Source organism: Contarinia nasturtii, unplaced genomic scaffold (assembly GCF_009176525.2).
Source record: "Contarinia nasturtii isolate CC-2019 unplaced genomic scaffold, AAFC_CNas_1.1 Cnas_scaffold_1699, whole genome shotgun sequence".
Lineage (NCBI taxonomy): Eukaryota > Metazoa > Arthropoda > Insecta > Diptera > Cecidomyiidae > Contarinia > Contarinia nasturtii.
The window spans coordinates 3,881,641-4,023,034 of record NW_022199032.1 but is presented as its reverse complement, the minus strand read 5'-3'; the positions used below and the strand labels follow the sequence as shown (position 1 = coordinate 4,023,034).

Here is a 141,394-nt window from a genome sequence, read left to right as displayed (position 1 = left end):
TCTTGCAGAAATGTTGATGGCAACGTTTCAACGTAATTACATCGCAGTGTTATACAAAGTAATACAATCACATAAATCTCAAGTGCCGACCCTGAAACCATTTTTATTTGCACTGACGAATCCAAATGAATGTTGACTCAACGAATAATTGGACGAATTAAAATGACGGAAAGATAATTTTTTCAAACCAAAAGTAATAAATACACACACACACCACGCGAAAGAAAAATAGATGGTTGTGTCACTAAGAACGTAGGTCGTTCGTAATATTTCCAAATCAAAGGAAATTATGCTTGTGATCGAAATTTGTAGCAAACATATGCAACATTCACGATTTGATTTTACGTTGATTCACCACAAAAATCGTAAAATCAGGCACACGTCGGTCTGTCTCACCAAAGCATATATTAAACTCACTTTTTTTTTCTTCTTCAATTTCACTTAAAGAAATGTCGCGCTCTTTCTCTTTCTCTCTCTGTCTATCTCAAGATAAATGCAATGTTTTGCAAAAAAATTATTAAAATTTCATGTACCGCCACAACGTATGCTCATTTGAATCATTTACACTTGTTTCGCGAATATCAATTGCACAAAACATATAAAAATCACGCCACTTTTGATTTTCGATTTGAAATTAAGTTTTCACACAAATTGAGAGGAAGAACAAAAAAGCATGTATGACTACATAAAATATAAAGAGAAGACTAAAACACAAATGAATTTACTTTACAGCTTATGGAAATTCTTCAATCGATTATTGTGCGACATGTAAACAACATTTGAAACATATGGTCTATGCGCTTTCGATACTTTTCTTCGTTAAATTATTCTTCGTATGGTCGGACTTTTTGTGTTCGCTGCCTATATTCCCTTGCTTTACGTACACACAATGTAATATATGGAAAAACGAAAAGAGAAACAAGTGGGAAAAAGTGGTTGTATTATCTACAGTCAAAATTGGTGTACGCGCGCATCGAATCATTTGAGAAACGAAAAAAAGAAATAATCGTACATTGTGAATATTTGTATGGTTTTGTGTTCTTTTTGTGTGCCGTCTTTGTAAAATGTATTTGCGCAGAAGCTGTCGTTGCATATTGATTAATTTCGTTTTGACGGGCATGATGTATGAAATATGTATAGATTAAGTGTTGTCGTTGTGAACGAGAGACGAGATGTACACATGAATGTTCCGTGTTATATATACTTTTTTTTTTCCTGTTCTTAATGTGTGTATCATTTGAGGGAAAAAAACGAATCACTTGAACGACGACAACGACGACGTTGACGGTTGCGACACCGCAAAAGCATATAAGCCACGCTGGCATCCAAGCAATACACATAGGGAAGAGTTGTATTACTTAGTTCAGGATTTCGTAATTTATGAGAATCAAACGAACGACAATGAGAGAAAGAGATATACAGAATAAAAGGAAAACAAATTAGAAAAATAAGTATTAATTCTACAGTAGGCTGGCATTCGGTTCGGCAAATTGGGATACAAAACATTCAGGCACGATGAATCATCTACTTAATTTGTCACACGATTTCATTGAGAAACAATTTGACTTGAATTTGATTGAAAAAACCCTCACGCCAAATGTAAACACAGAGAGAAAGACAGATACAGGGATGTATTGCATAAACACATGATAAGCATACAATTCCACCAAATTTAAGTAAAATGTGCATAAAATTATTGCAGCCAGTCTATTGAAATGTGGCCAAGAATGAACAAAACTCACACCAACATGTGTAAAACATGTAAGATATTGTCATTCGAGGCGTTAGGAATGCTTAATTTATGCCCCTTGGTTGAGAGAGAGAGAGAGAGAATGAAAATATTATTTTTCAACTTTATGAGATAGTTACTGTGAGCTGAGCATTTCGGAATTGTAATTATCAATTAATTTACATCCTTGCACACAATATAAATCGCATTTACACTGTCATGTATTTCTCTGGTGGAATTAACTTATAAACATATACATCATATGCATCATACAAACACGTCTCTAAACTGTCTTCAATCAAATACTTGATTTGTATCTGTTCATCTGCATCTTGTCATTGGATTTAATAGAATTGAATTAGCCGCATATTCACAGAGCGCAAGAGAGGGAGAGAGAGAGATATGAGGCTCTTCTACAATTTTCATTCAGAAAATAATTCAGTTTCGGTTGATTTTTTCTTCCCGAAACGTACACGAGAGTCGGTTAATGAGATTGAGCTTTTTGAATAAAATTGAAAAAAATAAATGTATTATTAGTATTATTCTGGTTATTATGTCACCAAATCAACACATAAGTATAACATTGAATGAGCAATAAGAATGCAATACGGAATATAAATGTTGTGTGTGTACCTAAATACAAATTAGATCAAGAATATAAAAAGACGATTATTGTTTACGAAATATCGTGTCGGAGTGTGAATGTATGATTCAAGATTTAAATCTTGTCCACAATTTTAATGAGATGCATTTGCTATGTAATCATTAAAAAAAATACGTCCACAATATACCGTGTGAAAGATTTCACTTGTTTATAATCTCCATTGCATCCAAGTTGCTCATCGAAAAAAAATGCAGGCCTTTTTCACGTGTGAAATATACAGCCGAAATGATCACAAATTTATGATCCATAATATTAATAATAATGTTTTACACTAGGTCTCAACAACAAACAACTATAGCTGCCACAATACTTTTATATTTTATTGTATTTAATAATTCTTGAGCTTATGGAAGTTCTACTATATATAACCTACCATGATAAAATACAACAATAAACATTTGGCTTCATTTCGTTCGTTTCAGCATGTGAATGATTTCTTCGTTATATTTTTGTGTACTACTTTATTGAAACTGTCATTTAGCAGCCCCGCTTTTTTTGAATATAACGTTTTAAACGACGTTTTGTTTTATTATTAAAATTGCATTGCGGAAAATGTCATTTTCGGCAAGCCAATTTTACTTAAATTGTAAATAAATCTCATATTTGTTTTCAATTTGTCATTCATTTTTTTTTTTTAATTCAGACAGCATTTTTTATTTTGTTCAGAAATTTTTCGTTTCGGTAACGATATTGGCAAACTATTATTTCCTTTTTTTATTTGATTATATCGAAATGCAGTGCGCTGCTCTCACACTGTCCTATAAAAACATGACCGCACTATACAACATACCATTATAATTTCTAATAAAAATTGTCTTTAAATTGTATCGTATTGTGTGTTGTCTTTTATGGAAGCCCTAAGAAACTAGAAGAAGACTTTTACATGTTGGTTTTATCCAACTTGTTTTCGTTATTATTTCTTTTCACTTTAAAATTGATTTTAAAAAAAAAGTCAAATCAGCACTTATCAGAATAAGATACTTTTTTGATTTTTTTCAAATCACACAGTATTATAAGAGTTTGATTTTTCGGTCAATATGATTTTTGCCTTTTGCATTCGAGTTTTGTAGACAAATTTTTCACAATTTCATTTTCTCAATGTGTAAACAAACGCTGATATCAATGGATGTTTTGCGATGATCATGCTTTCAGTATGTGATGATATATGACCCGCCTAGAATAAATCAGCATTACTAGATAAATGTCTTCAAATGCGTTATAGAAAAAAGTACGTCAGCAATAGTGTCAAAAACTGTATGTGACGCGTTATATAAAAAAGTTCGCCAACAAAAGCGTGACATCGTCCATATATTTTATAACGCTTTTACTGACTGACTTTTTTCAGTAACGCATTTGAAGACATTTATCTAGTAATGTTGATTTATTCTAAGTGATTCATATAAAGAAAATCATTTTTATATAAAAAAAAAATGCAAAAAATGACTATGAAAACAGTCATATTTGAACATTGATCGAAAAAATTGAGCTTTTGTTATTCCTGTTTCGATGTTTAAGCCAAGTACAAATTTTAACATGATTGATTAAACGTTAAACAATATGTGCACTTCAAATCGATGAACGAATGAGGCAGTATTTAAGAATTTCGTGACCATTTTAATTTTCTTCCTGTGTATCTTCTTTGCTTATTTTTTTAATTTGCCTTCAATTTGCTACCCGGAATATGCATAAAGTATTTGGTTTATGTTGAGTGTGTGTTTGTGTGTGTGAATGCTTTTGATTTGGCATGAAAATTGTCTGTAAGTGGTTGTGTGATGTCAAACCCGGAAACGGTTAATGTTGCGGTTCGTTTCGCAGTGCTCACACACGGTTTGGATGCTTTGATGATCAGGGAACCCAATCCAAATGCGGCTGCGTCCATATGTACCTACAAGAATTGAGACAGTATCGGTCAAAACTGATAAGTTTCAAAAAAAAAAAAAACTTAATCAAATTGTATACCCCGTATTCGTCATAGTACAGTATGCATTATAATATCTGCCAGGTGATCGACAGTAAGAGTAAACGGGACACTTGCAACGAAACAATTGCTGGAATTCCTCTTTACACACTTCATTCCACCAGCAAATGCGCTATAAATACAAATCACAAATTCCGAAAGAGGGAGAGGCAGAGAGAGAGAGAGAGAGAGAGAGAGAGAGAGAGAGAGAGAGGATAGAAAAAACAAATATGAAAATAATTATATTGAAAAAATCAATTTGGAATAGATTTATGCACACACCTCTGTCAAATAGCCGCGAACACTTTGATCCGAATAGCTTCGTTTTACCAATCTCGGTTCGATGCTTACAATCAAACAAATTACGGCCAACAATCGAAACATCTGTATCAAAAAACAACAACACATTTTACAAGCATAAATAAATAAATAAATAATATAAATTTGTTGGTGTTATCTATGGCAGATTCCAAATGATATATATATAATATATATAAATTGGGTTTGGCACTCACCATTTGATGCATAATGTTGTCATCCAGTTCGAATGAGAAACAAAAGTCAAATACGTTAATAGAAATGTGGCAATATAAAAAAATCAATGTTCGAAATGGCACACAATGTAATATAATTTCGTTGTAACTCTTTTTTTTTTTTGGAGAACACAATCAAAAGCTAAATGATTTGGTCGCTTATTGTAAGTATCTTTTTTAAAACGAATTCTCAATAAAAAATGATTATAAATATTTTTTTGGTGTTAACAAAGTTTTTTTCTTATACGAAACGTATGGATAAAAATTTCGTGTTTTTATTTAGATGGTTCATTCAGAGTGCAAAGAGGTAATCAACAAGCGATTGTTAAGCGAGAAGGAGAAAATTGTGTACATGTGATTAGATAGAATGGTTTTGCATGTGCCAAAACGAGATTTACAGATGTTTCATTCTCTTTTCCATCCGTCGCAATTTCACACACATTTTTTTTTGTGTGTGCTATGATGCGATTGCTACTATACGAGACGTGGGTGTTGTTGTTATATGCGCGATGATGACGTTTATGCGTTGCAAATTTTGTTGACATACGCAGACAACACCGACCAACATCAATAACAAAATTCAAACGTATAAAGTCATATCGAGCGAATGACGTTAACAACAATAATATAGCCTCTGTTTACATCCGACATTCGAACATTCGAGCATAGTTCTTTTTTAGGTGAGAATTTTTTGCATGATGACTAATCGAAGCACATTCCAAACCACAAGGAAAAATCAATTACAACTCCCATATCGAAGGTTCACACCAACATTCCATTCGGTCATTTTACAAAATGTCCTATTTATAGAAATTGGTTATTTTTGTAAACCAAATGTACCGATTTAAATGTTCATCATTAGCATGAAATCGTAATTTCTAGAAATATACTTTTTTTTTCATTTCGTTTCATTTGCTTTTACACCGTTGTGTGTTTGTTTTGAAAATGATATGACGAATCAGAATAAGAAAAAAACAGCCATCAAAAATGCAAAATGATGACTAATGAAAACAGTTTCGGGCGCGTCGTCAACACATTGAGCGAAAAGATCACCGTTCTTAAAAAAGGCAATTACACACATGAAAAAAGTGCCCACACGGTGCCCGCTTTGGCGATGAAACACCATGTCTGTTTTTAGATTCACCGTCGGAAAAAATGAAATTTCATAACGATATATAAATTGGCAAGGAGGACCAAACAGTCAAGTAGTATTTGACTTTCATTCAAAGCTTTTGGATCGTGAAAATATACAAAAAATCATACAGTGAGTTTTCCAAAACTTTACCGTTTTTTAGTTGATTTCAATTTTCCAGAAAGTGAAAAGAATTTTAAGAAAGAAAATATTTCTCATAAAAATATTATTGTGGATTTGATTTTGTTTTCGTATTCATTTTGTGTGTAATTTTTCGCATTGTTTTTTTTCTTTATTTTTGTAGAAATGTCAGTTGTTCCTTTGAGTTTCCGTGACTGGTGGGATGATTTCAGTGCATTTGATCGTCCATTCCGCTCATCACGTTTATTAGATCAAGAATTCGGCACTGGATTGCGTCGTGATGATCTCTTATCTTCATTCTGGAATCCAACACCCAGTGTATTGCGTAGCGGCTATGTCCGACCATGGAGATCAAATAATTTGAAGCGTGAAGGAAGTGGTTCAACATTGAACGTTGACAACGATAAATTCCAAGTTATTTTGGATGTTCAACAATTCACACCAAATGAAATTACTGTCAAGACCACCGAAAAATTTGTTGTTGTTGAAGGCCGACATGAAGAAAAAGCCGACGAACACGGGTAAATATTTACATCTCGTAAATATTTGTAACAAGTCATTTAATATGTTACGTTGTTTTTTTTTCTTATAGCTACATCTCACGTCAATTCACACGCAGATACGCCTTGCCAGGTAAGATATTCATTCACTTTAAAATTGAAAATTAAATTGTGATACACGATACTAATTGAAAACATGTTCGTGTTTTGTTTAAATCAATAGCAAACACCAACCCGAACGATGTACAATCATCATTATCGTCCGATGGTGTGCTAACCATTACAGCCGCCCGTAAACAAGTTCAACAAAATACCGAACGTGTTGTACCAATCACACAAACTGGCCCATCCAAAAATGAAGACTCATCTGCACAAAGTACCGCCTCAACACCAGCCAGCGAAACAAAAGTTGAATAAATTATAAACAAGAGTCTGAACGAACTTACGTATTTGAAACCATTATTTTCAGGTTGGACTACCATAAGCAATAAGCCTTATTATTGTCATTTGGATGCTTTAATTTGTAAATTTTGGCCAAGCAATTTTTTGAATGATTTTTTTTTTTTTTTTGAAATTCTAAATTTAGGACTTTTATATGAACACACAAAAAAACAAGCACTTTTTTAAATAAAAATATATACAAACAAGGAAACCAATAAAAAGTTGTTTATATTATATTGAGAGTCGAGTATTCCAGAAGCTATAATATCAATGTGAGAACAATACCACGTTTACAACAAGAACGGTTGATTTTTTATTTAACCATTTCGTTACCAAAGTACAGTCAGACAACTGAAAATCATATTGATAATATTTTTGTTTTTCTTTAAATTCATACTCGGTCGCTGTCCAATATGAACGTTTGAACTGAATGTTTTGGCGCATCAAAGCCATTTTACGATCGTATCAATGGTGCAACACAAAATTTAAGCGGATTATGACACTAAATCATACGAAAGAAGAAACAAAAACACGAGAGGTGGAATTTGAACCAAAATTGGATTGGTGCCAATGTAAACAAAAGGTGTTTTTTGAACATTGTGTACGTTCGGCGATTAACGCCCGAATATAGGCAATTTCAAAATTTAAAAAATCATCACAATGTCGGAATTGGAACACCTTTTCACGTTCTGATATAAATGAAAATCGATGTTCAAGCCATATATTATTTGGATAAAATATGTCAAATAAAATTAACAAATAAATCCATTCCGTTCGCCATATAGCTTTCCTATTTTTTTGCAAAAAAAAAAGGATAAACAAAATTTGTATTACAAATACTGTTCATTATTTTGTAGTATTTTTTTCAACAAAATTATTTTTTTATTGGATTTTTTTCTTCATAATTTTTTTTTTATACTAGACAAATAAGAGAAAATACCATGCTCTGAGCCATACGTAAACCAATTTCAATTATAATTCTATGCATTGATATCACTTTTTTTCATACACCCATTGTCAGCTAATTAACTACAAAAAAACAAATCCAATAAATAAATAAAAAAAAAAAATCAGTAAATTCGATTTGAAAACAATCTGAGTTTAATTTTTTTTAAATTTAAATTTTATAACCAAATGCGAGATTTAAAACATAATTATTGTAATTTTTTTTAAAGACAGTATTACAAATAAAGCTACGTTTTTAATTCAACTTAAAGCGTTTTTATAATAAGATTTTTTTTTCCACATCTACATTGCCATATGTGCTTTTTCCAGCAATAAAATTATTAGTCGCTCGACACGCCAATTCACTGGTATGTGAATAAAATAGGTATTCAACGTATGGTCCAGAATACAACAATTTCATTTCAAAATAAATAACAATTATTAATTTTGTTTTGTTCGTACATATTTGTATGTGCGTTCTATATGTACGATTGTGTGTATGATTCCTTCTCTGTGAGAAAGTGTCAGTTTTGTAGATAAATATTCAATTCAATAAGAAAAAGAAAAATCGTATGCATATGAAAATTTGCATGATTTTTTTTATATTCATATATGTACAAAGTAGTTTCTTCTTGTTGTTTTTTTTTTGTGTTCTCATTTCAATCCTTTTAATACTTATAAATTTCGAAATATTTCGCGTTCAATCAAAAATATTAAGGGAATTATGACAAGAAAAAATGTTGTAAGAAGAACTAGTCCAACCGTTGAATACCACGAAAATAATTGAAAATATTGAATTCTGTAATTGGATAAAAGAGAATGAAATATGGTTAAAACTAACAAAACAATTTTAAAAAAATGCGAATTTTGACATTTACCTGAAAAACCATGATATCACGACCGACAGACATATCAGAAATAAACTCAAATTCAATAAACGTTGTGTGTTTCGATTTCGATTTTGATTGGAATTCATTAGATTATTGATTCCCATTTGCTCGGCCACATCTGAACACAATATCCATAGAGAAAAGTCAATAAATGTATAATAAAGCATCAATCTTTTTTTTATTTTGATAAATTTACCTTCATTACCAAGTGGAATTTGTTGATTATTTGCTAACGGATTGGACTCGGTGACAGTATTTGGCCGCCGATTATGAATTAAGCAATGTACAACACAGTTATCGAATAAACCGCAGGCAGCAATTGTTTTTGCATCGGGTTGTAGAACATGACCATTGAAAACTAAACGAACCAATTTTTGAGCGTTCAACTCTTCATTGAAGTTTCGTCTGTGCGAGGCAACAACAAAAAAAAAACACGTGCGCAAAACAAGAAGTGTAATGAAATAGTTTAGTCAAATTACAAATAAAAAAAAACATATTGCCGAACAAAGTACCAACTTTTTGAAATCTCCAATCGGTTCATTAGTTCTGGCCTTGACAATTTTCAAATCATCATTCAAATATTTAAGTTTAATGGTGATTTCATCGCTGCTGGAATATGTGGCTTCGTTTGAGGCACTACTTATATTTTCCACAGCCCCGCCAACCGATGTCGATTGAACGTCCTCCTCTGGAATCGTCGTCGAACCATTTGTACGATTCTCTGTGTCACATCCAGTTCTAGCCGTATTTACAGCAGCTGTATCTACTCTGTCTGTCGATATACCAATAGGATCGACATTGTTATTATTACTGGTTGTGTTGTTGTTATTCCTATGTAAACGAAAAAAAATCGAAAAATTGTCAAACATGATTAAAACAATGACATCACAATTATCATATGAAATATGATGGTACGTACCCCGTTACCGTATTTGTTCGTCGATTACGTAGTCCGCTTTGATTTTCGAATAAATTGTTTGGTTCACGGTCCATTTCTCTGATAATTTCTTGTGTTTCTTCTTCAATCACTGAATCATCATCAATATTTTCATCTTGTTGTGGTGGCGGCGATTGATACGTGATGCCATTCATTTCGTCCAAAATTGATTCGAATGTTGGTGTTGTTTGTGCAAAATTATTATTCAAATTGTTCAATAACAATCCGAGTGAATGCTGTTGAAAATCTCCGGTTTGTGGATTAAAAATAAAAACAGTACGTTGTCTATATGGTATGTTGCGGGCCTCATGCCGTACAAATGTCGATCGCCAGGCTATGTATATGATAAGCGCTCCAATTAAAAAATAAACAAATGTCATATGCGAAACCTCATCTAAGACCGGTGCTAAAACTGTGCTTGGATCAATCCTTGACATTTTCTATTGTCCTTATTTTTATTAAATAAATTTCTTTTCACTTATGACGTGATCTTATGCGTTCGGGAGGAGGTTTTCTTCTCTCTTTTTTTTTTTTTGTTCACTGAAAACACACAATAAATTCAATAAATTTATTGAATTTTATTTTTTAAACGAGAATATGTCATACATTCAACAATTTAACGGCACTAAATAGTTATCATTATTGCGCAAATCATCCGATTCTTGGTGTGACCTAGTTTTCATAAAAGAGAAGCAACAATTTAAATGGCTTAAAATCAATATGGATTAGAATTTTCTTACCCAAAATGCATCGATTTGTGGTGCCGCTGTGATGTGTGTATGTGTGTGGGGGGAGTGTGCGTTTTGTTTGCATTAATTGTTATGGTACGTAGCTATTTGTGTTGGAGCACATCTCTGGATTACTGCAAATCGAAGCTATTGTATGCCGGTAAACTCTTGCGAATGCAATAATAATGTTAAATATCCGTCACCTTAGTTATCATATCATTTCCTACCAAATGAAAATAATGTACGCATATTATTTGTATAAAGCCACGTATACGTTGACAAGGTTATTGTATATTCAATACATTCTTCAAAATGAAAACAAAACCGAATTAAAAAAAATCTATACACAAATAGTACTAAAATGCGTAGCGAAAGAGAAAAATGCCGTCCGAATTTGATCGTTTTGTTATGAGGTAAACACACCAATTGGCTAAGCTCAAACGGTGCCCGCAATTTAAAGGCGCATCTTTGAACTCGTCACCACTCATAGAATATCAAATAAATTAGTGCACTAAGTACTTGGTATTGCTCAAATAATTCAAAAGCAATACAAAACAAAATTAAAAACGTACACCGTAACTAAATGTGGTGATTTTCCTTGCGTTTCGATAACATCAAACGATATCGAATGGAAATTGGTACGCAATTTTTAACAACAACAATAACACACACTAAAAAAATACTGTATAATGGAATTTATTTGCCCATTTCGAGGTAATATCGTTTTGACGTGCAAATGCACAAGATTTAGTATTTGTGTATTTTCGCTCGCGATCACACAGCGAAGGAAAGAGAGAGAGAGAGGAAAAATATAAGTGTAGAAGAAAGATTAAATATAAAAAAACAACAAATGTAAAACAAGTCAGAGGCAGTAATATTAATAAAACTATATATATATAGATATATGTACATATTGTGAACGATTGGTGCTTATATGTCTTTCTCTGTGTCTGCGTCGTCTGTCAAATGTTGGAATATTACTAAAAAAATATTTCAAACCATTTTTACAGTGCATTTACGCAGTTTGACTCACTTTTTATACGTCAAAATAGCGTGAACTCATATAGACACTTTTCCAAATACCGAAAATATCACAAAACATTCACTCAATCACATTCAATGCAACTAAATAATTGGTTTCTTTAAAAAAAATTAAATCCATTCAAGTGTATGAAGTAGGCACATTTATACAGCGTTTTCAAGTCATCTCGCGCAGATAGAAAAAGAATTGTCATAAACTACCCACACATTTGCTCATTACAATCAAATATTTACCCATTTATTACAAAAGTTATTGAACACAAAATTCCAATACAATCCCAATGTAATTTTCTTTTCTTTTTTCCTTCACACTTGTCTCAAACGTATGATAAATTGCTGTCTCTCGTACAGCAAGTATCCATCAGTTGTTTATTTTCGGGCAACATTTTTTTTTTGACAGTTTATTTTTTACCAATAGGGACCAAAGTAGACGATTTGTTCGAAGAAAAAAAAAACACGAACTATATACATAATGTGAATGACATTTAACGTGTGGTGATTAGTGAAAACATGTATGCCAGTCGAATATCAAAGTGAAGCTTCAAAACTTGTGTTGAATACCTTTCCTATAGACGTGTTTATAAATATATTTTTTTTAAATTCAAAATGGGAGTTCCAGCATTTTTTCGCTGGTTAAGTAGAAAATATCCAAGTGTTATTATCGAATGTGTTGAAAATAAGGTGAGCATTTTAAAGAGAAATTTAGGCATTTTTTCATCAATGATAAACATAACCTCCGAACTTGTCTGTGTGTATACTGAATGTAATTTGTTATTTTTGTTCATTGTGTCGCATCATTTGTTTACACCACCAAAAATTAATATTTTCGTATGATTGAAGCGATTTTTTAAGTAATGCAAATATCTTAAATTGATTATTATCGAATGGCATTTTCAAAAAACAAAAAAAAATATGTTTAACTTCATTTTCAGACTGAAGGACCAGATGGCAAATGGGTTCCCGAAGATGCAACACTACCAAATCCGAATGGTATTGAATTTGATAATCTCTATTTGGATATGAATGGAATCATTCATCCGTGCACGCATCCAGAAGATAAGCCAGCACCAAAAAATGAAGATGAAATGATGGTGGCCATTTTCGAATGTATCGATCGCCTCCTCAATATTGTACGACCACGAAAAGTGCTGTACATGGCCATCGATGGCGTTGCACCACGTGCTAAAATGAATCAACAACGGTTTGTAAACACTTTTATTTTTGGTTGTCAATGTATTTTGGTTTAGTTTTTTTTTCTTTGTTTTGATTAATAAAGCAATGTACATGTGTGATATTTTATGTTTTTTTTTTTTTTAATTTCAGATCCCGACGTTTTCGTGCATCAAAAGAAACAGCCGAGAAACAATTAGAGGTGGCACGAATAAAGGAGAAATTACTTTCGGTCGGTGCAATTGTACCGCCAGAAAAGGAAAAAGGTGAACATTTTGATTCGAATTGTATTACACCGGGTACACCGTTTATGGATCGACTGAGCAAGTGCTTGCACTATTACGTTCACGATCGTTTAAACAATAATCCGGCTTGGAAGGGATTGAAGGTATTTCTATCGGACGCTAGTGTTCCGGGTGAGGGTGAGCACAAGATTATGGACTTCATTCGTAGGCAACGAGGTCAACCAAATCACGATCCAAACACGCAACATGTATTGTGCGGTGCTGATGCCGATTTAATTATGCTTGGATTGGCAACGCATGAGCCAAATTTCACAATTATTCGTGAAGAATTTTTACCAAACAAGCCACGTCCATGTGAAATTTGCGGTTCGGTGGGCCATGAAATGGGTAGCTGTGAGGGTATAATGCCAGCAACTGCAGCCGAAACAAATATACAAATATCGGCCGAAGTGAAATTTATTTTCGTTCGTTTGTCAGTGCTTAAGGAATATTTGAAGAGAACATTGCAAATGCCAAATTTACCATTCCCATATGATTTTGAGCGTGTACTTGACGATTGGGTGTTTTTATGTTTCTTTGTTGGCAATGATTTTCTACCGCATTTACCAAGCTTGGAAATTCGAGAGGGGGCCATCGATCGTCTAATTGGTTTATATAAAAATTGTGTATATAAAACAAATGGATATTTGACACATTCGGGTGAAGTAAATTTGGAGCGTGTCCAAATGATTTTACGTGATTTGGGAATGGTTGAAGATGAAATTTTTACACAACGACAAAAGAAAGAGATTCAATTTCGTGAACGTAACAAACAACAAAATAAGCGAAGAAAATTAGACACACCAAACTTTCAGCATATGCACAATTCACAATTTGCACCGACGCAATTGGGCAAAGGCTTTCAACCGCAAACCATCAGAAATGTACGAAACGAAATTGCAAATTTTCGACGAGTGGATTTTCAGAATGAACAAAAATCCGATTTGGAAAAGTTTTTAGAGCCAAACAGTGGCAACGTCGCATCAACAACGATAAAACCATCCGGCAGTAGAAAGCGGAAACATGATGACGGTGGCGAAGAGAAAGAGGGAGACAATGAAGCCGAAGGCGAAGCTGAAGCCGAGGAAGAAGAAGACCCGGATGCAAATGATGAAGTTCGACTATGGGAACCGGGCTTTAAAGATCGATACTATGAATCGAAATTCGATGTTGGTGCAGAGAATTTACAATTTCGTTATTCGGTTGCCTTGCAATACGTTCGTGGACTTTGTTGGGTCCTCAAATACTATTATCAAGGTTGTGCATCATGGAACTGGTATTTTCCATATCATTATGCTCCATTCGCTTCTGATTTCATACACATTGCCGGTTTATCGACACAATTTGAAAAGAATACAACACCATTTAATCCACTGGAACAATTGATGGGTGTTTTTCCAGCTGCAAGTAGTGTACATGTACCAAAACCATGGGCTAAACTAATGTCCGATCCAGAATCCGAAATCATTGATTTTTATCCCGAAGACTTTAAAATTGATTTAAATGGAAAGAAATTCGCATGGCAAGGAGTTGCTTTACTGCCTTTTGTCGATGAAAAAAGATTAATCAAAGCACTTGAACCATATTACAAAAAATTAACACCAGAAGAAGGTAAGTTTTTTTAGATCAAATGGTCAACCATCGAATTTTATCGAATAAAATTTCATTTTCAAATTTTTACTTTCAGTGAAGCGCAATAAAAGAGGTGAAGATAAATTGTATGTTGGACCGGATAACAAAGGATTTTCAACGCTATTAGCATTGTATAAAAAGAACACGGATCCAACAACAGAGACACCTATTTGTATTGACGGAGTTCAAGGCACAGTTTTAGTATCTGACGAAAATATACCGGCAGGAAAGTACGTATTCATTTCGTGGTCCATCAGTTTCTACCTTCATACATGAGCGTTTATTAATCCAAAAAAAATATTCCGTTTTAGATCACTTGAATCACCAATTTACGGTCTTGACGACATTTACAACAATAAAATTGTAACAATACTATTTCGTGATCCGAAATATCCAGACGGATTCATTTTTGAATCAAAGCCATTACCGGGCGCAATTGAACCGCCAAATGTACTGGCACCAGAAAATCGACCATCAAATTATCGGCCACAAATTGGTTTCAATCGAAACTATGGACAAGCATCACTTGGCGATGCTGGCCATCGAATGGTCAATCATCATTCAGGTGCGTATAAGCATCACCAGCAACAACAGCAGCAACAATACAACAGTGACAATAGAAACTTTGCCACAATTGGACCACCAAACAGTTACAATCGACAGAGTGAGTACTTTTTTCCACTTTTAATTAAATGCACTTGTTAATTCAATCTGGTCTAGGTTCAAGATAGACTAATTTTTTTATTGAAATATGCAGAAAAAGATAGCGATTGTATTAATTAATTTTCCGAGAATGCGCATTTTTTTTTCCTTGCTTTATTCAATTGTGTTTGGTAATTATATGATCACTATCAAAAATCAGTCGATATTCAATGAACGATTTACACCACAAATATGCCGATTTTCATGGTTAATCGAAGAAAAAATTGTATGGACTAAGGGAAACAAATGCATGACGGCATCGTTTTGCTTGTGTACTGTCCATTGCCATGTTATGATTTAATTTGATATGCTATTGTGCCCTAATTATACGCGTCACACACACTCCAAACAACGATGCACAAAATGATTTACAGCTTATTGTTCGAAATGAAAAGTGTCGCGTGCCTCCAAATCCCAAAGTGAGAAAGAGAGAGCGAGAAAGAAAGGAAGAGCGTAAGTGAGATAGAGAAATGGCTGTATTTGTTTGCGTGAAATATATTCTCTACTTCACATTTCATATTTTGGTGTATGACATTTTCGCACCCTTATTAAATTATGATAAGTTTATTGTTTTCCCATTTTGCTTCGAGGCATTATAAATTTGAAATATCCGTACATAAGACCATGTTTTCGGTTTCCAATGAATGTGGGTGCGCGCGTATGTTAGTTGTCATCATATAATGCCGAGATTTATTTGTCGGTCACAGAAAGAAATCCATAATTGATTTTTCTTTGATTAATTTTTTTTTTTTTCAAACTTAGAGACTCTATTTCTACCCCACCTTCTCTCGAACCACTTCAATCTCAGCAAATAGAGAGAACGACATAGACACGATTTGATAACAATGATTTCTGAATGATTTATGATTAATATAAAAGAAAATGACGTTTTTTTTTGTTACATACAATGCAATCGTGTTATTTAAATTTCATTGGTATTCGTTCCGATGCAGATTTAAGATTTTATTTCAAGGAAAAATGTTCGGAATACCATTGCAAGGACAAACGATTCAATGATAATGGAGACTATCATTTTCTATGAAAAGAAATAATAATAATAATAATATGGCAAACCATTTCAACAATACAACTCATCTAAATTCAAGTAGAAGCCAATGATAGCACGAGAGATAATTGTTTACTATACCGTCGGAATGTTGATGATTTGCTTGAAACTAATTCAATGCCATATTGCAAATTCATGCTAAAGTATATTTTGTAAGCTTCGTACTTTGTTTGGAACAAACATTTTCTCAACTCAAATTTTTATGCACATTCTTAATTGTTCACTCACTCGTTCTCTGTCATGCACACAAACACACTCGCATTGGTTTTATCTTGGAAATAACTAATAGTAGTTCACCGCAAGTTCAAGTGAATTACCAAAGGCGATTAATATTTACCATAGTAATAATAACCGTTACCAAGTACAGGTAGTCTCGGCTTATTTAACTGTGAGTTAGTTTTGTGTACGTGCATACATGTTCAAATGAAATGGATGCAGTTAAAAAGTGTTTGCAATACATTTAATAGGAATCGGAAAATTAGTACTTTTCATTTGAAATCATGCTCGAATCCAATTCGAGATCACTATGTTGCAAGGCACAGGCGAATTGTGGAAAGATGAATCGCATTCGTGTTGGATGTTTTTTTTCTCTTTCTCTCTCGTCATCGTCATCATCTTCTATCGTTCACATGAACATATAGTCTTCTTATGCTGGAGTACAAGACCGAGGATATTCATAATTGCTATTACAAAACGAAAATTTCGTACGTGCTCTAGTATTTGAAATCAAAGTTGAGGAATTATGACGATTTATGGCATTAAAATTTGCACGGATGTGATGATGATGATGATGGGCGACGGTGGTACGATGATGATGACAACGGCGTCGGGCGGCAATGTGTGTACGACGCTTGAATGAAATACATGATTTTTCGATAAGAGACACATACAAAATGTATAGTTGGGCACGGTATATTATAGACAGCACAAGCAGCCAACATATTTTTTCATTAATTCAACATACCGATTTTTCGTGTCTGCGATCGCACATCGTAAGAAGCATAATTACCAGTGAATTTACAATGCTTTTATTCGCGTTTTCATTCCATCCTACTTACAACTCCTACTCTGTCTCTCTTGTTCGTACATTTCACTCTGTCTCTGTTCTCTCAAGTAATCAAGCAAGCAATTTTTCTAAATGATAACATGAATTTCAACTTGAATGGTGAATGAATTCCGAACAAATTATAAACCGTTAATGATAAAGAAAGTGGCAATTTAAAAAAACGATGCAAAATACAACTCTGTTGAGTGGTACGAGCTCAATCTGAAGGACATTCGCTTCTCTGTCGAAAAGTCACGAGTTTTTTTTTTATTTTAATAATTTTTTACATTTTCTGCATTTTCTTTTTATTCTTCTGTTGGCCAACATACATTAAATTGTGGATATTTCGCAATGATTTTTGCACCAAATCAAATCGATTATTTTATATATTTGTGTTTTTTTATGTCGTTTTTATTAGATGACGGCGGAGGATACAATACACAAAAATGGAGTCACGGTAACAGCGGTAATTATCAGCAGAATCGCCAAACGGGCTATTCGAATAATTACAATAATTATTCAGGCCATGGTAATCAGCCGTATCATCGTCAAAATCAACAAGGGCATTTCCAACAACAAAATCGAAACAATCGATTTCCATCGCATCAACAAAGGTCAAACAATAATTTTGGTCCAAATGGTGGCGCAGGAAATAGTGGTTTTAATCGGAACCAGCAAGGCAATCGTAACCAGCAAGGTGGTGGTGGCAGTGGCAGTGGCAGTGGTGGATATTGGCGATAATTTTTTTTTATAATTTTACTTATTTTACAAAAAATCGATTGAGGAATTGATTTTTATTCAAATTGATGTGAATATATATCAAAATAAATAAACGAAATTATCATCACAGGATATGAATTGAGGAATTTTATCGTATTTTATTTTGTTTTATTGCTGAATTAAAAAACAAATACATAATAATGAGGAAAAAAATGTCGAAATATTTTAAGTTTTTCTTTCTTTCTTTATTGACATTTTGTTTTCAGTTGATTTGATTCGTCCAATCCATCCCCCTTGCTCGAATATGAGTGAAAAAAAAACGGTTGAAAACTTTCATTTTGTTGATAAAATTGCGTTATATATTTTTAGATTAGTTTGGCCCGATATACGGTATGAGGGAAATAGAAATCGACAATAAAAAAAAATGCGAATATGCATGACATTTTAAGTCAAAAAAACAAAGGCCGCACATTTAAAGGCACTTCAAGAGCTATCGAACTGAACTTTTTTTTTTCATATTTGAACCTTTGTGTTCCCCTTCGTGTGCATGACGTGTATATATACATATATTTACCGGGCGCGTTTTTCTATTGTGACTTCTGATTTGTTTCGGCATCCCTTCGGCTTCTTTTGCATCTTATAAGTCTTGTTCGCGCTCGATCCCTTTTTCTGGTTTGAGCGTGCTCTGTCTATCACACCAACTCTTTGCAAATAAGAAATGCCGTTCGTTTTTAACCGATTTATTTTACAATTTTTTCTCTTTTTTTTCGATGTCGTGTGTACTTTTTCACTCGTATTTCGTTATTTTCGTGGCGAAAGCCCGTATCCTGGGCGAAATGTTGTAATGGCAGTATATGGTAACGTATAACGTATTGGCGTTTTCAACGTCACATATTGAGCGGATATACAAACACATACGCATAATGAAAATGCATTTCGAACAATTGTTTTCCATCAGGTACTTGTAATATGTTCGATATTTATTGTTCTTTGGTTAAGTGTCCACTTTAAATTTATGACTCGCATACGGCAATAATCTGTCTTTATTTTCAGTTTTTTTCTCTTTCTCTGCGGCGTTCCGGTTCGTTTTTTTTATTCATGTTTTTCTTTGTCGCTTTTATTTGGTTATAAGTTCCGCACAGTTTCAATGCAAGCAAGGGTGTAGAGAAATACAGTATATTCAACATAAGAAATTAGAGCAAAATAATCACAATAAAAACGAATTCCAACAAAATAATAATCAGAATAATGTGAACAACAAAAAGAAGTACATGCACACAAACACAGCGAAAGTGAAGCGCACACCGAAAAGAGCCAACATAAAAATGTCCATCGAATTTGCCAGCGAGGTACAGTAAGCAATTGAAATTCATTTTTTTTTTGTTTTGTTTTCTTCATCAAAATCAATTCCATTTGCAAATGTGACATATTTTTGCTTGTTTTCTCTAGTGCCGTCTCTAAATTATTAAATTTTATCGTCCACACATTTCATTGTTTTCGTGTGCTTTTCTCATTCGATCATTTTTATCAAGGGTTTCCATTTGTGTTTGGCCACTTTTGTTATAACGAGAACGGCCACTCTAATTTTCCAATTTTCTTTTCGGCGCATTTCATGCAAATCAATTGACATCTCGTGTTGTTGTTTGATTATTTCAATGATTACCAATATATTTGTGCGATTTGCATCCCAGAGATTTATCATCAATTCCATTGGATCTGCCGCAACAAACCAGTGTAGTGCAGATTGCTTTTTCATTTTCTTTACCTAAACGCGCCTAATCTCCAGCGGTGAAAATCACGCGTTTGATATGATTTTGTGCATACTCTTCTCTTCTGCACACAATAAGTACGAAAGTCAATCGTACAACGGTGAAACGCTATCTCGAATACTGTTAAAGTAAATCGGGGCGATTATGTCGAGAGAGAGATAGAGAGAGATAAATAAAGAGACAATCATTACATTTAATATGATATCAAAGCATTACAGGATTACATGCAATCGTATCTTCCATTCTCGTGCGCTTTAACTTTCATTCTATCTGTCTCTTTCGTTTGGTTGTGTGCACGCATTTTGTTTCATAGGTCGTTGAGAACATTTTAAATTCGATAAATAATGCCAAATAAGCGTGAAAACATTTCCAAATGAAATTGGATTCAAAATACAGATTTATGTCATGCAACACATATTTCAAACAGGAGCACCGAAACAAATAAACACAAAAAATCCAAAGCAACTAATTGTTGCTATGGAATCAATCGTAATATAAATTTTATGAACGAACTCGAGTAAATTGCTTCAGTTAGTGTGTATTTTCCAAAAAAAAATATACGTTCCTTCTTGATATGATGTTATGATGATATATATCTTTTTGCACCTCGTGCGCAAACGCTTTCAATCTATCTATCAACTGATTTGATATCATTTTTTGTAATTCTCCACCCCTCGCTACCCTTGTGTATTTAGTTTGAATGACGACGAAAAAAAGAATTGTTGATAACTGACACGGATAACTCATAGTATTTGTTTGAGAGGAATTGGTATTACGATAGAAAAATATGTCGGCCAATATGAATTTTGATTTCTCAAAGTGGATAAATGATACCGATTCAGGTGGAACAAACATCACTTTTACGCAGAATTTCTGCATCATTATTTTCCGGAGGAAAAAAAAATCAATGATATAAGAATAGTAAATAAAACCTTGTGAAATAGAATCACATTTGTTAATGCCGGTGATTCGTTTCAGTTTCAGATGGAATGCGTTAAATATGAAACGCCCGTTTCCATTGTCATTCTATTTATTTAAATCGTAAAATGCACGATATGCCAAATAAATTGATATGCAACTTTTTCTCGTCTCGATTTTTGGCTGTGGTGCAATGACAAATGGACCGACGATATTGTGTGTGGTCAACAAATTTCGTGTTTATTTGGCCACCCTCATGTGAACAAAAGATAGAAAAGAGAGAGAGAGTCGAAACAGAGAGAGAGAAAAAGGAAAGATCTGTAGAGAACATTTACGCATCCACATACTGTACACACATATTAACTCCGAATATTTTATGGATTATTTTTTTTTCGTCTTCTGTTATTGTAACAAATTTGGTTTGACGGGAACTTTTCTTTTTTCATTTCTCTGGCATTTTTGCTTTTTCCGCTACGGACTGTCCACCATCACCACCACCAACAACAACAACAGTAACAGCATTCAAATGCAACATAAATATTTGCCGAAATAGTTGAAAATATCCAAACAAAGGCGTTTGAGTGCATGGAAGCTGTGTGTTGCTTTCCGCGCATTAATTTTATGTGCCAAAAATTTGGTGACTGTCGTCTGCAGACCAATATGATACAGATAAATATCGGCGATGAGCGAGTGAAAAACCATCGGTGTGCATGTGTGTTTACGCAAATAAAAATAAGGGAGTGATGAGCTCATGTGAATAATTGTTGTTTGTACCCGATTATATTCATTTTATATATATATTTATGCACAAACATTACGTATAACGCACACATATCAAGAATCGTTTTTTATGTGCCATCATTATTCGATTGGGTTATTTTATTCGTATTGTAACAAAATGCATTTTTCACAATGGAGGTGTTTTATGCGAGTGAAACGTGTCAACAGACAAACGCTTTTCAAACGTTTTTATTCGATTATTCGGCGGTCGAACTGAATACAAAGATTTTGCGTGTACAAAAAAAAAACTATTCCACCTTTGACACCAGCTATAGATGAAATTTACATTTAGACTGAAAAATCGATCATTTTTGAATGTCCGAACGTGCTTTTAGCTTCAACATCAATTCTTTCGATTCTATTAACTATCAAAATCATGGACCTGCTTTATATATGACATTGGCATTCGTCCAGAATCTCATTTGTTTTGTCAATTTAAAATTCTTTTGCCCGAAAATCGAATGTAAACAACACACACAAAGGACTCGAATAGCATAGAAAATAAAAGCAGGAGAAGATAGTTCAAAAGGGATAAACATTTGGGAAATTTACCATTTCTGCAATTGACATTTTTAACTGACCACAATATAAAATACTCACACGAGATATACAACCAATCGACAACTTTGTGATTGTGGGCTATTTAAAATGATGGTGAATGAGTGAGTGCGTGTGCATTGAAACGAAAAATTGAAATTGATTCAGTCAGTCCATCATTCATTTACATCTTAATAATATTCGACCGCAATATAATCTGTTTGGCATAAATTTATTCTGAAATCGCCACACAGACTTTTGGCCAAATGAATGATAAAAATTGATTTAATCATTCATTATTTGCATCTGAATATTGATTCTCTTCACTAATTTTCACATAAGAAATGTAACAGAGGGATAAAGGAGCGAATAATTTTTTTTTTTAAATTGGTAACCCAAATTTCAGTTCCAGTTGACCGCGTGCGACACACGGTCGTATGTGAACCCAAGAAATGCGAGAGACACATCGAATTGCGAAAAAAGTCAAAGTCAACTGCATTCGATGACTTCTAATCGATGCGGTGACAAAAGCATCAAGAATAAGTAATTCATCGCTCAGGGCATCGCATTAGAGCCAGTCGAATAAATCGTGTGAGAGTATCGGCCAAAAAGTCAGCATATCTTGCTGATGCGAAGCAAAATAAGAAGAAGAAAAAAAAGAACGACAATTTCAACAACAAAAAAAGGACGATCAATATTATATTTCGTATTCAATTGCGAATATCGTACGTGTCGTACATCACTTCAATGTGCATTTCATGCGCTAACTGATAGCAACAAAGACAACATGCTAAGAAATACGCCACGGGATCTCTTGTTGTTCAACTCTCGTTATATTCGCGCTACTCAGCAAATTTCATTCGATGTATGTACATAGGCGCGCGAACACACAATCGCCGTGCTGATGCATGAGCATATTATGATTTAGGATCTTGTACACGCAGACATTGACACGTTCTTTCGTTCGTTCGGCAAGAAGCCTATGTACATGCTGAAGTATTTGCGTCAATCACTCATTTCAAAATAATCAATGGAATGGCTATGCACTCGGTGTGTGTGTGTGCCTCTCTATATCGCTCTCTTCCTCTCTCTCTCTCTCTCACTCTCTCGCTCAGCTAGATCTCGACACGTTATTCTTCGCTGTTGTTGTCGCCGTCGTCAGTCTTATGAGAATGAATGAGGAAAGGAATATTTTATCAAGCAAAAATATGAACAACTTGTGTGCTCATTTCCTTGCGCTGTTTTCTTTTTCACTGCCTTGATTTCCCTTTGTGTGTAATTAATTTGTGAATTCACTTAACTTCGATTGAGTAAATTAGTGGAAATGTATGTTGGCACAAAAAGAGAGAGTTCATAGAGGTAAATAGATTGATCACATGATGTGAACCAAGTAAAGACTCAAATTCGCTTGCCGATTGATAATTTCCAAAAGATCGATTTTCGTGTGAATCACATATATTTCCGCATAATCTGAAAATTCACATGCGGGAAAACATCGGTAGCCAACAACATCTCGGGACCATCTTAATAATTCACTCATGAGTGAAACGAAATGAAAACAGAAACAACAACAATCACCAAATGAAAATGACGAATAATTGTCAATGTTATTTTTTTATTTTGTGAAATCGAAAAATGAAAATTTCTTCGCATGGAAAATGCACAATGCTAACAAGCGCGTGGTCACCCATTTCTATTCGTTCTCTTTTTATTTTAATCATTTCTTCTTCACACTAATTTTTGCTATTTGCCCTTTTCTTCTTTCGACGAAATTTAATCCTATATTCTTTGACAGTTGAGTGGATGACATTCATATTTTTTTTTCGAATCATTTTTTCGTGCGTGTGTTTATCTTTAAGAAAAGGAGAAAAAGAAATTCACAACTACAATACATTCGCTTAAAATGGACTTTTCAAAATAAATAAACTCAATACCAATCAGATTCTATTCATGCTTATGGACATGTCTTTTTCATTCGTCTTTCGTTAATCAACAACATAAACATTGGCCAATGAACAAAAATAAACACAATCCAAATCCATTCCTTTCGAATGTACACGGTTAATTAATTCATACAATATTTTGTGTTACCTTTTCATTGCCACTAATTGATCGTGTATTCAATATGTGTATTACATAAATATTTTTTTTTAAAGAAACGCTTTTACGATATTCCAATTTGTGTACAAGCATTTCGATCAGAAAATCATTTGTTCACATAATTAAATGGCATTATGGATCATTTCTGCGAAAAATCACAGAAAATTTAGGGAAATATAAAAAATTCAATTATTCCTGATAAATAGGACTCCCCCCATCAATTTTCTGGATGTAAATAAATGCAAAAGATATATTTAACATTCTTCGGATAAATTCCATTCAGAATGAATGGAGATTTTTCGATTTCTTAAATACCGTTCCGATGTATATTTTTTGTGAGTTTTCTTATTATATTTGTATTTCTATCTATTTTTTTTGCGGGTACCACCTCTTCATTACGGACTTTCAAATTCTTAAAGAGTAAAACTAACATTACATATCAACACAAAACACAACAACAATAGCGAAGAATAACAACAACGAATAAATCAAAGTCGATGAAATTGTGGTTTCGATACATGTATTGTGTGGTTGAGCATATATCTGGTGTTTGCATTCGTGTTCGTCAATGTCGGTAAATGATTTATCATCGTCCATGGTAACTATGTTGAGTGCTCTCGTTTTTTTTGTCAATTCATTGTTATTACGAAAAAGACCACCATGATTTTATACTTTGGCTTTGGTTATGTTAATCACTTCTATTTACATAGAAAGAATGGGGATAAAAAAATACACATATGCTTGTATATATGACGATTGTTGATGGCATAATATGAGGCGCGAGTAAAATGGCCAAGACAGAGAGAGAGAGAGAGAGCATATTCGGGCTTGATGTGTTAAAGTGAAGAAAAGATGGAACCAAAGAAGCGCCGCATAAATTTCGAAAGAAATAATCAGACACACACACACATGTACGCACTCACATTGACCAAATTGTATTCATCCAATTGAATTGTTCACGATTCACTATTGACCAACATTGGCTTATTGGAATTCCTTTCAAATTGAATGCCATGTCTGTTACAGGCTAAACAATGCTATACTTGTCATGAACTCTTTTCTTTTCTATTTTCATTTTTGTTTTCTCATTCCTCTTGGCGTGTATTGTTGCAGAGCAACGGCATGTTGTGACTACCATTTTATGGCTATAACTGGCCGGTATTTATATAGTGGGCACTCAGTATACCTGTTCCGTATGTTCGAATCGAACACCCATCGCACAAATTACAGAAGTTATGGGAACAAAACAATAATCAAAATCACGTGTTTCGAACTTTCAATACTTTCGAAACGGTCCAATTGAAATATTCCAATGCCGTAGATCGATCACAATTCAATTGTATGAGTTACATGAATAACAACAAAGGCCATGGACGGAGAGAGAAAGAGAGAGAAAGAGAGAGAGAGAGAGAGAGAGAGAGAGAGATAGAAAGAGATCGAGAGGTGGCGTGAAATATAGATAGGATGAAGAGAGCGACCAAGAGAAAAGGGTAGTGCGCGCGCGAGCTAGAAGTTTTTATGTGATTGCTTTTATTCTGAGAAAATGAGAAGATTTTGTTTTGTTTTGTTTTGATGACGTCTATCATTTTGACCGCATTTTTCATTCGGAATTGTTGTTCTGGTACGCCTTTGCCTTTTTGTATGTTGCATATATCAATAAGTGCAAGTTTTATTATTGAATTTACGAGCGGGACCATATCAATAATAGCAGCGAATAACAAGTGATTTCGTGCTGACGAAGTTTCGTTTCTATATGTATATGAGTAAACATTAACTTCAATAACAATGAAGAGCTCAATAAACATACATACAAATCGAGAAGAGCAGCAAAATTAAAGACATTGAAAAAGAAATGCGCTGTATCCATGGTGGTTCGTTTTCTTTCTTCGGTTTCGGTTTTGCTCCTTTCGAGATTCATGAAATCAAATGACACGAAAACAAATAATATGGGTGGTTTATTTTGTTCTGAACAAAAGACGGTTGGATTACGATTTTATTGCGCGCGTGTGCGCTCTGTTCTTCACTCTCTCTCTCTCTCTCTCTGCATCTTGCGCACTAAGTTGAAGAAATAGTTTGCTCAACGAATTCAATATTTATTTGGTACAGAAGATTTAACGTAATTTTCATAATTGCTTCTCAGGAAAAACGGTGATATCTCCTTTCAATATACAATGGCTGCCACAAATCGATGGAAAAATATTTAACGTTTGATTTTTTCCCGAAAAATGAAACTACAACGTCATGACTGATGCTTATCTTTTTGTTCTGATGTGTGATTTCTCAGAGACTATTATGGATGGTTGAGTAAGTGTGTGTGTATTGAATCGATAAATATGCACGACGCGACAGAAATGTTTAACTTAATAAATATGTTTAATGCATAACGGATATATAAGTTCATTGTTGAAGTGTGCATACTGTGTATGTGTGTGCCGATAATACACCACAACAATAATTTGCATATCAGTAATTATAATCAGTTGCGATAATTATGCTAAAAATGTTCAAATATCGAAATCATAATCCAATCGTTTTTTTATTGTTTGTTCCGGCGTTCTTTTTTTTTGGTCATCGAACTCACTCTTCCATATTTGCTCTGCTTCATTTTCATTTTTGCTCGGTATTGCAAGAAGAAAAAAACAGTTAATTGAACAATAGGGAAACAGACTTCAATTGTTTGGTCACGTACCGACAAAGAGAAATAGCACGACGTTACTTACTTCAGCGATGACATCCCCTTGCATATACATACCGTGTGCCAAAGGAAGCGAACGTGTAAAATAATAAAATTGTGAAATATGAGATGCGGAAATAGAATCTGTACAATATCTTGTCGCTCTGTCACATAAATATTGTATTGCTTGTACAATCAAATTCACGGAAGTGTTGATACAGATCCATCACATACTCGCGACACTCATCATCATTTTACATCATATTACACAGAAGCCAATAGATTATTGAAAACATTCAAATTCGATTTTTTTCCCGTCACATTTCGGTTTGAGCGTGCATGTGTGTACATAAACCGTAAGTCAAAATCCATTGCAATTGAATTTGAGTCCAAATTAAAATCAAAGTGGTTGTTCGCAACGTGCATCTTTTAATCGTTTGTTTAAAGTGAAATGATTTATTTATTTCAATGGAAAAAATAGACGTAAATTGAAAAAAAAAACAACAACAACATCATACAGACATGCGATTTTTGAGGGAAATTGATGATTATAATTTTCCATATAATTTTAATAAAATCAAAACTATTTCGAAAACAAACGGCATTGCGTTGCCGAGGCCTAAGCTATTGCTAACACGTGCAGCGCACGTGTACATCATCATCATCGCAACCGACAGATCAATCTATGTTCAATTCCCATATATGTATATGTGAATTTTGAAGTGAGAGAGCACGTCGAACCGAGAGGTAAAGGATCGTGAAATGTGTAAATCCACACGTCAAAATATACAAACAACACGCAGGTTCATCTCGGAACATTTTTTGCCCAGAAAATGAAACAAATATAGAAGTAATAGGAGAACTTAAACGAGAGAATGTGAACGCATTCGAAAAATTAACCGGTGATTAAAATTGCGTAATAATCTCTATTTTATTGAGTAATCGGAGATTGTTGTTGTTGCTGCTGCAGCTACTGCTACTACAGTTACAATGCCCTTCATCATATATTATAGTATATCCGTATATTATTGCTGATGACGCCGGTGTTGGTGATTAATACAATAAGGTAGTAAACGTACGGGCTGGGAACGGGAAATATCAATGGCAAAGGGCGAAACTAAGTTAGGCACAGTAAAAAAAAGGAAATCTGGAATTTAATCGGTTGTTATGTATTTTGTTCCGGCCTTTTTAGTAATTCATCGTGTTTCGGTTGTGTTCGAATATGGTAGTGGACTTTTACTATTTGAATTATAGCATGAAATGTACATAATTATGGGCTCATCATATTGAGACACGACGATTTATCGAACTAGAAAACAAATCAACGTAAAGGTAGAAAATGTGTTCCTTTCTAATATGCAACCGCTTAGCAACTCCCACACTGGAAAAAATATGTCGGTAACCATATCAATCCGGGGAAAAAAATAAAAACAAAATAAATCCACTGTGGAAAAAAGAGGATTAAACAATATTACATTGCCCCAAAAACAATATTTAACAAATATATTTTATTCCATCTACTGTGTGCGTCTTACACAGATTACAAGCCACTCTCACAGTACAACGCCTGCATGAACATGCAGTGCACATACTTTGAAAATGACATTAATTATTCGATTCTATATTTTCAATTTAATGGCTCGTCGGGTCTTTCATCTCGTGCCAAGTATGCTTTATTGAACGATGACTTTAACTGAGACTATGGAACGGACAATTGAATTACATTGGTTTTTACTTGTTTTTATTCATTTTTCCATGCTTGTGTGGATAAGTGAAACAATCGCAATTACACTCCAATCGAAAACAGATCGTTCGTTTATGCATTCAATTGGTTGTTATATTCAGTTTTAAATCTCTTTGGATGCTCTTCAGCTCATAAACCGAAATCATCTTATGAACAGACTATATATTGAAATATTTTCGGGCAGCTGATCCGGCTCAGGAATCTAACATCAGGCACTGAAATGGAGTGAAAACAAGTGATTGTAGTAATAACAGTGTTTTTATAACCATAGCAATCACTTTTATTGTTATCACTCAATTTCAGTGCCTGGAGTTAGCTTCCTGAGCTGAATCAGCTGCCTGGAAATATCTCAATCTAATAATAGTCCGCTTGTGAATGAATTATTTTGATTGCATTCAATCTCTTTGATTCAATTTGAAGAAACAATTGACCTTTAACTTCCTTCGAAGTGTCAATAGATCACAATACAGTACACCAGTAATGTGCGAGCTACATTTCACAGAGGGGGCTGATTTTTCAAAAACAAAAAATTCTCTAGGAGGAGGGGTTTCCAGTTTGACCTCCACCTTTTTTTTCTCAGATTTGCAATATAAATGTATATACAATAGTAAAAATACACTAATTTTAAAGTCAACATTTTTTCTTGTTTCTATCATGCAAAATTGTTATTTTAGTTTTCCATATAATAACCTTTTCCTCCCTCGATACCAAAGTCAATTTGACCCCCCTGATCAAAAAACCGTGCGCATGTGTGCGGCCCGTTGAAGTCTAAAATACCCCCTTTTGCAGGTTTTCACAGCATCACTATATCTCGTAAACGACACCAATTATTTGGTTGCTTTCTTTGGCTAAGTTGTAGCCCATAATGGGACGAACTTTTTTTGTTCACATAGTGAACTATATTATAGTGATGCTATGAAACCCACAAAAGGGGGTATTTTAGACTTCAACTTTAATTTGGGGAAAATTTTTTGATGCCAAATGTCTTATTTTGAACGCCTCTACCACATCCAGCAGGAATTTTGAAAAAAAAAATCTGATACGCTTAGCATGTTTACTGGTAAGAATATTTGAATAAAAAAGAACTCAAAAATTCAATTTCCAATGGTGGCCACGGATTTTTTTATCAGATAAACACTTTACCTATAAACTCTCATTTAATGATTTGTTATTATTTCGTAGAAAAGCCATTGAATATGTGTCTACACAGAAATGACAACTAACCTCAATATGAACGAAAATTGACATAAAACTCAATTTATCCGAAGTTTCAACTGTTTTTAGTATAAATTTTATTTCACATTTTTTCCGCTCAAATATTAAAGTGCTTAACATATATCACTTTGGCATTTGAGCGGAAAAAATGCATACTAGAATTTATCCCAAAAACGGTTGAGTCTTCGGATAAATTGAGTTTTATGTCAATTTTTGTTCATATTGAGGTTAGTTGTCATTTGTGTGTATAGAAGATAATCTAAAAATTACTTGTTCGCGAAATAGGTCCTATTATTAACGGTTTTCAGACGAAATTCTTAGATTCGGATCTTGAGATTTTCGGAATTATTTAACAAATAAATCTTGTTATCGAGTCATCAATAATAACGTAAACACAAATATACTAAATAACATTAACGAAATATTCTACAACAATTCCTTTCGAAATGCGCATCTAAGAATTTATTATAATTGAGCCTGAGTAAAAATCCGACTTGAAATAAAAATCTATAAAAGATTTATGGACTCAAATTACAAGTCGACTTTTGTATTATTAAAACATTTGTGATATTTTGTCAGACAAACTAACCTCTATAGAATTTTTATTACCGATTCGTCACAGGGAATCGAAGTAATTAGCAAACAAGGGATAAGTCGACTACAAAAGGTAAAATCTTTACAAAAGGTAAAACGAGAGGAATTCTTTTCATTTGTTTGACACCAAAAAGTGTTTTGCTTTGCCCCCATATCCCCTTAACCGTAGACTTACGTTGAGGTCAAAACTGTTATCAATCCAACCTGACAAATGTTTTGGAAGTTGAGCACTCGCGGTTTCTACCCCCTAAACTTCAATATTTTTCTATTTCCATACAAACACTGACAAAAAATGGATTTTCAGGCCAACTGCTCACAGAAGACGTCAATTGTAATATTTGCGAACTCTGGTGGTGATTTACAAAATTACCACCATTACAATGTGTGGCATGGTGATTTTTGTATGTATTGTATTTGCTTTGCTGAGCAATATTACTATCGCTCAACGCAGTGTTGGTGGTAATACTGTACAGCGCTGTCACAGCAAAGCAAATACAATACATACAAAAATCACCATGCCGCACATTGTAATGGTGGTAATTTAGTAAATTACTACCAGAGTTCACAAATATTACAATTGACGCCTTCTGTGAGTGAAATGTTCCAAATTAGATTAAAATGAAAAGTAAAACGTTAAGGTCCGTTATTTATTGTACAGAATACAAAGTTAAGTTGAAATTTTTTGACAGGCAGAGTGATATACATTCAAAATTTTAAAAACCGTAACATAAAATCTCAAACTTTTGTTATATGCAAATCTGCTGTAAACAGGCACACATCCCAAAACTAAATTTTCTCAATTTTGAATCTGGATTTTTTTTATTTCATCAGCCATTTAAAAATTGATCAAAAGTGAAAAATATATTGAAGATATTGCATACGACGAAAATTAAAGGAGTCCATACGGAATTTGATTTGATTGTTGAAATTACGGGGGATTTTTAAATTCATCAACATCTTGCAACTCGGAGCAAGACTAAGAACAAAAACTGGCAGAATTGGGAAGCGAAAGAAAAAGAACACGGAATTAGCTCGACCACCATGACCAGCAACCATTCGCCAACGTCGGATGAACCAAAAATAAATATGATTTTTAAATCCTACACGTAAAAAGTGCCAAATCGAAGTGTGTCACTCTGCACCCAACATAGGACAAGTATAGTTGTCAGACATTGAATGGCGCTGTATCTATCCTATAAACATCGAACTAATGAAAATGTGTGGTGGTTCATGTCTTATTTAATATACAATAGTGGAAATTTATCCAATGCACAAACCATTTCTTCTAGTTCCTCTTACATTAGTGTAGGGTGATTCTTCTAAAGTTCAGAGAATGACGTTTGCATATAAATACATGTAAAAGACACTTTTAGGCTCGTCCTATGGCACCCAAATATGAAATAAAGAAAATCATTATGCGGAAAAGGCGTATAAATGCACAATTCAAACCTGAAAAACTCTATACTTACGTAATGATTATATGAAAAATCCATAAATCTATGATTACTTAATATGAAATAAATGAAATGCACAAGAAAATGTGTGTTCTAGTTTATTTACTTTCAACTTTATTCAGTGATTTCAATCTCGATACTATTAAGTTTATTTGTAAAATTACATCAATTATTTTGTTGTTTTTGCTGTTGTATGTGTTACAATTCTTCCTAATTTCTAAATTATTATTTTTGTTTTCTTCATTCAGTATTCATCATGATTTTGTAGTTACATTTTTGCGTTTGTATTTTATTGATTTCATTTTTGTTGTTATATTTATCATCATCATCATCATCATCATTTTTTTTGTGTTGCATTTTCATCTGCATTTATTTACAATGTTTGATATCATTAACATATATAACTCAATTGTCGCATTCATTTGTTTGTTTCAATCGGTTTGAAATGTGCACTAACAGAACGTTTCCTTTAGTAAATTTACTTCATATCTGCTTGTATGATACTTACATATTTGCATTTTATATCTAATTTCATAACTTATTTACTAAAAAAAATGTTTCACTAAGGATTGTAATTCGTCTTGCAGATTTATTAATCTTATTAATCTGGGCTCCTTTGCTTTTTTTGTTGTGCATTTTGTTTTGCTCATTTCCATTGTGATAAAATAAGTAAGTACGTGCTGGTTGCTTAATTGGTTCCATTTTTATATATATATATATGTATTTCGTTCATTATAAATGTTTAATATGAAACGATGTTTATGTTGCAACCAATGAAATTCTCAAATGTGCTCTCAATACTAGTATTTCTTATACATAAACTGTGTGTGTGTGTGCTTTATATTCACTGTGTGAGATGAAATCAAATTTAATCTGTGACGCGTTTTTTTTAATTTTCATTTTATTCTGGTTATATTCATCTCTCACTACCCTGCTTATGTAATATGTTTTACGAAAAATGATATTAAGAGTTACTAATTCATACAAATCAAACAAATATGGCTACATTGGAAAACATAGATGTATTCTTGAATTGATTTTCTTATTAATGTTATTTTTTGTTTGTTGAAAGCAATGAACTTTCAATAATAATTATGTTATGGTTTTCTCTTCAATTTCGACAGCAAATTCACTATATCTGTGTTTTCCAAACAAACCAAATGTGTCCGTAAGAATAAATATGGCAATACAAAAACAGAATCTGAAGAACGTTACATATTTTTTTTTTATGGAGTTGTACTATGTAAAGGAAAATAAATAATGTAACGTTCTTCAGATTCCGTTTTTGTATTGCCATATTTATTCTTACGGACACAAATGTTAATAAACACATATCTCGAAAACACCATTGTCTATCAATAAGAAAAATTGTTACAAAAAATTATTCGATTTTTTTTTTTTCAATTTTTCGCAAGAACATTTGGAATGGTCAAAAATCAAAAACCAAGTTGTTAATGGGTGAAAAGGATTAACTAGGATCAAATGCAATTATTGGACGAAATTGTGTATTCCGAGATATTTGTGGTTTGTTTTGAGTTTTTTTTTTGTTTGTTAATTTGTCCTCTTTAACCGACACCAAAGTATAGTAAGTAAGATACGATAAAAATCAATCTATATAATTTTGAAGAATTTCGAATATTCATTCAAATACAAACTAAGTGTTGCTTTTTTTTAGATAGATTTTGTAAAAAGTGAAGCCAAAACCATACATTTAAAATAGATAGATAGATAAATCTATATATTTCTAATGTATGGCCAAAACTGATCATTGATGATTCAAATTAGATCTAGCATACACACATAACACGACCATGGAGTTAACCGAATTGCGTTTGATTTAAAATATTGTTTTACGATGATCACACTTTAGTTCAAATACATACATTCAGTTAATACCAATGTGTTCGTTTCGGCTGCGGTGATGTGCCTAGATACTAAATAATATTTTGAATCTGTTATTTATTTACATGTAAATTTTCTTCTGTTGCTTTCTGAATTTGCCGGTTGAATGAGTGTATGTGTTTGTATTTGTGTGTGTGCAAATTTCACATTGAAAATTATTTGATTTATATTCAAATTGAGAAATAAAGACAAAACAAAAATAATATGCATTTTTTTTGTATAGAAATGTGCCATTACTCCAATAATTAAAAATTCTTATGTGTTACCCTACTACCTTAGAATTATTTAAAATCGGTTTCATTTTTTTTGTCGGAAATAAAAAGCGATTCATTTAGGAAATCTTACGTATTTAAAAAATGGTGAAAGTAACTAATACTCAGCTTAAACTGGGATCAATTCCTCAATCTATTGAAGCTTTTTTTATTGCTAACTGTTTAAATATGATTTTTTTTTTGTATTTTATTTTTACGTGGATTGAATGCTTTGTTTAATTAAGTTTTACATGCGTTTTTTTTCTTTTAATTCGTTTCTTTTTGTTAAATGTAACATACTCACACTAATTTCTATTTATTGCATTATCGATGTTTAGGATTTGTATGTCATTTCGTTTGGCAATAATATCAATTTTTTTTGTTATTGTTATTTATTTGATTATTTTTGTGATTGCTGTTGTTGCTGTTGCTGTTTTTAACATCTTATGAGATTCGCTGATATACTATTTTTCACTTGTTTCTCTGTCTCCAGTGAATTTCAATTGGATTTATCGTAGAAATGTGTGATGAACCACATTCAAACATTAAAAAAGTGTTCACATCGGAGCATGAACGTACACTGAGAGATCAAAGTTTTCGTGTGTGTCTGTGTGCTTTTTTTAAAAAAATCATTTATTATTTCACAAAACTACTTGTTTTATTGGCGCTCAACTTTAATGCTCATATCCATTGTATTTACGATATTAAATATTTGGAGAAAAAAAATAAATGTACGTACAATGCATGAACAGACTACGCTTACTATGTAACCGCTTGAATGTCAATTAGTTGTTCTCAAAATGAATTAAAAAGAAATTTTGTTTGGAATTTACAGGTATATCAAGTAGTTAAGTTATTCTAACTTTCGACTGTCTGGATGAGTTGATGGAATGTATGAATAGATTTCTTTCTTTCTTCAAAAAAACAAACAAACATATGCCTTAATCTAAACGAAATGCACAAAAGCTGCTTAATCGCTTCGTAAAATTAGTTGAATCGACGTCCAATAATAAAATGCTAAATAACCAATTCAATTTGCATACTTATAATTCCATATTTTCATCGAATTTGTATTTGCTAAACAAATTTTTATCTAATGAGAATAAATTTCCAATAAAATAATTTTATGTGTGTTTGTTTTCCCCGTTTCTTTCTCTCTCTCCCTCGGTCTCTCTCTTTTTTTTGTCGTATATCATATGTAATTTTGTCATCGATGTCTTTTCAGACAAATTTAAGTAAATTTGCAAATTCTTGAATTGATTTCATCATCAAACGAAAATGAAATAAATATTTTTTTTTTTTTTTTGAAATAGAAACCAAAAAAAATAGTATAAACTGGATTCTGCGTAATCGCAAGTGGGTGTTCTTCGCTCTCTCTCTGTTTGTGTTTAATCATTGTATTTCTTTTTTTATGTATGTGTGTGTGTGTGTATGGATGTTGGAAGTTGAATTAAAAAAAAAGAAGAAGAAATAAAATGAAGGAGAAGCAGAATCAAAGTTACCAAGCTCGTCCTTGCATGGGTATGTAGCTGCCGCATTGTTGTTGATGGCTGTTTCCCATGAAATTGTTTTGATTTCGATATGCCATCGCTAAGCTGCTCGACATCAATGAATTGTTGCAAGGTTGCTGTAACATTTGCGAATGCTGTACACCATTATAGCTGGACAATAATGTCGATGATGTATCTGGTGAATGTGTATTGGATACATCGCCAACAACGATAACATTATTATTGTTTGACGGTGTGGTATTACTGTTCAATTGTTGTTGTTGTTGTTGTTGTTGTTGCTGTTGCTGTTGTTGCTGTTGTGCATGTTGATTTTGTGCCTGCGTTGGTTGGCTACTATTGTTCGAATTATTCGAGCATGGTTTACCATCCTTAACTAATACGGGTACGGCAACACGTCGAGGTGAACTGGCTGACTGTGTAAAAATCGAAAGCAAAAAAAACGTAAAGCAAATTATGATTTAGAATTTACACGATTCAATGCACAAAAGCAATTCGCTTTCAATTCAATTTTTATTTTATAACTTTTTTCTTTATTTTATTTTGCTTTTTCTCTTCTTAAGTAAGTAATGCGGTTTGCATTGTGGACAAAACCCGCGTCTTTAATCAACAATAAAAATAGAATCTATATTACGATTTCAATGGGTGCAATCAAAATTCATACCTGATTATGTTGGTTTTGCTCAGCCATCGCTTTCTCTTTGGCCTGACGTTTGCATTTGTATCGATGATTTTGAAACCAAATTTTCACCTGAAATTGAAAAGGAATTGAGAATTGCATTAAAAAATTTATAAAATAGACATTAAATCGGTAAGAGGTAAATAACAATGGTTCCCATTTTGATTATGCAGAGTCCGATATGATTTTTTTTTTGTTTGGTTTATTCTTTTCACACAAAAACTAGAACGATCATAAAATTAGTGCTTTCACTGTTCCAACCATTTATTGCTTTTCCTTTTTGGACAAGACAATGATTACATAGATGTTTTTTTTTTTCATGCTCTTTACATTTGATGCAGAGAAAAAATGATTATTCTTCAATGGATTTTTTTTACCTAATTGAAGGATGTGAATAGAAAAAGGGAAAAAAGTGATTTGAAAGCAGAAAAAAAAACAAATTTATTGCAGTTCTCTTTTATCTTAATCAATCTCAAAGCACTCTATCAAATTCACAGAAAATGTACCGTTTGATGATTCAAACAGTAAAATATATTATTTTCAAGTACTCCAAGCACTTGTCGAAAAAATCTTTGCTACATAAAACAAAAGTCAACCGCTTTTGTCTTTGTTGTTCTTGTGGCAGTGCGGTTATCAGGCATCACATTTTAAATCGTACGACAAGAAAGTAATATTACGTTGGATTGAGTAAGAGAGAGAAAAGAGGAAATGATCTCAACGTAAAAAAGAGTGAGAAAAAAAGAGAGAATGAATGGGATATATTTGATTTAAGAAAAGAAATTCCATAAAAGGCTTTACTATGGATAAAATGTCACTTAAAATTATTCCAAGAGGAAATATTCAGTGAATAGAACAAAAGAAATTGATGTGCTGTTGTGAATAAAAACTTAAGAGAAAAACTCTTCACTCTGCATTAGACACTTTGTATTTTGTAATCGCGCAAAAACTATTTAGTACTACAAAGACATTTCCACACTCTATGATAATTGTTCCAAAAAGTGTAAAACACAGACTCGTCTCATATGCACATGAGTTTTCTTCTTCTTCTTCAAAATATGTTCATTTAAAGTTACGACAAAATTCCGATGTATTTCAATTTTCTACGTGATTCAATTTCATTTGTTTTTATTCAATGTGATAGAAAAGAAAAATGTAGAAAAAGTCACTTGCGCATTGTGCGTTTCACATTATCTCTCAATGTTCTCAATGTAATGCCGAGAAAAAAATGGCAAACTCAATTCCAAAAGAGCTTAGAAGATATTTGTTGTAAATTAGCATTTTTTTCGTGGTCGAAAAGAAATAGAGAGAGAGCCATTTTCTATTCAAAGCTATTGGTTTAAGCGCATTAAAGGTTAAACTTGATCCCATTTGAATTACACATATCCACTTCATGCATCATTTCATTTAGTAGAAAACTAAACAGAAAAAATGCAACCATCGAAGTGTAAACTTGGCATTTTTTTCTGTTTATCTCATTCATAATCACAATTTTCTATTCATTCCTGCCTCTTGCTGTTTTTTGCGTCTCTCTGTCTTGGGCCTGTATGTATGAAAGAAAGAGAGTGTATAAAGTGTGTGCGCAGCAGCGCATCTTCACTTGCACAAAACCAAGTGCATTTTTATTTACAATTCTAATTTTAATTTATATTATTCGTTTGACGAGATAAATGAAAAATTATTGCACTGCTTAGCTCATCATGTTTGATTTGGATATTCTCTCTGTATTTCCGTTTGTGTGCACATTTCTCTCTATCTTAGGATAATAAATTCTGTTTCTGGTGAAACGTTTTTTTTTTCTAAATAAAAAAGGCCTCTCTTCAACATATTCAGAATGCCAAACGGCGACGAACCCGATCCGCAACAGCCCTAATGTCAATGTTTATCTAACTATAATTGAAACTACTTAAATGTAAAGTAGACGCTACCATAAAAGCGACAAAGACAATCGAAATACTACGCACTGTGTGTAAAAATACGCTCGCGCAAAAATCTCGCATCATTCCGCACTTCATTACCAACAATCACACACACTTGACTTTAACGTTTTTTGTGTTGTGTGTGTTTTTTTTTAATCCAGTCGACAAAGAATTTTGACCAAAAGCAAAATAACACTCAAAACATTTGACTTTGATAATTTTTGTTATCGATATGCCTACTTTTACCGGATTTACAAACTCCAATATGTCGATGTCGATTGGTCTTCTACTGTTTCCGACATTTTCTTTGGCTTCAGGCTTAAGTCGATATAAGCATCAACTTTCTGACCTGTTGGTTTTATTGTTTTCTCTTTGTTTTCATTTCTCGAACAACAACAACAGCATCTAATTGAATTGTAGTATCAATCATGTAAATCATTCGCATCGTCTTCATTCACTGATTGACTTATCTCTCATTAGATCGTATTTATTCGAATTAATGACAATCCGATCGTATATAATAGCTTGTTCCAACATAAACTTCACACACACGGATACGAAAAAAAAAAATTGAATAAAATCAACACCGTTGCAAATGAAACAACAAAAACATGCCAACAGAAGCGATAGCAAAAGAATTGGCAATCAAAATCTATCAACTGGTATGTGTTGATAAAAAAATAACTCAAAGAGATAGAGAGACAAAAAATAATCGAAGAGAAGCAAAAACAACACCGCCACCACCACCATACGGACCAGATAGTAAGAATTGATAGAATAATAGCGGAGGGTAGACAAGGGATCAATCCTTAAAAAATAAATGATGCGTAAATCCATGTACACTTACACACATCAAATTGCAAAGGCGAATGTAGACACAACAAAGTGTAATGGTTCGATTTGGTTTTTTGGGTTTCAGCTACTCTCAGTAGCTGTTGCTGCTGTCGTCGAATCTCGATTATTTTTTATTCTCTCTCTCTCGTTTCGTTCTCGCTTTTTTTTGTTGTCAGTGACGAGAAATAAAGAGAATTAAGAATTATCCTGAAGCAATTGTTGTTAGTCACAACAATAGAATATCTCAACAACATCATTGTCATCATAATCATTTCATTATACATTACCACCATCGCACTTCCACACGAACATTTTTTTTTCTCTATGGTGCTTGATTGAACATGAGCACGTACAATGTAAACGAAAATCGCTCAATTCCGAAGGAGAAGAATATGTTGAAGACAGAGCCAGCAACACAAAAAAAGCCTAACATACAAGCATAATTTTGTGAGCGAAATGTGAAAGAAATCATAGAGAGAGAAAGAGAGAGAGAGAAAGAGAGAGAGAGAAAACGGAAAACCCGAAACACAATGCGGAATCACAAGTAAAGTAAGCCAACAACAGCAGTAGTAGCAGCAGTAGCAAAAAAAAATATGTATGTTTTTTAGAGAGATATCGATGTGAAATGTGTGTATGTGTGTGTACAGGAGTAGCATGTATTTGAACGTTGAGCGGTGTGATACAAATAAAACAACATTATGATCGACCCTCCGGTTGTCGGTTTCACGATTATTATTATGATGATTATTATTATAATTCCTGTTGTTATTATCACTATGCGCTGTATTTATGGTGCATGCACGATACAACCGAAAGCATGAACAGCATTGGAAAATTGTGTATGCGCTGTGAACTTACTGTGAGACAGTACAATAGACCAGCAACAACAACAGAAAAAGACCGAACGCACGCACTTCAAGTAGGTTACTTCGGCTTAGTGCTTAGTACAACAAAATATATATATATATATATCAGCGGGTAATTGACAAAATATCGAGAGCAAGAGGAAAAAAAATGTTCAGACTCTTTTTTTATATCTAAATTGTTATATAAATGTTATTTTAAGAATATTTGCGGTAACGTGAACCATAAATTGGTGTTTAGCGTAGACCTAGATTGTTTTTTTTTATTCTCTCGCTCATCCTTCACAGTCTATTCTCTCTTCTATTGGCTTTTATGCGCATCATTTTTTTAAGCTTGTCGCTTTCGACATAATTCCATTCTTATTGAATCCACTTTTTTTTGTTAGATATTGATGGGTACCTCAAATCCATTTTCTGCGCTAAATAACCATTCAATATATCGTAAAAAAAGTTGCATATTTTAAACCACTTATAAAGTGAACATATATCGAGAGAAAAAAATGGATTTTTCCATCGAAAGTAACACATTTTTTTTGTTGGTCGATTTTATTTTATAGACTGGGATAACAAATCTATTGTCAAATTATGCATTAGACTAAAGCTTTATGGCTTGTTTCATTGGCACATACATACAAATCTGATAAATGTCGATTGTCATAAACACACCTCGTCAAGCTTAAATCGACATGATTTTTTTCTGTCCGCTTCTCTTATGCAGAAAAATGTGCAAATTTAGATTTTTTTTTTTTTTTCAGAAAAAAACTTGCAGAAGAAAAACGTAGCCAATTCAGCCGAGAAATATGAAAATGAATTTGTTTTTCTCAAATAATCAGTTATTAATTTGTTTATAATATGCTATGTGCTATTAAAAGTATATGTATGTAAATCCCAAGAACATTGTACCCAATCCGGTATTAAAGAAATCAAGAGCGTTGGTCGGTCGTTTGCGCTATTTCAACACATAATAAATCACAACAATAGTTACCAAAGAGGATTATCTCGATAAAACCGGAGCACTTTTCACACATCATAGAACGATTAATATTTTTTTAAAAATAACATACATATATTAACGTTGTGTGGCCGCATTTGCACGAAGGCGTGTGTGACATTGAAATTGTTTCGTCGAAATGAGGAAAAATAGATTTACTCACTGAAAAAACCGAATGCATTCGCGGCATTTTATTTGTTTTCTTCGGTGTGTGTGTGTATGTGTGTTTTTCTTCCTTTCGTCGTTCGGAAAATTATTAAATATGGATTTGAATTTGTTTTTGCTTGAAAATAAAAACGTTTTTGGTGTTGATTTGTGTATGCACGGTGTTTGGCGCATGATTGTTTGACAACCGTCAAAAAAAAAACTGTCATAGATTTGGTGTGACGTTGCATTTGTTTTGCATTTATGAAATGTGCACGCGTCACTAGACATGCACAAACAAGAGCCTGACACACATATCAAAAACAAAAAGCCACCAGCCCATTGTTCCGTTCTCATTCACTCAACATCAGTAATATATTGTTCAATTAATAAAACCAACGGATTTTCCGAAAATGGAAAATTGATTTTCATTGTGACGCACGTCTCGTGTTTGGTATTTATTCAAATGCAATAAAATTTGATGCTTGTTCATTTTAATTGACCGTCTGTCTCATTTTAAGTATTTTGACGTATTTTCTCAGAATGAAAGAAATTACGCAGTTTTGAACGATAAAATTGATATCGAACAATAAGCGTCAAGGATTTTGAATGATTAAGATTAATTTAAGGACGTGTTCAATTCAAAATACGTGTGAATAGCACCTTGTTAAATTTTGATGTTTTAAGTCCGATTTTCAGTTGCGCGTTTCTCTTTTTTTTTTCAAAGACCCTTTTTAACTGCAAACCGACATATGCTATTATCCATTCAATAAAATAAATTGCCAGAAATAAATCCAATCGAAATTCGATCGTTTGTGAATGTGTTGCGTTTGTCAGCGATTTGTTTACGCAAATTAAGTTTTTTGAAAGTGTCATTTCAAGCATAAGGATTGACGGTATTTCTTTTATTTGAACAATCAGCAGTGCAGAGAGAGAGAGAGAGATACAAACACTCAAAACTAACAATTTTTCATATTGACAATGCAGTGAGTTTGCAGGCTGCAAATTGTATTCTCTATAATGTACGAGATGCGATTTAAACTCGAACTCGAACTCAATACACACACATACACACAAATGAAAGGAGCAAATACACACATGGTTTGAGTGCGCGCGAATATATACAAGAGAGAATGGGAAAAAAGGCGTGACCAGATGTTTGAAAACACTTGAAATCCATTCTACGGTCTACTGATCCAGTGTCTATTGCAATATACCTTCAATTTTCCTCACTCTTTATAAAATAATAGTTTAATTGCGTCTATATGTAATACAAATATGTGCAGCATAGAATGACGGCGTTCAAATTGTGAACGAACAAATGAAAAAAAAAATAACAATTTGCTTTTGAAATTAACATAAACTGTAATTTTTCCATTGTCACCGTTTTAGTTCTCTGTGCTTGATCATGTGTGTGAGTGTGTGTAAGCGCACAGTTCAACTTAGATTTGGACCCGAGCATAATACCAAGAATCCGTGCATGTAGATGCGTCGATGAGTGCTGATATCACACTGACATATGCTCTTGAAATATATGTATTTACAATCTGGTACCTTTGTAGCTTCTGTTTTATTGCATGCATTTTTTTATTCGATTCAATTTTTTTCTCGAAATAAAAATGGTTCAGTTCGGTTTTTTGGTTTCGAATTTGGCAACCATTTTTGAATGCGATTAATGAGGAATATACCATTCTGTTGGATGGTATTCGACCCTCAAAAAAACCAATTACCATTTGAAATAATCGACCGATCAATAAAGCGCTCTAAAACATAGAATTTTTTTTTGTTCAACATCAAACGCAATCTAAGCTCATCATAGAAGTTTCTACTATAACTACACAAAGAGAATACCGAAAAATGTTTGATTCTGTTTCCTAATAAATAAAAATATGCGTATCATTTCAATTGGCTTTTGATGTTTTTGCTAAATTTGATACTTTAATGATGTTATTTTTAACATTTTTGATCCGAGAAAGAAACTGAAACCGTTAAATGAGATGAGTGTGTGTGTTGGTTAGCAACCATTGAAATATTTTAACAATCAAAGTGGTTTACTCATACAGCAATGGTCACACATAAATACTGAAATAAAATCGGTGAAATGGATCTATAGCGTTATAGCATTAAATTTGGATGGGCTTCTGCACAATTCCCTTGTTGTTTTTCGTTCGTTAGTAAATTCATAGCCAAAATGTCAAAAGTGCATTTAATTACCTGTGTTGGTGTTAGATGGATGACGCTCGCCAAATGCTCACGTTCCGGTGCTGAAAGGTACTTTTGCTGTTTGAAACGTCTCTCTAATTCATAAACCTATATGAAAAATAAAACGAATAAGATCAAATTAACCAAGTTATTTTAGATGACTGAGTTCAGTTAAGATTTTTGTATTAAATTTTTTTTTTTTTTTTTCGATAACTTTTGTAAATTTGGCCAAAAGTGAATGGGTGTTATTTGCTTTCGAAGTGCTTCTAGTTTTGTTTTCTTTCTTTTTTTTCTTGAACAAAAAATAAGCACAGTTTTTTTCCGAAGATGAATCGTATCATTTCACATTTTTAATATAAATTTATGTGTGTTCACGGAATGTACTGCGTGGACAGTTAAAAAGCTCATTTGAGTTGAGTAACGCGATCGATAAAAGGCCAAAAACAAAAATATATATACAAAATTTCATGAAGAGAAAAAAAAATCTTCACATCATTGTCTTTCAAATGTTGTTTATTTATTCGAGGCCAAAAGAGTGTTTATATATTTGAAATGTATTTGAGATATTTATTTGCTGAACGGCAGTTCAGTTTGCTCCATTCAAAAAGTGTATCTATGCGCGCATCTCTCACTCTTCCGTTGAATGCGCCAAAGAGTGAAAATGTGAGCGAGACGAACGAGATGCTATATACCTTACATTCATTATTTGAACACACGAAATTGGTGAAATGCTATTACAAAATTGCATTTTTGTACAATTGTACTCACAAAATGTGTAATTTTCACTGGTATATAAGCAAATAAATGTAGGTAGAATGAGAGCAGAAGAGAGAAAGAGTGAATTGCGGCGAGGGTAACATGGAGCGCGATATTATTGTTGTTGTAAATGATGGGGATACGGGTCTTATGTTTGACATTTAGTTTGACGTTGGATGTAATTGTGATGGTTTTTAATGTTTTATGTTATCCAAACAACGTGTCCAAATATTTGTCAACGGCAAACATGGAGAGCGCAGAATACGAAATAAAAAAAAATATATAGACTGTACCGTATACATTGTAGAAGCAGCGATCCCGCCTGTGCTACCAATAAATGTTGCAAAGCCAAGCTAAACCAAACCATAGCCAACTGAAGGAGCGTATAAGCGCGTAGAGAGAAAGAGCGAGCGATGGGAGAGTGTGAGTGTTGAATAGAAATGAACAATTTCATTTATAAACATAAAATCATCTACATCTCGCGTCGCACCGCCAAATGAGGAAGCGAACGAACACGAAAGTGTGGAAATGTGCTATGTGCCATTGCGAACCGAGCGAGATTTTCGTATAAGGTATTCGGGATGACGGGATTGGTGGTATTGTGTGCTATGCTCTCTGTCTCTCTCTTCCGTTGAACGAGAAAATGATGAAAACCTATTGCCAGTCAGCATCTTTTCACTTTTTCGCACGCATACACACACACACCGAGCACACAAAGCTATTTTGAAACCATTAAGACCTTTTGGATTAACGAACGTCGCGAAGTGATGTAAATATTTACATTGACTTTCGTGCATGTTTCATGGGCTTCCAATTCCATCAAATATCTACATGGCAAAGCAGACAATTATTGTTTAGATTTACGATGAACGGAGTATGAGTGAATGATGTATCTTTGAATGTGCGATGTATGTGCTAGCTGTCAATGTCTATCTTGATCTCTCGAATTTTTGCAAATAAATCATAATATTTAACTTATGCGTTAAGCACAATGAAGGCAACAAGAAACAGAAGCACCACCCTTTTATTTTAGAAAATAACGTGTACCGCAAATACGATGCAAATTGAAGAGGCATCGGGTGTTTTTCTCTTCATCATCCTATACCGAAAATCCATTGCCAAAAGTTTATTTTATCGAGCAATTTATTGTAAATGGATCAATTGTCAATTTTCTTGTCAAACAAAATGGATGTATTTTTGTTTCTTTTTTCTCATTTATTAATTCAAGCTTATCAGAGTTTAGCAATCGATTCAAATCAAATTTAAACAGATTTGAACAAAAAAATCGACGGGAGGGAAAATCGAGAGAATCATTTTTGGTTGTTTTTTTTTTCTTGATGAAGCAAGCGACTCATTTTTGTTTTTTTTTTGAACATTTACTTGAAATGAAATAAAAACAAATGGAAAGGAAGTAATTTATTGAAATAAACTGGTAAGAATCCGTTGTGTCTTATGCCATTAAAAACGGAAGACAGTACAAAACTATGAAATTGGTTGAAGTTCTTTGCTATCGAAATTGATGCTGGACTTGAATTCATTTCACAAAATGTATTATTTAATTTATTTTCATTAAAAACGCTCAAGCCCCACGTAATATGTTTCGAAACGTTTAACTTTCTAGTCGGCAGAGTGATTTCATCAAACTACAAATAAATCATGCATATATATATTTATGTTTTGTGGCATGCTTGACTTTGCATTCAACGAATTAAAGAAAAGCAACATATTCATTTGTATGAAATTTTATGCTCCGAAACATTGAATTCGAAAACTTGAAAAAACTTGCTGATATGCAACAAACACATGCTCGAAACCAGAAATTGTCAAACACATTTTCATTCTAGGCAAAGTTTTATGCCGCAAACTTTTAATAAGTTAATCATTTCAAATCTGTACTGGAACAACCCGCTTATGATTCATATTAAAGTACTCGAGAGTTAAGTTAATAAAAGAAATTTAAATAAAAATTACGAAATCCAAAAATAGTTGATGTGCACAACAAAAACAAAATGTTCTAAATCAATAGACAGAAAAGACCACTCAATTTGTTCGGAATGCAGTTGAGCTTTCTATGATTTTGTTTAATTGCAATTATAAAATGAAAATATTTAGTACTTTTAGATCCAAAAAAGAACGATAAAACTTCAACCGAGAACCCAAACAACATTTAGAGTTCATGGTTGATTCTTTAGTGGATAACAGTTTCGTGCAAATACTATACTTTTCAAATTACAGTAAATAAAACACCATTATATTGAGATAGCAAAATAGACTTTTTTAATGTCAATCTTTGTACTATGATTTTTGTTTGCACTTTTATGATTATGATTTGACGATTGTATGTTTTTTGATTTTTAGTCGTGTTGCTGATGATGAGCGGTAAACTGCTCGAAATGCATACAAAGATTGACATTAAAAAAGTCTATTTTGCTATCTCAATATAATGGTGTTTTATTTACTGTAATTTGAATTGATCTGAGGTAGCGGTATCATTTCATTAAAAAATTTAACTATACTTTTCATTGAATTTTTTCAAAATTCTACCGTCGGCAAGCAAATATTCAAATGTATAAAGATACAATTCAATCCCTATTGTTTAGTTACCGTTTTGAATTCGAATTTTATTTGTATTTCGACTGGCCGATCTAAATCGATCAATTTATCTCATTTTAAGTTTAGGTAAAGGGTAGAAATGTCCATATTTGAAAAATATCAATGGAATTTGGTAGTATCGAATAACAATATTTGATGTGTAAATTTGTGAAATCAATAAATAATCAGATGAAATTCAAGATGCAATAATTTCGTTGTGTAAATCAAACAAAATAAATATATGCTTTTAAAATAAAACATAAAATGAAGGCAAACATATGCACAGTGCACAGAAGTAAAACGAAAAAAAAGAGAAATAATAAAAGTTCCAGTGAGTGTAAAATAAATAATTGCCTTTCACTGATCAAATAAATGAACTGACGATGGAATTTTCTCCGAAATTCCACCAAAACGAAAAATTTCTCGTTCTCTTCTTCGGCGTATGTTTGGTTTCTTTTTTTCCTTCTACATCTTCAGTTGAGAAGTTCAACAGAAGCCGTCCGGTCAAAACAATTGACTACGGATTACAAGTAGCGATTGTGTAACTTTGCGAAGAATTATACATTTATTTTATTTTTTCGCGATGCACATCTATATATTACAAACACACACAAGGCGTAAAATGTGTGCACAAAAATGAACAATTCATATTAGAGACTAACCTGAGCTTGAGTAAATAGTACACGCCTTTTTCGTCTTTGTGCCAAGGGGAACTGCATTGGTTTTGTATCAGAGACGCTACAAGCAGCCAAACCACCCATATTACTCATATGACCCATAGATCCGCTTGCTGAGCCTCCCATCAATCGCGATACTGGAAAACCGAAAAAAAGAAAAGAATATTCATTTGTTTTAGTAAAATATTTACTACTTATTTCTTTTGGTCGTTGCTGTCGTAATTATGTTGAAAACTGTTTCAAATCGACATAATATTTAGGTACTTATTTAAACCACAATTATATTGTGATATGATAATACCAAGTTTCGCATTTAAAAAAAACGAATATATTTTATTTCAATAAATACCGAATCATTCAAAGAAGGGAATAGAGATGCCGATTTTGTTTTTCAAGCAAATAAGATTAAGCACGTACGTTTCTTTTATATATATGTGACAAATTTATTCCATACATGCTAGTAAATGCGATCGGAATATATTTGTAAACTGAAATCTCAATTTTAAATCTAAGATTCAGTGCCATAGATTGTTTTCACCATTTTTTTCAATAACGACATAAATGTACAAAAAAGAAAACAAAGAACTACATCGATTTGATTCAGACGGGGTTTAGTGAGATTTAAATGCGGAAGACCGGAGCTCTTTACAAACAATCGCATTCAACGCGTAAACACTATTATTTAAGCAAATAATATTTTATGTGAATTATATAAAATCGTAACTCACATACTGGTCCATTTTACAAGAGAATTTCACAATGTTATTTTGCATATTTGAACAATTTTTTTTTATCATCCCAAAAACTTATACAAGCTCCAGTTGACTGTGAATTTACGTTGGATCGTCAATTTTTACGATTCAAATGAAACATACAAGATCATAAATCGAATGCAAAATTTGAAGTAGTTCTCACATAGTAGCAACGTAAACGCTTTTCACCAGAATCTGAAAATTTATCCATTTTTTCCAATAAAATTCAGATCCACGTTTCATATTTTCTGAGAATTAGTTTCCGTCAATCATATCTACCAACGTCCATAGAATTTATAGTATATTGAAGAATTTGCGAAGTACCACTGTTGTGAATTATACTAAATGAAATTGGCAACAAACTTATAATTTGATTTGTGTAGTGAAAATAAACGGAATGGTTTTTACACATCGAAGAAGATCTGTTTTCGTTCCAGTGTGCATCATCGCTATTGAACCGACACATTGATGGATAATCGAAAGAATGAAAAAGCAAATATTTACATATGTTCAGGTCCGGCAATACCCCGCTTCTGTTATTCCAAGAATTTTCTATCTTGTCAAAATCACCATTTCCATTTTTTATTCCTTTTATTCTTTTTTATCCAGAATAAAAATATATAAAATTAGTTTTTTTCTATTCACTTTCTATTTGCTTATGACTTTAAGAGATAGAGTGTGAAAGAGTGAGTGGGAAAGAGTGAGTAGGAAAGAGAGTGCATTTCAAATGCGAGGCGAACGCAAAAGTCGTGCCTAGACAAAGACCATTGCGCACAGAGATCGTCTGCCTCTAACCCACGTCTTTACCACATTATAGCAATCAGGAAAAAAAGAAAACAATAAATATCTTTGCCACATAAATACATCTATTTTCAATAAGCTTGGTAGCAAAGACTTTTCCTCTTTTACTCTTTCTAAAATAAATACGGTGTGTATGCAAGTTGTTATTTCAGGCTTCGCATCTCTTTCTCTATCTTTTGTCTTGATTCGGGTACATCGCACATTTTTTTTTTTTGATTTTCTATATACCACATCCTATTCTTTTCAACATATTAGCTTTTTTTATTATTTTTATTTTCATTTCAATATTGTTATTTTTATCCTGAATAATTTTTTTTTAGGTAGATTGGACAGCGTTTCAAATATTTGATGGATTTTGTATGTGCGTGTGTGGGTCCATATGTGGATGTGATACAGCACTTTATTCGTGCAGAAAATGAAATAAAATACGATTGGAAATAACAGAGAAAAAAAGGTTTAAGAAGTTTTTTTTAAATAGTTTTGAATCATTGTTTATTTTTCAGATTCCATTCACAAAAGAGAATGGATTTTCTCACTACTTGGTCAGCTAAGCGTATGATGCATGTATGTGATAGTTAAAAATTGTATATATTTATATTTTTTTTAAAATACGATTGATTCAACTGTAAGAGTTTTGTAATTGTTCGCATCACGCAAATGGTAATTGGAATCGAAGTCAATTGAATCGATTTCGCAACATTTTGAACGAGGTGAAGTGAACCCACATTTTTGTTTGTTTGTTTTAGTACACGGCACGTAGTTGAATAGTAAAAAAAATTAATCTTCAATTTTCACGTCCAATGTTATGATCCATAATTTATGGATATAGTTTTGAATCGACAAAAATTCGTTTCGGTCATTATAAAATTTTCTAATGAATCAAAAAATATTTTCAAAATTTGATTAACAAATCGTGGAAATCCGTAGCAAAATATTCTTTATTTCTCCGAATTTAGTTAATTCAAAAATTTAATGACTGAAATCACAATGGACATATGAATAACTTAACTTAAATACGGTCACTTGCCATTGCAAGTGCGATGCAATGCGAATAATGAAATGAAAAAATACCAAGGATTTGTAACAGAGTATGTGATTTGTATGAAAATCACCAAAAGAAAATCATCGAAAGAGACTGAAACAAATTGACTTTAGTTTAACGATTATCCGATGTAATGTAATACCATCCGAACACTCACACACACTTCACTTAACACTAATATCATTTTGACAATATAATATGTTTCCAGAAATGCTCGATTTACGGCAAACATTGCACCCACAAATTTGACACCAAATCACAGAACAATAAAAAAAGAGACCGAAATAAAGTGAAGAAAAATCAGGCTAATATATTTACACTTTAAGCATCGTACAATGACACGCACAAGTGTCTTAAATGTAGTTCCGTCTGTCTTCAAAACATTGTAAGAAAAAAAAAAGAGAAATCGAAGTTATTGGCCTGCTAAATACGGCCAAATATAACACACAAAGAGATAAAGTATTAAATGATCCAAATCTGTAACCGGATATGTTTTTGCTTAGCTCTATTTAAATATCTTTTGGAATGCGTTACGTTGTGCGTGCGATTTTCAGCATTCATGACGATGGAGTTTATAATGATGCGGAACGGGATATTAAAATGATGAGCGAATCGATAAGCAGTATTATATCGAAACATTATTGATACATAAAGGCTCATGAAATAGAAATAAATCATTTTAGCGCATTTTATCCACAGACACGCACGAATCAATTTGAAAGTGTTCGAAAAATGGATATTGGAACAAACTAATAACATCTATGCCGACATTTAAAGGAATCATATCAAATTACAAACCATTTTCTTAAGGCAATCAAGTACTTTAAGGATTCAGTTCTGGGCCTACCAACTTTCGATTTGAACGAGCAAACAATGCAAACACATAGAGAGAGAGAGAGATAAAAAAAGACACCCGAACATGCTTGCGGCGTGTGTCATGTGGTTGTTTTGTGTCTTTTGGTTTGTGTTTTTTTCATCTCTCGAATCGCATAATTTCGTGAGATTTGAAAACTGAGTGTGATTTCACATAAATCACATATAAACGGTTTTCTGTTGATGGTTGCGTGCGCGCAGTTGTCAAATATTTGATTTTTCTCGGTTTCACTAATTACGGTCGCATATATTTCGGTTAGATTTGAAGTCAATTTCATTGAGTCTGAGATTGAATATTCCAAGTGGGTTGTGGTATTTTCAGAACCGAAATCGTCAGCTTCAAAATTGACGAAAATGAAAATGAGCGGCATTGCAATCAGAATTGCATTTGGTAAAGAAAAAAAAATGTTCTTTTGAACAGAAATGTGTTTGGGTCTTTTTTTTTGCGCAATGTGAAGGCAATGTCCATGATTCTATTTTGATATGTACATTTCAATATCAAGCAGTTGATTTGGGCATGTACAAGTGAATTTACTATAAAATATATGCAAAGAATAACAAACGTTGACAACAACGACGATGACGACGACAACAACGACGCTTTTCAGCATTTATTTACCTACTTTAAAAATATAACAGAAAAGCCTAATGGTATTTATTTACTTACTAAACACTTATCATGCCTATGCCCGTGTATATGACCATGTGTGTGTGTATGTATATGCGGAATTCAAGGCGATTCGCTCCCGTCAGCTAAACATTCAAATAGCGCTTTTTTTCTCTTTCTTTCACAGTCAAAGTTTGCTTTCTACCAAATATATTCCTAGTATAAATATGCTTCTATTTGATATTATATACATATATGTGTGTTACATGCGACGCGCTGTCCTTATTCTGGTACTTATTCACTGCACATGAACTGTTCATTCTGTCTGTCATTTTGTTGTTTAAACAACGCCGACATTTTTTTTCTCTTATTATTTTTGCATCATTCATGCGATGTGTGTGTGTATTTTTTGCTCTCTATCGCCTGGTCTTTACATATATTGGACTTTTTATTTAGTGAATTCTCTTAATTTTTTTTTCTCTCCATTTCGTTATTACTGGCACATCTATGAGAATCTCATTTGTAATTAATATTTACTTTCCATTATACAAATTCGTACTTTTCATTTCACCCACTTTAATTACGGTAACACAAAATAAATGTTTTTGTTCGTCATACAAAAATGAAAAGCAAGAAGGCCATATAACAACAACGACTAAAAAACAACGAACAAGAAATTAGCATTTTTGTGTAATAATATGGACGAGCAGTACTTGAGCAAAGCGAAACTAAATGGGATAAGAATACAGAAGTTTGATTTGATACGAACAACAACAAAACCATTAACACAAAGAAGAAAAAAACACACTGTAATCATTTTGTCCCACATCAAATCGCCAATATTTTTACTATCATACTTTTATTCAGATAAAATCAACATCTACTCAATGGTCTGGCGCCTCAAATCGGCTAAAATTAATTAAAATTTGAAAAAAAAAAAATGAGGCGATTTCTTCCTTTTTCAACATCGACAAAAATTAAGTTCAGTGAATACATAAAATGATGACGCAAAAACACTCCTCGCCCCCATAATGGGCGAATGCCATTCTTATTTTGATTGGGACGCGTTGAAATAGAAACAATACATTTTAAATATTCATCACATTCTTGGTATTGAGCATTTTATCATGCTCAGCATCTACCACACATTCTTATCTATTGTTAGTCTTATTACTACTTCATTTTCGAAATGTTATGTATTGTGTTTGCATTCAAATGACATCGTACCAAAATACATTTGTGACAAGAATTCAATTACATCTAAATTTGTCCACTTCGCTCTTTCTCACTCCCTTAAAAAATTTATTATCCATTTTATTACTGTTTATCCGGCCAATCATCATGCAAAAGAATAAATCGGAAAAACATCGCACACCCTTTTCTTCTTTCGATCCAACGCATTTCGAAAATTTCATTCGTGGGCTTGTATGTTATGTGGTTTTAGTGTGACTTTATTATGTGTGACAACGGTTTATTCGAAATGCATTTAAATCAATTCTTGAAATAAACGAGCAACCAACGAACAATCATTTCACCCAACAGCATAATGTTAACGATAGCGAACAATGTTAGCGATGTGAATAAACGATCAACAACCCTCATTTCCAACATCCCACAATGCTTCATGTACATACATTTATATTCCGACGCAATTTCGGGCGAAACATATCTCTAAGCCAAAAACATCGATCTCTCGATAAAAATCAAAGCGTTTCGCCTTTTGGGCTGCTGTTGTTGTTGACGACAACACCAACACTGAATAATGAACATTTGATGTAAAAACGTGCACAGCACAAAAAACAAACCAACAACAAAACATAACAAGAGCAATGGAAACACACCAGAAATCTTAGATATTCGTACAGGATATCTATACAATGGATGATAGAGCCACCACTCGGATATAATAAATTCGATTTTCCACATTTTGTGCTAGAGCTCAATTGTATTGACTTGAGAAACTCAATGGAATCGAAATGCGTAAACATAATATTATTTCAACGCATCACTTGCGCGTTAAATTCCCCCTGTCAATTTTCTACTCGCTTGCAACTAAATACACATCTAAATGCTCCATCTGTTTTACCACACATTATACACCTAATTTGATGGTAAACAGTTTTTCGTTTTGGAATAGAAATGAACCAGTATTTGGGAAAAATTTCCCGATTTTTGTTTTTTTCACATTTCTGTTCAATTTGACACAATTTATTAGTATACGAAATAAAATGAGAGTGACTTATTTAATATTTAGATGTATTTTTTTATAAAAGATACTCACTTGCAAATCGTGGATCGTTTGCTGTCGATCCATACCATCCAGCCGCCGAACTGCGCATATCTGTATAATGACCGGCTAACGATAAATTATCGGATGGTCCACAGTAGCTTTGAACACCCGGACTGTGATAAAGTGGAGTCATTGCATATGGATTTGCCATACTGGAACTGTTTCCTAAAGCACTTGGCGAATTTACACTACTACCACTTGAATTTGATCTATATGAGAACACGCATCGGGGAAAGAAAAATCAATTTAGACATTTTATTTGTGGCGCCAACAATCAAACATTCACTTTTCATAGTATGATCAATGCTTGGAACTGAAACAGTAGCTGAATTTTTGAAAAATGTATGTCACCAATTTTAAGTGATTTTCTTCATAACGGTGTTCGACTATTCTACCGTCGCTGTTTCTAGTTCCAAAGTCGATCGAATGTGTATTCGAGCAAAATGTTTGCAAACAATACACATGGCACAGCGCACAGACACACGCACACACATAAACAGACTCTCTCCAAATAAAAAAAAAGATATTAAACACAAAAGAAAAACTTACTCAAAATGAACGAACCTGTAAGGCGACGGCGGATTCGTGCTACTTAATTCCAATTTGCGGTATGATTCTTCAATTGGACTGAGTATGTCGGTGACGCTGAATGGCGTCGAATGGTTATGCAATGAGTTTTGTTGCTGTAGACTTTGTAAGTGTTGTAAACTAGCTAAATTATGACTGTTCGATGATTTTGGCGATAAGCTCATAACGAAATCAACGCCATTTAAATCTTGAAGAAGATTATGCTCCTGAGGATCCTCCGTAAAGGTTCCAGAATTGATTGCCAGTATAGTTGACATGCGTTACTTTCTCAACTCAAAATGACCGTTAAGTTTTGTTTTTATGTTATGTACGTTATGCGAGAGTGCTTTGCTAGCAACTTTGATTGCCAATTATAATTCTATGCATATGTGTGTGTTTGTTTATTTCTTTATATATTTTTTTCGTTTTCTTGCAAACAATCTTTCAATTTTTTTACTTCGTTTAATTTTTCCTTCAAGTTCTTCGATCATATACACAATCACTCAGACTCAATTATAGTCATTGTTTTTTTTTATTTTATCATAAATCAATGCGATCAATGCGCACTAATATTTTTTTTATGTGGTCTTTGGTTCTTTCTTTCTTTTTTTTTTAAATCGTGGTTTGCAACAAAATTGTGGTTGTTTAGATAACATGAATTGCTGAAACTTTGCACTTGAAAAAATGTGTGCACCATTTAATTCAATTCATTTTGTTGATTTGAAAGAGAAATGGTATATTTGATTTTTGATTGCAACAATTCGATGTTTTGTCATAAACGGAAGATTTAATTTTTCATACACAAAACAATGAACTGATTTTCATATTAAAAATTTGAACACACTTAACAGAGTTTAACACCAGAGTGGCTGATTTATTTTAGGCCAGCTTCATAAATTGTTTGACGTTGTTATTGCTGTTTTTTTTCTTTCTTTCATCTTTTCTATCCGCGATTACTGGCCATAATTTTTCGTGCACAAAAATCACTAAAATTAATTTGTTCAGGTCACATTGAAAATGAGATATATGATGGTTTTGATTTAATACACGTGATAAAAGAAACGAAACGAAAAAAAGTTTGTTTTCAGCTTGAAAAGTTTGATTCGATGCGATCGCCAGAGCTTTGTTCAGTATCTGATCATTTACGTGTGTACAATATTGTTGGTTTGCAGCTCTTTCTTTCGAAATTTCTTTCGATAAGCATCCGTTTTTCTTTTTTAATAAATATTTTTTTGTTTTATTTATCTTTATTATTTAATAAAAAATGGTATGGATTTTGATGAACGGATTTTTTTTAGAAAGTAAATAAATGGTACACACTGTTCCAGTGATAGAACAAATTAATAATAATAAAATTCAACACCTTTTTGGCCACGATAACCACTCGACACGAATTCATAAAATGAAATAAGAGGTTCTATGACACTGTACAACAAACTACCGAGTGCTTCTCAAATGATTTCTGATAGTCCTCCAGACTTGTATAACCTACCCTTACTGTTTTTGAATATGTAATATTCCCATACGTGCGCACATTCGCACAATCACAGTACACATACAATCTCGATTTACAGTCGTACATCAACAGCACGGGGCCGCTTTGTTTGGCTCTCTCCATCTCTGTGTGTGTGCATTGTGCAGATGTATGCGTTCCGTTTTAACAGAGAGCGTACGAAGGCAAGATGAAATAAAAAAAAATAAAACCCATCATCACACAAATAAAAAAAAAACACACACACACAACAACCGAGAGAGCGAAAGAGAGAGAGAGAGATTTGCCTGCAATCATATGTAACTTTGTGTAAAATGTTGCTTCGAAAGGCGTACACTCCCTTCGTCGGCCACAACCTTTTAGCTGTGCCACCATTTCGTATTGCCGAAAAGAGATCATGCCGCATGCACGGCATCACTCTATCTTTGTACCAATATAAAACGGAAGAAAGCGAATGCAACAACAATAGAAGCAGCAACGATGACGACAGCCACCACGACCAATAACAACAACAACAATGCATGACAAGAGAAAGAGAAAAAAATACAACAACACACATAGAACAAGGTCTCAAAGCAATTCGAGCGTTTGAGCATCCGAGACCAGCCAACTCTCACACAACTGTGCATTCAACACCAACAACACCAACAACAATTGTGAACTGTGCTCGGGGAAACGGTTTTTTTTTTCTTTTGAAACTATATTGGCGTTTCGAATGCGAGACTGATTGGATTATAAGTACACTTACATAGAAGATGGGCGGAGCATACGATTATGCTATCCAACCAGAAGCAAACATTCAAAAGCAAAGTGGTGGATTGGTTTTTTATTATGTATTTCGATACCCGAACCGATTTTACGTGCACAATTTTATTTTGATTATTGTTTTTGTTGCTCCTACTATTGGTGGCTGGCACATTTTTGGGTTTTTTTCTCTTCTCGACTGATTTCTTCTTATTTTTTTTTTACACAATTCTCAGAGATCAGTCGTACACGACACTAGCGTTTTTGTTTATTTACGATTTTTAATGTATTTTGTGGACACATACTGGAATGCCATCCTAATTGTAAGACAGACTCTTACCGTCTTCTTCTTTTTCTTTGTCAGTAGCGACTGCTGATGCTACTACTACTAATGCTTTTTCAAAAATTCAATGCAGGTATTTAGCTGTTGTGGATGTGCGTATTTTCTCTTTCTCTATTTTACCGTCTGATTCTGTCTCAATCAATATACATTTTACATCGATATATAGCGTGTATACAATATGATGATGATGCAGGGAGATTTTGCATTTTTTACGCTTCATAATAATCGGGATATTTTGTTGAAGTTATATCGCACCGAAATAGAGACAGCCAGGGCAGGAGTGCAAGAGAGAGAGAGAGAGGAAGAAAAGAGTTTTTCTATTCATGACACGATCATTTCCATCCACATACACAAATAATGAAATTCACAAATCGATCACTTTGAATTGCAACATTTTATACGATTCCCATTCTATTTGATGCTTTTGTTCTCTTCAGTTTATTTATTTACATTTTTCTCTGTCTCTGTCATTTCCCCTTTCCATCTCTTTCTCTCTGTCTGTCGAATACAAACTCATTTTCAATGACTATTTCATCTATTTCCAATATGAAAACGATTCCCGTTTTTAATACGATTTACAATTTTATTTAATTCCTTTTATTCGAATTTTGTTGTCCTTCTGCTCTCTCTCCTCTTGACTGAATTTTTTTATTTATTGCTTGTCGTTACCACGCGATTGCATAATATCTTTTTTCTCTTTCTGTCTCGGGTGTTAAAATGAGGATAACATCAATATTTTGATTACTTTCATCATTGATCAATTACAATTTGGAGTTTACAGTAAACTTATAGATTACTCAATACAACATTGTTCACACTTCTTCACAGGATCCATTCTTCGAAAATTCGTTTGAATTTATTTGACGAGATAAAGTGATTATGTCGATTATCAAACATTTTTAAATATTGTTTTCAATTGTGTGCAGCACAAAAACATGATCCTGTGTATTCAATTTGATGAAATTTGATTTCAATGTTTTGTTTGCGCCAAAAATGAATTTAAACAAAAAAATCGAATTATTGGCGTTTGGGCAGAGTCGATAGACAAAGAAAAGGTGTAAAAAGTAGATAAAATTAGCCTGTGTTACTTCCGTGTTATAGATTAATGAATATCGGCATATTGTTTTTTTTTTTTGTTTCGCTTCATAAGTGCAGCACTGTGAACAATTGAACATCATATTCATTATAGAAATTTTCTATACAATAAAGTTATCTCGGTGAAAAGGGCAAAAAAATAGTATAGACCGCCAAGACAAGAGCCCAAAATGTTAGCCAATTATGAGAAAACCTAATGAATTCTATTCGAATTTAATAATGTTAATTTGAATTGAATGTCATATTCATTCCAGTTGTTATTTTTTTCTTGTCCCAAGTTCATTATGAATTTTTCAAATGTTAGGTCATAACGAAGTCTCTTTTTGTGTATGTGGCCAAATAATTTGTGTTATTTACGTTGCGCGTATATTGTCTTATGAACACACATAAAATAAATGGGCACTTGGTGTGTTGCGGTTCTCAAAATGAGATTAAATAAAAATCGACCAGGCTATTCTATTTGTGCGTCCAATAGGTGTCACTTGAGAATGCTCGAATGCGGTCAAAGAGTTTTAAGTGGTCGCATAAGACCTCTTGACAACATACTACTACGTTTCAATACTTTGAAATTGGAGGCGATAACATTTTAGTAGTTGCTAGTTGCATCTCGGTAGTTTTGCGCAGTGGATTTTATTGGTTTGACGTACAAGTTTTCGACCAGGAAGAAAAAATCACACACACGCACACATTTTTGCCAAAAACAACAACAACAGACATACAAGGAAAGATAGAGGGAGAGAATCCGTCATAAAACCGTTTTCAATGTCAGAATGCCAAACCATTTGAAAGAAAGAACAACTTTCTTTCACCGAAGAATATCAATTCATAGTTTTGTTTTTCAACCAACATCAATTGCATTCCTCAATTTAAAGTTGTCCTTTACTGCATTCGATTTTAAGATATCTGCAAGCTACGAAAGAGAAAGAATGAAAAAAGGAGACGGATGAAATAGCAATAAAAAAATCAACACATTCATCACCTTTATCATTATTATCATCAATTTTGCAACACATTTTGAACTCAACGATATTTTCAATCGATAATTTTCGTTTTTCTTTACTTTTTATTAATATAAACGTTCTTCGACCTGATGCATATTGAGTGTGAATTTTACGATGAAAGAAATCGAAATGTTATGTCAGTTATTGCATAAATAAATTGCGCTTTCCGAGATATTTGAGCGTATAAATAAAAAAAAATCCTCGAAACTGTGAGAGAGAAAATGGACGCATTTTAATTACCGTAAATCCGATTAAAATACTCAAACGTGATTCGATTATATTGAAAATGAACGCTTAATACACGTAAAATACAGAAAATGTGAACTATGTTCCCTCTCACCGTACAAATTGATTGAAAATTTGTTTGCAATCCATATTGCTGGTATTTATTGAAAATAAAGTTGAAAATTGGCAACAGCAGCAACAGTAACAACAATAAAAAAAAATTGAATCAACAACAAAGAGTCGAAATTCGAATTTTATTGAACATTATTGAAATTGTTTGTCAATTAAGAACAGATTTTGTTACAATCAAAAAGTGAATACAAAAGCACTAAATGAAATTTATTGTTTGTATTACCATTTCACCAATAATATCGTAAATTAATCAAATTATGGTACTTATGAAATTTTCTGGTATAACGACTGATGATACATAGTAGAATATCATCAGTAAGCAATGTTTACCACAGCATTGATCTTGTGTGCATTAAGAATATGAATTTTCTATTGCCGAATGGGTTAGGGCATCGTAGCGTCGTTGTTCTCATCGTCGTCGCCACCACCATCACCACTGTTGTCGTCGTCGTCGTTGTCATTTGAGAATATATAATATGTCAGTTGAATGATGAATGGCTAAAACGGACGTTATGAATTCATAAAGTGTATATATATACTTTTGAACGGGTTAGGATCGTTTGCCGCAGGCATAAACACTTCCATGTTTATTTATTGCATGTCAGAGATTATGCGAATTTATATGTTATCACATCTCAACTAACAGCACTCTATCATATGACCCCTTTGAATCATTTATTATGTAATCCTTCAAGATTCTAGCATCTAATAAAAGTCCAATAAATAATTAAATTGTGGGTAAACAATTCGTAAATGTATAATAATAAATAATAACAATTTTTCCGGTGTATTATTATTATGGCGGGGCGAGATAGTTATTTCAATGCATGCGATTGAAAGTAATGTTTGATTTGAGAAAATTGGGATGTGTGTGTGTGGGGGGAGCTAGCCAATTCAATTTAATCAGATCATTTCTAATGGAATCAATACCATTCAAACAAAACGATGTAACGACTTTGGCACAATGTTTAACATTACAAATGTAAAATCTTATGTTTATTATGCATTGGCCGAGATGTGCTAGAGATCATCATCATCTACAATTTACCATTCAATTTTCAAGAAATAATTACATTTAAATCGAATTCAAATACAAGTATAATGCACTTATGTTGGGTTCACTGAATTCAAATGCATGGGGCATAACAAAATGTTCGGTCGGCAAAAGGCAGAGAATGTGAATGCCATGAATGATTCGAATAGAAAATAGATGTTGTTTTTAACCGATTATTATGTCATTATCCATTTCTTTGACAAATTCTTGATTCATCATTCTGTTTGTCTTTTGCTACTATATATATCACAATCATGATGTTTATCTTCTCGTTTAATAGATTTTACCTTTGCATTTTGAAGATTCCGTGTCCTCAATTTTGTTTTGTTTCTCTTTTTCTTTCGTTCGTTTTTTTTCTATTCTTTTTTTAAGATTGAGGTGATAATAATGTTTTGCAGCCGATTTTGTGCTGGTCATATTATAATGGTCTTTAAGAGTATATTTGGCAAAGTTTGTTTTAGTTTTACAATCGATCTATCGCAAATTACGTCACTGTCAAATTGCTGATGAATCTCACTTTTTTACGATTTCTTTTTGTCGCTTGGGCTCAAAAGCAATTTTCATGCTTTTGTTCAAAATGTTTCACTTTCACTCTCTTGTGTGCGTGAGAGAGAGAGATAGAGAAGTCGTATGAAAATAAATAAACCGACAATAATACAATGTTAATTACGCCATTCACCTATTGCATTGTTCTATAATATCAGCTACAGTAACCATGCATTATCTCTAAGCATGAAAATAACCACTCATTACAGATTATACAGTTTGAGTGCGACTGTGAATGTGCGTATATGCGTAGATTTTGTGAGTGGCTGGCAAAACGGGTGTATTTGATACGCATTTGCGACGTACAAATTATTTCAATCGCATACCTTTTTCTATGCGACCTCATCTACTATCCGTCGTACATTCACTTTTTGTTCGGATCATGCTCCAATTTCTATGTCGTTCAGTCATTATGTACATTTATATATATATACGGTAATCAGGCATCGTATCAAAAGGGACAACAGATTTTTTTTTTCGCATCAAATACGCTTATTTATTGAATGATTTTTGTTTTATCGACTAGAAAAATGACGGTGAGTTCCGCTTGGCAACCAATTAATATTCTAATAGAATATTTGCTTGAAAAAAACCGGACAGTTGATCTTGGAAATATATACCTATGACTAAAAATCAATTAGAATAATCCTTAAGGAGCAATATTGATATTTTTGGTATAGACATTTTTGAACATTTTTTTTTGTGTTCTCCTCGAATAATAAATTGAGATAATTTGAAAAATTAAATTTGTCCTCTGTCGTTAATGTATTTATTTGGATTCCAAAACAGCTACTATTTTTTTGATAACCTTCGAAAAAACAGTTGTCTTTGATCAAGTGAAACTCGTTTATTGAACAAACTTTTCATAGAAATTAGATCCATTTCAGATTTATATTTGTATTTACTTAATTTGCGGACTTTTTTATTCTAAGCCTCATAAGGATAAATACACAACATAAAAAAAATTAAAACTGAATTCGAATGATGAAGAACTTTTAAGAGAATTCTAGCGAAAAGATATGTATTTTTATTCATATTTCATAGAATCGCTTATTTCACAAAAAATACCATTATTATGATGAGCTTTATTCATAAGAATTAGCAATAAGTGGTCATTTTACAACGGTAAAATTTCATCAAATATGTAATTAAGGTATTTAAGAAGAATTTTTCGAAAATGATTGTTTCTTATATGTGAACGAACCTCAATAGAGTGTCCGAAAGTGTCATTCGGGCTTTGCTGCTCGCAATTTTTTTTGTTAATAGGGATTCGCTGTGTCAAATGTCAGTGGTTCGTTCAATGGGACAATTTTTATTGACATTTGGTTTCTGTGTTATGTTGAGAAAAAAAGGTTCATCGGCATGGCACTAAGACTTTTATGTGGTACAGCCCGAAATTGGACAAATTATGCCATATCCGGTGGCCTGTCCAGGCAGCCCGCATATAGAAACACCTTTACACATTTTCTGAACTACCAATCAACACCAATTGCAGATTCCGTTCGATCGGTCAGCTTTCTGAACAAAAGTAAATGAATGGCTTTGAATAAACATAACCTACATTAGTTGGTTGGACTGGTAAAAATTGAATTTGCATAATTTTATCTAAAAAATTTATTTTCTCGTGACAGTCACTGGTGCTGATTTATGGAAGACTTGTACGACAGTAAGTAATGCCGGTAAAAAACGTGGTCGTGCCCGTTTGGTTGGAAAAGGTCGTACAAAAGATCTTAACCGTGGTCAGATTATTGGTCAAGGAAGGAAAAATGTAGTTTTGCCTGGTTTAAATACGATGGTTAAGCGAGGAAATGAAATTTTGACTGCAGAACGTGGAGTAGATGATCCAAGCTGGTGAGTTGCAGTGTTAATTTAAATGATTTGCTTTGCCGTCATATCAAATGGAATCCATTGATAAAATTGTTTAATTTGCATTTTGTGTAGGACTGAAAAATTGTATAATGTTCGTGATTCGAATCGATCACGGAGAAAAACGCATATTAATCCCATGGAGCGTGGTTATTCAGGAACAAAATTGGCCGGTCGTTCTATTGGTCCACCCGATTGGCCAACAAACACGTTCACATTTGATGGTTTCGATTCACGTGCTCTTGAAAATAAAATCGTTGTCCATATGACTAAACGTTTTGGAAGACATCGTACACATTCGGTATTTGTTGCAACCGGAAATGGACAGGGTGTTTGTGGTATTTCTCTCGGAAAAGCATCGGATCCAAAATCAGCCATTCGAGTTGGCAAAACTCGTGCATCGAAAAAATTAATGCATTTCCATTTATGCGATAATCGCACCGTTTATCACGATTTCTTTGCACAATTTGGTTATACAAAAATCTATGGATATAAGATGCCCGAAGGTTATGGCTTGCGACAAAATCATCGTGTTATTAAAACATTGTGTCAATTGATTGGCATTAAAGATTTGCGAACAAAAGTCGAAGGTGCCAAACATCCACAAACCATTACCAAAGCATTTTTGTTGGGATTATTACAACAAAAAACATACCAACAATTAGCCGAAGAGAAAAAATTGTTTGTCGTTGAATTTGATCCAAGGCGTCAGTATTTTCCGCAAATTGTTGGTAAACCATTATCGTACTGTCGAAAACTTAACGAAATACCAGCCGAAGAAAATCGAGACTTTAAACAATACGTTTTGAATGGAAAAGTTATTAAAAAACAAGAACCACGAAAGAATCCATGGCAAAATTTGCCATCATATGAACGATATTTGAAGAAGCACGAAAAACGACGATCATGGCCGGCAATCAAATTTTATCTCAGAGTCAGATATGGAAAATTAAGAAGTTTCTTAACGGATAAATATCCAGAAGCTACTAATATTGATCAAGACGAGTACTAAATATGCGCCTATATTTTTTTTGTTTTAAAAATTCCCTTTGCTGTATTTCTTTGTAGATAATAATGATTAAAGATGATTATTAACAAAAAACAAAACAAAAATTGTTCAAAGTGTTTTCGTGTATAAGTGTGTGTATGTGTGGGTGTGTGTGTATATATATTTTCGCATTTATTTCGTATTTTAAATGCATTAACCGTTGTATATCGGTATAATTAGTGCACGGCGGCAATGTATACGAGAATGTATTTAAGAACAAAAACAAAATACGTTATGACATAGAAAAAATACGTATTGTATTGCTATCTCAGGTAAACGGTCGTACTGTATACGACATAGAATAACATTTGACAGCATTCAGTAATTCAATTCGTCGTTGTTTGGTGTCTCCACTTGAACATATACACATTGTGTGTATTATTTTGCCATTTAATCACACACAGTCGTGTGTAGTGTGTCGTAAATAAACACAACAAAGAAATTCATACCAAACCATACTTCGGGATAGATTTGATAGTCGACAAAAAGAAAAACAGAAGAACATTTATATTTATTTTTGTGTGTTTTATTGTGATTGGTGTTTAAATGCAGTGTTCATTGGTTGCATTCGAACGAAGCAATTGTGTTGTAATTTTTTTTATTTTAGACTGAATTTATTGAAACACGCAAATAACATGAGGCAAACTGTAAAGAAACACATAAATTAGAGTGTGTGGAAAGAAGCAAAACACGAGTGATCTTTGTTCGGTGATGAACAAAGCACGAAATCATAAATACTACAAACGACCGACAAGCGACTGTACACCAAAATATGCATCATAAGTTCTAGTGATTTGTTTTTTTTTCTATTTTTCCTTTTTGAAAACCAAAAAAGCAAATTGACGCATCGCATTGCAGCAGCAACAGCAACAACAACAAAAATAAGAACATCGTAAAAAAAAGGGTTTCCGTTTTTTGATCTTCGATCCACACAAATTAAATTGTTGAACCAAAAGAAGAAATTTTTTCTATGCATTTTAATGTCGAAAATTTCGCACATTACGTCAGTAGGATAATCGAAATAATTGAAAAGAATCAAACGAGCTACCGATTTCAAAAAATTGAGAGCGAAATCAATCTTTTTCCAAATAAATTACAAACAAACCAACAATGACGTTTTGGTTTGCTCCGTTCACGGATTTAGTTAAAAAGAAAGTATGCAGATATTTATTACATCGATATCTCGGATCATTTATCCACGAGAAAATCAGCTTGGACCAGTTAAATGTGGATTTTTACAATGGTAAAGGAACCATATCGAACATTGTATTGGATCCTGAGGTATGTAACCGAAATTCAACTTCAATGGAGTTGAAGAATTTTTGTTTCTGTTATAAAAACGTGTTGAGGTTGAGCATAAGATACAGTGTGCTTATCCAATCGTCGTCTATTCCGTTCCGTATCGTTCGGTGTGGGGAAAATATATTCGCAAGCAAATATATTCAAAGTTTTAACAAGTTGGTTCAATGACAAGCCACACAAATCGGTAGGCAAAGCAATCGTCAAACTATTATGAGCAAGAGTCAAAGGCATTCATTTTTTTTAAATTTAATACGCAAAAAGACATTTCATCGCAAATATAAATACATGGGACAGTTGAAATAACAACAGACAAGATTTTCGAGAAAAAAAACATCAATTGCGTTCTCTGTGATTGTATGTATTCAAATAATCAAATCATTTTGGCTCTCGTGCTGTGTATACTAATTTTTCTCTATATTTTCGATTTTATTTATCGTTTAAAATGCTAAACATCTCATTTGGATCAACGACCATAATGGTTCGTTCATCTGACGAAACAAAATGAAAACTATTTGACGAAGAGGGAAAAAAAGAGCACCATTTTTTTTTTGTTTGGCCTACGTTAGTCAGATGTATGTTCGTCAACATTATTTTTTTATTGTCGTTTTAACAAACGCGTTTACGTTTGTTTCACACATAAAAATCGTAGTATTCTGTTAAATGCGTATTTAAGCACATGACCGTGATAGTACAGTCTGAACGGAGTATCCGATGTTTTCATATTCTTCCGTGTACCATATACAATGGCGTGCATGTATGTGTGTATTTGACATTGTATGTCGCATACATATAAACGGCAACATATGTATTTGTTTATGTTTTGCCATATGTTTTATTTTGGATTTTGTATTACTTCTACTTCTTCTGCGATTTCTTTGTGTTATTCTCAGCACGAATGTAACGAACGATGAATGGGAGATTTGAAATGTTGAAATATGCATGCACGAAAAAAATAAATGTACGGGACTAAATGCAAAAAGTAAAAATTAAAAAAAAAAAATTATATTACCCAAAGACGTAAATATATATTGTAATGCAATCATACGTTCTGTAAATGACGCCGCCGTTCATTTTTTTACAAAAAAAAACTGAATTAAAACAAATGAGAACACAAACTTTGCTTCTATGAAGGAATATTGCGACGATTTTGCCGATGTACTGTATTTTAATCCTGTCTAAAAATACACGTTTTACATACAAAAGAGTCTCTTCCTTTATTTGGAAGAGCAATGAATAAAAAAAACAACGAATAGGAAAATGATATAATTTCATTGTATTCAAGTCTCACAATATTTTATAACACACACGGGTCGCGTAATTATCGTAAGAATTAATTGTATTTTATTTTTTTTTTTGGTATTTTGTTTGTCTCTGACACACAGGCGCTCAATGATTTATGTGAAAATCAGGGATGGGATATCGAAGTGATTGCTGGTCATATTGGTAGAATTGATGTGAATATACCATGGAATGCCTTAATGTCGGAGGATAGTTTTGTCGAAATAACGGATTTATACTTTGAAATTCGGCCAAAATGTCGACCAAAAGACGGCGCCTCAATGATCGAATCGATGTGGTCATCGATGAGCAGCTCGATGCAATTAGCTAAAGATTGCTTAGAACACGAAAGCGGACCAAATCCACCAAATCAACCGATGGAAGGTTTGGAACGTTTCGCACAAATCATTGACAATGGTAAATATAAATTTCGTCCATTTTTATTATTCCACATATACGTTTATTTCCAATTGCAAATGCAATAATTGATTTGTTTTGTGCTTCATTTTCAGTTCTAAATAGGATAAAAGTACGTTTAATTGATACGGAAATTCGTTTAGAATATTTTACAAGTGAAAAAGAGCGTGGCATAACGGTGGTATGCAAAATCAAAAGGTGAATAAATTATCATCACACTTAAAATGCGATGTGTTTCGTTTTACTTGTCCCGCACCTTTAATACTAATCATAAAAATACTTATTTCATTTAGTTTTGAATATAAAAATGAAGCCGGCGGTGATCCACCAGATAAGCCAGCCAATGCACCCGATGTCGATAGTGGTGGTTCAAAATCATATTCGATACCCGTTTATTCGACCCATCAATTAGTGATAGAAAATATTGCATTTTATATGGAAGAATTTCGAATTTCGAACGGAAAAAAGGGCGATATGATGAAACGTCAACATATCGAAACGTCACCAGTTGCCGAACAATATTATAGCACCATGTCAGAACTTCCAGATATAACACATAATCAGATGCCGATAAATGATGAAGTCAGCAGTTGTAGTGATGATGATAATGATAATGCTAGTGATATATCGGATATAAGTCGAACGGAGGCCTTACAGATTGCCAGCTTTAGCGGAAAAACGGATATTAAAATCACCGTTAAACAAACGCCATCGGTACAGGGTCCGAAAGTACAATTGGAACTACAATTGGGTGCTGTGAATATATTTTTAACGCCAAGACAATTGCATGCATTGATTAAATTAGCCGATATATACTTGAACGATAGTACAAACCAAAAAATGACCGTACCGAATTTAAGCAGTGATCATCATCCATATCATCATCATCATCCGGATAATGATCATGCATCCGAGTATAAGGCATTCAATGCAATGAGTGGAAATTTAGGTTTGAATCAATGCTGGTCATCGGATCCAGTATCAGCAGGTACATGAACATTTCATTTATCATTTCTGAACAAACAGACAAACAAACAATCATACTCTTGAGTTAAAAAAATAATAACAAATCCATGTGTCTCTTTATTATCCCGTCATTTCGATTGAATCAGGTGAAAATCAACACCAAAATCAAAACAACACACCGTTGGACATTGACACGATTCGCGAAACAAATTCAATGTCAAATTCGATCACGAGTTTTGCCAGTGGTTACACCCAAACAACTATTCGAAATCGACGTAGAGGCGTCATCGAAATCGATCCAAATGCAGAAATCCTACGAACAAATATTCGTGTCGCATCATGTGCAATTTTATTATTGCAAGAGGTAAATAAATTAAGCGAAAATAACGCTGAAATTGTCGTTTAATTTGCACCAGAGATAAAACTGATTAATCAATCAATTCGAGATAATGGAATTTGCAAATGTTTCATGAAAATAAAGAAGAAAGGAAACCAAAACAACAACAACAACAATAACATAACCCATAAGCGAATAGTGCAACGTTGGTTTTTTTGGAAATGAAGATAAAAGGAAATTAGAAAAACAATCTACATTTGAAACCTAATAACTATTTATATATTTTATTGATACGGTACATAACACACGAAAATCACTTTCAATCACGACACATAACACCAATGATTTTGTGTTGATAGTCGCTAAATTCTTTTGCGTTTCTTCAAGTTTTATGCCTAATTTCACTGCTTTATTTGTGCTTACTGTTGTTGTTGTTGTTGTTGTTGGTGGTGGTTTTGCATTGCTGCTATCGTCGTAATCAAAATCACTGTTGATTATACGCCAGACACAAACACATACAACTTACCTTTTTTCTAATGATGAACAATCAATTTATACGACGAAACGTTGTTTGTAAATTGTTGATTGTAAATGAGTAATTTTTGATTAAAAATTCGATACACAAAATTGACTTTGATTGAAACATTGCAATTTAATATAAAACAACTGCGAAGAAAAAAAAAAAACGAAATTATATGAATCATAAGACAGTTCCGACAGTTGAAAAGTATTGCAAAGTAACAAAATATATTGAACAATTTTTTACTTATTATAATTCAAATTTTGAGCAATGAAACGCAATTTAAATGCAATGACACTGGTCTTGTGTTGTTTTGTTCTCTTTTTTTTTATCGTAAAATAATGAAAACAAAAAAGATAATGTCGTATGGCATTCACTTGGAGTCAATGTATATTTGAATGTATATTGAAATTTATGTTTGTTGATTTTTTTCGGTTAATTTTCAGGATATTTTGGTGGAGAGTCCGCCGAATGAACACAGTCCATTGAATGAAAATAGTGTTAGAAAATTGCAGCAAATATCTGAAACATTTTTTGATACAATTGAAGATGTAAATATGAATTCGGCAAAGGACTTGAAATCAATCATGTCGGTGTTGGACTTCAGTTGCAAGCGTAATCATATTAGGTAAATGTTTGAAAAGATTCATCTATAAAATGCTATCATACGCAACATTTTTCTAATCCCATACCATTCAAATAATCGAAATCAGGTTAGTTTTGACTCCAATCCTAATTGAGGGTGAAGAACAACGAAATAATAGTGGTATTTTATTGAGGCTGTCAATATCGATTCCACGGGCCGATTTGAGAGAAATTATGAAAGATGCATCGGTTCCGATTTTGGAATTCCATCGAGATTCGGTAAATAGACTAGTCTCACTAGGACGATTTAGTTTCGTTGCATTTCATTTAATACTTTTTTTTACTTGTTTCGTTGTATAGTCCGGTGGAACAATGGCAAAACGGCCAGAGATTAATATTTTACTAAAACAAACAACAAATGTGCTGGGAAACTCATGTGGTCTTTCCTATGAGGCACCAAAAACTGAAATAAGGTAAGAATGCAAGAAAGTATGTTATGTAGACATGTTTCAACTAATTTTTTCTTTTCATTTAAATATTCTTCAGTTTTATGCTAGCACCATGCTCTAGTGAGTTTGATATATCAATTATTGATCGATTGAGTCCGGTATTCAATGGCAGCCCATTTTCAACAAACAACGATCATTTCATGAAAGAAACGACTATTCATCAAGAAGTTCAGATGAGTCAATTTTCACTGACACTTGAATCCCCTTCCATAGATATTCGATTAAGGTACATTGAACAGATCAACCGCTTTTTTCTCGGAAATATAATGCTGGATGCAATGAAATAAATAACAAATATTTTACATTTCGACAGGTTTCCGTGCACAGATCTTCGACCAATTCACACACCAGATAGAGTGCCATGGTGGAAACGTAACGTTTTACGTGATTCACTGTATATAAAATTTGGTCAAGCTAAATTAACTTACCATTTGAATAAATACGAAATTGTAGCCAATAAAATTGACATTTATTATTCGGTAAGTGTAGGACTATGGAAAAGGACTCATTCTTTATTTAACTGAAAATTAATCGAATATATTTTGTAGGAAAATGATGACGAGCAAAAGATCCATATCGGAAACATTATCACATATGAGCAACCGACAAAACATACATCGGAAAGCCCAAGGTAAATTTTAATATATATTTCCTGATACAATTAACTATTTTGAACTGCTTACTAACTGGCACTATTAATATAGTATTACTACAGCAGTATCGTTTTCTAAACTATGTTTATATGAAAGCATGTTTTTCGTTCTTTAAAAAAAAAAAATCATTTCTAAAAAAATACTCAATGCAAATATTCGACGATAATTATTAATGTATGTTTTCGTTTAGAATTGTCATTGAAATACCAACATTGGAGACAATAGCAAGAAATTTACAAAAACAACAGCCAAGCGATGACAGCAGTGATGGTGGTCATCATTCTGAATTCAGTTTCAATATGTCGAATTCAAACGAACCAACGCCATTTAGTGCGAAACATGTGTGGCGAGAGAGTGATACACCACATGCAAAAACTGACGACGCCAACCGATCACAAAATCTGGCCGACGATGAAAAACTTTTAATACCGGGTGATATAACTGAAATGAATGATTTCTGTGACGATAGTGAAGCTACATCAAAATTAAAGATAATTGTGTCTTTACCAGTTGTTAGTCTTCAATTGAGGTATGAAAAAATCTCTTTTACTCGTTCTCTCTCTCTCTGTCTCTCCTCCCAATTAAACAAATGGATTTTCATTTTGAATTTGTTTGCCATTTCAGATCGAAGCACATGTATGAAGTGATCTACAATCGTATAATTTCAAATATTCTACTATGGGTGCCAAGTGCACCCAACAATAATACAACGAAACAAACACAAGTCAATGTTGGTGCAAATAATCCATTGCTCAATATAAATATGGCGGAATCGATTTCCATACCATTTTCAATGGCCAAAAGTAATATCATTTTTGGTAAGTTTTGATTTTCTTCATCTCTATATGAATCCAATTCGTCATAATTTCGATATTCATTTTCGTTTTGCATAGATTCAAGTTCGGCTACTAATTCCGATTCCGATACAGATTCGGAGAACATTTTCTATTCAGCATACAACGAAAGCAAACGTGCTCAACAAAAACCACAACTTGCTTCGGTCACACAAAGTAGTGCTTGTTCTTTTCGCTTGAATATCGGTCAAGGTTTACTCACCGCATATTCTCCAGTTCGGGTATGTATACTGAAACAATTCGAATAGTGAACTGGTTATTTCATTGTTTTTCATTTTTTTTTTTCTGTGTGTGTGTGTTTGTTAAAGGATTCGGCGAATCGTGTGATTCCTGGGCAACAGGGTGAATTTGTAATTAAATTGGAAAATGGATCATTGTTTTCAGTCAGCAGTTTTCGTGGAGATGAAAATTTAAATTATATGTGCGTACAAGCGTCAGCCGTTGAAATGTATCATATCGGCTTAGTTCCAGTGCCATCATCAAATCCACCACTTCGGCTATACGGATGCGTATTACCAAGCCATGTTCAAAGTACGATCTATCCAACACCGTCAAATTTAACGGTTGATCAAGCCGTCGGTAAAAAAGCATCCAATCGAGAAATGATCTCGATTGCTGTTCAGGTGAAATCAGTGCCAGAAAGAAAAGTTAAGGTAAGAACAAAACAATCAAATAAATCAACGAAATAGTGGCATTTCAACTCTCTTTCTCTCTGATACAAAACTATTTTAGAGAATAAAAGTATCGGCCGGTTTGCAATTGGCAACATTGCGATACAATAGCGCGCTTCCTGAGCATATGTGGCTACGTCAAATTATGGATATGTTTAATGTTGAGGTAAGTGTGTCCGAATCATAAATTCTGGAAATCCATTTAATGGAATATCGTTTATATTCCAACAGGACTATCCCATACAAGGTTATACACCACTCACAAATATTATGGAAATGCATTTACACTTATGGGATTGTTCGGTTGATTATCGGCCACGATTCTATGATTATCGTGCTGTCTTGGCTATCAACACATTTATGATGAGTACAACATTGTCATCGACCAACAATGGATGTACCGTTCGGTTTGTTGCTGAAGATGGAACATTAAGTCTTGCACCACAAACCCAACCGGGCGAATTTAAATTTAAAAATGAAAACAAAATCACATCGTTGCCTTCATCTGAATTGGTTTGTGTATTCGAGTTTGCATTGCTGGAAATATCATTGCGTGAAAGTGATAAAGTGACCGAATTTGCACCGAAATACGATGCACGAGCATCAATGAATGGCACACATTTGCGTGTATGCGCCGACTCATGTAAGGCGTTGGGTAATTTAATTGCATATATTGCTGCGGAAGGTGACTTGTCCCAGACCAAAGAACAGGACGATGAAAATGTTGATTCGGTAAGTTAAATACACGGCCATCTTCAATACATTATATAAAACCTAAAGTGATGATTAATTATTATATTTTATCTTAAAAATCTCAGTTGGTTAGCTCATCAAAAGATCTAGATGAAGATTTGATCGCGGTAAATGCACAAAATATTCCTGAAGTTACAGAAGACCAACAACAAAGAGTTAATCAGTTAATGGAAGAAGCGATGCAAGATTGTGTTCGTGAGGCTCCATATCGTAAGTTATTCTATTTAATGCAGACATGCATTTGAAAAGTTTTGTGAAAACATTTTGGCTTTTTTTTTTTGAAGGTATTACTCCCGTCGGTGACAGTGTATTTGATGAAGATTCAGAGACATTTTACTTCCCAGATGAAACAAATCCAACGGATAAATCGAATTCAGCTGGTATTTCATCATCACGAAAGGGTTTACCAAATACCCAAAGCAATACATCGCTGAATAAAGATGACGAAGATACATTGAGCAATATAACGGATTGTTCAAGGCGTCGAACCACTGATTTACAAGACATTATTGACTTCGAAAATTCCGTAATGGGTTTGAATCCATTGGAAACGGAAGCTGTTGAAGCTTTACCGTTGGTTGACAGTGAATTGGGCACAATACCGAGTCCAGATTCAAAAAAGAAATCGTCCAAAAAACCAAGTCGCATCGAAGGTTCGGATACGGACGATGAATTTTGTTTTATTGGCGATGAAGAGCGTCCAAAATACGGTATCGATAATGTATTGCCAACCGATGAACCGATACGAATTGTTGACAATCATTTTAGCATCCCATTGGATAAGCATGATATGTTAAAAGCACCACAAGCTTTTCCACAAGCCGTTACACGTTACACAATTTGTGATCTATCGATATCGATGCATTTGTATGGCGGAAATGATTTTGCAACCACAAACAGTGACAAAGAAAAGGAATATGAAAAAGCATCTAATGAAAAGGCTGGCATGTCGGATGCTTATAAAAAAGGTGTTGCATTCTCGAAAATTTCATCGACCGTAACACTTCCAAGCAAAGTAAAAAGTAACACACCCCGATCTCAACGACCGTGGAAAGAACGTGGTGGTTTAAATCGAAATTTCGAAGTTTGCGTTGAAATTCATTCGAATAAAAGTCGATTTTCGCATGAAACATATCCGGCGCATTCACGTGAAGCATCGCGTCAAGTGTTGGTATTATCCGATTTTGAAGTATGGGATCGTTTGTCATCGTCATCATTCAATAAAATGTTTTACACCGGCCGAAATGAACGATCGAAGAAGAGTGATCAGGCAACGATGTATATAAAATGCATTTTTATTCGTCCCGAACCAACGTTACCATCACAAGAGGCCAATTTATTTATATCGTTTATGCCAAAAGTGAATATAAATATTGATCAAGATACGATGCTATTTATTGCCGATTTCTTTGCACAATTGAATGGAAGCGAAGACGAACCGAAACCAACAAAACCACCATCCACACCGACACATCAACCGCCGGTTATGATCGTTGACATGCCCGATCTGAAAGAATTACAAGCACGTAAAATGGTCGATAAGAACTTAATGTTACTCATCGACGATGATGAAGAAAATGGAAAGGAAAAACCACCAAACGAAACAGCATCGAATGTCACCGACAACAATCCCGTTTATTTCAGGTAAACATTAAATTTAAATCCATTTCTTTTGATTATTTTATATCTAATGTTTATCTCTCTTTATTTTTTCTCTCTATGTGTAGGAGCGTCACATTCAGTCCAGAAGTTGAATTAACAATAAATTATTGTGGCAAACGAGTTCAATTCACACATGGCCCCATTATGGGATTGATCATGGGTTTAAGTCACTTGAATTGTTCACGCATTCGACTCAAAAAAATCCATTATCGCCGCGGTTTACTGGGAATTGACAAAGTTCTATGCTATTTGATAAAAGAATGGTTGAATCACATACAAAATTCCCAATTGCCCTCTTTATTACAAGGCATCGGCCCAATGAATAGCATTGTCATATTCTGTAAGTATTTTTCGTTTGTTTATTAACCAACAAGTATCGTACCGTTTATATTTACTCAATATCGTTTTATCTCTTCTCAAAATACAGTTCAAGGTGTTATCGATCTATTCCTTTTGCCATATAAACAATATCAGCGTGACGGTAGAATTGTACGTGGCATACAATTGGGTGCTCAAAGTTTTACATCCCGTACAGCGTTGGCGGCCCTAGAATTGACAACGAGATTGATTTATTTATTACAAGTAAGTGTCAAACGTTTGAATCATTGTTGATTTTTTAATTTCGGTTCAATTAATAAGAATACGTTTTGTTTGTTTAATTTAGATAACAGCGGAAACGGCGTATGACATGGTGTCACCAATGGGTCCATCGGTGCGAATTTCAAAGCGTCGTCATCGTGGAAAACGTAAAATACATCGACCACAAGATATTCGAGAAGGTGTCACTAATGCATATCACATAGTTAAAGATGTAAGTCGAAATTCTGATGAATACTTGCAATGCAAATTTTTGTTTCAATTGAATCAATGCTAATGGTTTTTTTTTTTTTTCAGGGTGTTGGCAATACGGCTCAAAATATTGTTGAAATGGCAACCATTGAACATGATCAAAAGGGTGTTACCGGTGCTGTTGGTGCGGTTATTCGTCAAATACCGCCATCAATTGTAATGCCAATTGTGTTGGCAACACAAGCAACAGCTAATGTATTAGGCGGCGTACGCAATCAGCTGGTACCTGATGCTCAAATAGAAGCCAAGGAGAAATGGAAAGAGGATGACGATTAGTCACACACTTTCTACTTATCAAAAAAACAAATCTGAATTTAAACACATTCGCGAAGAGAAAACAAAATAGTCTGTACACAATTTTCTCTCCAAAAAAAAAAATAATTTCCGTTGTACACTAAGCGAAAATTTGTACAATTATCTTGGTTCTGGAGTGGACAACCCGTGTTTTTCCCATTTTTATTATTATTATTATTATTATTTTTTCTTTTGTTAATTGTATGTATTAGTGTTAGCAACGAATAGCAAAATGATTTTTAAATGGAAATATTTTCGATAAAATTGCAAATCGATACACATGCATATATATGAAATACATTGATGGATTACAATGATGGTAAACAAAATGGACATTTCTATCCAGAATTTATTACCGGGCATGCAATCTATGGATTTTGATTTATGTTTTTTTTTATTATTTACAAAGAACGTTCAATGAATACTCAACTCTTTATTTGTATCAAACAAACGAACGACAACAACATAAATACAATTCAATTTTTATAATGCCAATAAAGAACATTTTTACAAAGAAGCAAATATTAAAATATCAATGACCGTTTTTTTTATTCGAAATTGTTCAATTCAATGGTGATACCGTACAAATAGCCATTTTCAGTGTTTTGTTGTAATTTGGCTCACGTAAAGCCGGCGTAGGCGTTCGTCTACCAGAGAAAGTCACAAACTAAAATGCGAATTCAGTACTCGATCGTCCGTCCATCGATTCGCGCACATTATACGTGGTGAAATTTAAAGTAGTCGTTCAAATAAACCATAGAAAGGAGATTGAGTGAACGAAACAGCGTGCCGTTATGGATAAACTATTATTATTCGTATTTTTTACATTAATCTGCACAGCATCGACTATATTCTTAGGAGGTAATAGTGTTTGTTGCTCTTTTTATTGATTATCTCGCTAAATATTCAATTATTTACATCCAGCTGTTTGTCTCTGTTCAAAACGTATATTAAAACTAGTTTAATTAATTTGCGACAGTAAGGAAAGTAGCGACCCAAGTGTCAAATTGATTGTTGACTAGTTTTTTTTTAAATGTTCCATTTGTGAATAGTGTGCTAAGAAAATAGCCGCAAACCAGTCGTTAGAATAAATTAATTGCGCATCAATTTGCATTAACTTCATTAAAATGCAAAAGCCATATTCCATTCATTATTCTGTTTTTTTTTTGTCGTTGGGCGCATATTGATAGTGCATAAAATTGTGTCGCAATGGATCAAAATCGTTATGATCGGAAATTGCACTATTTTTTATGCAGCCAATTCATAATTAAAAATAAAATGTCTTACATCCGTAAGATGAACTTTTCCGCACTGTGATCCACAATATGCATTTATTACGTACTACAGTAAAACCTGTCAATAACGGAATCCCACGGGGAATTTTTTTTTTTCCACTATTGACAAGAATTCCACTATTTCCAGGTTCCATTAATAACAGGTTTTCATGCCAATTCAGAAATGATTTTCCATTATTGAGGGAAAATGTGAAAAAAAGCAGAAATTCATATATTTTCATCATTATATAGCTAGCAAAATTTTTCAGGGGATGATTTTAGAAGAAAATCCTAGAAATCAAAAGAATTTTTCGCATGGGAAATTCTAGCAAAAAGGGTATTCCAATCGGAAAAAATTGACTTCCAAAATACAGTTCTAAAATCCCTAGCAAATCGAAGGAATTTCTCTCGCGTTCCAAAAACCCTAGCAAATCAAAAGAATTTTTCCCAATTTTTTTCCACTATTGGGGGTGAGCGTTTTTTGCCGTTTTCCGTTATTAACAGGTCATTTTGTATGGAGATCTCAATGGCGGAAATTTTTTTCCACTATTGACAAGAATTCCACTATTTCCAGGTTCCGTTATTGACAGGTTTTACTGTATAAGTTTTGCGATACAAATATCGTAATCATGTGAAAATTTGCAGATGTTATTTTTTTCACAAAAAGCTAACATTCTGAAAGTTTGAAAAAATTTCAATACAACTGAGTGGTACCTTCCATACAAAATTTTCGTTTTTGAGCAAAAAATCCAAAAATTTGTTCTGTAGCCCTATTATGCATTGAAATCTCTTCAAACTCTCAGAATGTTATTTTTAAGTGAAAATTTGAATTAGTTTTCTTGTTTGAAAGTTATCGTGTTAACAAATTTTTGCGTACAGGGTACAGCGTACAGGGTACGCACATACATTCGGACATCGAAAAAACGCTAGATTCGTGTTCCAATACTTTACCTTACACACAAGGTGTGTGCGGAAAAGTAAAATTCTGAAAAAGAATTATTTTTATTGCTGCACATTTTAATTGGACATTTTGCTGACAATACTCTTTGAACAAATTCAAAAATTGATAAAAATGCGACAAATCGAAAGATGCAAAATGCATAGAAAATACATCGAATTTGATTTGAAGGCTGTTGGACTCTTCTGTTTGGATTTGATTTCTATTGCAATAAAATTGATGTTTATTACGTATTCAAATGGGCACAACCTAATCAAATATGGTTTGAAATGATTAGGCGACATTCATTGATGTCCATATTCGATGTGATGTGACCAAATTGTAATTTATTTCGATAAAAGCGATAGCGTGAATTAATAATTATATGGTGAATCCAAACATGCACATGAATCCAGTCAGTATGGATAAACTGTGTCAATGACACAATATCATCAATAACATTTTTGGCGATGAAAATAAAAATTGCAGAAAAAAAAATCCGAAAAAATGTTGGCAAAAGCGTAATACTTTCTAAATATTATGAAATGCTTTCACTTGATTTTTTTAAAAAATGGAATCGAATTCAAAAAATGGAATGAAACAAAAATTCCAATGTGTTTCAGATGAAGGTAGTTTGATAAAGGCAGCCACATTGATAAAGAGTTTGAATCCTGCGTTGCCCATTTCGCGATTGCCACCAACTGAACCGTTTCCTGGTTCGATACTAGGACCGATTGTGAAAGGCGGTTGCCCTTTGTGCGATCAAAGTGTGTACAGTTACTGCTCATATAAGGTGATCCACGATGCATGCTGCTGCAATGCCGGTAATTTTGTAATGCGAAATGTTTGCTAAAAAAACTGTTTTTACACAATATTGTCACGTGTCTTTTGTCTTTCAATCTCCGTTATAGGAAATGTACCATTCCATTGTCCATCATCCGATTGTTCCTATTTGAATGCAAATTCTTGCGCGGAACATAATATCATCTATACATGCTGTTGTAATAATCCGTATCATTAACGTCGTTTCCGTTATTGCCAATTGCTGAGATTATATTTTTAATTTATTTCATTCATTTAGAATAAAGCTATTCGCGCGCCGCGACAGCTCGGCGATTTTGAAGACAATTTTTTTTATAACAATAATTGAGTGAATAAAATTATTGGCGACATTCTTTTCAAGTAATAAATAAATTGTTTTATTTACAATATGCGTCACTTAGTCAACTTTCACATTGATCGAATGAAAGGAAAAGACAAACCAGTCGACGAAATCTAGTACAAACGAGAGACTTACAAAACTACCAATACAAACTGTTAAACAACTAGCATCACGACGGTGCCATCAACTAGTGAAAAGACTTTTGCTCGGTTTCACACTACTGACTAGAACTCCATAGTCGTCCGTAGTGGCGCTAGCTGTGCTATGGTGTGTCCTCCCCAAAACATGCATGATTTTTGGACGCACTTAAAAGCCAGAGTCATCAGACAGAGGTGTCTTAGAGTTCTCAGTAAGCTTTCCTGGGATATCAGCACATCCATTACCTGTAATTCAAATACTTTCGAAAATGTTGGTCACTTTTCTAAAAAATTTGAACATTTCGAAAAGTGGGCCCAAAAAATTGGAAAAAACTAAGCAGTTGTTATCTGAGAAATTACGAACATTCTGCCACTTTCAGATATTTGACGCTTCCAATGAAGAACTAAAAACAAGCATTTTAAACATATTCTTGCTTTCAAAGCTGTTGATCTTCTGAAATTACGATATTATTTACGAAAGCAAAACACGGCTCAATTGTTCGCTGTGTACGCAACAACACTAACTTGAGTGTTGTGATTGTTCGCTATCACACTATACACCACTATACAATATGCGCCACTATACAATAAGTTCTACGTCTTCCTTATGCTGATTTATTCGATTAGATGGACCAGATCGCGATTTCAATGGAGCATCAATTCTAGTCACATGTTTTGTCAATGTGAATTTTGAAAATAACCATTTCTATGACATGAAAATCACTCGCATGCAATTTTATTCATTATTTTTTCTTGTGTTTTTGAAATAACCAGTAATTATATTTTATGCACGTTCGTCTTGTTTTCAATTTTGTCTTTTTCAACGTTTCAATATTCGTAACAATTCAAAAGTTTACAACTTATACACGTTGTAATTTGCTAGGGGCTTTCATCTATTCGTTCATACAAAATGCACAATATTCACGTCCTATTCATCATATATACGATTAAAATTTCTCGCCTATACCAGTGAATAAGGTGTATTTTAAACTGCAGTGTACACTGTACACTGTACACACACAGAATCGAAGAAGATCCTCACAAAATAGAATAAAAAAACATGCCATAGACGAAATATACACGAAATATACACCAAATATATGCAGTTATGCACATTTATTTGCGCGTATTACAGATGATTTTGCAACATATTTCACTATTTACAGTATATAAATCGTATACATTTGAAGATAAAAGCCCCTAGGTAATTTGTTTAATTATTTTTTCATAAACCGATTCTTTTCTTTGTTTTGATGTAGTCGCTCGTATTTTTCATCATATATATCAGAATTGTAATTAAGTAATCAGTTCATTTTCAAATGTTCAGTTAAAGCATAACTGATTTCAACTCCGTGTCTTTGTATTATTATTATTATAAGAACAGAAAGTGTTGCATTTCATCTTTGCGAATGGGTTCAATTGATTTTTGAGTACGTAACACTCTTTCCTTTCATACAAAAAGCATTTAGCATAAGTATCTCACGTGCGATAATCGTTGTCATTAAATTAAGTGAGAACAAAAGAGCTTGTCATGTTATTAAGTAAAACAAATGGAAAGGAAAGCGCGCACCATTCAAACAGAACGAACGAAATAAAAAACCAACGAAAAGAGCAAAGCAATGAATTTTCCCTATTCAAATCGTTATGGCGCATGTTCCGTTTTGCTCATTTTTCCGTCAGTCTGATGATGTTTTACCAATATCGTTGTATGTTAATGTATATATACATATCACACTCACATCTATATATATTTTCTACGCGTTTTATGTCTATATTCACATATACAGTGCTCTTGCTAACCACCGTTGGATATCTTCACATGAGTCAATTTCAGTTTCCATGCGAAAGTTATTTTTTTCATATGCTTCTTCTTCTGTGTTTATTGTCAAGGGTGTGTATTTGCTTCAATATCTATCAAAAGTTTGTAGCCAGTAGTCTTGTTGGTACATCGAACCAGTAAATTTCACTGTTTCAGTAATTTCTTCATCTGCGTTAGTTACATCAACACTCAACGAAATATAAATATTGGTGTTTGAAATGTGAGCATTTGTTTGTATCTAAAAAATAAAATACTGCAGGTTTTTTTTATTTCCATTTGATTTTTATGGTCTTGTGTTATAATCATTGGACATCGTGCATATCTATTGGAACATGGTGACATTTCGTCCATTATCTACAAAAAATTAAGAATAATAAAAGAGTAAAATTAAATGACAAAAAAAATGGTCAACTTTTTTTTGAGAGATAGGGAGAGTGAAATAAAGTGAATCAAATTCATTTTCTTGGTGTCATATAAGACAGCTGATTGTAATCAAAACGGAAATAATATTCGACATTCCAGATGAAATTTTATTGGTTTTGTTGACAATACAAAAATTTGTACGGAATGTGTCGTGTGCGTGATCGATTTTTCGATTTCAACACGTTTGGACATTTCTTTTGTGATTTTATTCGATTCCACATTCAAATGTGTATACGTTATACGTTCAAGTGTGTATTTAAGAACGCCTTTATCATACAATGTGCCTTATTATTGAAAGCATATTGCCCTTACGATTTTGATTTTGAATGATTGCATTGACCTTTTCTACAAATAGCTATTTATTGAACACTATACTAAATATATGTTAACTGACGTACTCACTTTTAATCATTTTCCAATTTTGTTTTTGTCGAAAGCATCATCAATATAAACAAAATCATGAAACATAGATTAGAAGATGATGAAAACGAACATTTCTAAAGATAGTGGATAGTTTTAACATGTTAAACTAAATCAATGAATGAAATCACACTGTACTCAGTGTGAAAACAAATTAACAAAAAAATGTGATAATGAAAAGAGTGAATAATCATAATTAACATTAGAAAAAAAAACCATGTGAAAGGAAGACGTTATTGATAAGTTGTCGAAAGTACTCATCGAGAACACAATTTTAATGAAATGTTTCATTTTTTATTTAATTCTTTCTATCTCTCTGCCGCTCTCTCCCATGTTATTCTAATCAACATTCGTGGTTTTAATCTGTCTGTTTTTTTTTTATTGAATTGTTCATTTTCTTTATTGTGTTAGTTTTATAAGATTTTTCTGTGATTAAAATTTAATTCTAATTTCAAATCAAAATTCTATTCAAATAGACTTAGTTAAATCGTACTTAGTTGGCTTCCGTGGTGTCTGCGAAAGAATATTGTTGGATTGATTTTTTTTTTGGTTTTCAATCGTAACCGAGGAATTGTGAAGAAACGTGATTTTATATTGAAAGCTATTCCATACCATTCAGAATGACAAACTATCTGAATCGTCACATTGAACCATCGCTGTCGGAAGAGGAAAGAGATGAGTAAGTATATCAAAAATTACAAAATACAATTAATTAGATAGATCGTTTCGCTGGTGTTTATGTCATTTTAATCCGATTTAATAACGGATACGGTACAGCAAGGAAATAAAAGTGTACCAAATACGTTATGTTTCCCTTCATTTGTTCGAATCGTAAATAATAATAAATTGGAGAAAACGTTTTTTTGCCTATTTTCTGTGCTATCAATGAAAGTCGATACATGAATTTCCACGTATAAATAGCTTGTCATGCATTAAATTTTATTGAATTAATCAGCTTATCTATGACGGAACTGGCACAAACTCATTTGGTTCTTTTTCTCTCCCCCACACTTTGTTTTTGAAATCGAATTACAAACCATTCATGTTCTGCCATACATTTGTACTACACATTGTGTACATAATAATAGCAACAAAAAAAATATGCAAGAACTTTTCAGAACCGACGTTTGACATTGCAAAACGAACGATGAATGCAAACCGGGTGACATAATATCGGAAGAATAGGTATAAAGTTTGCACATTTTTTTACAGGCAGATAAAAAACGGTTTTTAGTTTCAAAAAAAAAATAGGCTAAAACGCAGTACAGTACATGGGGCGCTCATAGGAATAAATGAATGTAAACATAGATAATTGAATGAGTTGTCATTGTCGCGTTAGTTGCAATTATCTTGTTGAAGATTGATTTTAAACCTGTGTTGTGTAAATTACATTACTCCCTGCTTTGATATTCTATTTTCAAAGTTACATTATCACTAATCACAAACAGCTTATTTTTTTTATTTTTATTAGCCATTCAATCCGTAATATGCATACAAATTGATGATAGTTGTTGCATACAAAACGAGATAGACAAGTCAATCTTATCAATTAAATTAAAATTACCATACATTTCCGATCGATTTAAATTGCATTCACACACAGCGAGGGTTGAAACATTTTGCGACACATCTTCAATAGAATAGAAAAGAAAAATAGCAACTGATGCAAAAAAAGAAGAAGAGGCAACTGTTGATGCTTGATTAGAGCGTTCGGTTTACTTCGCATTCGATTTCGCCCCCGAGGCTTTGTCATTCGATTTCGCTTTTACTCATCTTCATTATTATTTGTGCTCTCACTCTCTCTGTCAGCACTGGTGTGATCGTTCACAAGGATGACACAAACAATACACATGCAGTGTAAACACAAAACAGAACGATGTTGAAACTCCTTATGGATCGGTGACACGGCTGTTATAAATTCAGTTATTTGTTGACTGTTGAAGTGATCGGTTTCATTTTGAGTCTTAAACTTTCACACACAAAAAAAAACAGATTTCTCTGTGACTTTGTTGCTATTTATTTAGTGCTCAAAGATAAATTGATTGCAGTGCGATACAGAGTGAAGCATAGATGGTAAAACTCAACTGTCGTCAATCCTGATAGTGTTGAAACGTGTGCAAATATTAGATTCTTGACGCAACAAGTTGTTTCTGAGAATAAAGTTTTTCCACAATTCACTTCAGATTGATTTGCAACATAGTAAATTATTCAAATCAAGTTTCGTTCAACTTGAAATGCTCAATATTAAGTTTATAACTGAGAAAACAGATTGTATGTTGATATATTAGAAATTTGTTGGTGTTGTTGTTTCGTTTTGGTTTTCTTGAAACAACTTTTCTCGTCAATCCTACTATTAACTTGATATTTTCAAATAATATTTCATCCGAAGCACATAGAAGGGTATAGTGTGTGCAAGCGTCAAAGAACTTAAAGTAGTCGGAATATTGTTAGTTCTGCGTGAAAATTGATTAGGCCAAAGCAATCGTTATGTATATTTGTTCATAACAACTGATAAAGATTTGTTTTAAATTTGAAGATAAACAACGAGCGACAAACAGTTCAATTTAGTGTCCAAATCTGGTGTCAGTAAAAAAAATTGCGAAGACCTGTTGCAAATAAAAGAAATGTCGACACATTCCAAACAAAATGAAAATAATGATTATGTATCGATCACATGTACACAAACCGAACCAACCGTTCAAATTCTATGCAAATGCAAACGAAGCAATCAATCAAAGGACCTTGATAGCGTAATCAAAGTTCGATGCAATGAAATGAATTGCATATATCGAATGGATTCGAATGATAATGGCAATGCGGGAGAACATGAATGGGTATCAAAAGAAACAAGGTAGCAATTTTTCTTTATTTGTACAAATCGTTGAAATGAGAAAATTGGAAAATATTGCATTTCGCTCGATGTTAAAATGCATTATCGTTTGCTGTCAATCGAATCATTCTTTGGTTCATCGATGAATTGAGCGATTTTTTTTTTCGTTCTCTTGTTGAACATTTGCTTTTGTTGAAAATAAGCACTTTGAACATTTTTTTTTGCTATTTCAGATATCCAGATGGCACAGTCAAACTACGAAATCCCAACATCGAACTCATGGATCAGGATATTCTTTACCATTTGGCACTCGGTAGCGGAAGTCATGATTTGGTCGAAATGTTTGGCGATGTTAAGGTATGGCATTTTTTCTTCTTTTTTGCTCATTGCAAATAAATGCTATGCACATTTACACGTATCTCATAGATAATTGTAATTTATGCGATTGAATTTACAGTTCGTTTGTATGGGTGGCACACCAAAACGAATGGAAACTTTTGCTCATTTTATAATGGGTGAAATTGGTTATAAACTACCAACCGGCACACAATTGTCAGATATCAGCGCATTTTCCTATCGATATTCAATGTACAAGGTACGTATTCAACGCAAATTTATTACAAGAATGAAACAAAATGTTGATTTATGTGATGAAATTGTTTGTACAAAATTATAATCGCATCAATCAAATGGATAGGTTGGACCAGTATTATGTGTCAGTCATGGTATGGGTGTTCCTTCGGTCGGTATATTGTTACACGAAATGATAAAATTAATGTATCATGCCAAATGTAAAGATCCAATCTTCATTCGTATTGGTACATGCGGTGGAATTGGTGTTGAAGGCGGCACTGTCATCATCACCGAAGATGCAATTGATGGCCTATTCCGTAGCACTTTTGAACTGGTAAACCTTCAACATATTGTTTATTTCCTTATGGGAATCATTGTGCTAAGTTTCTCTCTCTCTCTCTTTTTTTCCAACACAAATAGCCAATATTAGGTAAACTAGTACAACGGCCCGCAAAATTGGATAAGAAATTGGCTCGTGAATTGAAAAGTTTATGTGATCCAGCGAACGATCCATACGATACGGTTATTGGAAAAACAATGTGCGCTAATGACTTCTATGAAGGTATTGTATTCTATTTTGTTTTGCGTTTTTGTTTCTCTCTCAACATCCAATTCATCTTATTCACTTTGAATCGGTTCATGTGTCAAGCGATAACATGATGAAAAAACTTGCAAATGTTTATATATATTTTTTTTTTGCTCTCATGCATTTCATTTTGTGACAGGTCAAGGACGATTGGATGGTGCGTTTTGTGATTATACTGAAAATGATAAAATGGAATATTTGGCAAAATTACATGATTTTGGTGTGATTAACATTGAAATGGAGTGTACCATTTTTGCTGCACTTACATATCATGCGGGCATTCGTTCGGCCATTGTTTGTGTTGCACTGTTAGATCGATTGAAAGGTGATCAGGTATGGACAACAGTTTCGTTTTGGTATACGCATCCGAAAGACTGAAATTAAAATCGAAATCTGTTTTCAATACACTTAGGTCAATACCCCGAAGGAGGTGATGCATGAATGGCAACTGCGTCCACAAGTGTTGGTTTCCCGTTTGATTAGAAAGCATTTGGCATTGGATAATACATTGAAAAAACCACTGATAGCCAATAGTTCAATCTGCTCACCAAGACGCTATAAACTAGTTCAACAAGAGTCCGAAGCTCACGAATAGATTCGACAATCGTTTGACGATTTCAATCACTATATAATATACACATACACAAAATACACTTCTCTATATATTTTTGTCGTTATGTTCACTTTTTGTCTATTACAAACCAAAAAAAAAAAAAAATAATGAAGAAGAAAGGGATAAGAAAAATTCAACAAAAAATATTGATCATTTAACTATAAATATTAATAAGATTGATATTAACACATATTATACATATATATATTATAAAAAGTTCAGTTAAAATTTATTCAAAATTAACTCAAACTAAATTGAACTTCATCATTTTATTGGAATTATTTGTACTCGTTTTAAATATAATTGTTCGCATTAAACCATTTGTCATAAGTAAACGTTTGCAAAGTGCCTAGCATGGCCGTTTTGTAACTTGTCGCTGAACAGTCTTTTATGCACATACGTTACACTTCCGGCTAGGTTCGGTGTTCTTGGGGCGTTTGCTTGCGAGTGAGTTTTTTCCTCTGAACATTTTTTTGACACTATATACTCGCGATTTCTTTAAATATTTCTTTTCATTCGTTTATAAATTGAATTAAAATGAATTAACTGCCGGTTCAAACACAAAAGTGCCCATTATAACTCAAACGTGAGTGAAATGGCTCCAAAAAACATTTAGACAAGAAAACACCTTCATTCATTTGAAACAAAAAAAATAGCTAAATTAATAAAAACTCGTATAAGCCCAGGAGCATGTTATGGTTAGTGTAGAAATGTTTGTTTTATTTCATTGTTCGCTTTTTGCACTGGGCTTCTCATTCTTATCTTTCCAAAAAAAAAAAAATTATCTTGCGAAGTCTTTATAGTTAGAGTAAACATTGTGCATTCTTAATATTCCTTTTTCCTGTTAAACTACACATAATTATCTCATGTAATTGTATGCTTAATAGATGACTATCAAGTCATAGTAAAAGAAAAAAAAGCACACACACATTTATATCATGAACCTAAATTTGAATGATAACTTATAGTTCACAATTGAATCGTTGCGGCGAAAAAATAGCTCGTATTTTTCTCCAAGTAGTCATATTGCAACAAATAAACTATTAATAAAAAAAAACGTTATGTTGCGCTATTATTTGGAAAAAAGAGCTATTTTTCCACCAAAACGGTTCAATTCAAATCAGGGACGGTTCAATACAAACCAACACCTCCACCATATCCAAATACGCTAAATGAATAACTTCAATGAAAACCAACGCCACACAATAATTGAATAATTAATAGGACAATTGATGAAGTGCAAAGGTGTGTTGCTTGTTATAGAACAAAAAAAAAAATACGAATTTTATATACAGAAATGGAAAGGACACTCTTTTTTCTCAGAACAACGACTCCAATGCTAAATAAAAAGGAAATTTTATTTCCGACAATGTTTGTTTCGTGGTATGTGCGTAGAACACCGTTTTGGTCTCTCGTACATCCCTTGATTGTTACATATATATTCAAGTTTATGTGGTTTCCACTTGGAATGTATTTTTTTAAATGTGTTTGCGCCCCGAAATTCCACTAAAATGACCGAAATGACAAGAACAACCATACATTTTGATGAATATTTGATGGATACGAATGCAAAATGTACCAAATCAAATGACAATGAACAGTATAGTATTAAATAATCGAAATAAGAATAAGTACAATTTGATGAGAATAAAAAAAAACAACAACAACAAATGAATCATTCTAATCGAAACTCGAACCCATCGACAATACATTGACAACGTCAACAAACAAAATACTTAAATCAAATCTATTGCAGTTCTAATCCAACCAATATCAAAAATGCAAAGAAAGTGACACAGAAAGCGAAATAGTAATAAACCAATATATTTGATAACAATTATAAATGTTATGTCATATCACCAAACAAATATATATTGTATAAACGCCGTACGATTTCATTGTTATATGGCGGGATAAAGCGAAAAAAAATTATATATATTATTTATTGTAACAAAAAAAATGTATACAATCACATACCATTTATCATTTTTATTGTAATTTCTGCCTAGTAGCATCGTTGATCATATTTCTATCAGAAGATTGAATGCTTATGCAATGAGCACTCTTCAATAAGCACACAAATCAAAATGATTTTTGAACCGTACGAGTGAGGACATTAATATGTGCCCACTGTATATCAACATTCTTACATTTCATCAACGATTGCAGCATTATCACAAAAAAAAGTACAGCAATATTGAAAAATACATTCATAAACGACAAGTGAAATGTTCAAATTATAAAGTTATACATTTAAGGGCAAATAAATTTTATTCAACAAAATATTTTGGTAGTTTTCGACACTTGCAGAATTTTCAAACAAAAACAAAACATCATTTGGATGTACAGTAGAATACAATTAAATCGAATTTCGTGATTGGACGAATGTCACCTGTGTAGGTAAAATCGAAATGAAAGAGATGGGGACGCTATTTTGCGAATCAATTGCAAAATTCAAATGAAAAATAATGAAGCATTGTTGGGAAAATTTGCAAAATCCAAGCATCGAGACATACTTATGGAGTAATGCTTCTTTTACATCATTTAGATTAGCTCTAGAGAAAAAATCCAAAAGAAGCAAACATACACACATGAAATCGGAGTTGACAACACATATGGTAAAAACATCAAGTCATCAGAACATATTATACTATCGATGGGTTTTGATTCGATTTTGCTCCAAAAATGTCTTTTCACCGATGATTGAGAAATATTTGCTGTATACAGTTTTGTTTACGGAACAAAATTATATGGTAAAAATTCGCAAACGAGCAACTGTGTCACGCTTTGCTCTCGATTTGTTATTTGCTCTTCATGAATGATGAATGTGTAGGCTTTTTTCTTTAGCCATGTTCAACTTAACTTAATGATGTATTTGTTTATATTTGTTGTTTTCAGTCTTCTTTTGATCATTTGCATTGAATTGTTGGTTGCTTTTTGTAGTTCGTTAAAACGCATTTGAATGGATTTCAAATAGGTAATCGTTTAAACATGAATAAACTGTAATTGTCCTCTGACAAATAAAAACAGGTATGCCATACGTTTTCGCATTAAATCCATACATACATGGATGCGATCAGATAAGAAACGATTTTGTAAATCCTTCATTCAAATAAAATAACTAAATCCGATAAATTGTTTTGGGTGTTTTGTTTTTATTCTTTGCACAATAAATAATAGATTTATCAAAAGAAAAAAAGAACTAATGCTAAAAATACTTAAATCATAGATAAAAATTATAAATTATTTTGTTATCTAATCATTATTATATGTATATATGCCTGTCTATGTTTATTGTTTGGAATTTTGTGAATTGGATTTTTCGGAGTTTGCGGATCTTAAAAACATTCAATTTACATCTCTAATCATTTCACTATACATAAATAATAATGTAGAAATACTCTTTTATCCTGGTCGATCCGAGTTTTCATTGGATGGGAACTGTGTAAAGTCAAAGCTTCGGTAACTTAGTTTCTTTGTATTGATGTTTGCGACGTGTTTCATTTTATGTGGATCGTTTGTTGCACGTTGTTCTTGTGTCTTCGTGTGTGACTTAGAAGAACCTGAATTGGTTGAAATAGCGATTGTTGAAGCGATTCTGTGTCGGCGCAATTAAACGGTCTGCAAAACATAATGATAGAGAGAGAGAGAGAAAATGTTTTGGATTAAAGTAAGAGCAAAGTGTGTCATCTAATTGTTTATTTCATTTTCGCTAGGAATGCTCTATGTGTCGTCGGTCATAAAGAAAGCAGATAAGTGTTGCGGTGTATGTGTGTGTTAATGTGTTGCATGTGAAATTCGTTGAAAAATTAAACTAAATGCTCAAGAGTGGGTTTGATTTTGTCGTGAACTGTGAGGTAATCGAATGAACGAGTTTGACAGACAGCCTATGTATGTGAAATGCCGCATCAAAATGAAACATGCATACAAAATTGTGCTCATTCTTATACATAGTGTACACGGCTGTCTTTTTTATTTTATTATACCATATAAAAAAGAGTACATTTTGCCAGATGAATTGATTGCACCTGAAGAGAGCAAAAGAGCGTTCGCGCTCGAGCACGTGAACATTCTGTATGCGCACACATTCGATCTACAATTGTGAAATAAATAATTGCAATTGCACAAATGATTGGCGAACGATAATTTTTTATTACGGTAATTTCAATATTCGGATTGTTTTCGTTGTGTGTATTTATTACCCCATTTTTTCTTCGTTCAAAGACTCTCTAGCTTCTCTATAAATGTGATGTTGTTGTTGTTGGTTTAGACTTTATACTTTGTGGTTCTTGAACGGAAAAATCGCTGACAAACTATTTTATAAAGCCACAGAGAGCGCAGAGAGTGTATGTGAAGGTTTTCATTAGCTGCACCACTTAGACTTTAATAAGAGAGGAAATTTCATGGTATACTTTTTATATGACTTAAAACATTGTAAAACAGGTGTCGATTTAATTCACTGATATGGTACGGTAATCGCTATAGTACAAATTATGCTCTATAATTTTGTGCTTGAGTTTTCCTTAGCCCCATATCATACTTTCCCAAAAAAAAAAACCATTTTTACCAACGTTGATATGCCATTTTATTTTACATGCACTCTCAATAGCTCTGTATTCATGGAATAACTGTGCTAAGGCCAAATGTTAGTGCATGTCTCAGTTTTTCCGTCAATGACATAAAATCTTTTGGTTGTGCATTTGAGTGCATGTGTGCATTTCAAAAGTCTGCAAAAGTGCTTGAATCTTTCACGAAAAAAAAAACAACAACACCAAAACCAAATGAAGACTGTGCATGCGTATGTGTTTGACGTAGGTCAAGCGAAATGTAGTTTTGTTTTCATTTCATTTGTCCGAAAAAAAAATACTTTGAATGGAAAAACTGAAAATGCATCTCATTTAATTTGAGCCAATGGTAACCATTGTGAAATAATTGCAATGGATTATTATTACAAGCATGCGGACGCAAACGCGAAGCGCACATTCAGTCAAACTGCAATTATGCATATTATCAGATTTACCTCTTGCCATTTTATGTGTGCATAGTCATTCTTCCTCGTTGTTGTTGTTTTACATTTTTTTTTCGCTCGTTTTCATTTTTTTCCACGTGTGTGTGTGTGTGTGTGTGTGCAAGTAATCCATGCCATCGTGTCATTTATTCAATCTCATGCTAAAATTTACAGTTAAAATTGTGTACACATTTTGTGTACGTTTAGTGCAGTCATTTGTCAGTTAAATGACGCATAGCTTTCAGAATAATAAGAAACACATTTATTGAACGGTAATTCATGTGAGCCACACTGCTTAGCTTAAGCTAAATGACTCAACTAGTATGAATGTCAGCTCAATTCGATCCGTTTCAAAACACTAAAGGCGCAAAATAAATTGAAATCAAAACAATCAAATCAAACGGCTTTTCGAACTGTCTTGCAAAGATACACAGAGAGAGAGAGGCATAGTAAAAACAAAAAAATTAACATTGTATGAGCGTTTTCCTCGATATGGCCGATGTCGAGCATGAGTTTCTACCGTTTCATTCTTTTTAACTTCTTATTACGTGTATGGTACATACAGATAAAGTCTTATCTGACTGATACTGTACCACACCAGAAATTGCTGCCCGATTATATGCATCTGCAATTGGAAATATTTTTTTTTCTTAAAATATATGGCGTGTGTATGTGTGCTTGTGATTTTTTGTCAGGCAGTGATGAAACAGATGACGTAGCAGTAACAACAAAAAAACACACACCAAATATTAATTACGGCTTTTTATTTCCAATCACAATAATTAAATATAATTTGTAGTGTGTTTTTTCTATAACAGCCACGGTGCAAAAAAAAACACAATTATTTAACAAAACTAAACAGAAAATTGAATATGAATTGAATACATTATTAAAATGGCATTCAAACAAGTTGTATGTGTCTTTTTCCGTTTTATATATCGGATTTTATGCTTCTCACAAATTTTCGCTTACTTCTTCAGCGCACCGTGGCATGGTGTTAATACGATTCATGTGTTGCTATACCTGTGCAAGATCTTTGGTCGTGTTTAAACGCCATGGTTTACCAAATATAGCATAGAAAATATACGTACCAACAATTTTATCATTCACACACACCAAGCATATAATTCAAACATACAGGCAATAATATATTCATAGATTTACATTTTTATTAATTAACTAACACTTATCACTCATTCATTACATACGGCTGTATTTTGTGCAGAAACAACAACGACAGAAAAAAAATTCACAAAATTATTGTGATGGTGTTTGTTTAAGTCTGTCGCTTTGAACAGATATTTACAATATTTAAACATAACAGAAAAAAATTTAAATAAAAATAAAAAAAATTGCAATATTATTAACTAAGTCTATCGCAAAAGTATATATTTGCGAGCCCAGATCCAATTAATTATGTGCCGTACGTACATAAAAAAATTATATCGAATTAATTTCATCTGACACCATATTTCTTCTTCATTATCATCTGCATGTGAAATAAATTAGTAAATTTTTGTGCTTTTTTGATTCTGGTCATAATCAGTTTGTACTTTAATAATAATTTAATCGTGACAAAAACCTAATAATACAACTAAGTACATCATTTTTTTTTTAAATTGTGTTTGGGTGCTTGAATGTGTTGTTTTTTTTTATTTTAAATAATTTGTGATCCTTCTTTTGTTTAATTTTTTTTTAAATGGTGTATGTGCAGATTTGAATTACGAAGTCTGTATAACTTCAATTCACATTGAGATCTTGTGTTGTGTGTTAGCACTTCATGGCTTACTTTGTTGGTTATTTGGTGGCACAAATCCATAGCCAGATGCGCCAACAATCACACCCGATGACTCTTGTGGCCCATCAGCTGGTGGTGAGGGAAATTGTACTGGACCTATTTAGAAAACAATAATAAAATTGGTTATTGAATTAATTGAAAAACTTTAATAAAATGACATAGACACACACACGTTAATAAAATGCATGCCATTAAAATAGAGTTGTAAAACTAGATTCAGCAGTAACACCAACAAAAAAACAGCGTACAAAATAAAAACGAAATCAAATATAATCATTGGGTCAGAAATCCCATTCCGTGCGGCACACACATTTTCAAATTAACCAATGCGCATTTTTCCATTCCTACTCTCTTGTATTTGCTCTGTCTTTGTACGATTGAAATTGAAACCATTGCGTCGGATTATATCATCACATTTATCCATCTATCTGTTTGCTGTCGCAACAGACAGTGGCTATAAAAGTAGATACCAACTTGAACTTTAAGGTCACTATCAGATCAATGGTTTTGCAATGCCGCTAATCTTTTAACGTTTTGTGTACACATGAAATATATATAAAAAGAAACTCTCGTTTGTGTTGTTTTTGTTGCGTGTACCGTGCAAAAAAAAAATGAAAATGAAATCCACGCATCAATCTTTGTTTTTCTCTTGAAGTGCAAATGAAATTTGGTCGCAACAATTGAATCGTGCCCGACATTGCAACATTTTATTTTGTTGTCAAAATTAACATTTTTTTAATAATCTCAGACATATTTTTTTCTTGTTTAACTCTCACACAATCAATCACACGAACATTTGGCATTGACAAATTGTTTTTCAAACAAATCATATTTTTTCGATGATAAGATTTTTTCCGTCGCAGTGACGGCAACAACGGAAGCATCTCTGAACGACGGCGCATTTTTTTAAAATTTAACTTTGCTGACTCTTATCATTAATATATCTTGTCACATACTCGCTGTACTTTTATCAATTGAGACTTGCATTAGAAGCAGAATCGTCGCAAATTATATGAATTAGCCAAAAAAATATTCAAAGATAAGTTCGTTTATTTAAACTTTGTGCCAATTTGCTTTGTTGCAAAATACTTCTGCGATATAGTTGTATATCAATTATTTTACGATCGTTGCAAATATCGCAGCAAGAGCAGAAGTCGCAACATAATATGTATATGAAATCCATTGCTTTTTAGATTTGCTGCAAGCGAATTGCTTGGAATGATTTGCGTGGAATTTTTTTTTTTGATAGAGCTATACGATCTTTAAATTAATCTTTGTTATTGCACATTAACAAAATAAAATATCACTTAATATCAACAAATCGAAACTACACACATAGTTCACCATTTAATGATGATAAGCGATTTGTGTATTGTGTGTGTGTGTATTTCATCTTTTTCCAATGATCTTACCTCTATTTTGTCGTGGATCACGTATGCTCGCCAAACCGCTGAAACCACCAAATGAACCCGAACCAGCAGTAAGTGAATTTCCGTTAAAGTCGTCGCTCAACGAATCGTATCCAAATCGATTATATGAATTATCAAATGTAGCAAGAAACTGGCCGCTGACCAACACCAATGACATGCATATGGCAAACAATACTCGAGTCTATTTCAAATGTGGGGGAGAAAAAGGAAAGATGAAGTTATTAGCACAAAAACAAAACAAATTCAATTCTTTCGTTTAAATGATATGAATTTTTGCTGTTGTTTGATTTAGAATGACCTATTGCTTTGAATTTGTTTCTATTTTTTTTTGCCAATTTAGTTTTAGAATTTACAATACCGCGTGGTAGACAGCAATTTGATCAATATTTCTGCACATTGGCAGCAAAGTATAGTGCAATCAAGCGCATAAATAAAATCATACAAAGAGAATGGTTGACGCAAGTTGAATAAACGTAATACTCAAAATGAAAACAATTTTTGGTTTTCTATCGACATGTAATTGATAAGATGAAAGAATAAAATATTGGGAAAGAGTTCGAATGTTTGTAGAAATCGGTTTTGGCATAACTATAGTTAAGGCACCTATGCGAGCCAACAGACAGAATCACAAACAAATGCTAAACATTCTTACGGGTGCACATTGGATGTGCTCATTTAATTTTTTTTTTTGGTTTGGTATATTTCGTGTGTACTGTAAATAAGAGCCAAGCGCGCACATAAACCAAATATTCATATGTAGAACGAGAGACTAAGATAGACACAAACAGCATGAAAATAATAATATACACACAAAATTGGCGAAACTTTTTTTTTGTCTTCTGTGCGGCGCTGATACATTTCAAACAAAAAAAAACGATTTAAGCTACATAGTAACGACTATTTCCTGGGTCTAAAATGCACACAAAACTAATGGTAAAACCATTTTTTTGTCTGTTTTTCGGTTGAATTGTATGTTGTTTTTGGTGTTTGGCTTTTTGAAACTGACAGAACAATTGAAAATATCTTTTTAGATTGGCTGTCATTTCAGCGTTTTCAAATTGCATTTGAAGGATACATAGAATATGCAAACGATTCATTTAGATGAGAGAAACGAAAAAGAAAAAAAAATGTTTCATCGACCAATGAGAGCAACAAAGCCACCTGTGAACACTTTCGATAAACGGAGTCGCTACTGTTCTATTTTGAATAGTCTACTATTTCAAAGATGCGAAAATATATCGGTTTTCAATTATTTACAGTGTTATACAGACGCGTGTATAAATGGCCACAAGCTGAGGCAACAAATCATGCAAATATGTGCTTTTCTTGCTTCTCACTTTAATTCTTTAAATGCCTTTTTTTTATTTTAAACTAAATCTTCCGTGGAGTGCGCGTTTTGTGTGCGCAAATAAACACATACACACGGCAAAAGTACCGTTTATGTTCCGTTCTCAAGCTCATTTCAAGCAGCCAGCCGTTGGCATAAATGCATTCACATATATGAAAAAGTACAATTCATGCACGTTGACGGTATTATTTAGTTCAAAGTCACCAACGAAGAAAAATGAAATGGAAGTTACATGCACACCAACAGTCGTACAAGAAAAGTGAAACATGAACACCGCAATAGCAAACAGCAACAACAATGTAACGCGCAAAATTATAAGTTGGTGCGAATTTTCCATTTGGCACGTACGTGCAATTGTTACGATTGAGCAGTGGGTCAAATTGAACTCAAAGAAAGAAAGACACACAGATAACAACAACAACAAAAAAAATCATGCATTGTATATGCGGTTCGCGTCTATTGACAATGTGATTACCATACTAAAACTGGCAAGAGGAAACCAAGAGTATCGAATTCCAATGCAAGCAACGATCGAATGAAAAGGAACAAAAACAAATGTTGTTGACATTAACAACAGACACGCCATAAAGAATGATAGAGATAAAGAGTAATTAGCCAACTATTATTTCTGTGTATAAAATCTTGTTGAAGTGTGGCATTGCCATCATTTTATCAAGACTGTTGTCCACAGAACTAAGCATATATATTTTTGAAAAAAAAAAAAAAAAAAAAAAAAACCAACCAAAACGAAACACACATAAATCAGACAATGCCATACCACGCTGACACTTAAATCTGGAATGTAAAATGTTCTTGAAAACATTGATCAAACATGTATGTGCTTTGTTTGAATAAGCATGACACACAAACAAAACACGCACACATAATTGATATTTCAATTTTTAATTAAGTTTTCATTTGATCGATTTTCATTGTAATTTCATTCGATTTTGTTTGTTCGTCTTCTGTTGCAACGGAAAGGAAATTCGGTACGCTCCCCTTGCAGCCGATCGATGATGACATCGAAAAACCCGTTTAAACGATACAATACTGATCATCTGTTCGATTGACATTGGTATTCGATTTCCAATCGTTTATTTGATTGAGCATTTTTCTATCTCAAATAGCTTTATTTACGCAGAAATAGTAAGAAGAAGAAGAAAAAAGAACAGCAATGTGCTTGAAAACAAATTCTACATTACAAGCAACAAATCGTATTTGATGATCAATGTAACAACAGTGAGAAACAATAGATTTGTGTGAAGGCATTATTTAATTAATCGCATCGAATCTGTGTCAATTCTGTGGCCATCATCATTCGATCCGATTGACAATTATTGAAAATTGAGCAACTTTGGCGCTCTTTCAACCAAGACAATCGAACAAAACACAAACAAACACATTTTCTACATGTTTCTTTACCGTTTTCTTTGTCTCGTTAGTTTTTTTTTTAATTTGAAATTACTCACTGAAGTCCACCGGCAATCATGGACAATTATATCCAAGACGATGAAAGTGATCGATATGATAACATTTCATTTTCAAATGTAATGACAATGTTTGTCAGTTAATTATGCTGATTGTTATTTGTTTAATTATTTTCTATTAAAAAAAGCGGGAAAAGTGAGCAGAACTACATCATATATACGGTGTATGAGACAATGAAATGTACAATGTTGCTTTTCGCCTTGTGTATACGCATTTCGTGTTGTTTCGTCACTAATTTTGTTGGTGTTTTTCATTTTCGTACATTCAATTGTTTTAACGTACAATTTCATTCTTTGTTGGCGGCATACATTTATCACACTGCACAACTGTCGACATATTCACCGCAAACGAGTGTATTTTAATAGATTGTGAGAATTTTATTCAGTATCTCTCTCTCTCCGAATCCAAAGTGTCTTAGCGCGTCTATGTGTGTGTGTGTGTGTGTGTTACATTGGTTATAGAAAAAAGCGGCTAAATTACGTACAAGATTCATAATTAATGATGTAGATCGGAGTTTTTTCTTGTGCAACAATTGTTGCCAATAAATAATAGTCGGCTTGTTTCCGAATCAATTTAGATTCATTTCGTCTCAAATTACATTCTTTCCTTGCACAGCGGTAGCGCATTTAGCTGTACCGCCAAAACAGCACAACACCATTGCATAGCCGTTTTGCATAGCTTCCGTTGGATGATTCATGTTCTATATGATTTAATTTTGAATTTGATCTATTCCCTCCAATGCCAAAATGTTTAGATAAAAACATTCCATAAAACTACGGATCGGTAAGCGATACTTTTTGGACCCATTTAGCAATAGAGCAAAAAAAAAACCAACAACAACAACAACAACTGAAATAACAACACATACAACGCATGTGTATATGCTTGGCGTTGCCGTTGAAGTGTTAAACTTAGATTTGAATGGAACATTATTTCATAGAATGCGGAATTCGATGTATGAAATGTGCTTTAAACAGTTGCATATATTGAGATCACGCGTGCTCACTTCTCAATGGAGCTTTTCGTTGCAAATAAATAGAAACAAACCGAAACCGGTTCAAATACACCGAAGGATATTAATAGTACAATATGTGCGAGCATGAATGGTGTTTCTGGCACATTGCAATTGCACAAACACACATACGATATACAAAGTGCGAGCAGGCGAAAGAGTGCTTGATTAGACGACGACGACGATGCTGAAATGTGCACAAATTGCACATATCGCGCCACACTTAAGCCAACGCCATGACAAAAACAAAACATAAATAGCGCGCATTTTGTTGTAATAAAGAAATAATAATAAAAATGGATTTAATCAATTTTATTGTTACATATTTTTGATTGCATCGCATTTTTTATGTGAGCGTGCGCGCATGTGTGTATACTATTTCACTGTCGAATGTAACGTCAACCACATGGACCTATCGCCTCAAATAGAATAAGGTTAATGGCATTTTTTTTTTCATTGTTCGAATGCACCAATTGAACAAGAAAAACGAATTATCCGCAACGAAAATATCGTCGCCGCGTGTGTATGTTTATGCTTCGAAAATTGTTTGAGGAACAAACAGTTAACACTATTTACGATGCTGAACATAAAGAATAGACATCAACTGGTAATCAATATAAAACACTCAACGATTTACTAAATGACGGCGAAAAATTGTGGTGTTGCACTTGTAATGCATTTGCCAATATATGAGCAACACATCAATTTAGCTCAAGATAGCTTAATCTAATATTCACGGCATTTTTTGTTTTGTGCTGCAGGTGCTGTGCGGTTTTCTTGCGCAAACAGTGCGATGATACACAGCTATATAATTGAAATCCAAATGGCGAAAATATTCGCAACAACAATAAATGTAAATGAACCCAGTGAACTTTTGAACGAGGGAGAGAGAGAGAGAAAAACACACAAAAAATGTTATCTGCATCAAAACCAGTTTGATGGTGGTCAGCACGGAAATATACACCTGATATTAATGCACCGCAAATGCACAGGCGTATACCAGCCCAATTAATTTTTGGATTGAATCGAAGCAAGAAAGTACGAAAATAAAATTGCATTACAATGCCATGTAACATATTGGATTATAACAGTAACATCGCAGCCAATACGATAACAAAAGAAATGAAAAACCGTGTAAAAAAACCGATGCATTTCATACGCAAAATATGTGCCAGTGAAATGAGTAAAAGCGTAATATTGTGCGCATTAGACTTTAATTTCAGTTTCATTTTCGGTCCGAAGATCGTATCGGTCATCGATTGACATACTATCACTTGGAAAAATTGAAAGAAAAGAAAGAAGTTGCATCATACTGAATGCAATCAGTTTATTTTCATGTCATCAATGGGACCAGTGAGAAAAATGAAAGACAGGAAGTTTACTATTATTATGTAAATCACTATAATTGATTACATTCGATTTTGTTCTACTTATAACAACAACAAAGAAAAAAAAAAGAGAAAAGAAAGACGCACACAAAGGTCCGAAGCGATAATCGAAGCGTAATTTTCATACATGTTTGTATAAGAGATGCAATTGTTCGACAAATGTCTTGGACACCATCAACAAAAATCCGTTTCGTTTTTGTTTTTATTGCCTTGAATGAACATTTAAATCAAAAGTAGATTTCATGGTGCATAAATGTGCACAAATTAGCATAATTTCAAGTCAATTTATCACTGTTCTCTTGTGAACATCCAACAATACTATCCATTTGATGGAATTTATACACAGATACACGAAGCGAAAGAAACAAAACACACACACACTCACATGAGTGGCGAGTGGTAAACAAATAAAAATGCGCGCGATTGGATTTCCGAAATCGTTGACGTGAAACATTTCAAATTCTGAGCCACTTTTATATTGTTTGGTTATAAATTAAAATTGTTGTAAAAGCGATCGAGAGCGAGAAGTGTGTGTGTGTGTGTGTGTGAGAACGAGATGGAGATTGAGGGAGAAAAAGTAATATATATATAAAATGTTCATTGTCGTTGCAATGTTAATGGTGCTCATTTAAAGTGGGTTTTTCTTTCGCAATCATTCACAGCGCAAAGATTTATACAATTTGCACTTCACATAAATCTAATCTCCATTAAAATAACTTGTCCCAAGATTTTATTTATTAATTCTGATTATGTTGTCGTTCATGATTTTATCCGAAAAAAAAAGATTTCTTGTCTCCTTCTTCTTCATCTCTTTCCTTGTTGGTGGTTTTTTTTCACTATGTGCTATTTCATTGCAGCGGGCGGACGGGCACGCGATCACAGACTTTTTCATCGATTTCACAACACGATCAACGTTCCAATGTGGAGGCAATCACCAATCAACCATACATTCTGAATGATTTAAATTAACACTCTTTTAATTGATCTTGTTCATATTACAAAGAGTAAAAATCTAAAGTCAAGGATTTTGTTGTAATTAATCCGTTTGTTGTTTGTTTGCTTCTGTTAAAACATTTCGTTATTCTTTTATATAGAAATATGTACCATCAGACACAGAACAACAAACACAGACAGAGAGATACTGACATAAAAATAACAATGAACTGAAAATTTGATTGCAGAAATTCGAAAGAAACGGATTTAAATGCGCATGTTTGCTTGTTCGGCGAATGAAATGGGGTCGTGAGCAATTTCGGTGTCTTATTTTTTTTTTCTTATTCGGCTATTGTTCCCATTACGGTATCACGTTTGAACGCATCGTGATATAAAAGGAACCACGCTTCTCCAACACGTGAGCATTAAGCTTAAACCGTTAAGCATTTGACTTGCTTTATTCTTAAAATTATCTAATCGTATTAATTGAATATCGTGTTTGCGATGAAATTTATTCGAAGATATTTACAATAATATCCGTCTATCATCAACAACCATATAATCATTGTTTTGGTTTTTCTTTGTTTTCATCAATTTCACACGAAATTATCGTACTTCATTATCGATTTAACTGTTTTATTGTGTTGCATCATTCAGCAACTAAGAGATTTCGATACAAAAAAAAAGTTACACGAACAAAATAGCAAATTGAAGGCGCTGAGAAAGCAACAAAAACGTGATCAATTGAAGTCAATTAAAACATAATATGATATTGTCATCAAATAGCTGAACATCTCATGCACGCAGCCAATACAGGAAAAGTTCGCACTTCGTCGCGAAAATATGCGACACTTTTGTTTTAATGAACAACCGTGTTTTTTTTGCACGTGCATTTTCATTTACCTGTCGAAACGCAATGACAGCTTCATACTGTACTCTATATACAATTATATTCTCTATTTTTTTTCATAACATTTGTGAATGAACTTCAGCGAATCAAACCAAATAAATCATAAGCCAAATATCCATATAAATTGTATTACAGTGTGTATGTATTATATAGGAATTTGTCGCGCTTGAGACCTTTAAGTATTTTTTAATTGGGTGCCAATTAATCAATTTCTTTTCTTGACATAACAAATAAGATTAATGAAAAAAAAGAGGCATACGAACGACGAAAGATGGAAATAAAACGCACAAATAAAACATAGAAATAAATTCGATGCGAGGACTTGTGGTTTGCTACTGTGTATTATAATATGTTATCCGATTCATAGAGTTGCATTACATTTAATTTTTAATGAACCAAGTGAACTTGAATTAACGTTATTATTGTTTAGTAGTTTCACATCAGTCTTCTCCGCTTTTTTTTTTTTTTTCAATTTTGTTTCGACGTGCGTATAAAAAAGTAGACCCAATCGTTCCGTCCCAGTACAAATCACAGCATTGTGAACATTTCAACATAATTCTTTTTTTATTTCGATTCGTTTTTATTTTCAAAGAATTTGTTTTTGCATTATTATCAATCCATCAGATTTGATTTGAATCGAAAATTAAAACGAATTTAGAATCATTTTTTTTTCGCTGGAATTTTGTGTTAATACACGCTGAAAAGCTATCTTTCTTTCTGTTTGATTGTTTTTGATACGCTCTTAAAAGTAATTAAATAAATTCCGACAAGGACAAATTGGTGTGTGTATAATCGGTGTGCGTGATATAGTTCATTGCGTTGGTTATGCATTGGCTTTTATCTCATCATGGGAATTTGATCGGCAAACGATTTCATCAGCCAAAAAGTAATGAAGTGCTGCGGTGAGCACGATGTTGAACATTTTACTTGATGCTAATTTATGTTTCAAACTATCAAGAATGGTGTAGTGAAACATTTAAATTCTATCAATAAATCACATGATATGCGTGAAATATCTCGCAACAATTCAACAGAAAAATCGAATTGAAAATGACCGGATTGCATCACAATTTTCACCGACATTCTTTTTTTTAACGACATTAGGTGTTTAAAACATATAAAATATTAATGGTTTTCATGTAATCATTGCACGGTGGAAACATGGCGATTGAAGAATAAAAACCAAAGAACAAAACAATTGAGTGATCAATGCGATAGTTAAAAAAAGCAACAACAAAAAAAAAACAACGCGACGGAACCTGAAATTAACAGTTGAAAAAATTGAAAGTTGATGCGATAATGATGCATTTCTTTTTATTCACATTTCGTGTATTTCTTTCTCTAAATGTGTGCCATCACACGAACCAACCATTGTAATTTGCCAAGACGAATGAATGAAATGTTGTGCGATACTCTTTCTCTTTCCTTTGATCCGACACACAATTTCCTGCTCTTACGATCAAACCACATTGAAGCACATTCAAACGAAATTCGGAATTGAAAATCCGGCGGTCATTTTCAACACGATCCATATTAACGTGGAAACAAAACCCCAATAACACATTTAATAAATATTACAACAAAAAAAAGAAGTGCATTTTTAATTTAAATAGCGCAAAAGATTGGCGGCAATATATACGGTACCATTTCATTTATTGCATTTTATTGCTTGGTTTTTTTCGTTGTTGGTCTGTTGCTTTTCGATCGTCTTTCTTTCGCTTCGCAAACAAACACACATTATTTTCACTGATGAGCACTTCTTTCTTTCTTTCGCGATTGCGATTGTACACAAGTTTTCGTGCACTCACACCGTCGACTACTTTGAAACATATGTATGCGTCTGCAATAATCACCTATGCCAAAGCATACGCATTTATTCAAAAGAACAATATGTACAATGTTGGCAAGTAAAATCGAACATAAAAAAACGAAATATTGTTTGTTCATTTGCTCAGGTTGATTGATCAAATGCTGCTATTTTGATATATTGGCATTTTTCGCGCGTCCATTTGGTAATTGATGCAATGGCAATGCTCTATGAGACGCTATAATAATACAACAGCACCAATAACACACACAATCCAATTGAAAAATGTGCGTATCACTATCGCGAACACTTTCATTGATCACTTATATCGCAATCAATTTATCAGCAGAAAAAAAAAACACCGTTCGTATCAAAAACCATTCTTATTTTATATTTTCATAAATAATTACTTTTTAATTCAAAAATAGAAGAAACACTTACAATATACATTTTGTAGAAGAAAATATTGCGTTTAAAGAATGAACACTTGAAAATCTCTTAATGGGCTTAAATCCAATTTTTTTCTACTACGTTGAATTCTTGAATTAAAAACCGCTTTATTGCTATCACAGATAAATTCAAACCAATGAATTTTATTTAACGGACAATTGATTGTAGCGTTTTATATTGCTGTACGAAAACTAACAAATACTGAACACTAAGAATATGGAAAAAAAAATTTGAAGATCGAAACCGAAATTAAAAATTTTAAATTCAGGTGAAAAAAAAAAACAAAGCGATATAATATCGGAGGATCGAAGAATTGGTGGATCGGTAAGCTTCAAACAACAGACACTTAATGATATCCAGCCGTTTTGCCAAAGTGAATTTATATGGAAAAAAATATTTCACTCTCTCTTTCGTTTACTACAAATCCACGAAATAAAAACAACACAAAGTTCGCGCTTACACACACGCAAATATGCGGTACTATGCTAGTAACAACGCTTGCATGTTTAGTTTTCTGTTCTCTTCGTAGCACACACATACACCATTACAGGTACACCACACAGCTGAATCGGTGTATTTGTTTAACGATGGAACGCATGGCTTTTGATTCGGCCGTTTGCATGTGTTTGGCGTTATGTTTTGGCACAGGTAGTTCTTTCAATAGATCGGAAGCTAATACGGACATACACACATAGATCAATCCGCAAAAAAAATTGTACGAAGAAATAAAAATAAAAAAAATCATAACAAAACAAACAAAGAAAATATGCTGGCCAGCATGCAATTTCATCAAAATCTACGCAAATCAATCGACAGAACAATGAGTGTGTATGATTTTAACAATAGGGCATCGCGGTATAAGTGTTGTCTTCGCCGCGGCACGGTTGTGTTCTTCTTTGATATTTCCGTGAGAAAAACATGATATTGCCTACACAGTTTTCCCACTCCGTGTGTAATTATTTTTGTCGCAAGACACACCGTTCCATTCCCTATCTCATTCTCTCTCTCTCTCTCTCTCTCTCTCTCTTCGTGTAGAGTGTGTGTTTTTTTTTCAAGACCGGACCAAGAGCAATGTAGTAATAATTCTGTTACACTTTGCATAGAAACTTTTGTTGCTCATAAATGCATGATTTAGACCTTTTTTTAGTCGTCGTCATCGTCATCGTCGTTTAATGAAATGGAATGTAATGGTTTTTTCTTTCGGTTTGCGACTCAAAACTTCCAACTTCATCACGTGCGCCTCCGTGTACAGACACTGCTTTTTATTTGTTTTTTTTTTTTTTTTTTTTTTTTCTATGGTACTTTAATTACATTGGTATTTTTCCTACTTGATTTGTGTTGATTGCCGTTCATAATCGGACGGATGTCTCCAAGTGCCACCGAATTAATTAAGATTCCAACCTTGATGATTCAATTAGGTAGTTGAGAGTCTATGCAATTTGTAACCAGCTATGAAATGTGTGAAAATGGTAAAATCACACTCATCGATAGAACACAATCTCTCTACGTTTATTTTTGTTTACAACGAAACGCCTGCATTACAGACATTAACCGCATTTCTGAGCTTACATTCAATCATCATTTACCACAATCGATAAATATTGTAATGAATCACATCGACACATAGAGTTGTCATTGAACAATCTTCCTCTAACAATTAAATTAACCACCGTCAATTCATTTGAATATCAAAGTAACAACACATTATGCGGGAAAATTATGCATTTTCTTGTTTGTTTGTCTTTTTATTGAAAAGAAATGACTGCGTTTATTATTTTATATATAAATTATTTACAATTTAATGATTCTGGCAAGGGATTTGACAATGAATTTTTAATTTCCGTTATATCGCATGCGGTGGGCGATTATTGGCACGATTTATGCTAAACAGTCGGAAACAGTCGCTAAATATTTTCATAAGAAAACAATTATCGATCGAATCACAAGGAGTGTTCAGTTTGATTAACTGGCGAGGGTAACAATATCACAGGTTTCATAATCATAACTAAAATTAATCATTCAGGTGAATATTAATAGATCACTCGAATAAAAAAAAATTGATATCTACAAATAATTGCATTTAATTGTTTGCGGTTTCTTACATCACCATATATTATTCACTCCAATAGAATTGCATTACAGCCACTATATTTCTACAATATAATGAGATCTAAATTGCTTCTTCAATTGAGACAGATTTTGTGCAGGTAGCAATATTTTCTCGAAATGTCATTGAATTGAATAATGAATGAAACAAAAAATTGGCTCCAATCTAATTTGCTGTGATGAGAATCATCGTCGAGATTTTACTGGTTTTAATGTGGTTTTAAGGGAAATCATTTATTACGAAATGAATAATAATTTTTTTGCGTTAAATTTGAATAAATCATATAAAATAAAATGCGTAGAATGTTGTTGAATCATGGCGATTGAAATAAAAATTATATCGCACACAATTTGGTTCCGTTTGTCAAAGAGAATAGACACATTAATCACACAACGGTAAGCCGAGAGCTGGTTTTGTTTTAAACAATTTCATCTCATTTATTTTGTTTCCCAGCGAAAAAGCGACACATAAAACGACGAATATGAATTTATTCCGATGACAAAATGTGCGTAAGTGACTTGACGAAAAATTGGAGTGAATTCAGGAATTTAGAGATTGTTTTTTGTTTGGTTTACGTTCAAGGATACTAATTAAGCAATTTATACAGTTTCTATAACTCTAAATCGTTCCATCACTCATAAAATAGATTGAACAAAAGCCACATATTATTACACATTAGCACATCGATAAATTGCCCATAATTACATAGAATCGTGTGTCACAGTCAGCGCCATTCCTTTGTTCATCTTTTTATTTCGTCGCTTTTTTCCGACATATTTTTTAACGTGGTTTTAAATATATTAGAAATAATTGGATGTCTCTTAGCGCTTCCTTTAAGTTAAGTCACTTTATTACACAGCAAATGAGTTTCCGCATGCAATTAGACGTAAATCGATGAAAAAATACGATCGCACACGTGACTATCAGAATTGCAATTTACATTGTACAATGTATCTCACGGTGTGTGTGTGTTTGTGTGTGTTTTGCTCACATGGGGGCCATATGTAAGCAATATCATGCCGAAAATCACCGTTTTAAGGAAGCGATTCTTCATCGACAGGCGATGGCAACAGGACGAACAGGAAAACATTATTGAAATATGTAAATTGCACTACCGTCAGCCAATGCAATAAAGGTTGATCGATTCAAGATCAATTTCAAGTTGAAGTAGTCGGCTATCATTGTTAGCATTGCTAACCAATTATATAAAAAAAAATTCAACAAAACAACAGCGACGTATTGTATTGAGAGAGAAAAAACTGGATCTCGCATTGTTTTTTTTTTGCATACATTTTTATTGCACTTATTTATGGACGCAATCATTTTGCAGGCATGAGATTGCAATCAAATTGCGTTATTCGTTTTGTCATCTACCACGTTCTTTTCCTTTTGCATCATAAATGAACTTAAAGAAAAGTGAACCGTTTCTTGAATGAACAGAAAAAAATGGTTCTAAGTGCGTTACGACAAGTCAAAAGAATGTGCATTTAAAAAAAAGCAGCCGTCATCAACGATGACGTAAGAATTCTCTATGTCTCGAAAGAATTTCGTACAGGTTATTCAGTCAAAACATTGTCTGCGTTTGTGAGAAAATAATGACTCAAAAAAAAAAAACGTAATTAATCTCTCTTGTGTATTTGTATATGAACGCGGATGCGAAAAAGTATGCGCGCGTGGTATGATAAAAACTCAATGTCTCCGATGTATTAGAATTTGTGTTGTATATACAAGTTCTAGGTCGGTCAATTTTTTTTATTGTTATTATATTTACGAGATTTCGGTGTAATTCGGAAGCATGTACCCTAAACATTTGTTCATTTATCAAAATCATATTTCGATGTACAGCGTACACCCGAGCTAAAGACGATTCACTTTGACAAAAGACACACATAATAAAATCACCCGAAATGATGTTAGACATGAGAGATTATGGTGATTATCGGTTTTCAGGTGAGGTCATTGGCTATCATTCTTTATGTCCAACACTCTTTTTTCTCGGTTGAATTTGAACTAAGGCGCCCGGCCAAATTAAATTGAAACGACCCAAAACCGTGCATTCATCTTTTAAGATGTATCACATATCTACCATATTTTCAATTATAATAACGAATTAAATAAATGATGTGACACGTATTAAAATTAATGAATGTGATTGGTTGGTCGGTTGGTTGGTGTTGTTGTTTTTTTTGTGCGCCGTACTTTTGAATATTGTGTTGTCCGCTTATGACATTGTTCATCGTAGTAAATGTCTAAATTTCATTGGAAAATTATTCGGATGATTTATTGGTTTGCTGACCGAATGTGGCCCAATGATAAACAGCTAAACTTTCTGGTCGATGCTGAAGGCACCTTCAACTTAATTACTATTTTAATATTACTACCATTTTCGGACTCAACAGAATCGCAAAATCTTTTTCAAATTTTTTTTGAACTAAACACCGATGTATTCGTCAGACGTTCGCACACACACACACACACTGGATGAATTTTAATATGTTTAACCTCTTTCGAAATAGTGTATTGGCATTTGATTGAAAATTATCAAATCTACCCAAAAAATCCGGTCAATCAACTTTTCTGCTCCTTCTTTGGTGATGTCGTTCAACTTCTAGTGCACAAAAAATGATGCATGAAACTTTTTTTGCCATTTAAATCCAATTTATTTATATGCATTCGAAGCGGTTTAAACTTGAATTTAACATCTATTTTTTGTTCGACTCTTGGCGCGGATACAAATCAATTTTCACGTTGCTATTGTTAAAAACTGTAGACACGCAAAAAAGTATACGCATTCATCTAGCAAATAGTAGTTAAAAATTGGTTTTGCATTATTCGGATAATCCATTTGGATATGATGTTTTATAGAATCATCAATATCCAATATTTATAATAGATTTGTAGTTTTTCGGCGTGAATTCACACCGAATATAAAAATAGGCAAACAAAAAACACTTTACAAATTGCTGCTGAAACGAATGCTAACAAATCGAAAAATTGTAATTTATTGAAACAAAAAAATAAAAATAAAAATAAAACGGAAACACTCGATGATTTCATCTCAATACCATGAAAAATGGGCTTAGACGATATTTTGATGCTGTTGAACCAAATGATTCCATTCCGAATGTTTGGTCATATAATAATCTGAAAGAACTATCGATCTTTTGTTTTCTCTTACTCCAGCAGTTAATGAGCATTCATTGTGATTCATAATAATGACCGTCAAACGACTCAGATCGACACAAGAAAATCAAGTGAAAAGAAGCAGAAAAAAATACTACATAACAAAACGCTTGACCAAATAGCAATGACATTGAATATATAACAGACCCATGAGATGCGAATGCTGACTTGAATCTCTTTCATCGTGTATACAGTATACAGAATTTAAAAAAACGGCATTTCATGCAAAAGCGTACGTGCAGGCTAATCACGTACAAACGATATGAACGACATTTAGACATTTTATTCGCATACATTTCCCAATAAACTAATGTGAGAGCGTTTTATTGCAATGAGATGTATGGCTGATGGAAAATGGCGCATGTTTTTTTCTCTCAGCAAAAACTATCGTTATGGATGCATACACGAAGATATTTAAAAGATGCGATTTTTTTTTTTCAAATCAACTAATGTCGATTTCATTTTAAGCCAATAATATTAATGCGTGTTATTAGAAAGCACAATTTTATAAATAATATGGAATGATTTGCCATGTTTTGTGTATTGATGTAAAGAAATCCATGGAAAAAAGCATCAAATTCACCCCAAATTATATTTTGTATGACAAGATTTCAATGCGTAAAATTTTTTTCTCTAAGACATCATAAAAACGTTAGTGAAATCAAGTAACTTCAAAATTTGAAATCACATTTGGAATTTCGTTGCTTTCATTGGTACGACAATTCAGAACATTAATAAACTTCCGCGTCAAGATCAAGAATTTTGGTAATAAACTTGTGAGTCATTGCAATACTTTTGATTGATTAATTGTTCACACTATACACGCCAAATCCCTAAAGTCAGTAGTGTGTAACAACAAACACAAAAGGGAATGTCTGTGTGTCAAAAAATCCTAAAAGAAATACGTGTTTTCACATTCAAACTGGAACACAAATAATCGTATTTCATTAAGTTGAGAAGTTGAGATTATTGCAAATGCGATAATTGAGGTAGAGGTGGGTTAAATATAAAGTGGGTAGTAAATATAACAAAATGGGCAGTAATTAAAATGCAAAAGGGGGAAAAATCACCACCATTCTAATTGTTGTCAAACAAATGGCCTTGTCTCGGTAGCAAGTTCATTACCATTGCATAAAGAAGAAAAAGAAGCTCGTATAACTGAACTAACATACCACATAACCGATTTTTTTGATGATCGTACAAATTATCCAGCTGCAATTTAATTTAATTTTTCGGAGCACCACAATCAACTTTTACATTTTCTTTTATTCAAATTTTGTGGTAAAGGTAAGGTTTGGGATGGGACACGAAACCTGATGAATGCTGTCGCAAACATGATTTTTGCTCGAGATCTCTTGCTGTTGACGTCATCATGCCTTAAATAGATTTCATCAGTCGATTTACACTTCAACGATTCAGAATTTACACGAAGTAGCTGCACCTGCGATCATAAACTAGGTGAAAGGTGAATGTCTGGAGCAACGAGGATTAAGAGGAGCCATGAATCTATTTTTTTTATTCTTGAACTATAAAAAAAGTTCTTTGAATCAAATAAAAAAAGTTCTTCTTTATTCAACTGTGCTATCTTTATAATTCTGTGTAATAATAAATTCGTCGTTTGGCAAACGCACTTTCAATATGTCCGCTTGGTAAGTCCACGCCTTCTGCATGTCCTCTGTATTTTAGATGATGTTTAACATCGACCGTAGTCTGGAGAAGAAATTCGACTAAATCTTTTTCTGTTTGCTCAAGCATTTTGTTGTGACGTTCAAATGTACAGTTTATATGAAAATCGAACATCTTTTCACACGTTTTAGATATAACGATCATATTTGGTTGGATCGAAATCTGGCAAAACAGCCACACGAGTCGCTTGCAAGACACACAAATCTTCGCATTGATTTCTCGCCTGAAATTGTAATGAATCGTTCTTAATACCACTTGTTTGAAAGCGCTTACTCCAAGCATTGTTGAAGGAAGTGGACGAGAAAAATCATTTCGATACTTGTTCAATGGTTGCAACGATATGTTCACCTTGCCACCAAATGAGCTTTCACATCGATTTAAATATTCGCCGGTTCTGTCAGCAAGTAAATATCGTCTTTCCGGGTTGCGATTATAAGGTTAGGTGATCACATTCCAAGCGTGAATGAAATATCAAAAATATAAACCAATTAAAAGCAAAACATTTCAGATTTGGAGTATCGGTCAAAAAAACATATGTTTTATGCACACATTATTTCCGAAAAATAAAAAAAAACATTTAGTAGCTTTGAACAATTTATTTTAATCGATATTTACAGGCTATGAAATACATTTTGAATTCAAATGTTGATGCAAACGAAAAATTTATAGAATTTGTTCTCTTGTATTCATAGATAATTATCTATTTTAATTAAGATTATAATTAAAAAGATGTCAATTGATTTTTTTTTTTTTTGAATAAGTATATACCGTTGAATACAATTGTATTAAAATAAAATGAAAAAAAAGAATCAATGAACTGGTTGCCCACACTGGAGTACAAAATCATACTTCCAAACAATTTTTTCTTTTCAACAAACGCGAACTATTTTTTTCTTCAAAATTGGCTTATAACTGGTTGTCAGTTGGGAAATTTAATGGTTCCTAGTGGAAAATTGTGTTAATATGTTCATACATAATTCATTTTGTTTCAAGTGAAAAATGATTTATGATTACGATGTTGACGCTTAATTTTCGGTTATTCTTACGCCGCGAACTTGTTGAATGTCATCTAAGTCGAGATCTGAATCGTCATCGTTGTCCTTTGTTGTGTTCACTGGTTCGGTTGATTTGTTTACAATTGTGTTGGCATTTTTCGTTTTGTCGGGTATATCTAAGGTGATCCAGTGTCCCGGTTCCGCTTTTGGCATTGTGATTTCCACTTTTGTACCAAACATTTGTACTGTTGCTTTTGGTACGGATATTATCTGAACAAAACGAAACCAAAAAAATGTGATTATTTGTATGAGAGTATATCATAAAACTCTATAGAAAACTTACACCCCGTAATTCCAAATCGAGTTTGAATTCGGCATCGTTTTGCTGTGGAAACACAAGGCAAACATTCAATCGAATTGGATTGACCTTGATAAAACTCTTATCGTAATGATACATTTTCGCGTATATAGCAATGACGATATTCGATGCCGTTTGATGCCAATCGTATCTGCATTTCACTTCTTCATTTTGATCGGCCTAAATGAATGAAAACAAAATAAAATCATCATTTGTTATCGTTGTTCAAATACACGTCGACGGTGATTTATCTCAATACGAACAGTCCATTTGTGTTTGCCATAAGCGCAACCCTTTTGTTCCATAAAAGCGGCAAAATCTGTTGTACGTTTTGTGCAGCATGACCAATATTTAAGACCTTCATGAAAAATCGCCTGACCCGGATGATGAACACATTCGGTATTATCACTCGATGGTGACTCATACGTTTTACCACATCCAGCGTTTTTACAAGCTGTTCCAATCGCAATTTCACTGTAAAAATCAATGTACAATGTTTATTTTGTCTGGCTGCGAAAAACATTTGCTTTCATTCTTACTCGGAAAGATTTAATGTTGATTTTTTTGTATTGCCAATAACTAAATCGTCGATTGATTTTTTCAGAGCTGGTGCAATAATTGGTGTCAATGTCACCAATTCTGTGTCGAACGATGGTCTTTCTAATGCACTTGGTTTTACTGGTTCTGGCATCTTTACTGGTTCTGGTTCATCTTCGATCAGTTTTGGTGCTGCTTTCTCTGGCTCAATTGGTTTAATATTTGAATGTTTTGACAGTTGACAGCCTTTGATGCTTAAAAACTCCGTAAAATCGACACTTTTCTTATTACAACAAGACCAGCCTTTGTAAGCATCGTGGAAAAATGGCATACCAGGATGATGACGGCAAGCATCTTCAAAAACAAACAAGAAACCAATTGAAACCATTCAGAATAAACTCAATGTTTCGAGAACATTCTTCAATATTCGTATGACATAACCTAAATCTGTACAATATTTCATATAGTTGAACTTTTTATATTATTTTTACAACGAATAAACCTTTGTGCACGTTAACCGTCGAAATTTTTTCATTGATAATATTTATTTCATTGCAATCAACAATTTATTCTTACCATCTGGATTGTTTTCTGGATCGAAATTTTGACCGCAACCTCTATTATAGCACGAAATCATTTTGTACAACAATTTTTTTTTAATTTGAATCACAACGAAATAAAATCCCACACGATTTATGTGTTCAGTGGTTTCTTTGTTTGATAAAATGTCCAAATTTTTCGATTTGGTCGATTGTGATTTATTTTGTTTGTTCGATGTCGAATAAATTATTGCAAATCACTTGGATGGTTCTGATGTTTTTGTGCTCTGTATTTATAACTGTCATTTATAGTTGTGACGAATTTTGTATACTCTACACCATGCGATACTGTAGAGAATGCAAACGAATTCAAGTCGACAATACCGCCGATTTTTTGACACATGTCAAATTTGTTCAACCTAAAATACACTTCGTATTCGGAATTTTGTTTTCCTTTCACAAACTTAATAGCGCCGTGTTTTATTTTCGTTAATTTTTTGATTTTATTCCTTTTTCGACATCTTTCGAACCGATAACAATTTTAATCACATAACAAAAAGAAAACACAATGGAGAGAAATTATGCTGAAGATCAGGCTAACGAAATCGAAGCACTCGAATCAATTTATTGTAATGACATCGAAGGTGAGCTTTATCATTTAAATAATAATTAAATTATTTGAAGAAATATTCAAGTGAAATGTGGAACGAAATATTTGAACATTTGAATCGTATTTACTTGCAGTGGTCAGCACAAGTCCACATAATTTCAGTATAACAATATCAACGGAAGAATATGATGCCGAAACAGACAGTAATGGGCTATCGTGTCAATTGGTTTTTACCTATACAGAAAAATATCCAGATTCGGCACCATTGGTAGAAATCGAAAGTCCCATTAATTTCGAAGATGATTTCGAAGAAAAGTTATTAGAGCACATCAGTGAAACGGTCTGTTTGGTTTTTATTTTTTAAGTTTTCAAATTTGGCAGACAAGGAAATTTATCACTTATAACATTTCTTTATTATTGTTGTAGATCAACGAAAATTTGGGCATTGAAATGATATTTTCATTGGTGAGCAGTGCACAAGAATGGTTGAATGTAAAATGGGATGATTATAAAAAGATAGAAGAATCACGGGCCCAGCAAAAACAAAGAGAACTCGAAGAAGCTGAAAGGGTATGTTTCATTAACTCGAAACAAATTGATTATTGTAAACTTACACTTTTCATTTCAATTGTAGAAAAAATTCGAAGGAACACGTGTTAGCGTCGAAACGTTCCTTAAATGGCGTAACGAATTCGAGCGAGACACTGGTTTAGTGGAAAAACGTGAAAAACAAGCGACCAAAAAATTAACCGGTCGCGAATTGTTTATGCAAGATAAGACATTGAATGAATCGGATTTGAAATTCTTAGAAGCTGCTGGCGAACCAATTGAAAATGTTAAAATCGATGAATCACTTTTCCAAAATCTCGAAGATTTGGAATTTGGTTCAGACGATGATGATGACGATGACTACGTTCCCGGCGCTGATGATTCCGACTAAAGGCCATTTTTATTTGTTAATTAGTTTTTTAAGTGAACAATTATAAAATTCAATGAATAAAACTAATTGATAGTATCTTATTGTAAAAGAAATAAATTTTTTCATTATCTATTTAAATTTGTCAATTTTTTGCGCATATAAAATATTTCATTTCGAATGAACATTTATAGAGATAAACTAGATGTATAGTTGTTGAGTTGGAAAAAGCGACTTAGAATGACCAAACTTCCTCCAGCGTCGTTAAAAAGCAGTCACTGTAAAACAGTCGAATTAAAGCGCAAATATTTTCTTTGGTGTTTGATGACGATTTTGACTGATTTTCAACGATATCAATGGTTGCTTGCGCCACGGATCGAATGTCTGCAAATTTCTTCGATTTTATCGAACTCTTCAAGTCTTCCAACGCCTGTTCGTATTCCTTATTTTGACTTTTACTGAACGAAAGATAAATATATGGGGTTGGTTAGATTATAAGATTGTGGGCTTTGATATTTAAAAAAAAAACATACCTTTCCAAAAACAATGAAAAGATTATGCATGCCAAGCATTTCGCAATAATTTTGCGTCTAAAAACAAAACAGAAATCGATTAATTTTTACCATTGAAGAAAATTTTGGACTTTTTCTTTACTTATTTGATGTTGTCTCCTTTTTCAAGCCGATGGCACCCAAAATACCCTCGCTCCATCCATCCGATACATTCGATGTTGATTTTAAGTGTCTGGCCAATGTCAACAATGGCTCTTTTGCATTTGAATTGGTTTCGAGAAGTGTGAAGCCACATGTTATCAACAGACCCCAAATGATCACCAATTTTGATTCAGTATTTAATCTGCAACATCGCAAATATATTTCAATATAATTCAAAGTATTTCGTTAATTTTATAAAACTCACGATGATTTATAATTTTCCAGCATTTTTCCGATATTCTGAAGATAAGTAATCCGATCACCACTTTCGCGTAACTCCTTTAATTTATAAATCATCGAAATATAAATACACAATAGATGTTCGCCATCAAACATTTGTTGTAGATCAAATGATGGTAATGTTGGTCCTAAGCGTCTTAACACATTTGACCATGATGGTGAATGTTGATCTTTTGTCGATTCTATAAAAAAAAATCAAATGTGGATTAGATTCAATAAAAAAAAGTAAATTTGATCCAATTTATACTCACCCAAATGTCTGAAATAATTAAAAACCGTCGTTTCGATCAATAGAAATATATTGTTTGAAAATGATTTACATGTTCCAATTGCATTGAGAGTCGATGATACAAGCACATTTCCGATTTCATTGCTTGCTTGCCATATTGAGATCGCCTCAACGAAAATTCTACATTTTACAACAAAATCAAATAAATAACTTTGAAAGGATCGATCATTTTTGTGGCTTACCTCGATGTAAATTCACCCTGCAATTGAATTGATCCAACCATCTCAATCATCATATTAATACAGTCCATTTCATTCTCTGAAGAAAAAAAAAGTAAATAAAAAATTATTTGAATCGATGGAATGTTATGTTTTTTTTACCTTTGCTCGTCACACCATTGATCAGAGATAGCAAATTGGAAATGGCTGAATGGAAGGATTTTGATCCTTCTTGAGTCGTAAGAAGTTGTTGATATTTTGAACCACATAATCGTAACAATCGAACAATGGTCTTAACGTACAAAATACGTTTTGCTTGCAATTGTACCGATGATTGGGAATGTTCTGTTTCATGATTTATGATTGATGATGTTGTTTGTAGCAAACTAGAAAAAATGAAAATCGAACGAAATGGTTAATCACCAAAAAAAAAAAATATTTCGTCCAAATAATGGATAATGGTTACCTCAAGATGCTATTGTCAACGGCTGAATGTTCGGAATTCAAGCACAAAATAGATGATGGTTCCGTTGACATTACATACCAATCAAATGTGCCCTCAATACCTTGATAATCGAGCATATACCACGGGAACGCAAGGGCTTCTTGTAATAACGTTAATAATTGTGCATTCTCTCGAACGCCCGGTTCATACGATAATTTAACAAACATCAATAGTAATGTGGATAAAATGCGATTTCTCGTCGCATAATCCCATTGATGGATGTTATTGTACAGCCATGGTGTCCAATTTACGCGAAGGAAAATATGACCCAAAAATGAATGACAATCGGGTAGATACTGATAGAAGTGAATATGTTTGAATATTAGATATAAAAAAAATTGAGGTTGAAACTTGAATCGATCGCTTTCTCCATTCGACTTACCTGTTGAAGCAATCGATGAAATCCGCTAATATTCAACGGTGTTGGTTTCAAGCGATTCCACGGCAGAAGCACTAACGTTGTATTTGTCGGAAGTAAAACATGACGTGGTACGGCCACATTACCGAAATTCGTCTCATACCAATAGAAAATATTGGTGAGAATTAAATCACAAGCAGGAAATGTGTCAAGCATAAATTGTATACAATTGATGAACGATTGTAATAAAATTTGTGAATAATGCGAATATAATTCGCTCCATGGCAATAAAATTGGCGTATTGAATTGTCGAATCCAATTGGCTGGGAGATTTGGTAAATTTTGCGGATAGTATGGAAATAACCATGGCGAAAACATTTCACACACATTCGGCCAAATCCAATCGATTACTGTATAAAGAAAAACAAAAAATGTCGTTAGAAACATTTAAATCGAAAATTAAATGCAAAAACAACATTTGTAGCTTACAAGTATCGGAGAGAGCTCCCGGATTTGCATGAACGGCGGACACAATTAACGCATGACCAAATGTTTCAAACATTGCCGATAACCATTTGCAATATTCCTTATGAATCGGATACAATCCATTCAAACCGTGTTGTAAACGCTCATTTTGAAAATGACGCGCGAACAATGCAATTGTTTCATATAGATCACGGTACGAAAATAGTTTTTGACTCGTTGCAAAGTATAAAATGTCTTCTTTCATTTTGCTAATATCGGCATTGGCATCGATTTCCGGGCAATTGGCCAATTTGTAGATTGTATTCAGAAGCTCCAGCAGAATAGATGGCATGAGTTTGTTCTCTGAACAACCTTTTAACACCATGAGTAATACTTCACCATAATGTTCCGGAAAATCATACATGAATATATGGATTAGATGACGTCGTAGCAACTGAAAAATTGAAACTCTTTAGACAGATTGGTCAACATAAAATTTTGCGAACCAACTTACTCCTTGAATGACGGCCGATTCATTTTTATTCCAACATTCCAAACCTTGTAAAATCAATTGTACCAATTGATTGATGTCGGCTAATTTTGGTTTATGCATTGCCAACCAACTATTTACATCGAACTGTAGAAAATGAAATGTACAAAAATTGTCTATTGATTTAATAACTTCAATTGGTGGGCAAATCAATGGCACACTTACCTTAGATAATAACACGAACAAAATTTTTGGATCACAGTGTTTCAAATGAGAGTCAATAATGAATTTGTAAAGTTGTAAAAAGACTTCTGGTATTGTGACCGATGGCACAAATAAATCCGAAATCGGTTTTATTAAATCCGGCCGCTTCATTGCTGTTTTCAATAAATTCATTCCCTCTGTGTTTTGATTCTCTTGCAGGAAGATCTGCAAAAAATGAAAACAATTTAGCATACTAGCGCTTCAAATGTTTAAGAATTCAATGGATACGTACGCCAATTTGTGATAAAATGACCGTGCAGAGATCTTGTGCGGGATGAAATGAATTGATATTTTCATTGATTGCATTGATCATGTAATAGAAAAATGTGTTTGCAATTGTTGTGATTTCCTTGAGTTGAGTTTCATCGTTAATATGCTTGAAATATCGATAGCTTTCGAGCAAGCGTTTGATTGAAAATTGAATTTGCACGATTGGAAGAATTTGATGTAATGATGGTGCGGAAATCAATTTATTTATGAGCTGTTCGTGACGGTCACGATTAGTTTGGATCTTACTGCTGACCACGTCGTTGATTTCATGGTAAGGGATCTGTGTGATTCAAATAAGATAAAGGATAAGGATGAATAAATCATCGTTTGAATCATTTTCTTTTCCTATCAAAAACTTACATTGATATTGACAAACACACTGCCTTTGCACGCTTTACTCGATAGCATTGAACCGCAACGAATTTCTCTGCGATCTTGTCGGCTTTTATTCTCATGCAAAATGCGTAGCATTTCTTTATATGTGCTATCCAGTGAGCTCAATTCTTGTACATCCATATGGAATATTCGTGACAGTTCATCGAGTTTTTTGAAATCATTTTGCATCGTTCGCAAAACATTACGTTTGAGTTCGGGCATGGTCATTTTCTTAACCAGCAACGGTTCAATAGGTACAATAGGTGGTGCAATTGGTGCATCATATGAGTCCAATAAACGAACTATATTATCAGCTGGATCGATATTTTTTGTCGCCTTTGATGTGCATGTTGTTTGCTTACTTGCAGCAACATATCGCAAACATCTACGTAACCATGAATTGGCTCCATCTCGTTGAATTTGCCGAATTGCTGACAGTTGAATGTATTCCGTCCAGTGTGCCTGCAATGAAAATGTTTGTTATTTTCCTCTCAACATAATTCAGTCCAATAAATCCGTACGGTATTATTTCCAAAAATCAATGCAAGCCGATTTAGATCGTAAGCCGGCGGAAATGATTCCAATCGAAGATGAAGTATTTTATTTAAGCGCGTCTCCTCCAACCAAAGTTCGAAACTATTGTAAAGTCTGCAAAACAAAACATACACAACCATAAGCAAAACAATGTCAATGTTGCTTTCATTTAATTCACATACCTCGATCGGGCACTAAACAATTCGGATAAAGTCTGATCATCGGATTTGATTGAACGCTCTTTTTCAAATTTCGCACAATCGATGAAGATTTTTTTCAATTTTTTCATCAACGAAATGTTGGCATCATAAAATTTATCGGCCACACCAAAAACGTCGGTGAAACGCTCTTCGTCCGACGTAAATCGAATGCGAGTCAAATACAGATGGAAGAATTTTTGACAAAATATTGGCAACAGCTCCTCGTGTTGCGGTACAGTTAGAATTAAATTCGCCAATTTATAGAGGACCATCGAATTTCCTGGAAACGATGCACATCCAACTGATTTTGATGCATTCTATGACACACACACAAAAAAATGAAATGTTTGCATAATATTAAAATCGTCAATTTCAAGAGATAAGAATAACTCACCTTAATAATATTGTCCATCGAACATTTTCCAGATGCTCCGTGTAATTGACGAATTATCTCTGGCCATAATTTGGTCTCCAATTCGAACATTTCATGTTCAATTTCCAAAACTAAAAGAGCCAACCATGGCGTTGTTGCTGAATGTATCGAAAAGAAACCGGTTGGCTGTGAACCGCCCAGAAATGGTATAAACGTTGATGATGCACTCGATTTTTGTTCGTTATGAATCTAAAACATTAATTATACGCCATTTCTTTCATTTCAATCAAAGTTCCAATTATTTAAAATTAAATTACCTTGCAGAAAATTTTGAATAGATTCTTCGCTGTAATCCAAGCGTCTGTGAATTGATATGCGATGCGAAGAATGATATCAACAATGTATAAAGCGTTTGGATCTTTATACCATTGTGGATTTACGGTTAAGCAATTGAGCCATAAAGTGACAAGCAACACCGGTGTTTGCAAATCAAACTGATAATAGTCGATAATTTGTGCTTGAATCATATTTGAAAATAGTTCAACCACCGGACCCGGATAATCACAACTTATGAAATCCTTGGCCATGCGAATATAAGTACGATCGGCTTGTAGAATTGAAGTGAGTATCGATTGAAAATTGCCACATTTGCATAGGCTTTCGGGGCAATCTAAGAAAAATGGTGTCACAAGTTGTAAGCATCGAATCACAGTCGAATATCGATAATCGTTGAGTAAATTGTTCATTTGAGCAAAACCCTTATGACATATTTGTGGTACCGAATGACCCCACAGTGTTGTTAAGATGGAAATATAAACGGCAATCGGACGATTTTCCATAACGCCTTGTGCAATCGATGGAAGTCGTTCAAGTTCATTTACAAATCGTAATGCGTCCGTTGGATTTCGAATAGCACGCCGAATAAATTCGGCATTTTGATCGAATGAATGCAATCTTAGCACTGATATCATATTCCAACACCACATGATGAACTGTTGATTTGGCGTTTGACCTTTTACCAAATTTGACATTTGACGAACACTCTCCGATATTCCAGACGATCCAATCGTTTCAGGCACATGTTTTGATGATACGTCCACAATTAACGATGCCATTCGTACATGAATTTCATATGGTAAAAATAGTTCGCCGGTTGTTTTATCAAAATTCCAATTCAAACGACTAAATATCGTACGGGCCATTGCATTTTCACGCGTTTCAAAACCGAAATTTAATAACCAATTTGCCGACATTTCAAACACCTCCATCGGTGGACGCCATTCATCCAACGGCAACGATTTAAATAAATACGGTCCGTATTTATCGATCAGCTTAAAATTCTCCTTCAGTAAAATGAGTAAGTCCGAAATCAATTGGGTGTGCTTTGATGTGATATTAACGAGGAGATCACGAACTATCTTATAACAATTGTCTCTTGTGAGCACATTTATGAATCCAACTTTAAATAAATCGGTCGTTACACATCGTATGAATTCGATGTCGTTTATTTCTCTTGCCAACGCCATCGATGCGAATGTTTGCAACAAATAGTACATATCTTCGGCTGGAACATCGATGACAATGTCATTGAACAGCTCCAAAAAGGCACTTTGTGACGTTTTTACTTGAAAATCTGTTGAATTTATAACGAAATTAAGTCAAATGATCATTTCAAAATTTTTGATTTTAGCATCGTGTGCTGTTTCGTACCGTCTGTAACATTTTCAATTAAATCCTTTGAAAAACCAGAGGTTAACATGTAGTATAGTTTCCAAGTGGTGGTTATGTGAAGCTCAGAAAATGGTAAAGTGGCCAAGTATTGCCATGCACCCAAAAATCGTGATAAATAAATGTAATTACTTGATCGTGACACGAATGTATCGAATTCAACCTGAATCCGTGCGCACAACTGGTCATCTTTCACTACATCACTCGATCTGAATGTTGAACAAAGAGAGCAAACCAAATTATGATCTGGCCAAACGAAAATACAACATACGATTGACTAACCTGAACAACGAATGCATATCCGATACATATTGAACCGAGTGTCGCACCAAACGGCTTAAAAGTTTGGCAAATTGTCTATATCTAAATTGAGTGGGAATTGTTTGTTTAAAAAAAAAACACGTTTTTTGCTTCGATTTTCATTAACTTACTTTTCATTTGCATATGTTTTCAGTCCTTCGCCCAAGAGTTCGACTAAGTTCGTTGAGAATGCAATAAATTTCAGCAAATGATATCCGGTTATCATGTTTTTGTTAATTTTCTTAAAATCACCATTCAATGTTGTGAAGGTCATCGATCTGTTTTGAAGTGTAAACAGTAATTGGGGTGTTTATTTAATTCAAAATTGTCGAATCAAGCGTAAATTTACCGGAATAAATTCTCAAATGGTACTTGATTGAGCAGTGCGATCAAATCATTTTCTTTGAGTTTGGCGCATTCACCGGCTGGCGTGTTGTCTTCCTCACCATCTGAATCAATGATAATCCATAAGTCTTCTGCAGTGGCATCGATTGGACCATTTTCGGTATATAAATTGGCCAAAAATTGGGTACGTTGTTTGGTTGGCATAAGAATCACTTTGAGAAAAGTCACACAATGATTGATTTCATCGCTGGCGAATGGTGTAATTTCGTTGATTTTTGCATTGGGTATTTGAATGAGAGCCGTCGCCCAAGATGAGATACCCGGCGGACATCTTAGCACATGATAAATGAGAAACAAATGATCTTGCCACGTAGCCACGCGCACATAATATGCAGCCAATTTCTCAAGCCATTTCTTAATGTCACTGCTAAATTCTTTGTCAGGCACTTGACGACGCAAAAAACCAAATAACACCGATATTGTGACACGAACCTCTCTCATCGCATCCAATATGTCAGCGTTAAGTTTTTTGTTGAGTGCAATTGGTGTTGATGTTCGAATCGATGCAAATGCCGGATGCCCAAGTAATTCACGAATACATTGCTCGATCTGAAAGAAAAAGAAAAATTGATAAGAACAGAGTTTGAAATTCAAATCACGGTAAAACTTCTTTTATTATTGGCATCAGTTAAGTGCCTGAATTTTCGAATGCCCGAACATTTCCCATGCTCAAAAAAATTCAGGGACGCCTCTTGAAAATGTGTTCGAAAGCTTCGAGGAAAGAGTTCGTCCGAGAAAAAATATGGTTGAGAAATGTTCTGGCATTCGAATTTTCAGTAAGCCACTGACATCAGCACTTAGCTATACAGAATATATTGATATTACAGTTCAATGAACCATACGGTTCATACCTGAGTTCGATACGATTCACATGCGTATAAATTTGTCATAAAACTGTAGCACACCAATTGCAGCGTATTATTCAAATTTGATGACAGCTTTTGGAATGTTTGCTCATTTAACACGGCATATCTGTCAAAGATTATTAAAAATGTATCAATTTGATGGGTAAATTAATTCGTTTTTTTCTCTCTCTTTCTTACTCGTATAGTTCATTTTTTCGAATTCGTTCGCCATCAGCACATACACCTTCATACGATGTGATACGATTCTCAATGATCCACACTTTTTGTGAATTCTCTTGAAAACATTTAATGTAACTGTGCAAATCCAATGTATTCACTTTCAAATTATAACGACTGTGTGAATATTTTTTGATTAATTCGAATAGCGGATGATCTTTGTGGGTATTATTTAGTTCTGTATTGATAAAATCGGCTTCAAACGTTTCAGCCACCATCGATTCGGGATTATTGTACAGTTCTTTCAGCTGTACATTTGTGAATGGCTGTAAATTAATTCGTTCCTTTGTTGCGTTCACGAAATTCATGACCAAGCCTAGAGACTGTGCGCCTTGTAAGTTCGGATAGATCAACGCATGTAATGGCTTATCCATTTGTGATTCATCCAAATCTTCGATTTCCGGTGCTGACGGAGCAGATGGAGCAACTTGTTCCGGTTCAGCGGAGGTGAACTCATTTTCTCTTACTTCGGTTTGACACATTCCGGCCATTGCCTCGTCAACGATCACATTTTCATTATCCACTGATTTCGTCTCATCGAGCTCAATGGTATCTTGGTTGTCTACTGAAATGAACAAAACAGGAAAAATTCTATTAAATTAACACATTTTACTATCAACTTAAAATTTCAACATTGGCTTATCGGACTGTTGACAACATTACATTATTACACAAGCTGCCCTTTGAGCGCAACTATTTGATACGATTCTTTGTTCAGAAATTATTAAGATAAATCATTTATGTCGACACATTTTTGTTTTTCATTTGCCATTGAACTTTTGGCCGACTTAAAAAATGTGCCTATTTTGGGCCTTTGTTACAAATGCGCTGCACATCAGGTATATGTATATCAAATTGATTGATCAATACATTTTTTAAATATGAATTCGAGTGTAATTAGTCAAATTAATTATTTGACGTAATCACAATTTCAATAAGTCAATGATTTGTGTTCTTTTTTTTCAAATTTCCGATAACCCAATGACATGGGCCGTAAATTGATTCAATCAATTTTTAATTTTAGCTTACCGGATTCAGTAAGTTGGTCAGTCACCGATGCGATTTCGGTTTCATCTGTCGGTTTGTCTTTAGTTTCATCTAGATCATTCGATTCTTCGTTTGGACTGTGCACACTTTCACTGGCCACTGGCAATGCTGCTAATAGTTTGCAAATGGCTTCATCATCTGGTTGTGAAATAATTTCGATTTCATCGCTAGTCGATGTGCTGGGAAATTCAATGTCAGCATTTGACCATTGTACATTTTCGTTGGATTCTTCAGCAATGCTGCTTGGACGCACCTTCTTCTTTTTCTGAAAACAAAGATTTTCATGATCACACAAAGCCATAAAACAAAAACAAACAATGACATTTTATACGATTCGAACCAGCCACACATGGAGTTCTTTGCAATAATTCTTATTATTAAATGGTTAAATTACCTTTAGTTTTGGCTTTTCTAATGTGGCCATTGTTTATACGTAGTTATTTAAAATTCAGCACCGTTTTGCATACTAAACTATTTTCACAATAATTATGCAGTTGAATTTTGTCATATTGACAATAATTATAATTGAAACGCAACAATTTCTCTCACTCAGTAAATCATCAAAACATCTGTATCCCCTTTGGTTTCGACTATACTATATTTTAAATTGTCTATAAAATTGACGTGATTTTCTGTATGATTTCCGATTTTGTTATCAAACACAACGTCTAGAGATGTTACAAATAATAATAAAAAAATGAACACAGTTTAATACAATGCACGCAGTTATTGTTGAGTGTAGAATTTATTTTTCGATTCGAACAAAAACAAAACATACAAATATTGAGTATATGTGCTTGAATACATGCTAACAATTCAATACAATATACACACAGCTGACTTTGACAAGTCATTTTGCTTAACATGCTCGCACACACACACACACATGTCGAGTTCGTTCATTGTTCCATTGTGCCGACTGTGTTGATAATATGTGTAGATTGGAGAAAATGTTATTGTAGAGATTAGATGACGTATTACTGTCGTACTTAAACAACAATCGTGTTATTATTTTTTTTTTTTTGACAGAAAATAAAAACAAGTGATTACACATTCATATTGTTTGGCTATCTTGTTTTTGTTTAATTTGCCATTGATACGCAGTATTCTTGTTGATTTATAACACGATAGCATATTATGACGATACATAATTTATATATTTTCGATAAATTTGGCACATTACTATATTATGCTGAATGGAATCGGATTAAACAGTCGGGCATAACGCGAGAAGAGGAGGCGAAACTCATGTACGGAATGTTATTTTCCATAAAATCATTCGTGAATAGAATCTCACCGACGGATCCAAAAGAAGGTTTCCTGTTTTATAAAACAAACAAATATGCATTGCATTATTTGGAAACGGCATCTGGCCTAAGGTTCGTTTTTAAAATCGACAATTTATTTTTTACATTTGTCGTTGGCATTTCTGTTTTGTTTTCATCGCAAATTACTAAATGGTTGTTCTTTTCGGTTTTCTTTTTAATTCAAAATTAGATTTGTACTGAATACAGACACAAGTGCGGTTTCGGTCAAAGAGTTCCTACAACAATACTATGCAAAAGTTTGGGTGGAGTATGTTGTAAAGAATCCACTTTGGGTACCCGGAACACCCGTCACATCCGATTTATTCAAACAAAAATCCGATCAGTACATACGGCAGTCATCGTTGTTTGCATCGAAAAGCGCATAAAATACACACAACTCAGATTCAATTCCATGCTATTATTTATTGTGGTTTTTTTTTGTATTTAAGTTTCAATAAATCGATAACAATTCACATACAAATTGTTTATAATATATTTTTGGTTACTACCATTTCGAGTAAAATCAAATTGAATCCCATTCTCCTGTGTATAAATTATACATAGTTGGCGTTTTGAAGCCATTTGCGAATTTCTTGTTTTTCTATTTCGCGTGCATTAATCACCGATGGTGGATCACTTGGATTGGACCCCCTGAGATCCAAATGATGGGCACTATCTGGTATAATAATGATTTTTACTTGATTATTTGGTGTTCGCAACACTCCACCGCCGCTCCAAGGGTCCATCAATCCATTGCTAAACACAATATTCGATGCATATCTGGAGAAAAAAAAAACATTGATTAATACAAATCGATAATCAGCAGTTGACTAAATCGTTTTTACTTCAAATTTGAAGCGCCATAAATTGTAGTTGCCATATTCTTATTCGGTCGCACATTGAATTTTTTATAACAATCGTCTGAGTATTTTTTGAAATCCCATTCATTTGGCGGAAACATGTTTCTCTTATCATCTTTGTCACACATTGGCATCACCATTTCCGTGCATGACTATAATTCGAATGAAATGAAAACAACAACAGATTACATATCACATCATTGAATGAAATGATTATCAACCGAACTCACTTGAAATCCCCAAGCTTGTATGCCCATCGACTCATCATATGCCGATTTGATGTTCAGGCACTTGATTTGCCCAGTGTAATTCGTATAAATTTGTAATGCACTGTTAAGAGCCTATAAAATTGATAAACGCCGTTTAATTTCATTAACCATTCATTTTAAACCTCAAAATGAACTTACATCAAGTATTTGATCATCGTTGTAAGAGGCATTGATGCGAGCACAAAATTCAGTTACCGGATTCGGAGGCAATGGTGCCAAAAAGTTGGTGCTGTATGGATAATTAACCATAGCTAAATTCGCATACACATCGTTAAGGAAACCTGAAAATTAAAAAACCCTCGGTTTAGTGTGTGCATGAGATATGTCTTGCATTCTATAAATACCGCTAAATTCTTGAATATTCGTGATATTATCGCAGAGTTTAAACTTGGCTTTGAGTGTATTGAGTCCTTCGGGTGTGGTCGATAGTTTTCTGTAAAATTAGGTACAAAAAATGATTATATATTTATTGATTATTGTTGGTTCATATTTTTTGAAATGCCAAATGGATCTTACTTGATTATAGCCCATGATTGTTTAATATTTTGTGAACAATTGCCTTGGCCGACGGTGAATATATTTGAAAGAATTAAATTGAATCGACTGCAATCGGTGACAAATTGTAAAATTGGAGCCGATGCAGCTATTGCGCCTGTTACAAGATGTGGATATTTCATACGAAACCAAGCCGCAAGCATACCACCATATGAACCACCGAACGCAATCACCGGTCGTTGTTTTGGATTTAGACTTTCTGCCAACAAAGCAGCATAATCGGCTAATGCTTGTTCAGAGGTCAGATATCCCGAATATTCTGGCGACTCAAACGATTTATTTCCAAATGGCAATGATTTTCCATAGTAACGATGCTCGGCAAATACTAGTGATGCACCAAACTCTTGAGCGATTTCCCACATAAAGCCAGTGTTTTTGGTAAATAGTTCAATATCACCCTCATTTCCAGTGTAGAAAAAAATCGGACTATTTCGATCTCCTTTTGAAAAGGAATCATTGGTCAAGACTCTAGAGAGAACGAGATAAGAACGCCCACAGTTCATATCAACTTTGATTTCTTTGTTTGTAGATATAAAATCAACAGTCAAATGTTCAAATGAAATTCAATACAAAGCAAAAATCAAATCAAAATACTCAATCTTACCGAATCTGAAATGTTTTATTGCTCGCAAAACTAAAATGATCAATTGGAACTTCGAAATAGGTAGTATTGTATCGATATTCACCGGCATTCACTGCCACTATTACTCCCATTAACAAAAATATCCATTTAAAATGGACGAACTGCATTTTAAAGAAGAAGAAAAAAACTGCGTACGTTTTCAACGGTACGGTTCTCTCTGGAGAATAATGAGAACTAATCAAAATCTGAATAAAATTCAGTAAGTTAATTTAATTATGGTTTGATTGATAACAATTATCGCTTGAAATTGTATGACACTAGCTTATTCGTAAAAACAAACGAACTTCTGTGTGAATTGCCTTTGTTATGCCATTCGGGTACTTTGCATTGAAAACATGTACTCAATAGAAAAAGTACGGTCCATTCACGGTATACTCGAATACTTTGGAGACATTCATTGTGTGTTTGCAGTTGACATATATGTTATTCGAATTTGAATTTTGACAAATGCCATTCAGTAAAGTAAACAACACGTGTGATAGGCAAAATGTTTTATATTATTGGTTTGGGACTAGGCGATCCAAAGGATGTCACCGTCAAAGGATTAGAAATTATCAAATCATGTGAACGCGTCTATTTGGAATCGTACACATCAATTTTAACATGTGGTCAAGCTGCGTTGGTGAGTGTTTGTAAATATTGACATTATATCTTAGACAGTCGGCCGACTAATGATATTCAACAAACCCAATGCAGGAGGAATTTTATGGACGACCATTGATAATCGCTGACCGTGAACTGGTTGAACAGGGTGCCGATGAGATTTTGAAAGATGCTGCAAATGTCGATGTCGCATTGTTAGTCGTTGGTGATCCATTCGGTGCTACAACTCATACGGACTTCATCATTCGAGCCAAAGAGCAAAACATTAAGTTCCAAGTCGTACATAATGCTTCCATTATGAATGCAGTCGGATGTTGTGGTCTTCAATTGTACAGTTTTGGCGAAACAATTTCCATTCCATATTGGAGCGACACCTGGCAACCGGACAGCTTTTACGATAAGATCAAAGTGAATGTGGCCAATAATTTTCACACATTGTGCCTATTAGGTAGGTTGAAATTGAATGGAACTCTGGTTTTCTGGCTTGTTCGGTTTTAAGAAGAATAAAAAACGAATTTTGTCATACAGATATTCGCGTAAAAGAACCCACATTGGAGTCATTGACAAGAAAAAAACGAGAATATCAACCTCCACGTTTTATGAGCGTGAGCGAAGCTGCACACCAGCTACTGGAAATCTTGAAGAAACGACGTGCCGAAGGGATTTCCGAATCCGAATTGGCGTTCACAGAAGATTCACTGTTCGTTGGATTGGCACGCGTTGGTCATGACACACAAGCAATCAAAGCATGTTCACTCAAAGAAATGGCTGAAACTGACTTAGGTCAACCGTTACATTCACTCATATTGCCAGCAAAACAATTACATCCACTTGAAGTTGAATATTTACAACAATTTTCGCAAGCCGAAGTTTTGTAAAAAAAAATTTAAACAAACATCTGTCAAAAATGTTGGCTGTTATGCACGAGAATAAAGTGCTGCTAATTTGTATAAAATAAAAACAAAATACGGTTTTTTTCTTTTTCCAATATGCCGCGTGTTGCAGTTTTTAGCATTTTTTTTTAGCTAAAAGTTTAAATTATAGACTGAATTTATTTGTTTGTAGCATACCTATGATCCATTTATTTATTTATTCACCGTCTGATAACAGACTGAAAGCAGCTGATATTGACTGTGTCCATTGTATATTTCCAAATCATTACACAATTTTTCTTTACCAGTCAATTTACCGATTATTAAACAGTGTGTCCATAATATATAGAGATAGCACTGAATAGTGTCGATATCGATGCTATATCAACACACTATGTATGGAAGATATTTCCGCAAGACACCGTAACGCACGATCGGAGTGAGTACTCCAGCTTTGACCTAATCAGTGCACAATATAATATTTTAGCAGATTCGATAGTGAACTTTTTTAGTGTGCGTTTTAAAAAGCGTGTGCACTTGCTGTAATTGTATAATCGCCTCGATATCCTTTTTCTCTGTCAATCAATTTGTATGTTCATTCAATTTTTTTTCATTTACTGCTATCGTGACAATTTACTTTTCTGACCATATGAAAATGAATAAGACGATGATGATGATGATAATAATACTTGTAATATAAATAAAATGCTGATTGATGATTGATTCCAAAACATTTGATTATTGTACAAACAAAATATTTGAAAACGAATAAACAAATTAATAAACATATTTAAAACGAATAAACACAGATACGAATACGTAGAGAATATTCCATTCAAATGCACGTCCGTTTGCATAAATATTCTGTTTTGAACATATTTCCGTTAGTTTCGCAACCGCCGTATATAAATGTATCACATTTTTCGATATCCATATTGTAATACCAACGTCTAAGTTCCAAAGCACAAGGTCCTCTGGCAAAATTCAGCAAAAATATATATATTCAAACAAAGATTCAAAATATGAGACAATTATGCAAGAATAACCTGAATGGCGATTGTCGACACATTTCTGGTGATTGTGACGCACTTAACTGAATAACACCAAAAAGAACTGAAATAATTAAAAACCCAAATCTCATGACGATATCGTATTTTGAATTATACTTGGCATGCATGCCAAAAGAATTGATCACTTTTAAGCGATTGGCCATATCAGTTGGTCCAAGCTGTTTTATATTGAGCCAAAATTCTGCATCGACTGGAATGAATTCGATTAAAATAGAGAAAAAAAAACACTCAATTTATTGATTGAGCGATAAAATTTCCAATTAAAACTTATTCGATATCAGAAAATTGCGAAATACGCTTATACTTTATTTATAATCAATTTACATCGTATCAAATAAAATAATTTCAAATTTAAATCGTGCCAAATGCAAGTTTTCACAAATTATACCCGTATGCATTGTTTTTTACATTCGTTTATCGTTTTGAAATTATTTCCATTGCCCTGGCATCCGCCGTACAGGAATGTTTCACATGATCTCAATTCACTATTGTAATAAAAACGTTCCATTGATGCTCTGCAAAGTCCTTTATTTAATGGTAGTTTGCATACATCATCTGAATTTGTTCCATCAGCTAAACGACAACGACGATGATGATGACGATTAAGACAACAAAAGTATTTTATTGCGATATTCATTCAGTAATAGTTTGTAAAAAAAAGTAAGGCTTACCCATTCCGAAAGGATGGCATGCGATCAATTCAAGAAGAGCACAGATGAAATAGAACATTAAAAACTTCTTCATTTCAAGGCTTATTTAATGTTTTTCTTTCGATTCAATCAAAAAATTAATTGGTCTCGATACTGTTGAACTTGTAAATATATACTCGCTGTTCTTTGTATTTTCGGTAAGCTGTCTATTGCTTGAATGTATGATGTTGTTTTTAATTCTCTTTCATTTGGAGTTTATAAAGTGAAATCAGAAAAACCCCACCCACAAAGTCAAATAGAGAGCACCAAAGTTGCCAAACATTTGAGAAAAAAGAAATGTGAATGTCGAAATGATTGAAAAGAGACAAAACAACAATAATATTCGATGTTCTTTATGATAAAAAAAACTGGTTTTTCTGTCTGGAGCGAATAAAACACATTTGAACAGAAGAAAAAAACAAACCTTTGCATCAAATCTAGCTGCTGATTGACCATTGTTATTCAATTGGTGGTATATGTTCTACTTACTATATCGAAATTGTATCATTCGTACCCGCACTTCCAATGAAATGATACCATGCATGACAACTTAATTTTTTTTTGTAGAGAGCAATGAACAATTCAACAGATCTATTGCAAGCATCAACAAGCAGCCATCAAGTATTTTATTTTAAATTTTGTTTAATTCTGTTCTCTGTCTCTTTTTTTCTGCATTTGTTTTTTTCAATTTTAAAATTCCATTTTATTCATTCAATTATTTATGTGGTTTTTTTTAATTAGAAATTTCACAACAACATCGCTACGGATGTACGATTTCACCATTTATTTTATTGTTATTTTTGTGTGTTTTGATAAAATAGTCATTTATAATTGGGTTGAATAAGTCATTGCTTGAATAATAAAGGTTTTTTTTTTCGTCTTCTGTCCGTCTCTTTTCGCTTTGCTAAATCTAAATGTTTATTCTTGTTTTTATAATACTTGTTCATTTTGGAAATTGTGTTCTGTGATCAATTACATTTAGAATGAAATGAATTTTACCTATATAAAAAGTTCTAGACTTAAAGATCTTAGAATATGATGTTCACATATCTTTTTTTCATTCAGTTAGAATTTTTTTTCGTTGATACAGAAACGAAAAAAAGTTGTTCAAGAATAAAACTGGTTACCGTAAAGATAATAAACTGGATAAAATTGATTCTGAAATTTGAAAAAAAAAAAAAATAAATAAAAATAAAACAAAAAGAAATCGAATATTTGTTGATGGTTTTAGACACCAACACACGGATATAATGCTTGTATGGTTTTTGATTTTAGTAATGTACTATTTATGGCTTATCGCTTAGTAAAGAGTTCTAGAGTTTGTATTTTCATCTCTCGATTGTTTATTGTATTATTTAATAATTAGATTTACTTTTTTTGTGTCCAATGAACAAAATATCGCATTGGTTTCATTTGTTCTTCATATTTCTAAATCTAAATTTTCTGTTGTGAGCAAATGTACTTATAAAGCTGTATAAATTGGAATTTCATTTAGATCAATTTTATTTTGAGTCAAGTAAATTGCAGTGAATACCGTCAGATAGTTAAAGCCGCATAAATACGGTGTGTTTATCAGATAAATTCTGGGAGATTTGATTTTGGGAGAGATTTATTGAGTTGTCAATCAATGCAGGTTCTGCGTTGGAGATAACTTAATAAATGTTTAAAAAAAAAATCTGCCAAAAATCTGATAAATCGATCTAAAGATATTTTCTGGCAAATTAACTTGACCGTGTCGAGTATACAAGTTCTATAGAAAATTGTTTCAATTGAAAAGAAAATATTTCAATTACAAAAATGGATAATTTTTAAATCTTTTATTTGTTGCGTGTTTTGGCTTTGTTTTGCATATACGAAGCTTATTACATTTTTTTATTGACCCGATTATGATTTGAAATTTAGCTAAAAAAACATACATATAAATTCGATTGAATCAAAATCGATTCAAAGTCTTTTTTTGTCACTTAATATCAATGGAAATAAACTAAAAACGTTTTTATCTAAAGCTAAATATTGTGAAGATTTTCAGAGGTTTAAAAAAAACGATAAACGTTTCAGTAGATGACGTGCTTTTGGCTTCTTATTTTCTTTCTTCAATGAGCAAATTCTTATTTGTGAAGTTTTGTGTGGTGTGAGTCGGCTATATGTTTGGGAGAATCAGAGAAAAATTGAGAAAAAATGTCTCTGTCAAAAATTGATGGAGCTGGATCTGTGGCATCATCTTAACGAATATATTTCGAGCAACATTTAGAAAATCACATAGCTCTACTGAACATTTTATTATATATGTTCAAACTGAACAAATGACAGCAAATTATATATGACAAATCTTATTAATTTATTTTTTAAATTGAAATTTACGTATTTTAAATATTACATATGTATTTTATAAATTTCTATGTATTTGTTTTTTTTTTTTTTTTATTTTTTAAATTCAAGTGCCAAATAAGATGGAAAAAAGCACACCAAAAAAATGGCATCTTTCTGTTTGACCTTATTTGCACTTAATCAGCCTTTAATTCTAATACAATGAAATTATAAAAACATACTAATAATTTGATGAATTCACTCCGTACAGCTCTTTATTCAATAGAACATTATAATTTTAGATTTTCACGACCAGGTTTTGCGCGCTGTCTCTCTCATCTTCTCGCCCATTCTCTTACTCAAATCCGACTCAAATCCGACTCAATTCGATTGAAATTGCCAATCTTTCATCTATCGGGTTGCATGCACTCAATACTCCGGCTATTTTATCTCGCTTCAAATCTGATTTCATTATGAAAATTATATAAAAATATATATATATAGTTTTGAATTCGGGGGCGTAACACATTAAGCCTTAAATGTTAATGGTGCCAGTGTTGTGGTGTATTCATCGGTGAAAACTCATCTAGGAAAAAATAACGCATTTTTGCCAAAAACAAAGTGTGTATTTTATGTTTTTCCATCTTTTTTTTCTTTCCTTCTCAATCCAAGTTCATTTAGATCGTGTACATTTGAGCTTGAGCAAGATATTTTGCTCTTATTCAGAGGGGTGGTGAATATACTATTTATGTCTAATTTGATTCTCATTTAAACCTATTCTCTTAAATTTTAATACATACAATTTTTGTTTTGTTTTTTTAGTTATGCAATTCAAATTGTAAAACACAAATAGTATTATGAATTTTTCTTGTTAATATTTTGTATAGTTCTCTACGTATAGAAACCTTGGTAGTATAATTCGACAAACTGGAATCGCAATCTAATTGAAACACATGCACGTCATCCCTTAATCGATCACACATTAATGTGGCAAAGAAATTGTTTTCCTTTTTTTTTCATTCCGTTTTCTCTTTTGCTTATACACGAAAGTCATTTTGGAGCAAAAAAAAATCAGTTATTTCATTTGGTTTTTCATTGGCAGAAAATTTAGTCCTCAGATGGAGCGCCTGGATAATAATATGGCGGTGGGCGTTCATATTCTGACGCTGGCGGCGCAATTGGTGGATTTTGATATCTTGGCGGTCCACCATTCCAGTGCCTATTTCAATGGAAAAAAATTTTAGTACATTTTATCGAATGAAAAAAAAATATTAAATTGAAAAAAAAAAAAAAATATTTACTTTGGAGCCATATCACTGTATCGTGCTTCGCGTGAACCGCTGCCACTGTGATGCTCGTGATGTGGTGAACCGGAGTCTTCATAGTATTCGGCACGACGATCTCGTGATGAAACGCGACGATCATTTTTTCGTCGCTTGTTCTTCGGCCCACTACTTGTATAATTAAAAAAAAATGAAAGAAAATTTAAAGCTTTAATTTATCGGATGCAATTTGATTGGCAATTGTGCATCGTCAACGCTAAATTATATATATATATTTTAAGCTTATATTTTTTTTGATCTTTTGATGTCTCACATTCAATTACAAAGTTACAAAACATATTGATATACGTAAAAAAAATAATTAATCAAAATCGTGCACAGCCAAAAATTAATATATATTTCTCTCTCGCATTTATCGTTAAACTTTTTTTTCGATTTTTATTTCAGTGTATATATCAAAAATTCAATCCAAAATCAAACTTAAAACAAAAATTTCTTAATCGAACTTTGGATATATATGACGCATTGAACTAGTTGACTGTATTTTTTTTTTCACGAATATGTGCTCTTATTCACTCAATATACTTACTTTGCTAATGGTATATTATCCCTCTCCGAGTATGCATCATACAAATACTCTCTGTAAAAATTCAATTAAAAAAGCAAATTTTTGAAACCGCAAACAAAATATGATTTGACGACAAAACAAAGATAAAAAAAAAACAAAATATATGTATCACGATTGAATAAGACTGATAAATTAATGATTAACTTAGTTGGTGTTGTTGTTGATTAAAACAAACAAAAAAAATAAATAAACCATAAAGTCGATCTAACTGTTCCAATTGTGCTTAACTCTCTATTTAGTAAATGTCGCATCCCGAATAATAAAAAGAACCAACAAAAAACTGATGGAAAAATGTAAGGAGAGACTAAAAAAAGACGAACTAAAATCGACTGCAAACAAAATAAAACGGATGAGGATGGATAAAATTAAGAGTGTGAATAGCATTCCGTTTACTAATCAACTGTTCGGTTTTAATATGTTTCGTTTATTGCATGTTTGTTTGTGTATTTTTTTCATGTTTTTCATCAATGGATTGGTTTAGTGATTTTACAATGTCTATTGCTTACAGACTAAAAAAAAATTCGATTTGTATGATGCAAGACGATTGTGATTATATGTGTGAAGATAATTAACAGAGGATGATATGTTTGATGATGTGTGTGTGTATCCCATTTGGCGTTTGTGTGTCAAAGTTCGATTTTAAACAATATACATATATGACTTTCTACTTATTACAACTACATTTTGTGTGTATGTATGTTTTACATTGTACTTTCTTGCGAATCGCATTTTTTTTTTGATTTCAAACTAATTCGCAGACCATGTTCGTAGAAATGACCAATAATTGAAAGTTTCGTACTTGAAGTCCGAACACCCAAAGGATCCAGCCCGAATCCCACCCGGTGCGGAATTTTTCCGGTCGAGCGTTTGGGTCGGAGTTCTGTGGCAATCTCTTCTTGAAAGTTATATCCAGTGTTTGTGTTGCTTAGAAGCTCAGAAATTTTAAATAGTAAAATGTTTGATCAATAGTTTACCCATTTTATATTGAATACTCAGAAATTCAGAATCTCAGCTGGTTAGTACATTTGACTGAACAATTTGAGTATGCGTTACTGAAATTGTCCAGCCAAATGTGCTCAACTGATATTCACATCTCAATGACTGCAGTCATCATGATGGCCAAAGGTCATGGTCTTAGTGGTTAAGACAAAGTTTGTCTTGATTTTGCTTATAAGCGAATTGAATCTTTTGGTTTGAAGTTAGCCAAAGAAAACTTTCGCAGAATTGGCCATTGCATGAAACAGCAAAATGCAGTTTCATTCAAACGAACAAAAACAAAACGGTCTACGAAAACGAGCGGTCATACAGTGATTATAGCCGGTATGTATGTGTATGTGTTTATGTGTTTTGTGTGCGTATGTGAGCATTTTAAGGTGAAAATGATTTTTTTTTTATCTTGATTCTAGGTTAAGTCAATTAATATTGGCAGTTTCGATCATTTAATTTATTAGCTTCTCAAAGGCACATTGTCTCCGATAGAATAAGAAAGATTTTTAAAAGATCACTGAATCTTTACTCTCCCATCTAACCATTTAATTTTTTATGAATAATTATACGAAGCTGCCTTTTGAACTATTTGCAATTAGTGTAAGTGTTATGTGTCTTCTTAAAATGAACGAAAAAAAATAATCTTTTCACCTTATTTCTTCACAGATACACTGCATGTAAAACAAATGAAAAAAAAAACATAACATTTGTTATCATTTAAAATTGAGTATACAATCAAATAGCTTACAAAACAAAAACAATCTATGAGCAATTTATAAAAGGCACTCAAAATACACGAGCACTGAAATATAGGTCGTTTAATTTAGCATATATATAAAAACAACTTGCATGCAAAATATGGCCACATACATTCATTGTTATTATGAATATAAAAACAAACAAACGAAAACAAACGAAAAAAAATTGGCAGAAATCATATTTTGAAACCATATTTTTTATATAGCTATTTAAATTTTTTAAGAACAATCTACTTGACTTTCGCTCGTCACGTTTTTCTTTCTTTTCTTTTGTCATTTCAAAAACAATAATCGATATGTTCAACAATTTATATTGTTGAATACTTACGCTTCAACCAATGGACCGGGATACGGATCAGATTTTTGATATAAACTAGATAACTTTAAACTAAATACTATTGCCGGCAAAAATAGAAGAATGCACGTTATAATTCCGGCCCATAATCCATTCTGCAATTGAAAATTGGTGTTGAAAAAATAAATAAATAGAAATTTAGAGTAATTTAACAATTGAAACTTACTAATGGATTAACAATACGATTGCAACCAGCCACAACAATTGATTTGTAAACATTTGCCAATGGGCCGCAACGTCCAAGTTCATTTTCGGTTTGGTTCACCACGAGATTCAAATATGTATTGATTTCTTCTTCGAAACTAGTGACCAGTTCATTTGCAACCTATCGCCCAAAGATAAAATTCCGTTTGATTAAAGAAAACTGTAGACTTTTTGATAGTGCACATTGGATGTGTTATTGGCTATCATCGCTTACCTTTTGTACAAATTCCGTTCCTTCTTTGTTAATGAAATCTTGAGCGAATTTAATTTCACGGATGAAATCATCGAGAGCCACTTTGAATGAGCTACGATTGAATTTGAGATTTTCTTCGAGACGTCGTGTTAGTGTGAGCATTTCTTTTGTTTGATCAGCCATCGGAGTGACCAAGTGCTCTTGATACGTACGTAAATGCAATGCTTGATTCTTGAGAATTGTTCGAATATCACTATATTCAGAATTGGACGAGATTTTTGTGGCCGTATCAATGAGTTTCTGTGCAATTGTGTTGAGATTATGCTTGGTGATTTCCTCGTTCAACTATTTGAGTGCGTGAAAAAAAAAAACACAATTTATTTCGTTATTTGCTTTTGAAAATTATATTATGGCGTTCACTTACGTTATCGGTAAATTTATCAATATCGAAATCTTTAAGACCAGATTGAGCAAGTCGTACAATGGCTTCATCCACATGTATTTCAATGCTCGGTACTTCAACACTTTGAACAAGCTTTTGCAGTTGTGATTTGATCTCAAATCGATCCGGATACGTTAATATTTCGTAGATATCAAAATAGTTTCGCAAATTAAGCACCTGCAAACGAAATTCAAGAGAATTCATTTATTTTTGTTTCAATCTAGCAATTTTAAAATGAAAATTCTTACTTTATAGATGGAATTATTGCGATGGCACGAATCAATCACTTTTGATATTCTCAACGGCTCGATCTCGGGTGAACGAATTTTCATCCGCTGTCCATTGGCATAAATGACTGTATTCAAATCAATCACCGGATCAATGTACTGAGTGAATACATTATCACTTCGATTACTGTGGAATGGTGAACAAAATATTAAATTTTAAATTTGTACAACGGCACAAAACCACTTACCTTAATGGCACGCAAGCACCTCGATGCAAAACTAGACCGCTGAGGAAAAGCACAAGACCAACCGCCAATAGAACGGATGTTGTCAAAAATATAACCGTAACGCCGCTGATGATTAAACAATAAGAAAAAAAAAATTATTTCAAATGACTTGCAAGTCGAAATACTTGATTTTTCTTATGATAACTTACAGGATTAAAAATCGTGCGCCGGCACCTTTATTGCAGCAATCATCACCATATCCATCTGGTCGTTTGCCACAGATACCACAAAGCAATCCGCAAACGATGCACATCAATACAAGCAATAGAATGGAGCATACTCCAAGCAATGCATAGTACACATAAATGTAATATTCTTTGATAAAAACATCGGCCGTATTGAAATGTTGTTTCGTTTGTCCTGTTGCATCTGAGATGCGGGCCAATGTCCGTTGAATTTCCGATGAAATGTTTCGCATGGCTGTGCCGGTTTTCCGAATTGAATTTGTCACTTGTGGAATGTTTGCATAAATCGTGCGATTGATATCATCACGAAGATTTTCCAGCGTATGTTGACTGCGACGAATTGAATCGATTGTGTGCCCTGAGTTCAATTCGTGAACACTAGCAATCATCTCGCTTACATCCGGCAACTATAGTTTTTGTTGTGATTGAAAATGAAAACAAGCAAAAAAGAGAGAGACAAATCATTTCAAAATTGCATCCACGCAAATCGAAAATTTGAAGAAAAAAAAAAACGGCATTCTCAAATTGGTAATAAAAGTGTTAACTGTTTTGGATGATCAAACGAATGAAATAAAAATAAGTGTATATTTTGTTGTCATGAAATCAATGAGACGGAATGAATTTGAATTCACAACGATTACAAAATTAAATAAAAAAATAACTGAAAACAGAAGAAGCAGAATAAGATGAAGAGATGAAAACAAAATCATGATAAAAACATTGAGTTAATTACGTCAAGAAATGAAAAATGAAGCAAACAAATTTAAGGGAAAAATTAATTGATAAAAGAATATCCGCTGGACGCAGATTTTAAAAGTTCGTGCATCAAAATTTAAAAATAGAAAATGAAAAAGGCAAGCGCTATAAATTGAAACGTAAACACAAAATGTTAATAAACATTAATAAATAAGTATACGATTTTAATATCAGGCAAAGCAACAATGAATTACTGTTTTTTCTTTGTCACGAAAGAGAAACCTACCCGTGGAAAATATCGGTCTAACATCTTTGTGTCACACAATTAAAATTACAACCAAGTATGAATACGAAAAAAAGAGTAATACATTGAATGTTAATCACAATTAATCATGAATCGATTGATGAAAATGAATTATGTGTATGATATGAAGAAAAAAATATATATTTATATGTATATAATTTGTTGAATGAAAATGTTGTTGTCGGTAGAGGGCAGTTATTTGCATTATTTAAATAACTGTTAGTTTATTGTAGTATTCATTATGGCGAACAAAACGCCGCATAATAATGTGAATACGGGCCACCACACGGTTAATCGCAATCTTTTGTGAAAGATTTCGGTATTATAAATATTCTCATCGCCAAGTTTGTAGCTATCAACATCAGAAATCTATGCTTGTGTATTTTTTCTTTGAAAAAAAAAATTGTTTTTTTTTTTTAATGAAACATTTTCATTGATTAATTACCTGATCGTAATCAATGCCATTCACATCCAGTTTTCCGATTTCATACTGTTCGAGAACTTCTTGACAAGCCTTAACTCTCTGACATTTTGTTAATGCTAACAGCAATTCACGTTTTACGCCTCGCAAACCTGTTTGACAACAACAAATAGCACAGACACACCATTTATGTGTGTTTTTTTAGGCATTACTTCATTGTTTCCATTTGAAATATATATATATATGCATGGAATATTTAAATGAATTTCTATACCGTCGCTCAATTGACTTGCATTCACTCGCAAACCGCCCGTTATTTCCTTCATACGATGCAGATCTTGCTCAATTTGCGGTAATGTTTCAACAAAAGTAGCTAGCTGAGTTAATGACACCGCCTTCGATTTCTCTTTCAATTGCTTGATCACCACTTCGGCCGTATCTGTGCAAGAGAGTGAATACAAAAATGAAAAAAAAATCATCACAACAATTGAATGCGGGAATTTGAAAATTTATTATTGCCCCAATAAAAATGAAAAAAAAATGCGGCATTTTATGGGCACCAAAATAAGGAGCATTCTTAATTGCAAAGCAAACATATTGATCCATCAAACAATACAAAAGACATTAAATCAACAATCAAAAACACATCGTAACATACACGCTTATAAAAAAATCGTCTTCAAACACTTAC

General features: G+C 33.2%; 17 protein-coding genes and 1 long non-coding RNA gene across 33 annotated transcripts in view; 9 read left to right on the top strand and 9 right to left on the bottom strand.

Moving 5' to 3' along the window:
* LOC116346954 (peptidyl-alpha-hydroxyglycine alpha-amidating lyase 2) overlaps window positions 1-1,224 on the bottom strand; it is a 3,510-nt gene extending 2,286 nt beyond the window's left edge. Inside the window, exon 1 of the mRNA XM_031777286.1 lies at window positions 1-1,224. This exon is cut by the window's left edge and continues 253 nt beyond it. Coding sequence (XP_031633146.1) covers window positions 1-101 — 101 coding nt within the window. The 5' untranslated portion in view covers window positions 102-1,224.
* Window positions 1,225-6,013: 4,789 nt separating this feature from the next.
* On the top strand, window positions 6,014-7,263 carry LOC116346835 (protein lethal(2)essential for life-like). The gene is made up of 5 exons (XM_031777075.1): window positions 6,014-6,147; window positions 6,320-6,677; window positions 6,749-6,789; window positions 6,880-7,064; window positions 7,126-7,263. The coding sequence occupies exons 2-5, from the start codon at window positions 6,322-6,324 to the stop codon at window positions 7,138-7,140; spliced, it is 597 nt and encodes a 198-aa protein (XP_031632935.1). The 5' UTR covers window positions 6,014-6,147; window positions 6,320-6,321; the 3' UTR covers window positions 7,141-7,263.
* A 1,358-nt stretch (window positions 7,264-8,621) lies between these two features.
* Window positions 8,622-12,021, bottom strand: LOC116346827 (transmembrane and ubiquitin-like domain-containing protein 1). 7 transcript variants are annotated; one of them, XM_031777063.1, is made up of 9 exons: window positions 11,631-11,740; window positions 11,508-11,556; window positions 10,610-10,820; window positions 10,476-10,541; window positions 9,852-10,409; window positions 9,449-9,763; window positions 9,129-9,337; window positions 8,921-9,050; window positions 8,622-8,841 (listed from the first exon to the last, which is right to left on the bottom strand). In XM_031777063.1, exons 5-9 carry the CDS (start codon window positions 10,304-10,306, stop codon window positions 8,718-8,720), a joined length of 1,233 nt encoding a protein of 410 aa, XP_031632923.1. In that variant the 5' UTR covers window positions 10,307-10,409; window positions 10,476-10,541; window positions 10,610-10,820; window positions 11,508-11,556; window positions 11,631-11,740; the 3' UTR covers window positions 8,622-8,717. The 7 variants fall into 7 exon arrangements, with proteins under 7 accessions (XP_031632923.1, XP_031632918.1, XP_031632921.1 ...); XM_031777058.1 differs by lacking the exons at window positions 11,508-11,556; window positions 11,631-11,740 and adding an exon at window positions 11,873-12,021; XM_031777061.1 differs by lacking the exon at window positions 11,508-11,556 and having other exon boundaries at window positions 11,631-11,757.
* Window positions 12,022-12,139: 118 nt separating this feature from the next.
* Window positions 12,140-18,403, top strand: LOC116346826 (5'-3' exoribonuclease 2 homolog). The gene is made up of 6 exons (XM_031777057.1): window positions 12,140-12,319; window positions 12,571-12,839; window positions 12,962-14,703; window positions 14,780-14,954; window positions 15,036-15,388; window positions 17,956-18,403. The coding sequence occupies exons 1-6, from the start codon at window positions 12,245-12,247 to the stop codon at window positions 18,276-18,278; spliced, it is 2,937 nt and encodes a 978-aa protein (XP_031632917.1). The 5' UTR covers window positions 12,140-12,244; the 3' UTR covers window positions 18,279-18,403.
* A 14,909-nt stretch (window positions 18,404-33,312) lies between these two features.
* LOC116347075 (homeobox protein Nkx-2.1) lies at window positions 33,313-55,741 on the bottom strand. Of its 3 annotated transcripts, XM_031777483.1 has the most exons (7): window positions 55,134-55,741; window positions 54,272-54,964; window positions 53,714-53,931; window positions 47,343-47,494; window positions 43,345-43,440; window positions 36,368-36,454; window positions 33,313-36,119 (listed from the first exon to the last, which is right to left on the bottom strand). In XM_031777483.1, exons 2-7 carry the CDS (start codon window positions 54,565-54,567, stop codon window positions 35,694-35,696), a joined length of 1,275 nt encoding a protein of 424 aa, XP_031633343.1. In that variant the 5' UTR covers window positions 54,568-54,964; window positions 55,134-55,741; the 3' UTR covers window positions 33,313-35,693. The 3 variants fall into 3 exon arrangements, with proteins under 3 accessions (XP_031633343.1, XP_031633341.1, XP_031633344.1); XM_031777481.1 differs by having other exon boundaries at window positions 54,272-55,741; XM_031777484.1 differs by having other exon boundaries at window positions 54,287-55,740.
* A 6,493-nt stretch (window positions 55,742-62,234) lies between these two features.
* LOC116346894 (28S ribosomal protein S5, mitochondrial) lies at window positions 62,235-63,889 on the top strand. Its single transcript, XM_031777165.1, has 3 exons — window positions 62,235-62,449; window positions 62,553-62,772; window positions 62,863-63,889. Exons 1-3 carry the CDS (start codon window positions 62,284-62,286, stop codon window positions 63,797-63,799), a joined length of 1,323 nt encoding a protein of 440 aa, XP_031633025.1. The 5' UTR covers window positions 62,235-62,283; the 3' UTR covers window positions 63,800-63,889.
* Window positions 63,890-64,238: 349 nt separating this feature from the next.
* Window positions 64,239-76,007, top strand: LOC116346854 (autophagy-related protein 2 homolog B). The gene is made up of 23 exons (XM_031777104.1): window positions 64,239-65,116; window positions 66,520-66,832; window positions 66,928-67,030; window positions 67,126-67,820; window positions 67,945-68,162; window positions 69,102-69,283; window positions 69,369-69,519; window positions 69,601-69,713; window positions 69,787-69,975; window positions 70,063-70,228; window positions 70,298-70,380; window positions 70,593-70,931; window positions 71,027-71,220; window positions 71,296-71,477; window positions 71,565-71,909; window positions 71,989-72,093; window positions 72,159-72,659; window positions 72,746-72,890; window positions 72,965-74,324; window positions 74,408-74,682; window positions 74,770-74,924; window positions 75,007-75,153; window positions 75,237-76,007. The coding sequence occupies exons 1-23, from the start codon at window positions 64,946-64,948 to the stop codon at window positions 75,465-75,467; spliced, it is 6,363 nt and encodes a 2,120-aa protein (XP_031632964.1). The 5' UTR covers window positions 64,239-64,945; the 3' UTR covers window positions 75,468-76,007.
* A 151-nt stretch (window positions 76,008-76,158) lies between these two features.
* On the top strand, window positions 76,159-78,880 carry LOC116347054. Of its 2 annotated transcripts, none has more exons than XM_031777453.1 (3): window positions 76,159-76,346; window positions 78,320-78,528; window positions 78,608-78,880. In XM_031777453.1, exons 1-3 carry the CDS (start codon window positions 76,280-76,282, stop codon window positions 78,650-78,652), a joined length of 321 nt encoding a protein of 106 aa, XP_031633313.1. In that variant the 5' UTR covers window positions 76,159-76,279; the 3' UTR covers window positions 78,653-78,880. The 2 variants fall into 2 exon arrangements, with proteins under 2 accessions (XP_031633313.1, XP_031633312.1); XM_031777452.1 differs by having other exon boundaries at window positions 76,160-76,346; window positions 78,320-78,520.
* Window positions 78,881-80,902: 2,022 nt separating this feature from the next.
* Window positions 80,903-86,432, top strand: LOC116346879 (uridine phosphorylase 1-like). Of its 3 annotated transcripts, none has more exons than XM_031777143.1 (8): window positions 80,903-81,034; window positions 82,134-82,336; window positions 84,721-84,844; window positions 84,945-85,082; window positions 85,185-85,394; window positions 85,481-85,622; window positions 85,786-85,979; window positions 86,059-86,430. In XM_031777143.1, the coding sequence occupies exons 2-8, from the start codon at window positions 82,278-82,280 to the stop codon at window positions 86,239-86,241; spliced, it is 1,050 nt and encodes a 349-aa protein (XP_031633003.1). In that variant the 5' UTR covers window positions 80,903-81,034; window positions 82,134-82,277; the 3' UTR covers window positions 86,242-86,430. The 3 variants fall into 3 exon arrangements, with proteins under 3 accessions (XP_031633003.1, XP_031633002.1, XP_031633001.1); XM_031777142.1 differs by lacking the exons at window positions 80,903-81,034; window positions 82,134-82,336 and adding exons at window positions 83,544-83,730; window positions 84,194-84,508 and having other exon boundaries at window positions 86,059-86,432; XM_031777141.1 differs by lacking the exons at window positions 80,903-81,034; window positions 82,134-82,336 and adding an exon at window positions 83,871-84,508 and having other exon boundaries at window positions 86,059-86,432.
* A 2,962-nt stretch (window positions 86,433-89,394) lies between these two features.
* On the bottom strand, window positions 89,395-104,159 carry LOC116346866. Its single transcript, XM_031777116.1, has 4 exons — window positions 103,823-104,159; window positions 94,478-94,676; window positions 93,057-93,161; window positions 89,395-89,880 (listed from the first exon to the last, which is right to left on the bottom strand). Exons 1-4 carry the CDS (start codon window positions 103,829-103,831, stop codon window positions 89,813-89,815), a joined length of 381 nt encoding a protein of 126 aa, XP_031632976.1. The 5' UTR covers window positions 103,832-104,159; the 3' UTR covers window positions 89,395-89,812.
* A 7,229-nt stretch (window positions 104,160-111,388) lies between these two features.
* LOC116346798 (cysteine and histidine-rich domain-containing protein) lies at window positions 111,389-113,554 on the bottom strand. The gene is made up of 5 exons (XM_031777012.1): window positions 113,274-113,554; window positions 112,700-113,051; window positions 112,424-112,634; window positions 112,146-112,340; window positions 111,389-112,072 (listed from the first exon to the last, which is right to left on the bottom strand). Exons 1-5 carry the CDS (start codon window positions 113,332-113,334, stop codon window positions 111,833-111,835), a joined length of 1,059 nt encoding a protein of 352 aa, XP_031632872.1. The 5' UTR covers window positions 113,335-113,554; the 3' UTR covers window positions 111,389-111,832.
* Window positions 113,555-113,642: 88 nt separating this feature from the next.
* On the top strand, window positions 113,643-114,878 carry LOC116346799 (RWD domain-containing protein 1). Its single transcript, XM_031777013.1, has 4 exons — window positions 113,643-113,880; window positions 113,981-114,186; window positions 114,273-114,416; window positions 114,481-114,878. Exons 1-4 carry the CDS (start codon window positions 113,805-113,807, stop codon window positions 114,784-114,786), a joined length of 732 nt encoding a protein of 243 aa, XP_031632873.1. The 5' UTR covers window positions 113,643-113,804; the 3' UTR covers window positions 114,787-114,878.
* On the bottom strand, window positions 114,860-125,291 carry LOC116346797 (ectopic P granules protein 5 homolog). Its single transcript, XM_031777011.1, has 26 exons — window positions 124,953-125,291; window positions 124,541-124,823; window positions 123,473-124,076; window positions 123,281-123,401; window positions 122,374-122,978; window positions 122,156-122,302; window positions 122,007-122,087; window positions 121,707-121,933; window positions 120,314-121,629; window positions 120,018-120,245; window positions 119,606-119,940; window positions 119,411-119,537; window positions 118,875-119,351; window positions 118,477-118,794; window positions 118,206-118,409; window positions 118,005-118,127; window positions 117,515-117,944; window positions 117,050-117,435; window positions 116,629-116,963; window positions 116,325-116,548; window positions 116,187-116,262; window positions 115,967-116,124; window positions 115,681-115,897; window positions 115,417-115,617; window positions 115,296-115,352; window positions 114,860-115,220 (listed from the first exon to the last, which is right to left on the bottom strand). The coding sequence occupies exons 1-26, from the start codon at window positions 124,980-124,982 to the stop codon at window positions 114,998-115,000; spliced, it is 7,533 nt and encodes a 2,510-aa protein (XP_031632871.1). The 5' UTR covers window positions 124,983-125,291; the 3' UTR covers window positions 114,860-114,997.
* A 277-nt stretch (window positions 125,292-125,568) lies between these two features.
* LOC116347068 (trafficking protein particle complex subunit 1) lies at window positions 125,569-126,338 on the top strand. The gene is made up of 2 exons (XM_031777474.1): window positions 125,569-125,937; window positions 126,056-126,338. Exons 1-2 carry the CDS (start codon window positions 125,696-125,698, stop codon window positions 126,249-126,251), a joined length of 438 nt encoding a protein of 145 aa, XP_031633334.1. The 5' UTR covers window positions 125,569-125,695; the 3' UTR covers window positions 126,252-126,338.
* On the bottom strand, window positions 126,264-128,469 carry LOC116347067 (lysosomal Pro-X carboxypeptidase). Its single transcript, XM_031777473.1, has 7 exons — window positions 128,154-128,469; window positions 127,511-128,017; window positions 127,339-127,427; window positions 127,133-127,275; window positions 126,956-127,066; window positions 126,711-126,877; window positions 126,264-126,645 (listed from the first exon to the last, which is right to left on the bottom strand). Exons 1-7 carry the CDS (start codon window positions 128,297-128,299, stop codon window positions 126,420-126,422), a joined length of 1,389 nt encoding a protein of 462 aa, XP_031633333.1. The 5' UTR covers window positions 128,300-128,469; the 3' UTR covers window positions 126,264-126,419.
* Window positions 128,470-128,635: 166 nt separating this feature from the next.
* On the top strand, window positions 128,636-129,761 carry LOC116346963 (diphthine methyl ester synthase). The gene is made up of 3 exons (XM_031777298.1): window positions 128,636-128,814; window positions 128,889-129,243; window positions 129,324-129,761. The coding sequence occupies exons 1-3, from the start codon at window positions 128,680-128,682 to the stop codon at window positions 129,671-129,673; spliced, it is 840 nt and encodes a 279-aa protein (XP_031633158.1). The 5' UTR covers window positions 128,636-128,679; the 3' UTR covers window positions 129,674-129,761.
* Window positions 129,762-130,383: 622 nt separating this feature from the next.
* Window positions 130,384-130,895, bottom strand: LOC116347085. The gene is made up of 2 exons (XR_004201649.1): window positions 130,714-130,895; window positions 130,384-130,641 (listed from the first exon to the last, which is right to left on the bottom strand). It is a non-coding gene; the product is annotated as an uncharacterized LOC116347085 (long non-coding RNA).
* A 1,738-nt stretch (window positions 130,896-132,633) lies between these two features.
* LOC116346805 (prominin-like protein) overlaps window positions 132,634-141,394 on the bottom strand; it is a 29,279-nt gene continuing 20,518 nt past the window's right edge. For 2 of the 5 annotated variants that reach the window (XM_031777021.1, XM_031777023.1), the window contains exons 6-18: window positions 140,978-141,142; window positions 140,728-140,855; window positions 140,265-140,288; window positions 139,247-139,689; window positions 139,059-139,163; window positions 138,832-138,997; window positions 138,566-138,760; window positions 138,163-138,486; window positions 137,911-138,069; window positions 137,718-137,839; window positions 135,606-135,656; window positions 135,035-135,187; window positions 132,634-134,952 (exon numbers count right to left, since the gene is read on the bottom strand). In XM_031777021.1, the coding sequence (XP_031632881.1) occupies window positions 134,841-134,952; window positions 135,035-135,187; window positions 135,606-135,656; window positions 137,718-137,839; window positions 137,911-138,069; window positions 138,163-138,486; window positions 138,566-138,760; window positions 138,832-138,997; window positions 139,059-139,163; window positions 139,247-139,689; window positions 140,265-140,288; window positions 140,728-140,855; window positions 140,978-141,142 (2,147 nt within the window). In that variant the 3' untranslated portion in view covers window positions 132,634-134,840. The remainder of the gene's footprint in view (window positions 134,953-135,034; window positions 135,188-135,605; window positions 135,657-137,717; window positions 137,840-137,910; window positions 138,070-138,162; window positions 138,487-138,565; window positions 138,761-138,831; window positions 138,998-139,058; window positions 139,164-139,246; window positions 139,690-140,264; window positions 140,289-140,727; window positions 140,856-140,977; window positions 141,143-141,394) is intronic. The other 3 variants (XM_031777024.1, XM_031777026.1, XM_031777025.1) reach the window with 3 other exon arrangements.

Bases quoted from the DNA above. Each gene is read 5' to 3' on its own strand.
- LOC116347075 (XM_031777481.1), bottom strand. From the start codon at position 54,567: ATGTCAACTATACTGGCAATCAATTCTGGAACCTTTACGGAGGATCCT. The intron at 47,495-53,713 runs GTGAGTATCTTT...TCGGTTTTCCAG, and splicing joins AAACGATCCACGATTTGCAA to TATCGCGATTGATGGGAGGC. The intron at 36,455-43,344 runs GTAATTAAATGC...TTTCAATTTCAG, and splicing joins TCCATCTAACACCAACACAG to GTGAAAATTTGGTTTCAAAA.
- LOC116346798 (XM_031777012.1), bottom strand. From the start codon at position 113,334: ATGATTTCGTGCTATAATAGAGGTTGCGGTCAAAATTTCGATCCAGAA. The intron at 112,635-112,699 runs GTAAGAATGAAA...TGATTTTTACAG, and splicing joins TCAACATTAAATCTTTCCGA to TGAAATTGCGATTGGAACAG. The intron at 112,341-112,423 runs GTTCGTATTGAG...TCATTCATTTAG, and splicing joins ATGGCAAACACAAATGGACT to GCCGATCAAAATGAAGAAGT.
- LOC116346879 (XM_031777142.1), top strand. From the start codon at position 84,282: ATGTCGACACATTCCAAACAAAATGAAAATAATGATTATGTATCGATC. The intron at 84,509-84,720 runs GTAGCAATTTTT...TTGCTATTTCAG, and splicing joins TGGGTATCAAAAGAAACAAG to ATATCCAGATGGCACAGTCA. The intron at 85,083-85,184 runs GTACGTATTCAA...TCAAATGGATAG, and splicing joins ATCGATATTCAATGTACAAG to GTTGGACCAGTATTATGTGT.
- LOC116346963 (XM_031777298.1), top strand. From the start codon at position 128,680: ATGTTTTATATTATTGGTTTGGGACTAGGCGATCCAAAGGATGTCACC. The intron at 128,815-128,888 runs GTGAGTGTTTGT...AACCCAATGCAG, and splicing joins CATGTGGTCAAGCTGCGTTG to GAGGAATTTTATGGACGACC. The intron at 129,244-129,323 runs GTAGGTTGAAAT...TTTGTCATACAG, and splicing joins TCACACATTGTGCCTATTAG to ATATTCGCGTAAAAGAACCC.
- LOC116347054 (XM_031777452.1), top strand. From the start codon at position 76,280: ATGGATAAACTATTATTATTCGTATTTTTTACATTAATCTGCACAGCA. The intron at 76,347-78,319 runs GTAATAGTGTTT...AATGTGTTTCAG, and splicing joins ATCGACTATATTCTTAGGAG to ATGAAGGTAGTTTGATAAAG. The intron at 78,521-78,607 runs GTAATTTTGTAA...TCTCCGTTATAG, and splicing joins TGCATGCTGCTGCAATGCCG to GAAATGTACCATTCCATTGT.
- LOC116346835 (XM_031777075.1), top strand. From the start codon at position 6,322: ATGTCAGTTGTTCCTTTGAGTTTCCGTGACTGGTGGGATGATTTCAGT. The intron at 6,678-6,748 runs GTAAATATTTAC...TTTTTCTTATAG, and splicing joins GAAAAAGCCGACGAACACGG to CTACATCTCACGTCAATTCA. The intron at 6,790-6,879 runs GTAAGATATTCA...TTAAATCAATAG, and splicing joins ACGCAGATACGCCTTGCCAG to CAAACACCAACCCGAACGAT.
- LOC116346826 (XM_031777057.1), top strand. From the start codon at position 12,245: ATGGGAGTTCCAGCATTTTTTCGCTGGTTAAGTAGAAAATATCCAAGT. The intron at 12,320-12,570 runs GTGAGCATTTTA...CTTCATTTTCAG, and splicing joins TCGAATGTGTTGAAAATAAG to ACTGAAGGACCAGATGGCAA. The intron at 14,955-15,035 runs GTACGTATTCAT...ATTCCGTTTTAG, and splicing joins GAAAATATACCGGCAGGAAA to ATCACTTGAATCACCAATTT.
- LOC116346894 (XM_031777165.1), top strand. From the start codon at position 62,284: ATGGCACTAAGACTTTTATGTGGTACAGCCCGAAATTGGACAAATTAT. The intron at 62,450-62,552 runs GTAAATGAATGG...TTCTCGTGACAG, and splicing joins GGTCAGCTTTCTGAACAAAA to TCACTGGTGCTGATTTATGG. The intron at 62,773-62,862 runs GTGAGTTGCAGT...CATTTTGTGTAG, and splicing joins GGAGTAGATGATCCAAGCTG to GACTGAAAAATTGTATAATG.
- LOC116346797 (XM_031777011.1), bottom strand. From the start codon at position 124,982: ATGGCCACATTAGAAAAGCCAAAACTAAAG. The intron at 117,436-117,514 runs GTAAGCTACAAA...TTCTTTATACAG, and splicing joins GGGAGCTCTCTCCGATACTT to TAATCGATTGGATTTGGCCG. The intron at 115,221-115,295 runs GTATGTTTTTTT...TCTTTCGTTCAG, and splicing joins TTTTCATTGTTTTTGGAAAG to TAAAAGTCAAAATAAGGAAT.
- LOC116346854 (XM_031777104.1), top strand. From the start codon at position 64,946: ATGACGTTTTGGTTTGCTCCGTTCACGGATTTAGTTAAAAAGAAAGTA. The intron at 65,117-66,519 runs GTATGTAACCGA...TCTGACACACAG, and splicing joins ACATTGTATTGGATCCTGAG to GCGCTCAATGATTTATGTGA. The intron at 72,094-72,158 runs GTAAGTGTGTCC...ATATTCCAACAG, and splicing joins TGGATATGTTTAATGTTGAG to GACTATCCCATACAAGGTTA.
- LOC116346827 (XM_031777058.1), bottom strand. From the start codon at position 10,306: ATGTCAAGGATTGATCCAAGCACAGTTTTAGCACCGGTCTTAGATGAG. The intron at 9,764-9,851 runs GTACGTACCATC...TCGTTTACATAG, and splicing joins CGAACAAATACGGTAACGGG to GAATAACAACAACACAACCA. The intron at 8,842-8,920 runs GTAAATGTCAAA...ATCCAATTACAG, and splicing joins GTGATATCATGGTTTTTCAG to AATTCAATATTTTCAATTAT.
- LOC116346799 (XM_031777013.1), top strand. From the start codon at position 113,805: ATGGAGAGAAATTATGCTGAAGATCAGGCTAACGAAATCGAAGCACTC. The intron at 113,881-113,980 runs GTGAGCTTTATC...ATTTACTTGCAG, and splicing joins TTATTGTAATGACATCGAAG to TGGTCAGCACAAGTCCACAT. The intron at 114,187-114,272 runs GTCTGTTTGGTT...TTATTGTTGTAG, and splicing joins TAGAGCACATCAGTGAAACG to ATCAACGAAAATTTGGGCAT.
- LOC116347068 (XM_031777474.1), top strand. From the start codon at position 125,696: ATGACGATACATAATTTATATATTTTCGATAAATTTGGCACATTACTA. The intron at 125,938-126,055 runs GTTCGTTTTTAA...ATTCAAAATTAG, and splicing joins GAAACGGCATCTGGCCTAAG to ATTTGTACTGAATACAGACA.
- LOC116346866 (XM_031777116.1), bottom strand. The intron at 93,162-94,477 runs GTAAGATCATTG...TTTTCTAAATAG, and splicing joins TGATCCACGACAAAATAGAG to GTCCAGTACAATTTCCCTCA. The intron at 89,881-93,056 runs GTAAGCCATGAA...TATGTTTTGCAG, and splicing joins GCCACCAAATAACCAACAAA to ACCGTTTAATTGCGCCGACA.
- LOC116347067 (XM_031777473.1), bottom strand. From the start codon at position 128,299: ATGCAGTTCGTCCATTTTAAATGGATATTTTTGTTAATGGGAGTAATA. The intron at 127,428-127,510 runs GTAAGATCCATT...CTAATTTTACAG, and splicing joins CAATCATGGGCTATAATCAA to AAAACTATCGACCACACCCG. The intron at 126,878-126,955 runs GTGAGTTCGGTT...TTCGAATTATAG, and splicing joins TACAAGCTTGGGGATTTCAA to TCATGCACGGAAATGGTGAT.